Source organism: Ahaetulla prasina, chromosome 1, assembly GCF_028640845.1.
Source record: "Ahaetulla prasina isolate Xishuangbanna chromosome 1, ASM2864084v1, whole genome shotgun sequence".
Taxonomy (NCBI): domain Eukaryota; kingdom Metazoa; phylum Chordata; class Lepidosauria; order Squamata; family Colubridae; genus Ahaetulla; species Ahaetulla prasina.
The window spans coordinates 117,183,906-117,328,084 of NC_080539.1; the positions used below are offsets into that span (position 1 = coordinate 117,183,906).

Here is a 144,179-nt window from a genome sequence, read left to right on the forward strand (position 1 = left end):
ATGAATTATAGATTTAGGAAAGATTTTGAACAAACAACTTAACTTTTCACTTGAAGCCTTAATAAGGGGGAAATGAATGAACTCTTATATATCACATTATAAATAAAGGATAAGCAATTGATTATAGCTCCTTGTTGGCACCTAAAAAGAGCTGCTTTTTATTTTGCTTTTTTTTTTGTTAAACAACCTGAACCCCTGACTTCCAGAATGAGATGGATGCTCAATTTAGATTGTAGCATAAATTCTTCTTTATTAAAAAGAAACGACTCTGGCCCTTAGTTTGTTAAGTGAGAATCATCCTTCATATGAGTCTAATGTTCTAAAGATTCTAAATCGAAATGAATCATGGCTGTTTCAGACTTTGATGAAGACACTTCATCTCAAGTATTCTACTAAATTACTAGCACCATGGGGAATTATTAATGGACCATTTAAGCTTTTTTAAGATTAAAAACCAGCCATTTGAATTTAAAGTCTATTGCAAATGGACAGGATATTGAAATTGTAAGAGTTTCAGCATCAAATCTGAAAAGACTTTGAAAAGAAGATCTCAGTAAAAAATAACGTTTCACCCTGTGTCCTATTCACCAATTAGATCAGGGGTCTCCAACCTTGGTCCCTTTAAGACTCGTGGACTTCAACTCCCAGAGTTCCTCAGCCAGCAAAGCAAAGCTGGCTGAGGGACTCTGGTAGTTGAAGTCCACGAGTCTTAAAGGGACCAAGGTTGGAGACCCCTGAATTAGGTCACAGAAAGAAAAGCCATATAAGGTCCCATGTTTTTGGGAGGTCTGGGAGTAACTGCTTTTCTGGGTCACTATGGAGCAGCCTCTTCCCTCTTGATATTTTGGAGGTTTTTAATGACAAGAGTTGTTGTGGAGAACCTTCTCTTGATATTGTCATGCCACATTTATTTTCTATTTTTATTGTTTGCGGTTTTCTATTTGGATAGTATTGTTTTACTCTTTGTAGCTATTAAACTGTGAATGCTTTGCTTGGTATTTTTTGTATAGTCTATGTAGGCCGAAGAGTCTCTGGATTGTGTGGGTTGGAAATGTAGACATGAATACAGAAGCTGAGGAGCTATCTTGATAACAAATTGGACTCTGCTCAAATAAATCTTACCAAGCAAAGATTTTTTGTTTTTGTTTTCTAGCTGTACATTAATTGGGCGTAGGTATTTCATAGCATGATGGGTAAGTTTGTTTACAGGCATATACACTGTTTGCTTTCTTTCTTTTTGCAACGCCTGCAGCTTTTGTTGCTTTTCCCTAAAGCATGAATACATATTATAATCCAAAAATATTAAGCTAGAGGGGGAGAAGTCACCTGCTGTTCCTAACCTTATAGCTCTATGTGCATTCACATTTTAAAGTTCTTGAAAAATCTTGCTTCTAACGTGATTCCTTTTCATGTTGTTCTTAAGTCAAAAGAAATGAGTTCTTGATATAAATGTGGGACCAGGGGTGAAATCCAGCAGGTTCTGGAGAACCAGTAGCGGAAATTTTGAGTAGCAGCAGCAAATACCACCTCTGGCTGATCCCAGAGTGGGTTGGGAATGGAGATTTTGCAATATCCTTCTCTTGCCACACCCACCAAGCCAAGCCACGCCCACAGAACCAGTAGTAAAAAAAATTGAATTTCACCACTGGGTGGGACTCTGGATTTTATCATTGGCAAAACAAATATATTATGTAAACCAGTTTCCCCAAAACTCTGGATTGACTCTTAGAATTTCCAGCCAGCATGGCTATTGCTCAGAATTCTGGCACTTGAAATCCAGACATATATGGAGAGATAACAACCCAGATTGGTAAACAGTAATGATGATAAATAAAAATACAGACTTAACTCAGAGCAGTCGACCAACAACAAGTTGAAAGGATATAGGCCCAAAACATTCTGGAAATTGTTCTTCATTTCTAGACAAGCCTTTGGCTCTATATAACTTTGAGCAAATCTGCTCCAAACCCCTGAAAAAATAAACAAATGCTGCATTTTATAATCTAAATAATTTATGATAAAGATTGGGAAAAGATTATGGGAAGGTCAAGCACCTATAACGGCCAGACATATCTATATCAAAGATCAGGTAAACTTGATTAGAAAAAAATTATTAAGATCCGCCACTGTTTAAAAACATCTTCAGCAAAAGGAAAAATAGCAAAATTTACACGGTAAGATTTAAGTTTATATGGCATTTCACTGATAGGAGTCAAATTCAAATACTCCTTCCAGGCTAAACTTCTTATTCCAACTTTAGTTTCTTTGGATCTTCTCCATCTTCAGCTTTCTTTTCAGATGGTCTTTTCTTTAAGCCTTTCATTTTTCTTGTCTGCAGTTTATCCAGGTCCTGTTTCTGCATGTGAATCCGCCCATATTTGGTCCCAAAGACATCATGAGAGACATTTTTCTTCTTCTTCGGCTAGAAATACAAGAAAACACCCAATCTAGAATGACATTTCTTCAAAATGTAATCCTTATCCAATAACTTGGAGAATAGAAAATGTCCTTCCATTACAACTTAAATCTAATTAGTTAATTCATTATTTCAACTAATTTAAATTATTTAGGAGAAACAAAGCCATTGTATTGAAGTCTCAGTTGAGGACAAAATTGAATTCAATGCTTCCGAACTCTATTGCTTTCCAATGTGCCAAACCCTCCCAGAATTCTCATCAGGAGCCCTGTAGGATGGTCCACATATGAGGAAAGCACTCAAGTTAGAGAAAACTTGTTTAATTTGCAAAACCTCCAAAAACAATGATTTTAGGATTACAAAATTAGACTAACTGTCATGTCAGGTTAGCTCTTTATGATATTATCTAAACACATCCACAGAGAGCCAGTTTGGTGTAGTTAAGGCACCAGGCTAGAACTGGGAGACCATAAGTTTTAGTCCTGCTTTAGACACAAAGTCATTCTTTTTCAGTCTAAGAAGGCAGCAGTGGCAAACTACTTCCAAAACTTTGCCAAACTACTTCCAAAACTTTGCCAAAACCACAGGGATTAGTTCAGGCAGTTGCCCGGAATCAAGAGGGCATACATACAACGATATCCCTACCTCAATAAAATAAATTGTGACTACAAATAAGACAAACAGCAATCATTCCCAAAGTAGATTCAAAGGACATTTGTAATCTAAAATAACCCTTAAAGTACATTCAGAAAAATGGGGTAACACATATTAGTGGGTTTAATTAAGTAAATATAACTGTACAGAGTTGTAGTTCAGTTGTTCTGATCCACCAATAGGAAAAAAAATATTTTCAGTTATGTATCACTTTCAGTTCTGCACTTGGGTCACATTTTCCTGGCCTTAATGTATAAAGACTTGTCTACATACCTTGAGAGCTTTAGGTTGTTTTAGTGACAGCTTATACAGATCATCTGATGCCAAATGTGTTCTCCTTATCACCAAATCTAATGAGGGTCCCATATCTTCAAGTTCAATCCTTGGTATTTTACAACCAGACTTTTTCAATAACACCCTTGAAAATAGGACAAGGGGGAAAAAACTTGATTAATTCATCTGACATTCTGAATCCTTGTAGCCATCTTCCTTCTTCCAGACACTTCAGCATGACGAACAAATCATTCCTACGCAGTTCATATCAATATCTCACGCCAACATGCAAAACTATATCAGGTCTATATTAATAATATCAATGGAGAAATATTTACTAAAATCAAGTACTGTGTAAAAGATTTTGGGATCAGGACTAAGCAGAAAGGAGCACCCCACAATATGCCATAAATTTTGCCTCCCAAAGGAATATTAGCAGCCCTTTTGCCATAGATTCTTTCCGGAGAAACACTGTGCAGAATAATGGCCATACACTTTTGTTAGATAGAAAATATTGCTTCATTTACCATACAGGTAACATACTTCGGCTTATTTTGCAGAAAAGTATTTTGAGGTAAAACCTTCGTTTATAATGTCTTTTTTGGGCTATACAAGTAACCTTCAAAGGGAGCAATTTAATGAGATCAAATAGTGCCAAAAATATTATTAAAGAGGTTATAGAAAATAAATTAAAAGTATATATTGCAGGAAAAAAAATAACAGAAATACAACAACAATGCAGCTTGGATAAAAAAGAGAGAAAGAAAAAAATAGGGAGGGGCAACAGCAGGAATGGAGGAGAAAAGAACAAGGAAGATCAAAAATTGGTCAGCTTTGGATAAAGATGAATTGCCAGGGTTTGAGTTGAAACATCTAACTGGTTAATTAGATTTTAGTGTCTACATCTGGAAAGCAACATTACAACCAATGATAGACAAGCAAATATTTGCCCTGCAACCCATACAAGATTTCCTTTCTTTCTTCTCCTCCTTTATGCCTCCAAATCTAAAGTCTGGGTAGAAAAAAGAAAAGTTCAACATGATTCTGCTGTGTCTAGAAGATAGCTGGATACTGTCCTCACCTGTCAGTGTATGAGAGGTCATGAATTGGAATAGACATGGCAACAGGTCAGCCAATGGGGACTGTTTGGTGACCCAGGCGGCTCGGAGCCTGGGCATGGCTTAGGTTCACTGATCTGTATATATATGAGTTTCTTATATAAATGAATCCTGCTGAATTCTTTACTTGTGTGCTGGTTGGATTGCTGCAAACTCTAACATCACCACCATATGCCCATTTTACCACTGGCATCATTTAGTTCTGTCCCTTTATTTATACATACTCTCCCCATCTACTATTACAGCAATAGAGAAGTATGAATGACATCCAGTTGTTCATCAGTTTATTTTTGATCCATATTTAATTTCAAAACCAAGGACTCGGTGCAATCCAGTTTCCAAAATAGTAGCCTGATCATCTCATAATAGAAATGGATTGGTTGAAGGATATCTGAGTAATTTCTTCTCCATCCTTGTTGAAATTACACACAGAAATAACCAATTGTAGCCTAATAGAAGCTAGCTGGAATTAATATACTTTGACATAAATTAATTAATATTAATTCCTGATTAATATACTTCTTGGTTCATCAGTCCCAAGTCCCCCTGCACATACCAGTTGTTTAAAAAGATGCATCCAGTGCCACATTCTACCAAAGCTGTATTAATAAATATCAGACATGGCTAAGTTTGAAAAGAGATGTACCTGCCCATAAAAGGTAAACAATGTCTTCTCTGTATTTTGTCTTTCATCATTTGAAAGTAAAGCAAATTCCTTTTATAATCTTATCAGAAATCCTGTTCTTATTGCATCTGAATTATATTCCTGCTCATCAACACTTAGTAGATTGACAACTGCAGTTAATTTTGAGAACATCTGTGATATTAATTAAAACATTTAAAAATTTTCAACAAAAATTACTGGAATTTTCCTGTACTGTGCAGCCTATGAGTGGCAGCAGTTTCCAAAATCTTCAGACTGATACATATGTCTGATTTGTTATTTTCTCATTATTCTCTCCACTGAGATGGTTAGTCAACCAAGCATAATAAAATAGGTCTGATGTTATTAGATTATAAACACTGGTGATCATATACTCTGATCTTATGTTCCAACCTCCTTCTCTTATCTTATGAGACACACACACACACACACACACACACACACACAGAGAGAGAGAGAGAGAGACTATAATAAAACTTCACGCCCCAGACTTTGAACAGTTGCATAGTCACATGAAACTCAGTTTTTATGATTGGATACTATACAGGATTCAAAAGGAATTCTCAAAGTTCGGGATATTCCAGATATGGCCATGTTGTATGAAAAATTCTGAAAGTTTGTCTCAGTATGTAATGTAATGTTTTATATTCACAGAAGACAAGTGGCCCTAATATTCGAAACATATTACAAAACTTAAGACATATGTATGTGGGTCACAATAAACCTGAACTGATATCATAGCAAAGCAGAGGGAATTTGAGATCAACAGTTTGATCCTGTTTGTAACAGTTTGTAAACAGCTCTTGTGTCTATGTTCAGCTTTTGCAGAAATGTAAATGTAAAGGATAGCAAAATAGGGAGATCAGTATTCAACAATCACTGTATTCCAAACCTTGAATTGCTGAAGATAACAATATGAAGCTAACAGTTATTCTATAACAATCCAAAATAGATAATTAAATCTAGATAAACCTTCAAGAGTAGAATACAGTGGGGCTTTACTGCAAAGTAGGTGACATTAAGCTGTGTTAGCACAGTAAAGGTTAATGAATATTAGCACAGTGGGAGGGCAATACTGACAAAACCAATCGCAACTGGATAGTTTGAACCACAAGGAATATTGTAGAAACAATAGGGTACCTCCTGGTTAAAAGGGAGAGCACTTTAGTGGGTGTTTTCTGGGGAAATCATGATTTTTGCGTTTCATGTGTACATGCACTTTGCTAGTGCTGAGAATCCATAGTTTTTATCAACATGTTTAGCTTGAAAATAAAATCTCCAAGTACAATTCATATACCTGTAACATTATGTTTCTTCTAAGTAGATGAGGATTTTAAGTAACATTTTAATTGGGTCTTCAGCCATTTCATACAGACAGCAGGTGTACCACACAATGCAATACTTTATAATCTGTGGGATAATACCTTGGGAAGCCAACCTGAAAGGATGAAATTAGACTTTTTCCCATTAAAACGCCTCTCCTACAGTGCTCTAATCCAATCATGCACAAACACACCGCATCTCTAGTTCTAGTCAGTGTGTGACTGCACGTTGTGGCACATATCCAACCATCACACAGACTTACTTGTAACTTCTCATATAGATCTTTTCATCCACTGCTGTGAAATGTAGAATATGTTCTAAGCCAGCCAGACGAATATTGGGCACAACGGGGCCTCTGAAAAAATCTAAAGGGCAGAAAAGAGCAAGAGTCGGTTTTTAAAAGGTGGTCCAAGGATGCCTGGGATCCCGCAAGACCCTCTTCGGGGTTCGCAAAAACAAAATGATTTGCCAGATATTGAAGATATTTTATTTATTTATTTTATTTTATTTTATTTGCATTTATATCCCGCCCTTCTCCGAAGACTCAGGGCTGCTTACACTATGTCAGGCAATAGTCTTCATCCAATTGTATACTATATACAAAGTCAACTTATTGCCCCCCAACAATCTGGGTCCTCATTTTACCTACCTTATAAAGGATGGAAGGCTGAGTCAACCTTGGGCCTGGTGGGATTTGAACCTGCAATATTGCAGGCAGTTGCTGTTAATAACAGGCTGCATTAGCCTGATGAGCCACCAGATTGACAAACATCTAATAATGTGACTCTTCTGATTATTCTTTTGATTAGTTTTTTTCATGAAAAATATGTTAATATCTACTGGATTTAATATTATTTTTCCAAGATTCAATAGCAAGCTTAATTTTTCATACGGCAAATATAAATAAATATAACTCATACAAAAAAGAAAAAGAAGCAGCTTTTTCGGGGTCGTCCATCATTTTTAAAAATGGAAAGGGATCCTGAAAGCAAAAAAGTTTAAGAAACAGGTCTGTATGACACTAGCAGGTTAACTCAAATGGCTTACCAATTAGAAGGCTTTTTAACCTTCTGTGTTCCTCATCAATGTCAAAAGCATCTCCTGCAAATATCAGCATGGGCTTTGTTCCCTCCGGACACTTGCTGTTCTATTATAAAAATTAAAAAGATTAAAGAAAAAAAATGGTTGGCAGAGGACCAAGAGAAGGAGAAAAAGTATCCCAGAAGACCTATCACCAGGTCACTTACAACAGGAACAGACTTGCTGGGTAGACTTTGCCAATGTTGACTGGCAGCTCAGATGTTTCTTTTTTGGATATGTTGGGACTACACTCCCAGCTGTTCTCTGCACTAACTGAGATTTCTGGAAACTACAACCCAACATATTTAGTGGGCAAAATATTTAAATTTAAAAAGACAATTAAACAAGCAACCCAACAAATTAGGCATTTTAAAACTATTCTTTAATGTGCTCATAAAAACTGAAATGACAGGCACTGTATTAGAAGGATGTTTCTTCTAAGACAGGGTTCTCCAACCTTGGCAACTTTAAGCCTGGAGAACTTCAACTCCTAGAATTCCCCAGCCAGCTTTGCTGGCTGAGGGATCCTGGGAGTTGAAGACCTCCAGGCTTAAAGTTGCCATGGTTGGAGACCTCTGTTCTAAGACACTGCACTGTGATATGTAAATTTACTGCCTAAAAACAAAGCAGGTGCTCCTATAGTTACATATGGTTAAAAATAAGTTTCAATATAGGCCGACTTAAGCTGCTGAAACCAATTTGATCTTCTAAGTTTTTATTTAAATCAGGTGACAGCACCACTGGTAAACACTGCTCTGGGAACGTCAGCCAAAAGTAACAGCTTAAATATCCAGGAATTCTTGGAACCAGTAGAGCAGCTGATGGTGTCAATCAAAAGCAGTAACCCATCACAGCTGGCTGGACTTGACTACTCAATTTCAAGCCACCTGGACTGTAGCAAACTACAGCTTCTTCACTGATAATCACATCACCCAAGTTTAAAAAGCAGAATCCAGTGAGAACAATCCATGGGAAAAGCTTCCTGGATAAAGATATACTCTTTCACAGATTATAGTCACATTGAGTTTCAAATAGTATCCCCGATTTTTCTGTTTATATCAGTTTAAAAGCGTTCGTGTTTACTGCAAAATTAAATTGTCAAGAAAGACTAATCCAGGCAGTTATCAATGCTGACTCAAAGGTACAAATAAATAAATATGATCAAAATACATTACAAGTGGTCCTTGGTGCTGAGCTTGCTTGTTTTCCTACAGATGATTCATTACCAAAATTAGGTAACATCATCAGTGCTAGCAAGGAACATCTGCAAGAAAACAAGCAAGCTCAGAGAACACCAAGGATGTCAATTCTGAGCTACAAACGTTCTCCTTTATTAGTACATTAAAAGATTGATCAAACAGCAATTTAGAAGCAACAATCAGAGAGAAAAGAGATACACCTCCGACAAATATCACCAGTAAGGAACTGGTGATACTTCAGAATATGTTACCTTAATACCTTATGTTACCTTAATATCTTTGAGGGCAACAAACTTCTCAATGCCCAGTTCAATCATATCCAGAATATGATAGTCATACATACGACCTTCCAAAAAAGAGTGAAAGATAATTAAAACGTGTCTTTTTACAATGCAATACATTTCCATTTTAGAAATCAATCCCCTTTTTATGGTACATGGCTTATACATATAGTAAGTTTCTAACAAATACAAATCTTCATGCATCTTTACGATACCTGTGAAAACATAGCGTTCATATGTTTTTTCTTTAAAAATTAGAAAGTATTAGAAGACCTGACAACTAACATAACAAGACTAACACCCTCTTTTTCCTCACTTGACAATCCAGCCCTTGCTTATCAATGGAGACTGAGTGGAGCAAGTGGCCAGTGTTAAATTTCTGGGTGTTATCATAAAAGAGGACCTGACCTTGGGCACTCACATTGCAGCACTGGTCAAAAGGGCCCAGCAAAGATTATACTACCAGAGACTTCTCAGAAACAACAACTGAATGAAAAACTGCTGATGACCTTCTACCACTGCACCATAGAGAGTATTTTAACTTACTGCATCTGTGTATGGTTTGCCAACTGAACAGTATCCAGAGGGTTAACGTCATTGCCCAGAGGATCACTGGTTGCCCTCTCCCTTCCTTGGAAAACTCTATAGCTTCCGCTGCCTTAAGAAAGTTCAAAACATTCTTAAAGATATATCTCATCCTGGACACCCTTTTTTTTGAACTTTTACCATCTGGCAGACGGTACAGGATAATAAAAACAAGGACAAATAGGCTGAAAAACAGCTTCTATCCCAGGGCACCAGTAACTGTATTGAATTCTACTGTATAGTGCAATATTAATGCAATACCAGTTTTCAATTCAATTGTATAGAATGTGAAGGATATGTGTTTGTTTTATTTTTATAATTATAATGTACACTGAAGATGGCATTTAATTTTGTTGTACAATACAATGACAGTAAAGTAAAGTAAAGTAAAGTAAAGTATATAGTGAGTTAGTTACACTATGAGCAAACCATACTTGCCTAGTCCGCATTGAGCTAATCAAACAAATAACATTATGGCTTATTGTTACATGATAGAGAAACTTTGATTCCAGACAAAGTTAGCCAAGCAGAAGTATCAAAGCCTATCTGCACTGGTTGTAACCCTGTAAGAGATGAGCTTGTATCAGGTGGCCTTGACCACAATTCCTCCGCTGACCCTTTTCTTTAAATTCCATCTATTTGGCTCAAGACAAGAACAGGCTTGTTTTCCCACACTGAGAGGCTCTTGATCTACTTTCTCCAATATACAATAATTATATAAATAAAACCCAGACACATTACCTAGGGTCAAATTATTAGGCCTCTTCTTGCTATGAGATCCAAACAGGAACAAAGAACAATCGGACTTCTTGGAAAAAAATTCCTAATAACAGAACACGGAGGTTTAAATATATTGAAATGTTTTGCAGAAAACAACACAAAACCAGCTTTCAAGGCATAATTTGAGAAGAGCGAGCAGCTATTACACCACTGTAAATCTTGCCAAAAGAGAAGACTCCATTACAATTCTCAATTCCGTTTCCACCCTCTCCTTGTTTAGCAATCACATTCTGATCTCACAACTTGGTCATTAAATGACATGGTTGCTAAACAAACATGGGACAGAGACACGGCAGAGAACACCAGCTGCTGCTGTCTCATTCAGATAAAGTTCTCATACAGTATTCTGTGCCTGACCGGTTTCTCCCGTTTTTTTGTCCCATTGTAGGATGAGAAGTTATCTTTTCCTGAGCTGCTTTTCCCTAGCATCACGTTAACAAGTTCAGCACTGTGACTTTAATTAGTTGATAAGAATGATCTGCTGCCTAAATCAGAGGTGTCAAACTCGATCCCATTGCTGGCTGCGTCGGGATTTTGTTTGCCCTTGGGGGGCCAGGGTGGGCACGGTCTGGTCATCGTACCTAACTGGATGGGCGCGGCCAGTCCCAGGGTGGCAGGGGCTGATCCCTCAGTGTCTCCGGGATGGCCTGAGGGCCAACTCCATGGCCTATTGCAGGCCGGATGCAGCCCACAGGCTGTGTGTTTGACACCCCAGCCTAAACTGACCAGACCCTAAATCAGTTTCACACTGAAGACTCCGGTTGTGTAGCATCATAAAGGCATGCATTGGTTGGAAAATGCTTTTTTAAAACTACTGTTTATTATAGTTGTATTTGCAAATGGTTGCTAACCAATTACTAAATGAACAGTGGGTGTAAAATGAACTGATAATGCTACCTAGTATAGTAATGAAATGTCAGCAAGAAAATAACTGAGCTCAGAGAGCACTCTGAGCTATAAATATTCTCTTTTATCAGTAATCTGTCGAGTACTCTGCATCAAAATCAGCAAAAATCAGCCAAGATTTTGCAGTTATCTTTTTTCAGAAATTCAGAAAGATTAATTGAATAGAAAGTGTTATCACAATATACTATTTATAAAACACCCAATACTGCGTTCCCCCCCCAAAATCTGACAGAACTCTATCGCATTCCAGTTCTTTCTGGGTTAACGTAATGACAGCTTCACACTGAGAACAAATTTCTCTCAACGTCTTTACAAGAGAATACACTGACCTCAGGGTAAGTTATAAACCAAAACAATAGGATTATTGTTCCTTTTTATTCATAACTGTTCCACACCCATAATGTAACCCACAGAGGAAAAAAATATGTAAAAATAATATTCTCATTTTTTAGCTTATAATCAAAACATATTCTGCTTTCTCAAGCTATATTATGTTTCTATAAGGCCTGGAAGCTGTTCTTAAGCCTTAGAAAATATTTTTGTGGGGAAAATAGGAGGCAGAAATATTGGGCATGTTTGCTCTCTTCAGTTGACCTAAATAGAAATGTAAATATTTTAAAAAGCTGGATAAAAATATAATAACAATATCATATGCTGGTAAATGCAAAAGATCAGCTATCTTTTCTGCGACAGAGCCATCTAGAGGTACTAGAGAACTTAGAAAATACCGTAACTAACAGCAACTTCATTTTACTTGTTTCTATAGCCCAATTCAAGCTATATCAAGCTAACCATCACAGTTTGACTGAAAAAGAGCATAAGCTTAGGAAATCTAGAAATCATTGCTTTCAGCTTAAGCTAGATATCCTGTGACCCACCGGGTCATCTCATTTCAGAGGCATTTCCTCATCAGATTCCTCCAAATCTTCAATTGATTCCTGCCAGCTTCCCACAGGACTGAATAGAGACAGACACATGAAAGAAAAACAATGGAAGGGCTTCTAATGTATAACCTTCACTGGACTTCAACATTCTGGGAGATATTCAGATAAATCTGCTTTGAAAATAGTCCATTTTGAACAGTGTAGCATGAACATCAGGAGTTGACCACAGGAAATGTTTTACAATGTTTTATTACATTATAAACAGTTGGGTGATAATTTTTATGTCAGGTTTTATAAAAGTTTTCAATTTTATAACTTTTACAAATTCCATGGGAGGCCCAGATTTTAGCTAAATTGTCTAAGTTAGCTCACGTGAGATACCTTCAGAAATTGTTGCCCTATGCCGCACCATTTTGCCCAGTTAAACGTTACAGCAACAAGAATTTTAGTAGTATATAGATAAAGAGTCACTTAATTCATTCAACATTTATGTCATTCAGATTGTGATTAATCCTGGCATGTTTGAAACAACTCATAGTTAGTATTTAGAACTGCTCTGGATTCAGATGACAAGTTAATCATAGCTTTAAAAAAAATCCAAAATGTTCAAACAGTTGTAGCAGAAGATATGCAATAGGCAGTGGCTGTTTTACAACTATTTGTTTCCAGCATTGTAACTAACCTCCTTCAGCAGTTCCTCTCTCAAGATGCTTTGAACTCAATTTCAATCATTTCTCTTAGAAAGGAAGAGTTGTAATCCAAACCCTCTTAGTGACATCAGACAAGAGAGCGCTAATTTAGCACAATGTTGGGGATAGCCAATGCAGACTGGATGTTGTATAACCAAATTAAATTTCACGATTCCAGAAAGTGTTTGGATCTATTTTTCTATCTCACATACATAAGCCTAAACCTAATACTCACCAGAGAGGACTGGTCTTCAAAGGGCCTTGTAATATTCTTTCTGAAACAGATTTTTTAAAAACTCGTAAATACCTGCTTTAACCTACCCGCAAACCTACCCTCCCCAAAAAACCCTACTTGGTTCATATTATATGCTAAGTAAATCATGGATGCTTCCTCCTGTAGCTTTCTAGTTAGCAGATAGTAGCCATTAGAAGAAGCCAATGGTTCTTCTAGCATGGTTTAGTATGATGTGCAAACTGATCTAAAGTAAAATGCTGCTGCTTTTCTTACCTGAGAACTGCGATGCCATTCATTTTTGATGCTGTTCATCAGGACTACCTTATCAATTCATACAGCAAAGAATTATCAGCAAAGAATTTGTCTCCAGTTTCTGATATACCGCTTCCAAATATGGGGGGTTCTCTTTCTATTACTGCTTCCAACACAGAGCTATCACTCAGTACTATACAATTCTTTGGAAAAGTATTTGTGCTGTGACAGAAGGCCCAGGCACATACCCTCCAGGTGGATTAGATCCCAAGCTTTTCAGTCAGCAGAGCCAATAAAAATTCTGTATATAGCTAAAAAGCATTAGATTAGATAAGGCTAGTACACATCAGATGATTTGCCTGGTTACATACACTTTCTATTGTGCAGCGTTTTATAGATATTTTTTGCCTCCCTCAACTACCACATATACTTGCGGTCTGCCGATAAGCTGACACTCAAACGTTAAACCAAAATACCATGAAAAGTATGCCTCTTGTGGATAAGCCAATCCTTAACATTTTCTTATGTATAATTGGTTTATCTGTGGTGGTACATTTTCCTGGTATTTTGATTAGACATTCAAGTGTTGAATTTCTGTAATATATGAATACCATACTGCATTATACTCGCAAATAAACCCAACCCAGTTTTGGGGAGAGGTTTTGGAACCTAAAACCTACTTTTCATAGGTTGTACTGGTTGATAAACTAGGGTGCATGTATGTATAATTATGTGCATGCATATTAGTATGTATTTGTGTGTGTGTGTTTGTGTGCGCATACATATAAGTTAAATTATGCAAAGAATTCAACAAGCATATTTTATACTTCTTTTTAAATTGTTAAAATAGCTGGACCTTCTCCGAAGCTTTAGAAACTGTTCCTGGTTATTTCTGCATACGGATTTCCTTCATTTGGAAGAAAGTAAGAGATATGGCTGTTTTAACAATTTTAAAACACCTCTTTCAACTGTTTTGCACAATCCTATTATGATGTGTGAATGTACATGCATATGTATGTGCCATTCATATATATACAATATACCTGTGTTTCCCCAAAAATAAGACCGGGTCTTATATTAATTTTTGCTGCCAAAAATGCATTAGGGCTTATCTTCCGGTTAGGTCTTATTTTTGGGGAAATACAGTATATATACACACATATACCAAATGCCACGTAGATCTGTATCACATTTAAATACCATAGAAAAATACACCAGCAATATATCACTTACCTTTTATATAAGACAGCGAAGGGCTTTTTCAGGGCATACTATAAGAAAAGAACACTTAAGTTTAGAAGTCACATTTAACAATGTGAATCTTCAAATGTTTCAAATAAAAGGGAATATATTTGTTTACATCAACTTAGAACAAATAAAGCCTAAATCAATGAGTGCCTAAAGAACTTCACCAGGCTTTAAGCTCACTAACAGATTTCCAGTAATTTCCATTCAACAGGGGTGAAGTGCTCCTGGTTTGGACCGGATCACCTGATCCGGTAGCAATGGCAGCGGGTGGTTCGGTGAATCTGTAGCAAAAATCCCTGTGCCCCCCTCCCCCCCCGGCTGCAGCTGAGCTGCACGATTAACAAAGGATTTTTTTTTTACTTTTAAAAACATTTTTTCTTCAGCCAAAAAAAATGCTTTTGAAAGTAAAAAAAAAAGCCTCTGATGATCATGCTGCTCAGCTGGGATCGTCAGAACCCTTTAAAAGCATTTTTTCTACAACCTCTTCGGCTGAAAAAAAAGCTTTTAAAAGGCTCCTCTGGCGATCCCAGCTGAGTTGCCTGGTTGCCAGAACCCTTTTAAAATGCTTTTAAAACCCTTTAAAAGCTTTTTTCCCTCTGGCGATCCCAGCTGAGTTGCTTGATCATCACAGGCTTTTAAAAGCATTTTTTACAACCTCTTCAGCCGAAAAGATTGTAGAAAAAATGTTTTTAAAAGTAAAAAAAAAATGTTGGCCATTCCCACCCAGTCACATTACCCCACCATCAGCAAGCCACGCCCACAGAACCGGTAGTAACATTTCACCCCTGGGTCTACCTCCAATAGCAACATTGAGGAACAAGTACTGTCATCTCACTACAAAGGTTTCATCTGAATCAGATCAATTACATTTTCCCACAATGGTGATGGAACAGCAGCATTATGTTAACATCTGGTATCCTTCGCTGTTGTCCCCTTCTCATATCCTGAGGATTTTATTAAAACAGATGACACTTCACTATTGGAAGTCACTTTCACCCCACCCTTGCCAAATTGGGGAGTCCTTCTGACAGAGCAGTGGTGGTATTCAGCCGATTCTATCCAGATCAGGCAAACCGGTAAGGGCGACTGCAGGATGCCCCACCCACCCATGCAGATGTCATGATGTCACATTTTTTTCACGTTTTCGAGTTTCTGTGCATGCGTGGAAGGCCTTGCGCATGCGTGAAGATGGTGCTTGCTAGCGGAGCACGCGTGCACACACACATATTTGTGAACCTGTAGGGAAGGTAAGTGAATACCACCCCCGTGACAGAGTGATAAAATGACCTCTCAGCTTCATGGAAGGTATCCTCCTCTGGAATGTTTTAAAATTGTTTTCCTTTTCCTTTCCTTGTTTTAAACCTACTTTTCTTCCTCCAGCTCTAACACAAGGATCTGCTTATAATGGAACCCTTAAAGATAAGCGTCCTTGAGCCCTCAAGATGGAAATCGAAATAAGTTAAGTGAATACAGATATGTTTAGGAAGGCAGAGAAGGGGGAATGAAGAGACAACACTGAAAAAGTGTAGGTCTCCTTTATAACCCGTGTAAGGCTCCATGCAGTCTAGATTTGGACTTCTAGTCAACACAATTCCAGTATCAGTAACAAAAGTTACCATTCCCACAAATTCCATAAATAAATAAGACTACTAGAGGACATATCTCTTTTATTGTCTTACAAGGAAAATAAGACAAAAAACCAGAACACAAACAATTAAAAATCAAATGCTGAGATTTAAATGACCGAATTCTTACTTCATTGTGTTCCCGATTCTGGTAATAATGCTGTAACTAATTCTTCTTCAGAAGAATTAGTTACAGAAGTCCGTGAAGGCTTGAAGAAATGTTAACAATTTAAATCTTGAGTCTTAAGTCTTGTGGGTCTGGGGCCACAAAAGATATTTAAAGGGAGTTGGTGGTGAAAAAAAAGGTTAAGAACCAATGTAAGATTTACATTGTATATTTTCTGGATCCAATTCCCAAAGCAGTGCCATTACTTTTGCAGAAATTTCTAAACATACTTACAATATTTTTGAGTACTTCTGCTACTGTCAAACTTGCATTTCCTCCTTTTATGAGCATTGCATTTTTGGTGTTTTCTGTCAGTTTAGGCTCTCTTTTTTCAAGAAATCTTTTGGCTCTCTTTGTTTTAGGCTTTCTGCCATGAAAACAAACAAACAAACGAACAAATAACAAATGAAATTTCACAAAATATTTAATCAAGATCTACAATGTTATTATTTTATTTAGTACTTCTAAATGCTGCCCATCATAAAATCGTAATATGACAATTTATAAAAAATCCAGACATGATATAATCAGCACCAGAACATTATTGATACAAACTGAATCTATGAATGAAAAGAAAAAATGATATCCAATGCATCTGAGAAAGACTACCTGCCTCTCAGCATGATCCACTGAAATGAGGCATCCAGAAGTCTGAAAGATTAGCCTGATCCATACCAGGTTGCCAAGGCTGGGTTTTTGATCCTGTCTGGATGTTTAGGTTTTTATTTACATTTTTATAAGCTTTTTATAAGTATGCATTAAATGGGTAAAACCCAACCTTGGGTTATTGACTATGAGACTATTTCGTTTACCAATTGGACAGAAATTATCTGAAATTACAATCTCCAATTCATTCTCAAGAATTGGGCAAAATAAAGTTGAATATTTTTATTCCTCCTCCACAGCCTAAGCTTTTATTTCTGCATAGGGAAAGAAAGAAAATGGAAGGCTTATTCACATTCTTTCCATGCCTGCCAATAATTTAATTGTTGCTTTCTATTTTAAAGCAACATACATTGCTTATATCTCTGGAATAGACAATCTAAGTGTTTGAAAAATTAAAACCAAGTTGCAATATAATTCATGGAATCTCTCCTTTCTGAGCAATGTTTTTCTTCTCTCCATCTAAGTTACTCCATAATCACACTGCAAAGATGAAAAACAGCATATCTTATCTTGGTTTGTTGTAGTACTTGCCCTAGGTACTACACACCACATCATCTCTTCATTCCTCGCCCCATTTCACTCAGTAAAATAGTACAACTATACATCAACTGCTTCAGGATTCCTCTTTTGAGAGTTGAAAAAATAATTCCCTATCAGAACTACCACCTCTCTCTCCAAGAATATTACTAACTTTATTTAATATACCCAATGAATAAAATAGAAGCCAAATTTGTAATCAGCCAAATAACAGCATGGAGGGTTTGAAACAAAGCAGGAAACAAGCAACTTGTCAGATTGTAACTACTGTATTTTGTATCTGTCTGCTGTACAACTGGCACATACCCCAAAACATGGAGAGGCATACCATATGTGTACCACTGGTAGTAGCATCTACCAAATAAACATTAATTCATTTCACTTCATTTGAAATGTAACTGCAACGTCTCAAGAGAAAACACACAACACCTTAACGCGAAAGTTTTAAAATTAAGAAACGTTCCTTAATTATAAAAAAAACTGCAATTTAGCTGCATCCCAACAAGAAATGCACTGTTTCCTCTTATTATATAGTGCAATGATTTCTTTTTTCTTTTTTTAAAATCCGTTTCAAGATACTTAGTGATTTTTTCCCGCAAAGCCTATTATTAGTGAACATCGACGGAATTGTAGAGCCACACCAGGTCGGGGAAAACTGATCGCTGGCTGGTCATTTTAGACCGATATATTTAGGCTCATCTACAGCCGAAGATAAGCGGCGTGAGTTCGGAATGCCCCGTAAAATCTCATGCCAAGCTTAACCGCAAAGCTAAAACCGGCTTTTTCTTTTTTTCCCCCCGCACCTACTTGATAAAAGGCTGCGCATATCACTTACGAAGTACACAAATGCTTTCCCCCCCTCTCTTATGAGGCCAGAAATGCTTTTCATTTAATAACCTCAAAGGAAAAAAAGGACTCAAAACGGACCAGTGCTGAAAACCCGGTACTTACACCACACGATCTAAAGGATCCATCTTCCCGGTCTAGGATAGCTAGATACACCCACGTGGACCAGACAAACTGAGGCCACCGGAAAGAGTTATAAAAAAAGAAATCACGTTGTGATATCATATCCGCCGCGATTTGAACATAGAGATAGAAAATGAAGAAACCCCCCCCCCCCGAAGCGGTGGCTCTTGAACAGAGCTCTCCAAACATGGCAACTTTAAAACTTACGGACTTCAATTCTCAGAATTCCGCAGCCCAGCATGGCTGGCTGAGGAATTCTGGGAGTTGAAGTCCTCAAGTCTTAAAAGCTGTCCAGTTTGGAGATCCCTGTTCTTGAAGATGTTATATACTTCAGGCAGCCCTCGACTTTTATTTTATTTTATTTTGTCACAACAGTATATACAAACATCAACATAAACAATAATTCATCATGAGAGGAAAAGTATATGTAAGTAAAAGTATAAGTAAAAGTATGCATATAATACTATAATGAAGAGAACAATAGGACAGGAATGGTAGGCACTTTTGTGCTCTTATGCACGCCCCTTATAGTCCTCTTAGGAATGGGGTGAGGTCAATAGTAGACAGTTTTTGGTTGAAGATTTTGGGGTTTTGAGTAGAGACTATAGAGTCAGGTAGTGAGTTCCAAGCGTTAACAACTCTGTTACAAAAGTCATATTTTCTGCAATCAAGTTTGAAGCGGTTGACATTAAGTTTAAATCTATTGTTTGCTCTTGTATTGTTGCGATTGAAGCTGAAGTAGTCTTTTACAGGAAGGATATTACAATAGATGATTCTGTGTGTTAAACACAGATCATGTCGGAGTCGGCGGAGTTCTAAGTTTTCTAAACCCAGGATTTCAAGCCTGGTGGTATAAGGTATTTTGTTGTTTTCGGAGGAGTGAAGAACTCTTCTAGTAAAATATTTCTGGACGCGTTCGATAGTATTAATGTCAGAGATGTGGTATGGGTTCCAGACGGATGAGCTGTATTCAAGAATAGGTCTGGCAAAAGTTTTGTATGCTTTGGTTAGTAGTGTAGTTTTTGGAAAAGAAACTACGTAAAATTAAGTTTACAACTCTTAGAGCTTTTTTTGCTATGTAGTTGCAGTGCGCTTTAGCATTTAGGTCATTTGATATGAAAACTCCAAGGTCTTTGACAGGTAGGGGGTCATCGGTAAGGTAATGTCCATCAAGCTTGTACTTGATATTAGGGTTCTTTTTACCAATATGTAAGACTGAGCATTTGCTGGTTGATATTTGAAGTTGCCAATATTTGAACTTACCAGTTCATTGAGTGAGTTCAAATCGGGCACTGGAAAATGGTCACTGAAAAACATGGGGCATATGACCATTTTTCACACTTACAACCCTGCAGCATGCCTATAGTCACATGATCAAAATTCAGATGCTTGGCAAATGGTTCATATTAATGACACGATTGCAGTGTCCCGGAGTTACGTGATCCCCTTTTGCAGCCTTCTGACGAGCAGAGTCAATGGGGAAACCAGTTTCACTTAACGACCGTGTTACTAAACTGACAACTGCAGTGCCTCACTTAACATTTGGGGCAAGATAGGTCATAAAATGGGGGGAAACTCACTTGATGAATGTTTCACTTAGCAACATAAATTTTGGCCTCAATTGTGGTCATAAGTCGAGGAGTACCTGTATACACAATTTGAATCTTACTTTAGAAGGAAGAAATTAAGAGTCAAGGAATTCATGATTTGTACTGCATTATCTCCTGCTTTTAGATCAAATTTTATTTGGGCAACGCCCTATTCATGGTGTTCCACTTAACTTTCAAAAGGAATTAATGGTTCATTGTGCTCCTGTTTGTACATATGTGCAAGGAGGTTGCTGCTTGAAAATATATAGATTCTTTTAAACCACAGTTTGTAAATTGTGATAAATGATTTCACATTATAAAAAGCATAGGCAGCTATATTGGTCAAAAAGAAAAATCTAAGTCCTTATTAGAGTTGCATCTTTTATTATATAAAAATCACAAAATAGAAAACAAACTTGAGTTCTACAGAACTCTTCACCAGACAAGATAGAAAGCAAAAAAAGTAACTAGGAGAAGGCAAGAGAAGGGACTCTATAATCAAAATAAGAACTTCCAAGTTCAGAGGAAGCCTCTTTCCACTTTCCAATCCCTTTAACAAAGAGGTAGAAAACTTGAGAAATGTATTAGATCAATATCACAAAAGGAATGTGATCCTAACAAAACTTTCACAAAATAATTTGCATACAAATTCAGAGTCTTTCTAATGACCATATATACATATCAGATATCAGTCAGTTTTTCCTATGTAGTGACTGCTACTCAATCAAACAGTTTATATCAATGTGGAGGCTCTTCTGAAGCAATGTTCTGATTATTCTCTATGGAAGGATTCTCTGTGATGGGATCTGGAGTATCCAAAAGAGGATCAGCATCATCCTTCGCAATGTCAGCTGGAATCCCGGGTTCCAAATTCCAATCCATATTTCCTTTGTCACTGGCTTCTTCTTCAGACTCTTCTGCCAGCTTATCCTGGGATTCAGCTGTTTCGTCATCTTTTTCATACAAGAAATTGCAAATCATGTTTGGTCTGCTGTATGAGAAGTCTTTGTCCTTAAGATCTAGCCATTCTATGCCGCCTCCTGCCAAATTAAAATGAGGGGAAAGAGATAGGAAGGAGTTAGTAAGAAGAAAATAAATAAACGTCATTTATTGAAGATTCTGTCTCATCCCATGCTCTCTTCTCTTATCCCCGCTTTTCTGGTTTCCCAGCAATGATACCACTCTATAAATGATGCTCATACTGAGACTGCTGCACAGCAAAATTCAAACATTATCTGGCTGCTACTTCTGATTAAAAAGATTCATGTTAAGATAATACTGCATTGCAAAAATGCATATTGCATGACTGCTATGGTGAGGTATTACAACAAAACATGAGAAAAAACACTACTTCCAAATTTAAGGATTCTAAATCTAAGTGAAACACAACATTAAATGGAAATATTTGAATCACCTTAATCTTCAGTAACAGGTCCTTCTTATGATGGGCAACCATGATTTGAACTCTAATAATGGCAGATTTGAGCTAATTTGCAATAGATCTGATAAGTAATGTTAAAATGGATAAATGAAGGTAGATAGGGATCTGCAAGATTATTATTCTGATGTCAAACAGAACATACACTAACTCTGCTTTTTCTCAAATTGATTTTATCGATTAAGGAGTGGGAACATTTTTAGTAACTAATTTATAAATATTAACAGTTCAGGATATTATGATTGACTGGTTAAGATCTCATTAGGATAACAGAAAGAGTTGCTAAGCTACAATTTTATAAAAGCTCAATTAAAGTTATTTGCTGTTGAAGTGGTGTAGAGAAAGCATGTATTTACAAGCCATGAAAACAGCAATGTAGAGCAGTCTGTGACTGTTTTACAAAACAATAATTTAGCTTTGGCTTACAATATTACACAAGCAATATTGTTATGTTGCTATGGTTTATAACAATGTATTCTGCAATATAATATTTAAACTATCTGTGAACCCAATTAGAGTATATGAAACCTGAACAGAAAAGAGGAAAAAAGCAATACATGATATTAAGGGTTCTTGAGGATATACCTAAAGTGTATTTTTAGACAGAGGAAACAAAAAAGTTTTAGAAAAAGAGGATGAATTTCTAGAATTTGAAAATCACCTATGTTCTCTTCCCCTTCCTTTTTCTCAATCAGAAGTGTCCGCGTCATATTTAGTTTCTTCATTGTGTGGCATTTATATTTTAGTTGCAATTTTTGGTTGCCTTCCATATCTACAATCAAAAAAAAAAGCAGAATGTTTCTCATTTTTAAAAAAACTTTGAGATTCTGAAAATTTAAAATACAAAGTACTGCTTACCATGATCATGGTTTTCCTCAAACACTACACATGTTCCAAGAGTATCTAAGGATGAGAGTAAACAAATTGCTAAGGGAAAATATAAACTTATTTTAAAGAGTAACATTTACTCAATTCTATGAAAGAATTAGAAGTCTGCATGCATAAATTCAAAATTTATTTACAGCCCAAGGTCAAACACAATAAAAGACTTGTATATAGTGCAGTAACTAAGTAGTGTGCTGGTTTAGAGGTGAAGATGTTCATCTCTCACTTAGAAAGTTGACTTTAATCCTGGACATTTTAATAACACGTGAGACAGATTCTACCTCTAACTCTTAACAGAAACAAGTTTGGTTTTTAGATAGGAGGCTTATGCATCTTCCAGTTGTTGTCCTAATAGGTACTGTCCCAGTTTGGGGTCAAATATTCTATGTGGAGCACATATAAAGATAAGGGCTAATTACAAATGTGGCTAGTACTAAGCTTAACCTCACTATCCACAGAATTGCATGCTTTTCCTTGATTTATTTTTAAATTTGGTTGCCCAATCAGGATTTTTTACATAATCAAGGCAATTACTCATTTGAAACTATACATTAATTTTTGATCCATTTATTGACTGGATGAGGAAGATTCCCTCTGTTTCTGTAGAAAAAAATTGCAAAGAAGACAAAAAGAGAGTAAGATGGTTCTTAAGGTTCATTTTACTTTACATCACAGTTTATAAAATAGGCTATTCATTACTTTTCTTACCTTCATATTCACCAGCAAAGATGTATCTGTCTATTTGCAAAATAGGTCTCTCTGTGTCAATTCCCTAAAATCATAAAGGCAGAAGCATATTTGGGAGAAATGAAGTCAGTGAATTCAAAGCATGATCTAAGCTGGGTGATGTCTCTAAAATTGATAAAAATGACACGTCATTTACAAAATGTTTTGTGCATGGACAGACACGTATCACTGCCATTTGTAATGAGCAGGAATATCCAGACATCATGAGTATTCATCAGTGCCCTGAATATGCTTTCTAGAATGAGCAAGCTTGGATAAAATGGGCTGTTGCTTGTGTGTTTAGTATTACTAACCAAAATTTACTACACCTAACTGGTTTTTACTTAGGGGGAATTGTGCCAAATTCAGATGGAAAGAGTACAAGAGATGACAATAAGGTAAATTTGAGTTTAGGAAACAGGAAGTGAGCAGAGCAAAGCATTTTGTTCTGTAAAGCACCAAGAAATCTACAAACAGGAAAAAAAATGCTGTATATTTTAATATAGAAAAACAATGATAAACAGGTTTCAATTATGGGATGCTTTAGCAGGTTGGTTGCTAAATGCAATAACAATGGCATATAAAGGAAGTAAAGCATCCATAAGAATAAAGAGAATACTTAGTAAATCATAAAACAGAGACTAGGGCCAAGATACATGATATTCCCTTGGTTGTGCAATATGGATAAATGTATAAAGAATACTTGTGGTGATATTAGACGTATGTTGGTTGGTGAACATACTGTATATATACTTTGGTATACAAATGATTCTGATTTGTTGGCTTACAGCCAAAATGTTTTGCAGTATATGTTAGATAACTTGTAGTAAGGAACATGGATCTGGAAATCAATGTATCTAAGATCAAGAAAGCTCTGTTTGATAAGGAAAATAGCATGAAAATAACTACAAGTTGTATTGGAAAAATCTAGATTAAGAATGTGAATTTGTGTACTCAGTAGAATGTTGATTAAGCAAAGGAAAATGTATGGAGAGATTTTAAGATGTAGTCTGTTGTAAGGAATGAAAGTATGTGTTCTGTTGCAATGAATGTTTCTTGTAGGTAAAAAAAGGCTGAGTAAAAGATCATGCTTGTGCCCACTCTGTTAAGCAAGAAACAAATTTAGCAGTTTAATTCCTGCCATTTAAAAAGATTTTGAATAGAATCACAATTGTACTTTTTAATAAAAAGATATATTAACTTGTACTATGTTAAAAACACTCACCAAAATCTTGCATTTATTATCACATTTTTCCAGAAAGTCTGAATCGATTATTCCAGACAATTCTACCACAACTAATTGTTCCTAGAGGGAAAATTACAAAACATTGTAAATAGTGTATTTAACAGCTCCATCTTTTAGCTGGCCTTGCTGGGGGAGGGGGGAGGGGAACCAGGCCAAGTGAGTGGTGGACCAGGGTCGCATGAATGGAGCTGTGCCATTATCTGATTCTACACGTGCCTGCTGGCCTGCTACCCGCATGAATGGAGATGCACATCCACACCAGCCCACCTCTTGCACAGCCCAGATTCAAATAGGCCACAACCTGGTAGTGCGCCATGGCCCCGGGGGTTGGAGACCCCTGATCTATATGGTTATTAGGAGCCAAAAACAACTTGACAGTACACCAAAGGTGGGTTTCAGCAAGTTCTGACCAGTTTTGGAGAACCAGTAGCAGAAATTTTGAGTAATTTGGAGAATCGGTAGTAAAAATTCTGACTGGCCTCACCCCCATCTATTCTCTGCCTCCCAAGTCCCAGCTGATTGGGAGGAAATGTGGATTTTGCAGTATCCTTCCCCTGGATTGGGGTGGGAATGGAGATTTTGCAATATCCTTCCCGTGGAGTTGGGAGGGAATGGAGATTTTACAGTATCCTTTCTCTTCCACGCCCACCAAGCCACACCATACCATGCCCACGAAGCCACACCCACAGAACCGGTAGTAAAAAATCTTGAAACCCACCACTGCAGTACACAATAACTTTATATAACCTCTTTCCTCCAGGAGTCCAAGTCAGCATATGTACCATTCTCTCCTTCAGCTTTTCCCCCACTTAATGAAATAAAATACAAATGAAATGATATTTATATTCCAAGTAAAGTGTTTCCTCCCCCCATTTTTTCAAAGGGAAAAGGGCTAGAGATCTCCTCAGATCCAGATTCCTCCCAAGCTGTAGAAAAGAATTCCGCTTCCAGAGAGCATCGCTCATGAATCAAGCCACTGTTCTCTAAACAGATGTGGCGTTTTCAAGGCCCAGCCAGCAGTGTTGGTTAAGGCTTATGGGAACCAACGTCTAAAACATCTAAAGGGCTTCAAATTGGGAAAAGCTGGAGTTTTTCAACTGCCGAGACGGCTCAAAACAAGGACGATAACGCAGCAGTGCTAAGAACTCAGCGCCTCCTTACGGGTGAAGTGGAGTTTACACTGAGGTGGGGATTCACGTTAAGAAGGAATAGGCTGAAGACCCTCCCTTCTCTCCCTAAAAGCAAGCCAGCCTATAAACAGGCTGGCGGGCGCCCTTATTCTGCTGCAGGTGTTGTGTGTCATTCATGCAGCATCACCTATTCAAAAGCGAAGGGTCCTCGGTGCGCTCTGTAATTCTCTGCAGACTTTTCATTACCCGAACTAGATAACATCTTAGCGCTGCTGGTGTTACCTAGTTCGGGTAATGAAACGTCTGCAAGGAAATCCTCGAGCTCAGCGAGCACCAAGGACCCCCCTCATTTCAACCCTGAGCTACACATATTCTCCCGCGTTGGCACAATGGCTGCAGGGCAATCCGCGGGCAGCGAAATCCCCCGCGACGTCGCCAAGACTCAGCAATCCCGAAGGAGAGCAAGTCCCTTCCCCGACGGTTGCCGTTGAGAGGCACCTTGCAATGATCGCATCCCGTCGGGCTCTTCTCTCCCCCGCAAACCAACCTCGACCTCTTCCTCTCGCTGTGTCTCATCCGCCGCCGCTTCCATGCTGCCAGGGCCTCCGCCGGCTTCACGTGACGCTCCCGCCGCCATCTCAGCTGAAACCTCGCGTGTCTTTTGCTGCAGAAGCGCCGCCAGGCGGGCGGAGGTGGGGTGGGAGTTTTGTGTTGCGGGTCCTCGCGCGAACCTTGAGCTCAGCAGCCTGGTTTTAGCCATGGCTTGTTCACGACTTAGTCCGAGTGGGGAAACGGCGGATCAGTGCGTAGGGTAGACCGAAGCACTCGCACTCGAGTTCGCCGTGGCTTTTCCCTTTTGCCATTCGGTAGAAGCGTCTCTCGGCTTAGAATTTTCTTCCGAAATAGTTATGACACATCCTGTTAAGAGTCAGCTCTCTGGAGAAGACGATATTGCTGGGAAAGGTGGAGGGAAGAAGAAAAAGACGACCAAGCAGCAAGGTGGATGGACTTAACTTACAGTAGTAATGAATAACTGTAGGACTTAGGGGCGGCTATGGACAGATGGAGAACATCAATTTCGATGGTCATTAAGAGTCGGCGATAATTTTGTGTGCGCTTAATCCATCAATCAGAAGCAGCCTCCCGGATTTTAATTTTTAAAGAAGGGTGGTTGAGGGCTTGGCAAAAAAATATATTTCTCTCTTTGTCCTGCGATTTATACTTTGTTGTTCCCACATCCTATCATTTTATTTATGCAAAACACCTTTATGAATCTGCTTTATCGGTGATTTGTTGTAAGAAAGTTACTTGTGAACATAGGGTGGGGAATATCTCTGCCCATTAGCATCACTAGGGATGGGAAATACAATTGCAGTTGTGTAGCTGATACTTTTACAACAAAGTGATTGGCTTTATAATTTTTATATTTAATAATAATAATATTTTAATTTGTATACCGCCCTTCTCCCGAAGGACTCAGGGCGGTGAACAGGCAGGATAAAAATAACAATCAAATACACACAGTAAAGTAAAACACTAGTTAAAAAACTTATTTAAATTAGCCCAAATTTAAAAATACATTTAAAATCCCAAAAAGCTAATTAAAAATTTAAAATCCTAAAAACAACTAAAAGTTCTATGCCATGTATTTTTTAAAATAAAATAAAATTGGTAAAAACTATCAAAGCCTGGGCCATACTTGTGATACAATCATTGCTAGAATTATTAGCTGAAAACCAGCTGAGCTGGACAATTGGGACAGAAATAGCTAATGAGTATTAATCATGTGTTACATCTCCACTGTGATATGGATTATACCTGCCCTGCAGAAATGGAGGCAGAGATTTACTTCAGGTCAAATTGTTGAAGGAAAAAAAACATGCATTGGCTGATTATATAAAAATCAAGAACAAGCACCAATGTAAATTAAAAATTGAAACTTATTGAATGTGCAGGAAATAAAACATGACTATCAAAATGATGTAATACAAACAAGAACAGAATGTGGGGAAGGAAAAGCATTACATGATCAATTTCTACAAAAGATCGAGAGGAAAGTGTACGAAGATAAAACCTAGCAATGGCTTATAATTGGAACACTTAAAAGAGAAACTGGAAGCTTGATTTTGGCTGTGCAAAAGCAAACTATTTGAACCAATGCAGCCAAGGCTAGAATTGAAAAAAAATCACTAAATGATTCAAATTGCAGATTGTGCAGAGGCAGAAGAAGTAGTATTGTCATATATACTCAGCTCGTGCAAGATCGCACGAAGTGATTATGAACAATTGCAATAGCACTTAAGATTCACATGCCACTATGGTTTACAGTCAGCATATTGCCCTCAACAACCTGGGTCTTCATTTTATTTGGAAGGATGGAAGGCTGCAGTCACCAAAATGATTCACTGGAACATGGATAAAAATTATCATGTGCCAGTAATGAAAAATTGGTGGAAACAGTTGTAATAGTAAAAATGTTTTTATGATGTTCTGAAATTATACTTAACTCAGGAAAAAAGTGATTTCATTTCCAATTTGTTCCTTAAGATTCTCTGAACTATGCAGTGTGTTTTTTCAATTTTCAATACTTTTGGGTGTTCCTTCTGTCGCATGATAGTTCCAGCATTTATTATTATTGTATAAGAGTTGTCCATTAACAATTATTGACAGAGTTGAATATTATCTGTAAAACATTTTATATCAGTTCTGTCTAAAAGCATAGTTTGTAAATATTGATTTGTTCCACAATTTCTTCCTGTTATTTTATTGGGTCTTTTAAGTTTTGCATCCAGTTTATCATATATGCTTTTACTTGGTCTGTCTTAGCATATCTAAGTTTATAGTAAAAGTAAAGGTTCCCCTCACACATACATGCTAGTCGTTGCTGATTCTAGGGGGTGGTGCTCATCTCCCTTTCAAAGCCAAAGAGCCAGCACTGTCCGAAGACGTCTCTGTGGTCATGTGGCCGGCATGACTCAATGCCAAAGGCGCACGGAACCCTGTTACCTTCCCACCAAAGGTGGTCCCTATTTTTTCTACTTGCATTTTTATGTGCTTTCGAAACTGCTAGGTTGGCAGAAGCTGGGACAAATAACGGGAGCTCACCCCGTTACACGGCAGCACTAGGGATTCAAACCTCTGAGCTGCCAACCTTTCGATCAACAAGCTCAACGTCCTAGCCCCTGAGCCACCGCTTTTATATATATGGCCTAATAAATAAACTTGATTCTGTATAAGCGTTTTAAATTGCCATTAAAAAAAAATCTTGGTTTTGAAGTCAGATTTTGTAGATACATCAGCCATCATGTTCTGACTTGCCACAACATAGTGAACCATATGCAGGTAGTCCTTGATTTATAGCTGTCACTTAATGACCAAAGTGATAACCTATCTGGAAAACAGGGCTTACAATCTGGTTCTGAAGTTTCGATGGTCAGTTCCCCACCACCCCTGTAATCACATGACCATAGTTCAAGAGGCTCTTAGCAACATGGCTACATTTATGGCTACTTATAACATCCTCTCGTCATGTGACTGTTCTCAGCAAAATCACACTATAATAAACAATAGATTCACTTAACTCCGTGTTTGTTTTACAACTGCCACATTTGCCACAAAAACATTAAAAATCACATGACCCTTTTTTACAACCATCATGATATACGACTGTAATGGGCACATTCCATTACAGTCTTAAGCCAAGGACTACTGTAATGAACATTTTTATCTAGTTTGTGCATTTCTGGTCCTGACAATTACTATATTATGAATTAAGTTCATGCAAAATATCGAACTAACGATTACCCAACCACATTTTATCTTAGTCCAACATGTTTTAGCCTCTTCATAGATTGTGCAAGCTCAGTGATTAACCAAAGTTAAAAGGCAGAAATTCAATCCCTGAAATTTCCTCAGATGGGAAAGCAATACTGGAGAAAGAATACCAGATTTTTTTTAATGTTTTAAATCAGTATAGCAGAGCACTACCAGAGCAAAGTTATAGGTAATATTTACATATTTTTCTGTTATCCAAGAAATTTACTTCAGAGGGTAAATAATCAGGTCCCTGTCAATTATATATGGTTCCATTATCAACTGGTGGCAAGATCTAAAAATAAAAACCTACCAATGTATACTATCTTTAATAAAGCAATGCTTTTTGCAATGCTACTGTATTTTTAAAATCATGCTTATAGTCATTCTTTTGTCACCCCTATAAATCTCATAACTGTCTCCCCATCTGTTATGCCTCACAGCTGATGAATGGGTAGGAACATGTGCCTTGAGATGGATGGAGTGGTGGGGTCAATAGTGAATTTTTTTGGGGAATACCCTCACGAACCTCGGTCTGTCTCACTGAGTTTTGTTTCCTACTTGATATGCTGTTTTGCTCTTTTTTTTAAAAAAAGAAACAACACTCTCTTGAAGTCCTGAATTTCTGACTTCAGATGGAGTCCAATTAAATGAAAATTTATGGATTCTGAAGTTATATTGTAGAGGCCAATTGCAAACCTGTGCATACCACACAGTTCTGATTGGAATAGCCTGTAAGATTTGTAAATAGGAATTCATACATGAGGGCACAAAGTCAAGAGCTACACAGTCGAATATAGACTAATGTATGTTAAAATGTTATAGTAAGTAAAAAATAAGCAGTAGAACACATATGACTTTGCTCCTTACACTCTCCAAGATATGGCGTATCTGTAAATTCAGCTTTGAAGATTTCAGAATTTTTTACCTCTGAACAATAAACCAGTCTTTAAAATTAAAGAGGGTAGTAAAAATCTCATAAAGCTTTACAACATTCTAACATTGATTATACAGTATTACAATTTGAGATATTTTTAAAGATCTTTAATATCAGCTTTCATTCTTAATCATCATGCTTTTTCATTGAATAGAAACAGAGTTCTAGTTTGATTAACAAGAGTAGCATTTCCAGTAGATTTAATCTTCTTGAATCACCCTGGCATTCAGTAGCACATAGGGACTATTGAGAAAATACAGGTAACATCTGTTAATTCGTATCAAGGCTTTGATAGCAGAATTATCTAAGTCAGGGTAGTAGCATTTTTACTATTTGCAACAGCTTAGAAAGCAAACTTTTATTGAAGCATTATGATTTCTGGTACAGATATATCTTTGTACATTTTAATGTTCCATGTCTAACACCAGAGATCATTTTAAACACCAAACATATCCCCCTCCCATTTTGTTCAGCCTACTAATTCATGAAGATCCATTGAACTGCTTTATATCTATCCAAGGCTTATGTATAAGTTCTGCATTTCCAACATTACTTCAAGGAATCTGTAGTTGAACAGATCTCAAGTCAAAGAGTGCTATTTACTTGGAGTACTCGTTATAAAAACATTTGAAAAATTGGCCCTTAAAAAGCAAAAGCACCATAAACTGCTAGGTGCTACACAGAAACAACATTTATTGATTTTGGTAGGAAAAAAATATTCCAATTGCTTGATTTCCAAGCAAGTAGGTTTAATAACATAGAAACACTAAAAATGTTTCCTTTATAAATACAAAAGGAACAAAACACTCATAATCAAAAACATAGCCAAGGATTAGAATGACACATCTATAAGATTTGCTGGTCTCAACAGCTGAAATCCCACAGCATTTGAGGTGACTGAACATGCTCTCTCAGGAACTTGCATTTAATATCCATGAAGCAATATCCATGTCTATTTTGTTACTAATGTACTTACATATAAATGTTTTACATGACTGTATTTAGGCTCCTCATATTTGCTTACTGCAGTGAAATCACCCAATGCCTTCTACACCATGTAAAAAAGAACTGCATATTAATTAGGAAGAAACACAGATGAAGTCACAATATTGCTAAATTTAGCTTAAACATCACATGCATTGTTGTCACAGGACATTACAGAGTGGAAGGGCCTGTGTTTGAATTAATATAAAGTTAACATTTGAGCCAGCATATTTCACAGTAAGAAACGGCAGCTATTTTGTGCAGTAGTTTGAAATCACGTTTCACCGTTTTCTACCAAATTTCTCTGTTAAAATTACCATAAAGCGCACCAATCTCCTAACTGATTAGGTTCCTAGATGCCAAAACTGCATCTGAACTCTGTGAAAAGCCTGGAATCAACTGTGTCCTTAATTATCAAAATTTTGTTTATATACTTAAAACAGATGTCCAGCGACTGCCACCAATTGCTATGGGTTGCCTTTAAACAAAGAAGATGGAGCAAGAATGGATTTGCCAAAAATTACACAACTGTGAAAATGTGTTGACAAATGAACAAATACATTTTCACCCATAGGTGAAAAGGTAATGTGCTAACCACAGCAAATTGCCACTTCAATTCATTGTAGAATTGTATGCAAATCCAATGTGATAAAAATTGTTCGATATTTTTAAAGTTAAAATATCCCATTAAGTGTAACCAGTTTTGTTCTACCGGTATCAGTTTCAACATCTTAAACTGTGTTTTAATCTGTTATTCAGTTGTTGCAAAAATGTGCCAATTAGAAACCACACATTCAATAATTGTTTTAAAATTTGTTACAGCATACAAATGAAAAAAATTTAGGCAACTAAGTCTTTTAGTTAAGGAAGTCTAGGGGAAATTCTAATGAGGACGAAATCCTTGTCTGTGGGGAATTTTTGGTGATACTTGGAGAAAAACTATGTTGCATGTAAACCTATTTGAGTTGTTTTTATAAATGCTGTAGAGTCTCATACAGTAAAATGTTTCTACATGCGCTTCAGTTTCACAGCAAAAGTGAAATAGAATACCTAAACACAGAAGAGAGTGTTCATGCAATATATCTAAAACTCTGTTATAATAATGCATACAATTGAAAATTATACTATGATTACATCTAGGGCTTTCTGCAACTACGAGGTGGATATGAAAAATATGGCCCCTTGTATCATTTACTAGAAAGCAACCACCACCACCTCTATTGGGTATATTTTTGCGTTTTTTCTTCTTCATTCCTCCTAATCAACTTTGCTGCTTATTCTTGGCAAAACTGGTAAAAACGAAGTTGTAGTCATTAAACTGGGCAATCTGGCGATCAAGACGCTTAAAACCTTCAATCTTCTGGGCTGAAGAAAACACGGTGCGACATTTTGAGCTCTAGAAGAAAGGAAAGGTAGTAAAATCTTGGAGAAAACTAATTAAACATTTAAAAACAGCTTTGGAATATTACAATGTGTAGAAATAACTACCTTCAACAACAGAACAGTGTGTGCTCTGGCGCTTTAAGCATTATTATGATATGTACTGTCCTGTATAAGAACTCAGTTTGGGAGCTGAGTGACAAGAGCCAGAGCTGCTAGGTATAATTATTTGAAAGAGAACAAGAGAATGAATGTGTGGGAATAGAAATGTTTCACAATAATTTCGAGATTGATAAGATTATGTAAAACAAAAAACAGAATAGCAAAAAATACCTGATTAGAAAGGATATGTTATTTCCACAATGGTGATAGATGAAAAGGATCATTATTTATTTATTTATTTATTTGCATTTATATCCTGCCCTTCTCCGAAGACTCAGGGCGGCTTACACTATGTCAAGCAATAGTCTTCATCCATTTGTATATTACATACAAAGTCAACTTATTGCCCCCAACAATCTGGGTCCTCATTTTACCTACCTTATAAAGGATGGAAGGCTGAGTCAACCTTGGGCCTGGTGGGACTTGAACCTGCAGTAATTGCAAGCAGCTGCTGTTAATAACAGACTGCATTAGTCTGTTGAGCCACCAAAGGCCCTTTTAAAAATTTCATTTAAAAATGAATTAACATATTTCTGATTGCATTGGGGGAAGCGAGGATTGGATGAGAAATGCAGGAGTATAACTGAGTTAGGAGGGAGAATTTTTAGCATATGTTTGTTTTATTTTTAACTATACCTTGTGTTTGTTCCGGGAAGTCCCCGGGGGGGGGGGTTGAAGGGAGGGGGGAGGGAGGATAGAGGGGGGGACGGGGGAATATTTTTTTTTTGTAAAAACTTTTTCAATAAAAAAAAATGAAATTAACATAGATTTAACAATTAAACTCAGGAATTTTAGAAGTCAGGAAAACCAGCACAAAATAATGTATCTGAGGGATTAACCCTATTAAGAACTCAGTAAGAATTGAGCATTTCTCCTGGCTTCCCAAAACCACAGACTATATCTGTTAGAAAATATGTACAAGAAAGACAGAACAACCAGATTAATAAACAAGTAGAATATAAGGATATATGCACTTGACTACTTATTGAATTTATATGCAGCAATCTTCTGGATATGTAAAACTGAGATGATCCCTTTCACAAATCAACTGCATAAAGATCAGCAACTTATAGCTTTACAAGAATTATTCAAAATCAAAAAATTACATTAAGTAACTTTAAAATTAGCAAATTTTACATCAGAATACAGTGACTATGCAGCAATTGCTGATTTCTGAGAAACTGATTATGGTGGAAGCAACTTTAGGTACTATCCCACAGAACAGCTCTATTTCCATAAATCATCTATCTTAAGGATATGTATAATAATTGAGAATGCATATGCCTCAAATTTACATCTCTGAATTTCTACTGGGCGCATAACATTTACCACATATAAATTTGTAAGGATTGCATTAAATGAGGTGGCTATAGCCATAGAAACGTATGCCAAGTAAGTCTGTTATGATGAAATTCAACTACTTTCCCTTAATTGATAAAGACGTTAAGTCAATTGGAGGATGGGTGATTCCCTTTAACTATTACAGATTCAGTTACTGTATTCATTTACTTCTGTATGGATGGGGACTGGTTATGATTTCTACTCCCAAACTAAACACTCAATTCAATTATGTAACTTAGGAGTTTTTTAAAAACGTATCTAAAAGATTGTCCCATGTTCCCAAAGTAAATATATTTACCTGATTAACAAAGAGAGTTGTCACAAATTTTCCTGGCTTAAAAATGTCTATGACCTTCCTAACTAGGTCATCGTAGGATGTCTGACTTATGTTTGTTTCAAAACTAACATATGAGAACTCTGGTTCTGGAGTGATGTGAATAGTCCAGTAAGTTCCCTGGAGAGGAGCAAAATAAATAACCTATGTTAGTATTTTTAATGTAGTTACATTGTTTTTGAAAATACTTAATGGAATTTAGAAAAAAAATATCACTCACATCTGTTTTCATCCCATTCATTGAATACCCACAAGGATTGAACATTGTAGCATCAATGACAGAACCTGGTATCAGGTCACGAATTCCACTCACCTATAAAATAAAGAAGATTCATACTAATGAATATTTCAGAAGATTCATGTTATGTCTACCACAGTTATTTTTCATCCAAATCTTTAAACTTTTCTTCTTTTAGATAATGAGGTCCCATCTGAGACCCACATTACTGTTCTTTCACAGTCCTGAAGATCTGGCTCTTTATTAAGGTGACTGAAGCCCCTTCAGTGTGCCCATTTTATTGTTGTTGTTATTGCTCAGTTTTACCATCTTTTGCTGGTAAAAAATGTTTTAAAAAAACATTTTTTTAAAAATGTTATTTGGTTTTATTGTTACTCTTGTTTTTGTTATGAATTATTAAATATTTAATGAAACATTAAACATTGTTCCAGCTAATATTCTGAATTAAGTATTAAACACTATTTTCCCTTTAGGTATTTTGTTAATTTTGAATTGTGTAAACCATGTTTATATAAAATGTATATGGCAGTGAAGTGAAAGAGAAAGAAGCTTAAGAAAAAGTAAATTTAGTTGTTAAAAATAACTCCCAACCATGGTCTCTTCTATATTTATAGATGTAACTCAGCAAAACAATAGTGACTAAAGCAAAACAATAGTAACTGACGTGTAGGCTTAATTGCCCCACAGCTACAGCTTTAGAATAGTTAGAATTCTTGTATTGATAATTTGATGATGCTTCTGTATTTTACCGGACAATTTTTAAAAAAATCAAAATAAACTAGAAACTAACAAAAATATGATGAAATAAGAGCACTGCTTAAATTAGAAGATTGGATTGCTTTAATTCAACAGATTATTTTTTTTTAGGTTAAACTATGACTTAGAAAATAGTTTGGTGTAATGATTAAAGGATCAGAGTAAAAACTGGTAGTATGGGAATTCTAGTCTCACCTTTGGCACAAAGCTAACTGGGTGACTATGACAGGCAGTCTTTCATAGAAAGAGAAGGAATGGAAAACCCCTTCAAAAATTTTACAAAGAAAAAAATGTCTAGGCAATTGCCAGGAGTCAACATTGACTTGAAGTTACCGTCCTCTCACAAAAAAACTCATATGATTATGTTTTAGTCCATGAATTATAGTCAAGAAAATATTTTAGCATGCTAAAAGAACCAATAATTTGGAATATTCAAATTTGGACTATGTAATTATCTTTATGGAGCTGAGAGGCAGATGGTACAGGTAGTCCTCAACTTACGACCACAAGTTCGTTCAAATTTTTTGCTGATAAATGAGAGTTAAGTGAGTGTTGCCTCATTTTATGATCTTTCTTGCTGCAGTTATTAAACGAATCACTGCAGTTGCTTAAGTTAGTAACAAAGTTGTTAAGTGAAACTGCCTTCCCATTGAATTTGCTTGTCAGAAGGTCCCAAAAGATAATTACATGACTTTGGGACACTGCAGCCATCATAAATATGAACCAGTGGCAAAGCATCCTAATTTTGATCACGTTACCTTGGAGATGCTGCAACGGTCATAAATGTGAAAAATGGTCGTAAGTCACTTTTGTCAGTGCTGTTGAACTTCAAATGGTCACTAAACAAATGACTGTAATTCAAGCACTATCTGTATCTATTTTCCAAAGGATTATGTTTATTTATCAAATTTATATGGCTAACCATCTCACAAGAAATTACATAGATGGTACACCCCAACAAAGATATAAAACAATAAACATGTCAAAAAAGTCATTATTAAAAATATATGGTATACAAAGATTAGATTAGAAAGGGATCCACCTCAAGATCTTCTTGAACCTATACATAGAACTTGTTAGAAACACCTAAAATGAACAGAGAATACAGAAAATAGAGGACAAATAAGAAGAAGCAGAACAAAAATTAGAAGAAATAAACCAAATAAACAAGCAAATAAAAATCTGAAGGATACAATCATAGTTTTAGAAATTGAAAAAGTAGCACACTTTTTAAGAACCAGACATATATGAAGATAAAGAAAAGCTCCTGGCACTAATTATAGAGTTCTTAGTGGGTGCCCTAGAGATAGGGAAACAAGAGAGGGGGTGGAGGAAAGATAGATGAAATATTTAGAATAAATTCAAGCTATGCAAAGAGACATAATGTCACTAGGGAGGTACATGTGAGATTTGTGAAAAAATCAGTAAGAGATGAAATATTGAAAAAGGTAAGAGATGATCCATTATAATATAGAGGAAAAGAGATTGTGGTTCTGAAACAGATCCCTAGGTGGGTAAGAGTTTCACGGAAGCAATATAAATTTTTGACTATTAAATTAATTGAAAAAGAAGTAAATTTTTGATGCTGATTCCAGAGGGAATTTTAATCAATTGGGATGGTAAAAGATAGAGACTGGATTCTATAAGGCAACAGAATTTTATGATATAGCCTCGCCTGAGGGGAAAGAAAAAGTGGAATATAAAAGACAGGAGGAACTAACAGTAGAAGAGAGAAATCTACGCTGAGAAGAAGGAGAAACAGAAAAGGCAGATCAAAAAGGAGCAAGGGTAAAAGAACAGAAGCAGGCAACAACTAGGAAAATAGAATCTATATATACTGGTAAGTAAAGAAGGTGGAGAAGGCAAGTGGAATGCTGTCAATGAATATAAACGGATTGAACTCCCCCTTAAAAAGGATATATTTTTTTTACACAATTGCAAAAATTGGAAAGGGTATAATTTGCCTTGAAGAAACCCGCATAAAAAAATAGCATTATAATATCCAAAAATTGGGAAATTATATTTTTTATCAGCACACCAAAAGAAAAGAACACAGAATATTTTTGAACCTAGGACTTGTTTTGTTAATGGCTGGATAAAAGAGGTAGAAATTAGGAACTTAATAAGTATTACTATGTAAATGAATTGACCCAGAACAGTGGTGGGTTGCTACCAGTTCTCCCCGGTTCTTGTGAACCGGTAGTAAACATTTTGAGTAATTCAGAGAACCGATAAATGCCACCTCTGCCCCCAATCTATTTGCTGCCTCCCGACTCCCAGCAAATTGGCTAAAAGGAAAAAATCAGTGCTCACTTGAAAAAGAAGAGAAAAAGAAAACAAGACACCATCGCTTTAAATTGAGAGCCAAGAAGCGCCCCCCCCCCCAACTGATTGCTAGAATGAAAAAATCAGGACTTGCTTCTCAACCAGGAGATCACTTGGCAAAAGAGGGGGGGGGGAAAGATGAGGTTGCTTTAAATTGACGCAGCTGCTGTAAGGAGGTTCTTACTTGCAGAAGCAAAGTGACATTCAGCCGTTCATTTCTGGGTCAACTGAACAACAAACTGGATAAGAAGAAGGATTCTTATATGGTTCTATGTTTTTGAAGTTTCGGGGTTTGTGCAACATGGGCTTTGTGTTTCTAAAAAGTTTGGGTGATTTCCATTGTGAAATATCTGTCTTGAATGAGTTTTCTGCCAGCTTGTAAATGGAGCCGAACTTCCGGCTTCCACTTTCTATTATCTTTATGCAGCTGGCAGGAATATGGAATGAGTATCAGGCAGGTTCCTTGTTAGCAGCTTGATTTTTCCTTGCTTTTCTGGGAGCCTTTTCTTATGAGTAATATTTTATTTGGGGAAATGAAGAGGGGGGAGTTTGATTCTTTCCCAGAGGTTAGTGGGGTGGGGAGGGAATGGGGATTTTGCAGTATCCTTCCCCTGTCACCCCACGACCACCAAGCCACACCCACAGACCAATAGTAAAAAATTTTGAAACCCACCACTGCATAAGTCCATCTTAATATGCTATTCCTGGTATGTGATGTTTTGTATACACACAGAGAAAGAAGCACTCTTGTAATCTTTGACTTTTAGGCTTGCTGTCAAACATCAGCCATAATACTAATGACTGTTTTGAACAATATGCAGGTTGTATTACACGAATGGCTATTTCATATGTGAAATTATGACTGAAATATTTCTGCACCTATATTGGTTCACACTGTTAGGAAGTTTCTCCTTAGTTTTAGGTTGCTTCTCTCTTTTTTCAGTTTCCATCCATTGCTTCTTGTTTTTTCTGGTGCTTTGGAAAATACATTGCTCCCCCCCTTCTTTCTGGCAGCCCCTTAAAAGCCTGTTGCTATCACACTCTTGGGCAAAGCATGTGAGCCATTTCCTCCTTTCAGTGGTTCATGAAACTGCATCTATAGTATGTAGATAATAATGTTGAAAAAAGGTGAACAACATTTTTACATAACTATATATTGAGGCTGGGTGTGACAAAAAATGGCTGGGAGGGGAGGGGCCAGGCAAGGGACCCCTTGACGTGAGCGACATTGAGTTGGCCACGCCCACCATCACATGACCATCAAGTCACGCCCACTGTCACATGACCATCAAGACACACCCACATAAGCCACGCCCACAGAACCGGCAATAAAAAACCTTAGAATCCACCCCTGACCCAGACAATACGCTTTTCATTAAACACATATTGTATGTAAAGAGAAAACACACACACACACACACACAGTGGTGGGTTGCTACCGTTGGCAAAAATCTGGCCAAGTTCGCAGAACCAGTAACGATGCCCAGCTGGCCACGCCCCTGAACCTGTTCCCTCGGCCGAAGAGGTTGTAAAAAAAACGGTTTTAAAAGGCTCCTCTGGCGATCCCAGCTGAGTTGCCTGATCACCAGAACCTTTAAAAACATGTTTTCTACAAGCTCTTCAGCCAAAGAGGTTGTTAAAACAATCCTTTTAAGAGGTTCTGGGCTGTGATCAGGCAACTTCAGCTGGGATCATCAGAGGAGCCTTTTAAAAGCTTTTTTTTCCTCTGGTGATCCCAGCTGAGTTGCCTGATCATCATAGGCTTTTAAAATCATTTTTTTACAACCTCTTACAACAGCCCACGCCCATGCCCACCCAATCACCCCTCCCCACTTACCTAATTGCTGCTCCTTTCGGGCTTGCTAAGCCTTGCTTTGCTTCGGCTGCTGCAATCAGTTGCATCAGCTAGCAACTGAATCTGCCTGCCTGCACTCCATCTCCTCGGTCAGCAACTCAATCTGCCTGCCTCCAATTGGGTAAGTAAATGGGTGGGAGCTTTAAAAAATAGTTAATTGGGGTTTTTTTACGGAGTTTTTTTTAAAAACAGCAATTTAAAGTTAAGGAAGTTTTAAATTTAGCTGCTTTTATCTAAAACGGGGGTCTCCAACCTTAATAACTTTAATGCTTGTGGACTTCAATTCCCAGAGTTCCTCAGCCACCTTTCCTGGCTGAGGAATTCTGGGAGTTGAAGTCCACAAAGTTACTTAAAGTTACTAAGGTTGGAGACTCCTGATCTAAAAAATATAAATAATATAAATAAAATAAAATATTTGTGGAGCTTTCTGAGATTTGGTGTTTCTGTAGTGTTTCACTCTAACTACACAAACACACAAAATCTCACAAAGCTGTATGTGGCATTTTTTGTGTGTATGTGTGAGTGAGTCGTGTTGTGTGTGTGTAAAGTGTGAAAGTTGGTTTTTGAGCTTTTTGTGGCTGTGTGAGGTTCCTGCTTGTTGCAGGGGCCATTTTGGGTTGAAGTGCAGCTGCTTTTACATTGTGTGTGAGTCAGTTGTGTTGTGGTGTGTGTGTGTAAAGTGTGAAAGTTGGTTTTTGGTACCTCTTATTTGTTTTGTATAGTGTGTTTATTATTTATTGTTATTGGCCACGCCCACTCAGTCACATGACCAAGCCACACCCAGTGTCACATGACCATCAAGCTACGCCCACAGAACCGGTAAGAAAAAAATTAGAACCCACCCCTGACACACACACACACACACACACACACACACACACACACACACACAAAACGCCTGAAAATAAATGGCTGTTCTGGACAAAAAGCTCTAATATTCACTGAATTAATCTAAACTAATTACCATAATTCAAGACTTACACGAGTGACATCATTTGCAGTAACACCATCTTTCATGTAGAACTGGTCCATAACTGCTGGATCAAGCTCGCTCATCAGAATTTCCAATGTTTGATCTGGCTGATTGATTAGTCGACTCTCTGGGACATCCAAAGTGTACAAGTACCTGTTTTAAAAATGCATTTCAGAAAAAATTATTCTAAACTTGTATAAAAAGATTGATACTGCTTTAAACATTACACTGATAGAAGCAAACTTACCAGCAGTCAGAATTCATACGGCCCATGCAGTATGCTGCTCCATCTGTGGCAGATAAAGTAAAAAATAGTCTTATAAAAAGAACTCTTTCCCTTATATTCCTGGATTAAATCTGACTATATGAACATACGGATCTATATAACATTCTGTAACTCATAAAGAAATCATGGAACACTGTACCAATAAATGCTTTTAATAAATTATTTTCTGGCTTTAGATATTTACTATTACATCTTTTTTGTCAAGAATTTTTTCCTAGTTATTTATGGCAGTATATAGTGGTTAAGCCACCAGACTAGAAACAAGGAGATTTGTGAGTTCAAGTCCTGCCTTAGGCACGAAAGCTGGCTGGCTAACTTTGGGCTATTTATTTATTTATTTAATCACATTTTTATACCGCCCTATCTCCCGAGGGACTCAGGGCGGTTTATAGCCTGATAAAAACACAAATATAAATACAAGATAAAACACCAATTAAAAAACTTATTAAATAAGGCCAAATTTAAAATTATGATTAACATAATAAAAACCCCATTAAAAACTAAATTTAAAATTAAAATTCTAGTCCAGTCCTGCGCAGATAAATAGATGTGTCTTAAGCTCGCGGTGAAAGGTTCGAAGGTCAGGAAGTTGACGGAGTCCTGGGGGAAGTTCGTTCCAGAGGGTGGGAGCCCCCACAGAGAAGGCCCTTCCCCTGGGTGTCGCCAGTCGGCACTGCCTGGCGGACGGCACCCTAAGGAGTCCCTCCCTGTGAGAGCGCACGGTCGGTGGGAGGCAATCGGTGGCAGCAGACGGTCCCGTAGGTAACCCGGCCCTATGCCATGGAGCGCTTTGAAGATAGTTACCAAAACCTTGAAGCGCACCCGAAAGGCCACAGGTAGCCAGTGCAGTCTGCGCAGGAGTGGTGTCACATGGGAGCCACGAGGGGCTCCCTCTATCACCCGCGCAGCCGCATTCTGGACTAACTGGAGCCTCCGGGTGCTCTTCAAGGGAAGCTCCATGTAGAGAGCATTGCAGTAATCCAGATGAGATGTCACGAGAGCATGAGTGACCGTGCATAGGGCATCCCGGTCTAGGAAGGGGCGCAACTGGCGCACCAGGCGAACCTGATAAAGCTCTCCTGGAGCCGGCCGTCAAATGGTCTTCAAAAGACAGCCGTCCATCCAGGAGAACGCCCAAGTTGCGCACCCTTTCCATTGGGGCCAATGACTCGCCCCCAACAGTCAGCCGCGGCTGCAGCTGACTGTACTGGGGTGCCGGCATCCACAGCCACTCCGTCTTGGAGGGATTGAGCTTGAGCCTGTTTCTCCCCATCCAGACCCGTACGGCCTCCAGACACTGGGACAGCACTTTGATAGCTTCGTTGGGGTGGCCCGGTGTGGAGAAGTACAGCTGAGTATCATCAGCGTACAGTTGGTACCTCACCCCGAAACCACTGATGATCTCACCCAGCGGCTTCATATAGATGTTGAACAGGAGGGGCGAGAGAATCGACCCCTGCGGCACCCCACAAGTGAGGTGCCTCGGGGTCGACCTCTGCCCTCCCGTCAACACCGTCTGCGACCGATCAGAGAGATAGGAGGAGAACCACCGATAAACGGTGCCTCCCACTCCCAATCCCTCCAACCGGTGCAGCAGGATACCATGGTCGATGGTATCAAAAGCCGCTGAGAGGTCTAATAGGACCAAGGCAGAGAAATAACCACCATCCCTGGCCCTCCAGAGATCATCAACCAACGCGACCAAAGCCGTCTCCGTGCTGTATGCGGGCCGAAAGCTAGACTGGAACGGGTCTAGATAGACAGTTTCATCCAGGTACTGGGGTAATTGACATGCCACCACACTCTCTACAACCTTCGCCACAAAGCAAAGGTTGGAGACTGGACAATAATTACCTAAAACAGCTGGGTCCAGGGAAGGCTTCTTGAGGAGAGGTCTCAACACCATCTCTTTCAAGGCGGCAGGAAAGACCCCCTCCAACAGAGAAGCATTAGTAATCTCCTGGAGCCAGCCTCATGTCACCTCCTGCGTGGCCAGTACAGCCAGGAGGGGCACGGGTCCAGTAAACTTGTGGTGGCATTCAACCTCCCCAATAACCTGTCCATGTCCTCGGGAGCCACAGGGTCAAACTCATCCCAAACAATCTCAACAAGACAGCTGTCCGACCTCTCACCTGGATCCACCCAATTTTGATCCAGGCCATCCCGAAGCTGAACGATTTTATCATATAGATAACCACTAAACTCCTCGGCACGTCCCTGCAGCAGGTCATCCCGCTCCCCCTGTTGAAGGAGAGAGCGAGTCACCCGAAACAGGGCGGCTGGGCGGTTATCTGCCGACGCAATGAGGGAGGAGACGTAGCAACGTCTCGCTTCCCTCAATGCCACTAGGTAGGTCCTATTATATGACCTAACTAGTGTCCGATCAGCCTCCGAACGACTGGACCTCTAAGAACTCTTTAGGTGTCTTCTCCGGCGTTTCATCTCCCTCAGCCCCTCGGAGAACCAAGGAGCTAGTTGAGACCTACGCCGGGTCAGAGGCCGCAAAGGCACGACACTGTCTAGAGCCCCAGCCGCGGCCAGTTCCCAAGCCACGACTAGTTCTTCAGCCATGCCGTGAGCCAGACCCTCAGGAAACGGCCCAAGCTCCGTCCGGAACCTTTCCGGGTCCATCAGGCGCCTGGGACGGAACCAACGTATTGGTCCCGTCTCCCTGCGGTATTGAGTGGCGGTCAGAAAGTCCAGGCGAAGGAGAGAGTGATCTGACCATGACAAAGGTTCAGTGACTAAATTTCTCAAGTCCAGATCCTTCAACCACTGTCCAGAGATAAAAATCAGGTCCAGCGTGCCTCCCCCAATGTGAGTAGGGCCATCGACTACTTGAATCAGGTCCAAGGCCGTCATGGAAGCCATGAACTCCCGAGCTGCTGTCAATGACATGCCGGTCGATGGCAAGTTAAAGTCCCCCATGAGCATAAGTCTGGGGGTCTCAACTGCCACTCCATCAAGCACCTCCAGGAGCTTGGGCAGGGCTGCTGTCACGCAGCAAGGAGCCAGGTATGTGACGAACAAGCCCATCTGACACCTATGACCCCACCTCACAAAGAGGGATTCACAGCCGGCAATCTGAGGTACAGTGGTCTCCCTCGGCTCTAGGCTCTCCTAGTCATTTTCTCTCAGCCATCTTATCAGAATGGGTGACAAACTGGTCAGTTATTTCCTCTTGCAACCAGTGGATCAACATTTGAAGAAAAGAAGAGAAGAGAAGAGAAGAGAAGAGAAGAGAAGAGAAGAAAAGAGGACCCTGCACTTGGGAAAAAACACTAGGAAGAGAAAAAAAAAGTATATTGTGAAGAAAAAAATATATAGCTATACCATACTTATTGGTATCAAAATAATTTACTATAGTTACTATATTATAGAAAGTAGCACATAATTCCTTTTTACAGATGTGCAGTATTTTATTCCAAAGCAGGAAGTGTATTTTGGGTCTGATGTGGGTATACTTACTCAGCCTCTCAGTGGTTCCTTAAAGAAGTTACACCTTTCCTTGAGTAAACAGCTTCTTTAAGGAACCAACAGGTACACAGCATGCTCATATTGGATACAAAGCACCTTTTGCTACTTCAGATCCAAATAATGTACACCTCTATTTTTTACCTGTACAACCATTTTCTATACTACAAAGTAGAAGAATCTACAGTATTTCAACAAAAATTAGCATATATTAACATATAAATCTATTACATATATCATGCCAAAAGCAAGGTCTGACTGTGTATTAAATTAGGCTTCAGTTACAAATGGCATTTTCATTCTTACTATCATAAATTGATAGTAAACAACACTGCATCAATGTTGCACATGTAAAAATCTTCATGGATAATTGTTTTAAAAAAGTTAAATAAAATAAAATGTTGCTGACAGAGCAACTGTCTGCTTTATTATTTTATCTTTCAGTCAGATTAGCCATGAAATCATGACTAATTTGAACAGTCTCCTATGCATAAACATTCTGAGTTGCCAGATTTTATTTACAATATTGTAAATTGAAGAGATTATAATACATTTATACTTATTGAAGAGATAATATTGAAGATATATTAATACATTTACTTACTTGGAAATATTTCATTAAGGAACTCTACTTCTTCCTGGAAATTCCTATGTGGGTACTCTTGGTGAGAAGGCTTCATGAAATTTTTACGTGAATAGAAGAAGCTCTGAGGGGAACCAAGAGTTCAAATAAAATAAGTATGTTTTCCTCAATTGCATGCTTATATAAAAAGAAATTATCTACTGTACAAGGTTTTACCACCGTATACATATATAGACATGCATCTATACTTAAATAAACGAATGCAGTAATCACTTAGAAATTCATAAACAATATAATTTGCTACATAAAAGATACCATCTTTTATGCATCTTTAGAATAACATTTATTTTCAACTGGACCAAATTTTTCAACTACCATACTTTTTGGAGTATAAGACGCACTTTTCCCCCACCCTAAAAGAGGGTGGAAAGGTTGGTGTGTCTTATACACTGAATACAGCCATTTTTGGCATCCTGAACCCCCGCCCCGTGCGTCCCATTTTTGCAAAAAATGGGGCGCACAGAGGCTTTGGAAGGCCTGCAGTGTTCCTGGGGGCTGGAGAGGGCAAAACGCCAGTTTTTGCAAAAACTGGGGCATGCAGAGGCTTTGGGAGGCCTGCAGAGTGCTCCTGGGGGCTGGGGAGGGAAAAATGCCAGTTTTTGCAAAAAATGAATGAAAAAAGGGCCCGTTTTTGCAAAAACAGAGGCTTTGGGAGGCCTGCAGAATGCTCCTGGGAGCTGAGAGGTCAAAAACGCCCGTGTTTTTGTGAAAAACGGGCCCATTTTTACAAAAAACAGGGTGCACAGAGGCTTTGGGAGGCCTGCAGAGTGCTCCTGGGGTCTGGGGAGGGCAAAATCTTTTTTTTTTCTTGCTTACCTCTTTGAAATCTTGATGCGTCTTAATACATCGATACATCTTACCGAAAAATACAGTATATACTATTTTTATCTTTTAACAAACTTATGCTTTAAAATTACCTGAAGTCTCACATAACCCTAACCCTAACCCCATCCCCAATATTCCCATTATTGCAAATGGAGAAGCAAAAGAGACAAAAACACAAGCTTTGCTTGGTACGTCAGTGTGGTTTATTTTTACTTAAACCAGAGAATGGGATGGTTATGCATACTTGTACAGTAAATAACTCTGAAATAGCAATAGCTTTTATATTTTCTTTCTTTACATAAGGGTAATCTATTTTATTATAAAGCTTCAAAATGATTGGTTTGTCACATATTTGTATAATGAAGAACAGAATTGATATTTAAACACAATGAATATATATTATTAGCATTTTGTCAAGTGGATTTTTTTATTCAGGAAGCATGTAAGAGTAGCTGAATATGAACAATGTTATTGAAGCATTTGCTTGCAGTTTCAGCAGGAGTATAGAAAAGGAGAATCAAGAACTTTAATAAAATATATGCCAATTAGCTTAAAGGATTATTCTTATTCTTTCCTTCTCCTGAGCATTTTGCAAGCCTCATACTGAAGCCTCCAATATCATAGGTTGAATATCCCCCACCTTAAGTTGGCATCATTTAAAGCCAGTCTATTTGAGGCAGTATCTTTATTTCATCTTTACTATGAATATGGATTATCTGATTAAGTCTGTGCTGCCACTTAGAAGTTGGTATCTTATCTCTTACAGGTATGGCATTTTTATTCAGCATCTTCAAGAAAATGTTATTTTCTCCTCCTCCTGCCCCCAACTTAACTTAAGTCAAACAAAAAGTCTGAATCTATCCACTCCATCTTTATGAGGATGAGCTATCTCAGACAACCTTTGATAGCCATATTAGTTAAAAGCCATACTGTGGAGGGATGCATTTTATAAATCAGAAATGGGATAAAATAAGTTTTAAAACTTTCAAAAAAATATTGGGCAAATTGGTCATGTCACCAATAAAATTATTAGCAATACTGATCAATGATTTTGTACTGTCATCCTAAAAGCAGAAATCTTTGTGGGCTTTATGTTGAGACACTGGCCAATCCAAGATCCCAGAAGCACTGATAACTTCACTAAAAAGTGTTTAAATGTATTTCTGCATAACCTCTTGACTACAGACAAAGGTTGCATCTTCAGCAACCTTAAAATGATCATTCATGAGTGGCAGAGCACTACAAGAGTAGAGACAAGATAATGTGTAATGCAAGAAAGACCAAGTATGAATGAGATATGAAAATCCCAGAAATATTATTAGGGGAATTAATCTGAAAAACATTTCTTACATATTGTACAATAATAAATTATTAGATGCTTAGCATTTACTACTGATATATTTTGTAAATATATACCAAAAAATAAGTCAATATACTATTTAATATATAATTGATAGTTAACAATTTTGAACATGTCTCAGAATTTTCTTTTCTTTTCTTACCTGAATTGAGTCAAACCCACAGTACTCTCTAGCAAGCTCTAATAGGGGAACCAGTGCCTGCAGTAAGAGGGTGGTACCACATGTCTTCAAAATGAAACGTCTCTTGGAGACAAACATGCTACTCTCACTGAAAAATACAAAGATATAATTAATATATTTCATATCTGAATGGATTTTAAAATTCCAAATCTATTTGATAGATTTGTATAAATCTTTGTATAAAGAGTGCAACATGAGAGAAGTTGTGAATGCTCCAATACTGGAATTTTTTAAGAAAATGTTGGATAGCCATTTGTCTGAAATGGTGTAGGGTTTCCTGCCTGGGCAGGGGGTTGGACTAGAAGACCTCCAAGGTCCCTTCCAACTCTGTTATTATGTTATGAAACATTCATTCTGATACAAACTGCCTGATTTTAGATATGCAAAATGCATGCAACATATAAAAAAGGTCCAACTTGGATTATGCTACAGTGATACAGCTTTCATCATTTGTCCCTTTTGACTCTTCCACACCCAAATGGGCAACTCTGATTAGACTCTTATCTAATCCTGGGGTAAGGAAATGTGTCATAGGGCATTAAAGGAGATTTCAAAATACAGGTATTGAAGTAAATATTAGAATCAGAATGGTGATTAATGGTTAGAGTATTAAACCAAGTTTAAATCTTTATTTATCCATGGAATTCTTTGGATAACTTAGGCTATTAATTAATTCAATTGAACTTATATGTTCAGTTTGAACTTTGAACATAGTTACTGAGATACCATTAAGGAGAACCCCATATAAGTTCCATTTTGAACTCTTTGCAGGAACAGGAGGTTATAACACAATAAATATAAGGACAACCTTTCATAGATATAGCTGATTTTGAAATATACTTCTGTAATAACAGGTATTGTGGACAAAGCCCATCATGTTAACCAAAATAAAATTTTAAAAAGAGACATAAACAAAGAGGAACAATGATTGAGACATATGGGAAAGCTAGTACCCCTAACTTGTTCTTCAATTTCAAATTACTTCACTAAAATGCTACTTATTATACTAACAATTTTGCTTATTCTGTAATAAAGATATGATAATGATTATATACAGCTAATATCTTCTGGAGGTGCTATAACAAACAAATACTGCATTACTCAATTTTCATTTCATTGTATACCAAAGGTGCTTTTTAACAGGCAATTAGACTTTCTGGTTTTTCTTTGAAGATGTTTCACTTCTCATCCAAGAAGCTTCTTCAGCTCTCACTGGATAGTATGGAGCCTTCTTGGAACTGTTGAAAGGATTGTATTGTAGACTGGAGATAGATGATGTTGTATCCCTCCCCCTCTGTTGAGAGGGCTGTTCAATTTTGACATAAATGGTCTCTTTGACCCCTCTTTCAAACAAGCAGTCCTCTCTGTCCAAAATGTGGACTTTGCAATCTTCAAAAGAGTGGCCTCTGTGTTTTAAATGCAGATGGACTGAGCTGAAGAAGCTTCTTGAATGAGAAGCGAAATGTCTTCAAGAAAATGTTATTTTCTCCTCCTCCTGCCCCCAACTTAACTTAAGTCAAACAAAAAGTCTGAATCTATCCACTCCATCTTTATGAGGATGAGCTATCTCAGACAACCTTTGATAGCCATATTAGTTAAAAGCCATACTGTGGAGGGATGCATTTTATAAATCAGAAATGGGATAAAATAAGTTTTAAAACTTTCAAAAAAATATTGGGCAAATTGGTCATGTCACCAATAAAATTATTAGCAATACTGATCAATGATTTTGTACTGTCATCCTAAAAGCAGAAATCTTTGTGGGCTTTATGTTGAGACACTGGCCAATCCAAGATCCCAGAAGCACTGATAACTTCACTAAAAAGTGTTTAAATGTATTTCTGCATAACCTCTTGACTACAGACAAAGGTTGCATCTTCAGCAACCTTAAAATGATCATTCATGAGTGGCAGAGCACTACAAGAGTAGAGACAAGATAATGTAATGCAAGAAAGACCAAGTATGAATGAGATATGAAAATCCAGAAATATTATTAGGGGAATTAATCTGAAAAACATTTCTTACATATTGTACAATAATAAATTATTAGATGCTTAGCATTTACTACTGATATATTTTGTAAATATATACCAAAAAATAAGTCAATATACTATTTAATATATAATTGATAGTTAACAATTTTGAACATGTCTCAGAATTTTCTTTTCTTTTCTTACCTGAATTGAGTCAAACCCACAGTACTCTCTAGCAAGCTCTAATAGGGGAACCAGTGCCTGCAGTAAGAGGGTGGTACCACATGTCTTCAAAATGAAACGTCTCTTGGAGACAAACATGCTACTCTCACTGAAAAATACAAAGATATAATTAATATATTTCATATCTGAATGGATTTTAAAATTCCAAATCTATTTGATAGATTTGTATAAATCTTTGTATAAAGAGTGCAACATGAGAGAAGTTGTGAATGCTCCAATACTGGAATTTTTTAAGAAAATGTTGGATAGCCATTTGTCTGAAATGGTGTAGGGTTTCCTGCCTGGGCAGGGGGTTGGACTAGAAGACCTCCAAGGTCCCTTCCAACTCTGTTATTATGTTATGAAACATTCATTCTGATACAAACTGCCTGATTTTAGATATGCAAAATGCATGCAACATATAAAAAAGGTCCAACTTGGATTATGCTACAGTGATACAGCTTTCATCATTTGTCCCTTTTGACTCTTCCACACCCAAATGGGCAACTCTGATTAGACTCTTATCTAATCCTGGGGTAAGGAAATGTGCCATAGGGCATTAAAGGAGATTTCAAAATACAGGTATTGAAGTAAATATTAGAATCAGAATGGTGATTAATGGTTAGAGTATTAAACCAAGTTTAAATCTTTATTTATCCATGGAATTCTTTGGATAACTTAGGCTATTAATTAATTCAATTGAACTTATATGTTCAGTTTGAACTTTGAACATAGTTACTGAGATACCATTAAGGAGAACCCCATATAATCCACTTTGAACTCTTTGCAGGAACAGGAGGTTATAACACAATAAATATAAGGACAACCTTTCATAGATATAGCTGATTTTGAAATATACTTCTGTAATAACAGGTATTGTGGACAAAGCCCATCATGTTAACCAAAATAAAATTTTAAAAAGAGACATAAACAAAGAGGAACAATGATTGAGACATATGGGAAAGCTAGTACCCCTAACTTGTTCTTCAATTTCAAATTACTTCACTAAAATGCTACTTATTATACTAACAATTTTGCTTATTCTGTAATAAAGATATGATAATGATTATATACAGCTAATATCTTCTGGAGGTGCTATAACAAACAAATACTGCATTACTCAATTTTCATTTCATTGTATACCAAAGGTGCTTTTTAACAGGCAATTAGACTTTCTGGTTTTTCTTTGAAGATGTTTCACTTCTCATCCAAGAAGCTTCTTCAGCTCTCACTGGATAGTATGGAGCCTTCTTGGAACTGTTGAAAGGATTGTATTGTAGACTGGAGATAGATGATGTTGTATCCCTCCCCCTCTGTTGAGAGGGCTGTTCAATTTTGACATAAATGGTCTCTTTGACCCCTCTTTCAAACCAGCAGTCCTCTCTGTCCAAAATGTGGACTTTGCAATCTTCAAAAGAGTGGCCTCTGTGTTTTAAATGCAGATGGACTGAGCTGAAGAAGCTTCTTGAATGAGAAGCGAAATGTCTTCAAAGAAAAACCAGAAAGTCCAGTTGCCTGTTGAAAAAGCATCTTTGGAACAACCATGATCTGGATGACTGAGAATCTCCATAGACATTTCATTGTATCTAGTATTACAACAAATAATAAACTGATTTCAAGCTTAAATTCTGTAATTCTATCACATTCTTAACCAGCTTAACTACCAGCATATGAGCACAGTATCGATTATTGATCAAATTGCTGTGGAGAAATAAATAGCAGCATTTAACAATAAATTCATCTTGCTGCATTTTATCCAGTTCTGATATCTTTCACTCCTTTTTCATGCAATTGTTTATGGAATCATCCAATTTATTTCATTGCTAGAATACATGATTGTTTTCATCACATGCTACAAGAATGGCTGACCAACCTGCATGAATATTTAAAACATCCGAACAATACAACACAAGTTCCAAGAAATCAAATTGAGATGTGGATATGTTGCACTTACAGCGATGTTAGTATTCTTTCAAAATATTTAATATATAATATGATATATCAGCATTTAATCTTAATTTTAAAATGAATATTTAATACTGATTATAATTTAAATACAAATGTTAATTTGATATATTAATATTTTAATAAAGCCTTGACATAGAAAACTCTCTTATAATAATGTTGAAATGAAAGTCTTTGACACTGCAGATGCAGTTTGAAAAAATGATCATTAAGTATTTGTCCACAAGTTATAAATGGAGTGCTTTTAGGAATTTCCCCCCCCCCAATTGTTAAAAGTATTTACCATATTATATACAATATAATCAACAGTTAAGGAAGCACTTTTTTCTGAACTTTGACCTATATTATAATGGAGTCTAATGAAGTGGTTCTATCGACGTGATAGGACTACTTTATATAACACAAAAAATAACATTTTTTATTACAAATGTCTATGGAGATTCTCAATCATCCAAGTCATGGTTATCCCAAGTGTTTTTCAAAAGGCAACTGGACTTTTTTTTGTTTTTTTTCCTTGGAAATGTTTTGCTTTTCATTCAAGAAGCTTCTTCAGTTCCTTGAAGAGAACCGAAAAGCTCCTTAGATGAAAAGCAAAAGGTTTTCAAGGAAAAAAACTCCAAAAACCCAGTTGCCTTTTGAAAAGCACTTTTGGGATAACCATGACTTGGATGACTGAGAATCTCCATAGACATTTGTTTCTATTACAGTTTGATATTGAAAATCCATTCTCAATCCCATTTTCAAAAACAAGAACACTGATGAAGACTGAGAATATTGAAAAATTATGGTTGTACATTGAGGAATTTATTTATACTGTTTGGGAGCCTGTAAAAATTAGGTTTTACTATAGTCTGGGAGCTATGCAGAGAATGACTTTTCTTTCTGCCAAATAGGTAAGCCTCCAATAGAGGAATAGTTTCAAAAGGGTGTATTCTGTAGCTCTAACTTGTCAGACAAGTTTCTAACAACAAAAAAGCAATTTCTGAAATAGTCCAGTCCTAAATCATATAGAATTTGAAAACTCGGTGCAAATCTCTTAAAACATACTGCTAACTAGCATAGATCTTTCACTGTCACCAAACTTCTCCAGAACAGGTTGAACCTCAGTCCTCACGGACTGAAGAATTGAATCCAATGACTCAACACGGTTTATATTTAAGCTCATTGAGTTATTCCTCATCTAGATCACTACTGAATTCATTCAGGATTTAACAGTATTTTTCCTTAGAAATGGATGATAAAGTCAAGAGTCCTACTTTAAATCTCTATGAGTCTCGCCTATCTCAATTATCATGTCGATTTTGTGGGACAAAATGAAAAGCTGTGGGACATTGTACACTGTATATTGGTTAGTAGTTCCCCAGCACTACATTACAATCAAAAAGCTGAGATAAAGTCAGTGTTAAATGTTACTTAGAAGTTGCACAGAAATCTTGGTAAAGTACTTAGGCCATATTTCCCCAGTCCAATAACCTATATCCATTTCCACCATGAGTTATCCTTTAAGGCAACACTCTTAACCTCTTTATATGCTTGCCAAAAGCTGTTTAAAAATGGGTGTGAACAGTATTAACCAGATGTGTCAGAAACTGCAGTGTTATTCCTTTTCAGACATTTTCTTCATAAATGGAAAAATTTAGTTTCCTTAAAACTGCATAGCATACCATGCTATGATCTCTTTAACAATGTTCTTATAACTACCTGCTTGAGGCAGGGGAATACTTCCCATCAATATGGAAGTATTAATTAACACAATAGGATCAATCACATCTTAGCCAATTAGTCAGGAAGGTTAACTGAGCAACTGGTATTCCTCGGTGCCATGGAAACTTCAAGCAGTCACTAAATGAATGGTTGTTAAATTGAGGACTACTTGTACATTGCACATCACTTTATACTTTTGTAGCAAATAAATATTTATGTAAAACTGTAATACATTAAAAACAAGACCATGCATTGTGTACAGGAATTTTATTTACTTACCTGAGTACATAAGCTTCCTGCTTGTCAGTTTTTGTCACACTTATGATCAAACAATGCACATTCTCCAGAAGTTTGTCCCACTCAAACCTGCCAAAAGGAATACAATAAAGGAAGTATTTATGAATTTCATCATTTTTTAAAATAAGAGGGTACTATGTACTATCACAAAAGGCGATAGTCAGAAAGTCAGAAATTACTATTTGAATTTGTAAACTTACTTGAATTTTATGGAATCGTGACAATTTAAATTACCAACTTCTTAGAAACCATTTTATTTTCCTGAAATTGGCATGCTGAAATACTGCATACTTCCTATAAACCAAATTTAATGCCTAGTTTTGACCTTGTCCAATGCCCTCTGATACTAGTATACAAGTGTCAAAGTTTTAGGCACTCGTAGTAAATCTAAACTATGTTATAGAGTTTGATGTCACCACCATAGTTCATGACTTCAAAGGAGAAAAATGTGTAGTTTATTTAAATTTAAAACTTATATAGACGTTACATAGACTATAAAATACAAAGACATTATTCAGTTAATCACCTATTGTACTCTTGAATTTTGAATATTTGATCAAGTATACTGTGACACTGCACTAGTTAGATCATATTGCTCAAACTATCTAGACCAGTCACTCTTTCTCTGCCAACCCACCTAATAGGATTGTTGTTGTGGGGAAAATAGGAAGAGTTAGGGGTATTGGGTACTCTTTGAGTTATATATAAAAATAATGTGCTGCCTTGGGTTATTTATAAAATTAATAAAGGGATATAAATAAAAATATACAATCTGGAATAATTCTTATTTCCTCAGAATTAGGTGAAAAAACCCTTATATAAAATTCTCGTGAATACTTTCAAATCCCCAGCAACAAGTCCATGTACATATGCCAAGCCTGTTACACTTCACAGCAAGCCAAATACTTCTGTCATTATCTTAAGACAGAACTGAGGATAAACTAAGTTGTCAGACAGTATACTAATCCTTTGACTGATTTTATAGGATTAAACCATACAGAACACCACTATACTTCCTAGTGGTTGTACACAGGAAAGCAACAGTTTTCTTATACCAAAGACCACAAACATATTGTTTGCACAGGCCTGTATAATTTCTTCCTGTATTAAATTAGCTCACCCTACTCTTCTAGAGGTGTGCACAAACTAGAAAATGTATTTTGTTTAATATACTAAACAAATATATTGTGGCTTAATGTTCATCTGACTCTTCCAGATGGGTCATAGTTTGGTTGAACTGAATCACAGAATACTTTCATTATTTGGATTTGGTCTGTGCATGAAATGTTTTACACACCCTTATGCTCCTCCTTTAAATAATGACCAACTCATAGGAAATGGCAGCCCTATCAATAGTTTCTTGGCAGGAGCTACAGTACTATTTAAAGGTCTACATAATTTTGGCTGACTCAATAGCTTCAGTCACTACAATCTTACAGGAGAGCTGTGTTTTTTCAAGACTGACTGCTGAAGCATATTCTTACTTTGGCAGTTGAGCTTTGCAAAACAAGAAGATATCACGCTTCTCAAGTTTCCTCAGGAAACAACAGAGATAGGGATAATATCTAATTTCTCAGACTAGGCAATTTACAATCCATACCAGGCTCTTTAAAAAAAGGGGGACAATGCATTATGTGGAAATGACTAGATTATTATCATAGCCATTTCAGTGCTGCCAAGTCCAACAGTATTCATCACTTGCCATCCTGGAGAGCCATAGGTTCTTTAAGTGTAGAATATATGGAAAAATGTATACATTATGTCTTACCAAGATTGAATGTTCTCTTATCATATATCTCTGAAAATTAGGACATCTGTTCATAATATTATGAGAGGGGTGTTTGTTATTCTTATGCTTAGTGGAAACAATTTAATGGTTGCAGCCAGTCTCAAAAAAGGACTGAGTAATTCAGGACTAGAATACATAAACATTTTTGTTTTGACATATTTCTTGTCATGCACACATCAGAAACATTTCAGGATAATTTCAGGATGTCACATCTGCATGTGCCAAGTGCCATGAACCTTGGTCCAGCTACCAACTGATTTCTGAATATGATTTAAAATGTTGATTTTGACTTGCAGATCTTTTTCTGGCTTGGCATTTGGGTATCTATAAAACTGATTACTCCAACCTGAACAGACCCATCTGGCTAGATTATAAAGGGGAAACTGCTCTTACTCCCCACCCACCCCCCTTAAAGAAGAGAACTAAAAGGTGTTGCTGTTTGGTAATATGCAAGTCCTATGGAACAATCTCCCAATAGATATCAAAATGGCTCCCTCCTTCATTGATTCAGGAGAATAGTGAAAGCAAAAATGTTATTCTGAATTTTATATTTACCTTAGTTTTATCTTGATTTATTGGATGTCATGTTTTCCTTTCCTCAGTTTTATAAGCCCACACAAGTTTGGAAGCAAATACTACAATACTGAATGTAGTAAATCAATTTATGAAGATTAGCTATATTTTGTGTGATTTATACAAAATAAAAATTTTTTAGTTCAAGAAAGGAGTGGGTGTCCAGGATAAAAATCAGGCAATGAATGTTTTCAAAGAAAGGGTATTTGATATGGAGTCCTTTGTGATCTCTGAGCTTGCAGACATTTTATTACCCAACTAGTTAACATGATCAGAGCTCAGCTGGGTCAAAGGAAATTTTATTTCAAGCTAGCATTATGTTTGGATCAACATGTTTCAGAAGGCCTTCACACTACCAGAGTTTAATATCTTACTGTCAGCAGCAGTGTTGGAGAGTAAATACTGCAAAATTCCACATGGTGGAAAGCTTTGTCCTTATAAAGACGAGTATTGAATTACAGGGTCATGCTCTGATTTACTGTAATTTTTACTAAGACATTTGTAATGATCTAATAAGGCATCTTCTTCTCCCATTTCCAGATTGGACAAACAAATTCTATGTACAGTATCTTTTGGCATATAATAAATTCCAGGGAAACTCTTGCTGGCAAAAAAGTAGTATACAGAATTCATGTATTGATGACAGTAGTCTAAACACAAGTACAAACTTTTACTATATATGCTAGCGTGTATTTTATATAATTTTTTTAATGTAATTTGGGTCTATGACCCATCATATATTTAAGTAATTCCTGTATTAGCATTTGGGGTATTATTGAAATTATCGGAGATGTTGACATACTTCATGAATGATTGTTTATAGAGAAACACTCAATTGCCATCCATAGAAAAATAAATGGATAAATTCAGAGTAACTTTTAATAATTAAACATTTACCAGAACAATTGAATGGGCACACTGATATTATTTATTTATTATTATTTATTATTTTATTTTATTAAATTTATAAACCGCCCTTCTCCCGAAGGACTCAGGGCGGTGTACAGCCAAAGTAAAAAGAAACAATATACAGTTAAAATACAATTAAAAAGTTTATTATACAGTGTGGCCGAAATTAAAATAATTAAGAATCTAAAAACCCCCAATTAAAACCAGAAAGAAATTTAGAATTTAAAACTAAACAATTTAAGAAAGCCCCGCACGAACAAACAGATATGTTTTCAGTTCGCGGCGAAAAGTCCGAAGGTCAGGTATTTGGCGTAAACCAGGGGGGAGTTCATTCCAAAGAGTGGGGGCCCCCACAGAGAAGGATCTTCCTCTGGGGGCCGCCAGCCGACATTGTCTGGCGGACGGCACCCTGAGAAGGCCCTCTCTGTGCGAGCGTACGGGTCGGTGGGAGGCATGAGGTAACAGAAGGCGGTCCCGTAAGTACCCAGGTCCCAAGCCATGGAGCGCTTTAAAGGTGGTTACCAGAACCTTGAAATGCACCCGAAAGGCAACAGGAAGCCTTTCATGCATTCCATGCTGTATGGTCAAGATCATAGATGATATGCATCAGTAATTTCTCAGCCTAACTTACCAAATAAAAAACAATTTCAAGGACAAGTTTGGACAAGGGAAAAGCCTGTACAATGGTATGAATATTGTGAGGAAAGAGAATAAAAGCATAATTAGACATCCAGTCTAGGTACTGCAGTTTCTTATATTTTGCTATTTATAGATTTGGCATTACAAAATGAACAGTACAAATCACAAACCAGTATGTCGTATCAGGTGAAACAACCAATTTAGTTAAAAATTGATCTGCACAAAATATATTACAAAACCATTAAATCTGTAATAAATTAATTCAAACAATATAGAACTGTCATATAAAAGTAAATTATGCTACTACATATTTGGTATATATAGGCATAATGTATTTTGAAGTCAGAAATATACAAACCCAATTATTACTGTTTATATTTTTGCACAGTAGGCAAATTGATTCATAATGCAACTCTTATCAAATGAGATTTGAGATGGCCTTCCAAATGGACTTTTGTTTTCAGAAAAATTCTGAAGGTGCACTAATTGTGACAGCATTCCACAAAGGTAATTTATTGGCAGAGTAACTCCTGCAGTTCACTATTTTTTTTATTTATTTACATTTATATCCCGCCCTTCTCCGAAGACTCAGGGCGGCTTACATTGTGTAAGGCAATACTACTACTCTTTGCTAACAAAAATTACAAATGCATAAAGTTACATAAAGCTGAGAACAGGTATCAATTTTTACAATTTTTTCTTCTTATTCAAAGAAGAAAAAGTCAATATCATTTCTTTGTTGTTCTTAGCACATTAGCAGAGGAGAATGAAAATAAACATACACAAAAAGGGTACATTATTCCATTTACCTTTAATTATTCTCTGCTAAATGTAGTTCATTCAAACATGCATATAGACTAGACATTGTAATTTTCAAATGTCTAAATTCTACTTAAGCAGATTCAAACTATTATTTTGTACGTGCAGTGCAAGTAAAATACTAGTACTATTAGTGTGCATTTAAGGCTGTAGAGAATGTAACCCTTCCCCCATGGACTATTGAGGAGTTGGCGCCTCCTCCACATTCCTGAAATGCCCACTAGATGACAGTCCCAGACCCAACCCCTTAAAGTAACACTAAAAAGTAATGCTTGTGGAGTTTGAGACTGAAGCCTTTTTTAAAAAAAAAAAAAGGTTGCAAATTGAGTTAAACACTGGAGGGCTTCTGTCTATCCCATTGCATTGCTGAATTCCAGAAGGGCAAATAAATGCATACATAAAACCTCCCACTCCCAGCCACTGCCTACACTCATGCTCTTTCTTCCTAACCAACCCTATAAGGCGCAAAACAAACCAACCAACCAACCATAAATTCTACAAAAACATCCTTGCCAGCTTCCTCAACGGCCTGCATTATTATTATTATTATTTTTTACTGTACTTGGAAGAGACCAGAAAAAGCAGAAGAAACTTCTCTGCCCTCCTCGACACTTCGACAAAAAGGTTTGCGGTTAAGAATCAGATAACTAGGCTGCAGCCGGTTTCAGAGAAAAAGCCTGAATAGTCCCAGCCTCTTTACGAGTCTGCAGGCCAGGCACCCAATCCGCTCTTTAAAGAACACTCTGGTGCAGAGATGTCCGTGGATGCCCTGCCCGCCCACTTGTGATGGCCAACTCGCTGGGGTTCGCCGAGTTCTTATACCAACCCGTATGCCTACCCGTTCAGTTCATATCAAACACTGCGAGAATTGCCGGTGGCCCTCGAACCTTCCTACGAGATCAAACACCCCCTTCTGCATAAGACAAGAACTTATGTACGCACTCCGTCGTTACGGAGCGCACAGCCAAATAAATAAGGCGACCCACTCGGGAAAGCCCGCCGTGCATTGGAAATGAATATATTCGGGGGGGGAGGGGGTTGGGTGAGAAGAGAGGAAGAGAGACGAGGACCGGCAATCTCCGAGGCCTCCTATAATTTAAAAGGACAGCCACGAAAAGGTCACGTCCCGCCCTAGCAAGGTCACAATTCCGCCCTTCCCGACGTGAACTGCTCTTCTGTTTTAAGTTTCCCTCAGAGCGCCGGCCTACGGGGGAACTTAAAAGGCCTGCCGTCAGCAGCCGCCGCACGCGGAGGCCGGGCCTGCCTGCGCCAGTGGAACGTTAGCGGCCGTTACTTGAAGGGGCCGGCTCGCTCCCCCCCCCGCCCGCCCCCAGCAAGGCCGTCCCGGTGAAAGTCCCTCCCCTCCCTTCGGAGCGGGCGGGCCCCGACCCTCCCTCGCCTCGCGCAGCATAACGCCGTCCTGAATGGAGCAGCCGCCATGCCCGCCCCCCTTCCCCGGCCATTAGCTTCGCTCGCTTCCCGCCCAGCGGTGCGGCGTGACGGCCGCTCTTCACCAGGGCATGCGCGCCACCGGCCGGGCATATTCCCCCACTTGCCCGGCTAACCCCTTCCATGTTCTTCCACCCTCCCGTTTCCCACCGGCTCTCCTACCGGCTCCAACTCACCTGGGAATGGTGCGGAGGTCGCCGGAGCCATTACTCTGGTGCGGCTCCTGCGGCGAGGGCTGTTGCCAGGCGAACCACACCTCCAGTAGCTTCTCAGTCCCTTCGAAGAAGTGTGCACCGTTCTCCTCCATCATGGTGAGACAACTCCGCAAAACCAACCACAGAAATTAAAACGACACCCCCCCGACCAAAATCTGCTGCTGTCGCCGCCGCCCTCCTCACCTACACCAGCTACAGCTGATAGGACTGTTGCTTCTAGGCAGGGCCGCGGCGCCTTCTTGGGGTCTCAGCCCGTCCCAAGCAGGTTTTACCTTGGATGGGGCAGTAATCTTATATTAAGTTATAAGATAAAATACATGTGTGAGTGTGTGCGCGCGCTCATATATAAAATATATACCAGCGACCGGTTGCAGAAAGGGTGGCGGGTTGTTAAGGATCCTTTGGGGTAGGGGAAGGAGGGAAATGGAAGGCAAGAAGTGCGGAGTAGGCAAGCGTGCAGGCGATGCGGTGCGGTTCGGTTCCTTGTATTCCGTGTGTTCCCGTTACAGAGAAAAGCATTGAGCGAGCGCTAGCTAATGTCGCCGGCCATACTGTGGAAGCGAAGTGAGGGAAGCCACGCAGAGTTTTTATAACCGCACAGGTACAGGGGGTCTGCTGCTATTGGGTTTCCGCTCGTTACGCCCGCCCATTTCCTTCGCTGATAGGGCATTCGAACTGTCTGACAGACACTAGGAGCTCGTCCCAGCTTGTTGGCTGTTCCAGCTCGTGCGGTCTCCACCGAGGTGCGCTGTAGATGGCCCCGGCTGGCACATGCGAGAGCTTGAAACAAGCGAGAAAATAATCGGCAGGGAGTAGTTATGTTATTCTTTTTTTAAAAAGCCAACACAAAAAGAACAACGAATGCATGAGTAAGGGTAAAATAGTGCTCAAGAGATCCGTTTCTGAAAGAAGCTTGGCGCTGGTTGAAATTTACTTTGAGAATTCCCAAAATCACGATTGTTGCTGGGGGGTTTCTGAAATTCAGCCACAGTGAATGAGTAAAGACGTGTATGTGTTTGATAAATAATTATTTCTAATAAATAAAGAGCGCAGGGGAAATGTGTTAACTGATGGAAGTGTGTATTAGTATATAAAACTTCCTAGAGACTTCTGAGTAAAGAAACATCCAATCAGGCTGCGTATGTCACTGAAAGGACTGCATGGGGAAGCTTAAGGTGTAAGAATTTCTTCTTTTTAAACCAAAATATTTATTTCCTGATAATTTTGCTTTTGAGGGGTTTTATAAAGAAGTTTTTACTGCTGTTTTTAGGATATTAGCTTATATTTATGGTGAGTATAGTTTTATATTTTGTAAGACACTTAGCTGTTCTTTTACAATGAGGAATATGAGGTAATAATAAAAAAATAAACTGCTTAATTGAAAAGACTGTTTAAGAATTATTCGGTAAGAATTATTAGCCAGATTAACTGGACAATCATAACCAATGGTACTATCAAAACAACTACAATTCCACTAGCATTAAATGAATTGGCCTGTAGTTCATAACCCTGCTAAGATTTTAAATAGTCACTAAAATCCCATTATGTATCCTTTGGTTATGCAATACATTTTATGTTTACTTGGAGAACAGTCCTATAGCTGGAAATGGTGCTTATTCCTTATTAAGTATATTTAAGATTCCAGCCTGTATGAATTATTTGTGTCTTTTTAATCATAGTCAATCACTGAGTCTACATAATTTGTAAAGTATCATTATAGGCAGGGGAATTCTTCACAGTATGTGAAGACAGAATCACATTTATGCAGCACAAGATGGAACATGAAGCTGCCAAATATGTATACTCACACTAACAGTAAAAGTCTATAAAATAGAAAAGCATGCAATATCTTGTTAAGAATTTCCATAGTAAAGCTATATAATGAGAATATGTTGAAAATATGTTGAAATAATTGTGTAAGAAAGATCTCTGGTCAAAATTAACTGCAATTAATCCACTATCAGAGACTTTGTATCTCCTCCCACAAAGTAGATGTATGTGTCTGTGCTGGGAAAATACTCTACAGAGGCACAAATCTAAACAATTAACTTTTTGTTTGTATGCTACAAATATTATTAAACATTTTCATGTTATTAAAAAAGTGGGGAGACAAAGAAATAAACTTTAAACTAAAAACGAGAACTGAGGAATCTACCCTAATTAAGTTACTGCAAATTTATTGGGCTAATTCATGAAACTGAGCAGAGGAATATACGTTCATAATGTAATTATTTCAAGAATTTCAAGAATTATAAAATCAATTGCAGCTTAATTAATCCCTTAAAAAACCTAATGGGATATCTTTACTGGAACAAACGAAATGATTTAAAGTGAGAAAACATTCCAGTCAGTTGCAAAACACACCTTTACTTGAAACATCTTACAATGATACCTTTAACACCATCAAACATCAATATCTGCCTATCCCATGTCCTTGGGAAGGATTTGATAGGTAGATAAAAATATCAAATCCAGTCTGAACACCTCGCTAACCATGCAATGAGCCATAGTAATAAATTAATAATCATTATTAATGTTTTTTGGCTGAGTGATCTACACCCACTCTTTGCCAAGCTGTTTAACAATATTGCAAGGAGGTGAAATCAAATATTGGTTAACATCTGGCAAAACTTAACTGATAATAAAAGATCCAGCACTAGGCAACTATAGGCCAATTATTTGCTTACCAATAACTTTCACATTTCAGATTGCTAACTGATGAGGTAGTTGATGCAATTAAACAGCATCTAGTTGAAAACTGTAAGAGAAGGAAGACCAATTTTAACATTGTGAGGATTGAATACACAAAGGCATTCAATTCCCTATCATATAATTGGATAATCAAGTGCCTAGAAATAATGAATTGGTAGAAACATCAGAACATTTGTGCAAAAATCAATGGCGCAATGGAAGACACAGTTGATGGTCGAGAGAGGTTAATATCAAGAGAGGAATCTTTCAAGGAGATGCATTATTGTTGCTACTGTTTGTATTGTTCGTACTATTTATCATTTATTGGTTCCTTTGTCAACAATACTGAACAAGTGAGGCCATGGCTATGAAACATCAGAAACATCTGCCAGGCTATCTTACTTCCTTTACAAGAAACAACTGAAGTTATATGGAAAAAAACACATCTGAAATAGAATCACTGCTCAACATTGACTATATATACAGTGAAGAGACTACAGTGGAGTTTGGACTGCATAAATATGCCATTCTCACCCTCAACAGGACAGGAGGAAAACAGTGAAAACTAAATAGTTTCCATAGGGCATCTCAATTTTTTCAATATCTTTTAACTATTTTCACTAAATAGTGAAAAGATAGTGAAAGAATCAAAAATGGCTCCCTGGAATGGTATCTAAATAACCATTCCAGTGAGCCATTTTTATTCTTTCATTATCTTTTCACTATTTAGTGAAGATAGTGAAAAGATAGTGAAAGAATCGAGATGCCCTATGGAAATAACATCAAGACTTTTGATAGAAATACATGGGCATCTTTTAAGCTGACAACATCAAGCAGACTAAAGTCAAGAAAAAGATTGGAAATGAATATATCATGAGTGAAGAAGACCTTAAAATCCAAATCAGTAGAGAAAATGTCCTCAAGGCAATTAACACCAGGGCAATTGCACTCCACAGCTGGAATATGAATTGGACTTGAGCAGAACTAAAAGCCCTAGTTAGGAAGACCAGAAAAAACAATGATAATGAGTTACATCCTTCATCCATGCAGAAATGTTGCTGGAAGAAAAGTTGAATGCACCAGTTCCAGAAAGAACATTCAGAATCAGAAATAACACAACAGAGGCCAGCAAATCAACATCAATTTATTATACAAAATAAAATATTCACAGATGCAGAATTGGAAGAACTGCAGAGGTCTACAGAGAGCAAAAAAAATTGAAGCCTTACCAGAAATATCTCACACCAGAGACAAACAAATGAGAGTTGGGAATATAAGAAGCCAGCATATTGAATCATTTTCATTTTCAAACCAGGCCCCTCTCTTCTGCCTCAGACAAAGACAAATTAAAACAAAGAATAACTGAGCATCTAGAATAGCAGAAAAACAACAGAATAAAGTTGCCTGAATTGAAGCCTGTTCCAAAGAAACAACTAGCACAAGTATTAAAAGATGCCAATACTGTAATATCAAATATAAGCACCAAAACTAAAAGTCCTGGATAGGAAAGCCAGAAAAATATTGACAATAAGTCATGCCCTTCATCCATGAAGCAACATTGCCAGATGTTTTATCAAGAAAAATAGGTGGGTGTAGACTGTAGAATGTTGCAAGCCCACCAGATAATTGAAAAAGAATAGAAGGCATTAAAAGGCATTGTCTGGAAGACAATGAAGCTGATGCTAAAACTATGAAGGCTTAGAGAATGAGATCAAACTGACCTATAAGAAAGATCAGATGAAAAGAGAGATGCTGAAGCGAAGTATTATATGGCCATTACACAAAAACCTAGCCAGCAAAGCAGATAAAAAGATCTAGCAATGGAAAAGGTAATAGTTAATTCTTAACTTTATTCTGATTATTAACCAGCACAACAGAATTAATATTCAAAATATCCAACACTGAATTGAGAATGCCAGGAAAGTTAAGAAAAATATATACAGACAAAATTTTTAGCTAAAACAAATAAAATATACTAAAAAGTGTAGGAAGTTAGCACCTACCCCTCTCCTAAAAGAATGAAATATTCTAGGAAATATTAAAAAGGCAGAATATTATACCTCCTTGGATGAGAAATGGAGAAACATGTTTTTTAGGCAGGAAGCAGACTGACTCTTAATAGACCCCACCCTCCTCAATAGCCCACAGCAGATGTTGGCACTTAAAGATATAAAGAGAATAGCTAGGTCTATTCATAAGCAAATGCCCTCACCCAAGATCTAACAAAGATAGGATTAGCTCTCTACCCATCTAGCAACAGAACCGCATGGCACCTGGGGAGATTGCATCACCCAGCAAGGCTCAAGGAAGCCTGGGACTCAAAAGACAACCTACAGTTACCCCTGCATGGCCCCATGGGAGTCCAATCGGAATACAACTCAAGTTCAAAGCCCAACAAAAGGTATAAAATCTCTCTCTCTCACCATGTGCCTTTTTTGTCCAGGACCTCAAAACCATGTGGTCCTGTCTACCATTAAACCATCTTTTCAAGCAGTCTCCATGTTTCCAGTGTCTTTCTCCCCACTTGGAACTGAACCCAGATGGACATTTCTTCCAACAATTGAAAATGTTATTATAATATAACTACTATTGAGAAAGAATTGATAGCTGGACAAAAATGCCAAATCCAGTGTAAATATCCAGCTGACTATGTGACCAACTATAATAATATAATTTTATGGGACCCAAGAAATGTAACCTCTCCTGCTGTGCCTTGTTTGACCTCCAGTGTAGCACCCCCCCGCCCCAAAATCTGTATGGCCTTAACCCTTCTGTGCTCACTAGGAAGATACATATACCTAGTAGAATCACTGCCTTCTGCCAGTCAAGCTTTAATAATATATTACAGGTTGCCTTATTTATCCATGAACAAATCAACTATGAGTATGGTCATATTACAAATAGAACTGGCATTTACTAGCAAAAGCCTGAGACCAGAGTCATGAACAATCTGGACTTTGGAGTCCAGACTGAAACCACTACTCCAGACTGAAGCAATCAGGACTCTAGACTGGACTCCAGTTCAGCAATCAAGCTGAACTGAAGGCCAGTATCAAATTACAAGTTGTCCTGGAATGGCTCACCCAGCATTTCCTGTCATACCTTCTTATACTTGTCATTATCCTAATGTTTCTGTTGTCCCTCACAGTTCCTCTGGATCCTCGCTAAGACCCCCTTTTCTTCTTTCATGCCCTCTAGGTCCAAATCACTTTATTTCCACTGTCCTCTATTTACATAATATTATTTTGGTAGAGTTTCTCAACATAGAAACTCACTCCAAATTGCCATCTCCTCATGCAATTCTTACAGCCTCAGCCTTTCACTTCCTACTAGTAATAATTCTTCCTTCAGTCCTTACTGATGATACCTACTCTAACCAGTTCCCCCACTTTTGAGTTTTGTGCCACTTTTAACAATTTTTTCATTGTTTCTGCATATTTCCATTCGTTTTATTGGGAGAGTATCTTTTAATACTTTTTCATACAGAACTTGTACATCTTCTTCCTGCAGTTCTCCCTTCTTTATTTCTTTCGTTATGTTCAGGTCGATTTGTTCTCAAACAGTGATCTGCTTAATAAATCTCTCCCAAAGGTGCTTTTTCAAGAGGCAACTGGGCTTTCTTTGAAGAGATTTCGCTTTTCATTCAAAAAGCTTTTTCAGCTTCTCCAGAGCTGAAGAAGCTTCTTGGATGAGAAGCGAAACGTCTTCAAAGAAAAACTAGAAAGTCCAGTTGCCGCTTGAAAAAACATCTTTGGGACAGCCATGACCTGGATGACTGAGAATCTCCATAGACATCATAACCTCTCATAATTTTTGTATCTTTCACTAATCTTCTCAAACTTTCATGAAATTTTCAAGGATTTAGATTTACATTCATTTTTTATATGCATATACCAGTATATTAATAAATTTATGTTTAAATCTTACGTTCCAAACAGAACTTCTTAAAAATGGATATTCCCAAATAAATTATCATTCATTTTTGAATTTCTGAAAGACTCGATCACTTTTTGAAAACACTCTCATCTTGTTTTCATCCTTCAATTAACACAGATAATTTTTCTCTGGTTTGCATTTATTCAGAAGGTTGTAGAATTTTCCCTCAATTTCAACATTCAACACAGTATAACATGCAAGTGTCATTTACTGATGGATTCCTACTTTCATATGTACTTATAATCATCTAGATAACACTTCATACTGTTTTACAGTTTAGTTATTTCATTTGCAATTATACATTTAGTATCCTGAGAGATTCACTAATTCTACTTGCCAATATTAGGCCACCTTTATTAAGCCATAGTACATTCTTTGCCTTCTCTTGAGTTTCCAAACACAGAACATGCCAGACATGGCAAGAAGATGACAAGCAACAGGGAGAAAGCAGATCTACTTAACTCATTTTTTGCATCTGTCTTTACACAAAAGGAAAAAACAATCCAACCTATCAAAAACAGCGCCACAAAAAACAGATCAGAAACACAAGTTAAAATAGGGAAGAAAATGGTAAGTGAACACTTGTCTACACTAGACGAGTTCAAATCACCAGGACCGGATAGATTACACCCCAGGGTTCTGAAGGAACTGGCAAACGAAATCTCAGAACCACTGAACTATATCTTTCAAAGATCCTGGAGCACAGGGGAACTGCTAGAGGACTGGAAAAGAGCTGATGTAGTTCCCATCTTCAAAAAAGGGAAAAAAACAGATCCAGGAAACTACAGACCTATCAGCCTGACCTCAATACCGGGGAAGATTCTGGAAAAGATAATCAAGCAACGAATCACCAAACACCTAGAAGCAAACAAAGTAATGACCAAAAGCCAACATGGGTTTGTCAAAAACCGATCATGCCAGACTAATCTTATTGCATTCTTTGACAAAGTGACAAAATTAGTAGACCAGAGGAATGCTGTCGATATAATTTACTTGGACTTCAGTAAAGCATTTGATAAAGTAGATCATAACCTACTACTAGATAAAGTAGAAAAATGTGGGTTAGACAGCACCACCACCAGATGGATCCGTAACTGGCTGACCAACCGCACTCAACGTGTAGTCCTCAACGGAACTACATCCACATGGAGGGAAGTATGCAGTGGAGTACCCCAAGGCTCTGTTTTAGGCCCAGTACTCTTCAACATCTTCATCAATGACTTGGACGAGGGGATAGATGGGGAACTCATCAAATTTGCAGATGACACCAAGCTGGCAGGAATAGCCAACACTCCAGAAGATAGGCTCAAATTACAGAAAGATCTTGACAGACTTGAATATTGGGCGCTAGCTAACAAAATAAAATTCAACAGTGAAAAAAGTAAGGTTCTATATTTAGGCAAAAAAAACCAAAATGCACAGGTACCGTATATGTGGTACCTTGCTCAATAGTAGTACCTGTGAGAGGGATCTTGGAGTCCTAGTGGATAACCATTTAGATATGAGCCAGCAGTGTGCAGCTGCTGCTAAAAAAGCCAACACAGTTCTGGGCTGCATAAACAGAGGGATAGAATCAAGATCACGTGAAGTGTTAGTGCCACTTTATAATGCCTTGGTAAGGCCACACTTGGAATACTGCATTCAGTTTTGCTCGCCACGATGTAAAAAAGATGTTGAGACTCTAGAAAGAGTGTAGAGAAGAGCAACAAAGATGATTAGGGGACTGGAGGCTAAAATATATGAAGAACGATTGCAGGAACTGGGTATGTCTAGTTTAATGAAAAGAAGGACTAGGGGAGACATGATAGCACTGTTCCAATATCTCAGGGGCTGCCACAGAGAAGTGGGAGTTGGGCTGTTCTCCAAAGCACCTGAGGGTAGAACAAGAAGCAATGGGTGGAAACTGATCAAGGAAAGAAGCAACTTAGAACTAAGGAGAAATTTCCTGACAGAACAATTAATAAGTGGAACGACTTGCCTGCAGAAGTTGTGAATGCTCCAACACTGGAAATTTTAAAGAAAATGTTGGATAACCATCTGTCTGAGATGGTGTAGGGTTTCCTGCCTGGGCAGGGGGTTGGACTAGAAGGCCTCCAAGGTCCCTTCCAACTCTGTTATTATTATTATTATTTGGTTCATTTTACTCATTCATACTGCTTATAATATATTTCTACATCATAATTTTGCATATATATGCTTATCACCAGATGTGTTCATAAATATTGCCCACTGTTATCAGTCATGGTTTTGATTGGTTAAGGCTTTCATGGAATGTTTTTTTTTTTTAGTAAGGGTGAAAGTATAGACTAAGTTAAGAGTTTTAATCCTATTATGCCACTTGCAGCATGTTCTGTAATTGTAAGGACAGTAAGGGTTACTAAACCACATCTTATTACTGTGGAATTACATGCATGTAATTAGAAATATTACTTCTCATGCCAGATATTTGCCCTTATTATCTGGAAAATTTAGCTTGCATAATTGGGTAGTATTTGAAATTGATAACTTTCATTTATAATTATTTTCCATTAAATATAAGAAAAGGAAGTGCTCAGAAGTATTCCAGGTTTAAACCTGGAATTGTACTTATTGAAACTACAAGACTTAGACCCATTTGTAAATTATACTTGAAAATAAGGTAAAATAAGACAAAATTCTGTCCAGTAAAGTTTAATCTTCCAATCATTTAGTTATAGTCATGTAACCAATCTGAATTTTATTAAACTGAGAGCTAGGTATGAGACTTAGGGGTAAGTGAACATTTGAATATATTGAAAATCTGAATTGGATCCAATATGAAATGCTGTATCTTTGTTGATTAAATTAGTATTGATAGATGCTAAGTAGATAATTCCTTTATAGCAGATAATTCAGATCATATGAGGTATTCGTACTGCTTTAGCCTTAGTAAGACCACACTTAGAATACTGCATCCAAATTTGGTCACCATATTATAAGTTGAGCCTCTGTAAAGAGTGCAGAAAAAAGCAACAAAGATTATTATGGGGCTGGACGCTAAAACATATGAAGAACAGTTGCAGGAATTGGGTGTGTCTAGTTTAGTGAAAAGGACTAGGGTTGACAGGATAGCAATTCCAATATTTGAAGGGCTGCATTAGGAAGAAGGGGTTAATCTATTCTCGAAAACACCAGAAGGCAACACAAAAAACAATGGAGAGAAATTGATCAAGGAGAGAAGCAACCTAAAATTAAGGAGAAATTTCCTAACAGTTACTTGTGAGAACAATTAACTCGTGGAACAGCTTGCCTTCAGATGTTGTGGGTGCTCCATCACTGGAGGCTTTTTAGAAGAGAATGGACAGCCAATTCTCTGTTATGGTATAGGGTCTCCTGTTTGAGCAGAGGGTTGGACTAGAAGACCTCCAAGATTCCTTCCAACTTTGTTATTTTGTTTTTGTGTCATCCTAACTGTGAAATTATCCCTGTAGATTTACTTATAGGTCTTTTTATTGTTTTGCATTGGACTTGGTTTTGTTTTTATTATTTATTAAATTTATATGCTGCCAATCTCACTCTGAAAAGTGACTTTGAGTGGCTTTTATTATTTGTCATGCTGAGCAGTTATATCTATACTAAAATAGGGAAACTGTTCTATAGAAATAGATTAATTTAGAAATTAAAGAATCAGAAATAGTGTTTCTCAACTAAAATTTAATATAAAACTAATATTCATGGTGCAACCAGTACATATAAAACAGTTGACTTTTTTCTGTATTATATGAAAAATCTTCTACTGAGTGAGTTACCATTATATGGATATTTGTGTACATAATGTATATGTAAAAGGCTATATACAGTCTTCCAGATGATGAACTCCAACTCCTATCAGCCATAAATGAGTCAGTTACATCGAAATAACTCTCATTAAAATTTCTGCATGTTATTTCTATATAGTACTTCTATCTATATCAGGGCTGTCAAACCTGTGGGCCGGATGTGTCATGCACTGGCTATGCCCATGTCTAGTGGGGGGGAAAGGTCCCAATATGTCACGTGACACTGCTGTGACGACATGAGTTTGACACCCCTGATCTATATAGTATTAACAGGAAAAATGATTCTTAACCAGTTAATGATTCTTAACCAAAAATGATTCTAACCAATTAATTATAACAACAGGAATGTTGAAAAATCTAACTTGGAAAAGAAATGTTTTAAATTCACATAATTCTTAGTGCACTGTCTTATATATGATTTCACTTTCAATAAGATATATACTTATCTTTCCTTTTGATGTTACCCTATTCCATATAAGTTGTAGCTTGGAAGCAGACTGAAATGTTTAATGCTGTCATTATCATAAAATGTTCTTTTATCAATATATATTACAACTTTGTAGTAAATTTTAATGTAGGGGTGGGTAACTTAGGATATCCAGAGACAATATTGTTTTCATTATCATTGGCTATGATGGATGCAGCTTTTTTTTCCTTAACTGGTTTAGCTGTTTTTTAAAAGTGAACATTACTAAAGTTCTGCCAAGTTTCCTCTTTTAACACAAGTGACAGGAAGAATGATAAAGCAGTAGGGGTTTTTTTTCTTTTCTTTTCCACTGGCCCTCGAAAAACATGACCACAAAACATGAAACAAGAAACAAAAGCAATTGACATTTGTTTTTTTAGAATCAGTGGAAAACAAGCAAGGGCTGTGTTAACTGCAATCCAGATAAAACACCTGGCTATTCCCATGATTAAAGCAGAGGAATGGGTTGAATCCTGGAAAGGGATTTCTTAAGCAGGCTTCATTTCTATTTAGTTTACTCATGGGAGACAAGCACCTTAAAGTTGAAGTGCAAAAAAGTCCTTTAGCACTTTCAATCACAACATCACAGAAAAAAATCTAAAAATCTGTTTTATTTGTGTAATATTTTATTACACAAATGATAAGATAATGGTAGCTGGACATGATGCCGCATTCAGTACATTTTACTCCATTTGCATAGATTAACACTGTGCTCTCTTCCAGTGTATAGAGTAAGACACAAACTTAGCTTCTTTCAGGCAGCATTGTAAAATACTGAAGGTGGATGGGTGATGGTCTTTTTAATTCAGGCATTAAGATATTGCCTGTTAGGATTTGGAAGAAAGTGATAGCAGCATAGCAACATGCCCAGTTGCAAAAACAAATGGCACCACCCTCAACAAAGGCTAAATTCATAAATTGTGTATTTGAGTTGATGAGCTGTATCTTCTAGGTTACTGTTTTTTTCTCAACCAGTTTAATAGTGTCTCACTAGCATATTAATTCCTTTTTTCCTGTAGCTTTTTTTTATTTAAAGATTCTTTTTTGCTTTTGCAAACTATAGGATTGCTCTTATTTGCTTGTATATTCTTATGCGCACACTTTCATTTTACATAAATCACACTATGCCTAAATATTGGAAAAAGAACAAACATGTAAGAGGTGGACATGTGATAGGTTCTTTTTCAGGTTCTAACTAGTCAATAAATGAGCCAATCACTTTTTTCCAGGCTCTGCCATCACCTATGCACCCAGACTTTTTAGTAACTTTCAACTTTCATTTCACACTCCTTGGCAACTATGAGTATGCTTTTTTAGGTTAGCTTGTAAATCTCGTTCTTCCTTTCTCAGGATTTTTTAACTTCTAAAAACAAAGGTATGGATGATGCAATTTTACTTAAATAAAAACAGCACAAAGAAATTGATTTTAGAGGAACAGCAATACATAATGGCTCTTATGTTCATGATGTGATTACCTGTGGTTAACAACCATGATTTATACAATCCATTTTATTTTATAAGAATAAATTGATCACACAGCTTGGTTCACATTAAAATAGATTAAAATGTAGTTGTTAAATTGAAGGACAGGAGATTATGCAAAGATTATGCAAAGATACATTAATCCTCTTTATGACATAAAAAACCCCAAATAATGAAACTGGCCTTTCAATGTAAGTCTATATTTAAAGCAGTAGCAAATTTAGTAACTCGGGACCGATGGCAAGTCTTTACCAGACCAGAGTGGAATGGATTTAAAGCAGGCATCCAATCGTCTATCAATGGCTCAAATAAAGTAAACAAAAAGCCAGAAACATGGTGTTTGCCAACGCAGGGAGATCATCCATCGAAGAGAAAAGAGGGCTGGTAGAACTGTGCAAGAAAGGAGGACTTGGGGGAGGGGGGTGGATTCCAAAGAGTAGCTAAAAGTATTGGGAATGGGAGGTGGGGGGGGAGAGACAGGGTGACCAGCAGAAGTAATTGGGAAAAAGAAGTTTGGTGATTTCTTCTAAATAAAGAGATACTCATTCTAGGTGGATGTTTGATGGTCAAAGGATCAAGGTTTTTGGTAAACAACTGATAAGAAAATAAGATATTCTGTTCAGCACTGAGTCCAATAGAAAGCAGTAGAAAGGACACCTATAGCATAATGGAAGTTGGTATTTTTCAGATATACAGCAGCCAAAATTAGGCTGGTTTGTTCCTTCTGATTTTACTTTCCATGTGACGTGGAATTTCAATTCCCAAATAAGATATATATATCAGCTTCCCATGCTTCCATTTTTGACTGCATGTTTATTTATTCAATATTTTATCCTGCCTTTTTACTTTATAAGTAAGCCAAGGAGGTGAACATACCTAATATTTCTTCCTATTTTCTTCACAATGACCCTGTGATTATATACCTCTTACAGTATTTTTTCATAATGCAAAGAAAACGGTTTAAAATTTTTAAAAAAGCATATTCCCATGTCAAAAGGTTGCCACAGCCCCTTAATATTTTACCACAAAGGATAAAATATAAAGCTATTCTGTGGGTGAGCATTTTGAAGTTTGAGCCTTTTTAAATCTGTAAACTAACTAGGTTTGATGCTCCCCTCCCTTTCCAGGTATTTTTTTATTGAAGAATCAGGAAGCCGGTCAGAATAGTTGGAAACACGTATTAAGCGAATTTTTGACTTTTATTTGTATTTTGAATATTTCAAGAAAATTCTTCTGGGTACATTAAGAACTGGTGATAGTGAATGAGATAGTTGTAAGATAAATTCTCCAAGTCCGTTTCGAAGCTTCTAGGCTTTTAATTTAATTAGGTATATAAAACCTAAAGATGTTTGACTTTATCTCCAATTCTTTTCCGAGTAGGATTAGGTGTCCTAAATTTTCATCAGAAATATGCATTACCTATAGAACAATGCCACCCATCTAATGGCATGTTTCAATTGCTGCTGCCTTATTCATTGCTACCATTATTTTTTCGGCCAGCGTTATGCCAAGGCTGTGCAGCCATCGGTGGGAATCGTGCGGCCAGATCATTAATAATGTATCCAGGACGGGGGAAGGGCGGGAAACACGAAGCATTGGAGCGAGGAGGGGACGAATCGCTCCAGCCAAGTCCTTTGCCCGCAACGTTCAGCGCAAAGCTCCATCCTCCCAACTAAAGGACTGAGGACAGTATTTTAATTTCGACGAACGCACCGCCTCATTGGTCGGGGTAGAAAAGGCGGGACGAATTCTATCCAATAGAAGCGAGCGAAGGAATGAAGGGTAGGGCTTCAACCTGAATGACAGCTCGGGAGATAAACAAGTCCCTGCGCGAGACTTCTCCATTAACCGAGCTCCGTAGCCCAGTTTTTCACTCCAGAAGAAGGCAGCTGGTGGCGGGCCAAGGGAATAAGCTCGTTTCCCGGTTTCTCTACTGAGCCATCCGCGACTCGTTCACAACGTGAAGAGTCAGCAACTTCCCAGCACCCACTCAGCAATAATCAAGAGCGCGCCGCAACGCGCAGGCGCTTGCTAGCTAAGGTACTGCAAGACACCCTGGGCCTTGTAGTTCCGGCATTCCCAGTCTTCCCCAAGCGCCTGCGAATTCGCGCCTCCATCACTACTACCTGACCCAGAAACCCTTGCGACTCTAACTCTTGGAAGCCGTGGTTGAAGCGGGTGGCGGCTGAGGGGACTCCCCCCAACCCCCCCCAACCCAAAACAAGGAAATGGTGCCCAGTATGGTGGCCTCGTGCCCTTGCGCTTGAACGCTGCCGGTCCCGCCGCCGCCGCCGCCTCACCCCGTTGTCCACCTCCCTCTCTTCCTTCTCTAGTCGCTCCTTCCATGGGTGAAAGACATGGACTACGAGTTCAAATCCAAGCTGGCGGCCGAGCGCGAGCGGGTGGAGGATCTGTTCGAGTACGAGGGGTGCAAAGTCGGGCGAGGCACCTACGGGCACGTCTACAAAGCGCGGCGCAAGGACGGGTAAGAAGAAACCGCGAGGCGGGGAGCGGGAAGAGCGCGGCGGCGGCGGCCCAGGGGAGCCGAGGTTAGGAGACGTCGGTTCCGCAGCGACTGAACTTTCAAGCCCTGCTCCCTTCCGCGGCGCCGTCCTAGCAGCGGGGCTTAATATTCCCGCACCCGTCGGGTTGGGGCGGCTGGGGGGTTGGAGGGCAGGGCAGCTAACTGCAGGGAGAGCCTTTGGTGGGCGGATCTAAGGGTCACCGTAGGCGGGGCCAGCGGTGGGCGGAGCCAGCGTCGATAAACTCCGACAGCGTTTGTACCTACGAGACGGGATTGATTGAATTTGAATCCTGGGGATAGCAAAAGCGTCTTTTGTATATTGACACTTTTCTGTGCCACCCGAATCCCATGCAGGAAAAAAAGTCAAAGGCTGTCCCATTGAAATTGAAATTAAATCCTTGTTTGAGGAAAAAAAAAACTTGCTTAGCACAGCGATTTCTGCCGTTTAAGGAAAAGGAGCCGCCGGTTGGATGAAATGATGCAAGCGAGTCATTTCTTCTGCTTTCCTTCTTTCAACAAGAACCAAAAGATCAAGAGTCATAAGTGAGTTTCCCTAGCTAGAAAGCGGACAAGTCGGCTTCTAGGGAAGGAACTGTTTTGCGTTTCCATTTTTAGTATAAGTCATGGGTACTTTTCTCCCTGCATTATCACAGCACCGAAGATTGGTTCCACCCACAATACTACCTAAATTTTTTGATTGAACAGTTTGATCCAAATGCTTGCTATGTGTGAACAACACAACATAGAGAGAATTGCCGTAGTCCTAGGACATTTTACCTTCTCATTTGCTCTCTTTTGGCAACTCTGAGTGCATTCAACTTAGTTCACCAACTTGTTTCTTGCTATACGTTCTGGGGGGAAAATAAAGTGAGGAGAGATCATTTGTTTAGTGCAAGATCAGCTACTGCCTTTATACAGTTGTTTGGCTTCTGTTGAGTTCAAGGATGGAAGGGATTGCATGGTTGCAATTTCCTCACTCTTTACAATGAACATGCATCCTTGTCACTGGTAGTGTAGCAGGAAGGATTAGGCATAGTGGGACCATCAGAAGGAAAGACTTGGGTATAAGGAAACATTGCCTGTATGGTTCTTTTGTTTCATTCTGTGGTTTGAAGAAGTATGCTAATTGGATCCAGTCCCCACTCTCGGAAAAGGGGTGGAATAAGATGAAGTATCTACTCCCTGAAATATTTTACTCTATACAGTAGTGGGCTCTTAGAAGTGGGAGCAATTTATTGGAGCAGCTTGAAACCTTCCCTGCTGGTCATTGATTTTGCTTGTGGGAAGCGAGCAAATGCCTATTACATGATATTACAACCCAAATGCCTGGATTGTGATCATTTGGCCGTGGGGATGCTGTGACACCCATAACTTACAGAACTGGTTGTAGATTATTTTTTTCAGTGTCATTGTAACTTTGAATAGTCAGTGAATGGATGGAAGTAAGCCAAGGACTATTGGTACTGCATCACCCCTCTAGAAAGGATAGGAGTGTTGCTTGTATTTTTGTTTATTAATATCTCTGTGGGCAGAGGATGCAAGAGCAAAATGGCCAAACTCAGATGCATTAAAGAAGGAGATTCCAGAGATCTTGGGGCAGGATATCTCTCTTTCTACTACTATTTATTATTTTGATGGCATGCCTCACAAATGAGCTGCTTTTGGTTCGCTATAACAGGAAGCATTAATCACCCTTTCCAAAATCAGGTCTCTAAAATAGAAGAGGAAAGGAGGATGTATGTAGTAATCTTTCTGCTTCTTTAGCAGTTAATTGCACAGAAAAACATGTCACTCTGAAAGACATAAGTGAAAAATGTATTGGGGAAAAAAAAGAAAAAGTGAGAAAAATAATCAGGATTGAGGATTCCTTAATAATCGCATAGCCACCTTAAAATTGCTTCTGTACCGTAGAGCAGAGTTTCCTAAACTTTTTGCTATCACACCTCCCTTTAGTGTCAATTTACAGAGCTGCCCTAAAATTCCAAACACCAAAATGAATGCAAATGTGAAAAAAAAAATACCATGGAAGTATGTAATGTAACAAACTCTTAAAATGTTTGCCTGTACCTTCCTAAGGTACAGACAATTAAAAAAAAATAAAAGCATAGGTTGAAGAAAAGTGCAAAAAAAAACCCCAAAAAATGCAAGAGGAGCGGCATACCATGGAAATACACCCCCCCTTCACAAGATTAGTGGTATACCCAGACTTTACATTAAAAAAAAAAAAATTATTTTAGGAAATACCCAGAAGTTTTAGGGAGCCAGTCAGTCAGATAATGTGATTTGTTCTGAATGGGGGATGATGGAGAAAGAGAAAGGATTTGAAAAATTCACTCCACTGGATACTGAAGAGATTGGCTCCTGCCTTTAAAAATCATCAGATCTGATATTTATTTTATTTTATTTATTTATTGTAATTTGTCAAACAGAAATGAAAACAGGAATAGTATAAAAATATAATGACAGGGATGATAGGCATGTTAGTGCACTTATGAACTCTATGGACCTCTTAAGTATGAAGTGAGATCCACGGAAGTCAATTTGTGACTAAAACTGAAAATTTGTAGCTGAGATAACTGAATCAGGTAGAGCATTCCAGACTTTGACAACTCTGTTACAAAAATAGTATTTTTACAGTCAAGTTTAGAACTATTTACACTGCCTTTAAAGCGGTTGTTCACACGTGCATTATTGCGCTTAAAACAGAAAAAACATTTACAGGTAAAACATTACTACGTACAATTTTGTATGCAGTGCCTAAGTCTGACTGCAATTGATGCAGTTCCAAGTTATCCAAACCAAGAATTACGAACCTAGTAGCATCAAGAATTCTGTTATTAGAGAAGAGTGCAAAACTTTTCTCATAAAATTTTCTTCTGAATCCGCTCAATTGTACTAATGTCAGATATATGGTAGGGATTCCAAACTGTTGAACAGTACTCTAAGATTGGTCTAGCGTACGTTTTATAACCTCTAGTTAGCAATACAATGTTTCCAGAAAAGAAGCTTCTTAGAATTAAATTTACAACTCTTAGTGCTTTTTTAGCAATGTTGTTACAATGAACTTTGGAGCATAGATCGCCAGAGATAAGTATACCTAGGTCCTTAACAAAGGCTAGATCAATACCACCTAGCTTATACTTGATATTCTGGTTACGTTTACCAATATGTAAGACAGAGCATTTATTAATCAAAATTTGAAGTTGCCAAATGGATGACCATTTAGATACATAGTCTAGATCACTTTGCAAAACAACAAAATTATCTGCAATATTAAATAATTTTACATCGTTGGCAAAAAGGACGCAATTGCTTTTAAGTTGATCACATAAGTTGTTAATATAGAGCAAGAAAAGTGTGGGACCTAAGACGCTGCCTTGCAGAACACCACTGTTAACTGATGCAGGATTAGACAGCGAGTTCCCTATTTTGACTTTCTGTAGTCTATTAGACAAAAAAGCAGCAATCCACTTGTGCAAAGGTCCAGAAATGCCATAAGTATTTAATTTCAACAGCAGTTTATCATATAGGTAGTTTATTATATAAGTAAAAAGGTAAAGGTTCCCCTCGCACATACGTGCTAGTCGTTGCCAACTCTAGGGGGCGGTGCTCATCTCCGTTTCAAAGCTGAAGAGCCAGCGCTGTCCGAAGACGTCTCCGTGGTCATGTGGCCGGCATGACTCAATGCCAAAGGCGCACGGAACGCTGTTATATAATATATTATTATATGTTATTATATATATTATTATATAATATATATAATATATTATATATTATATATATTATATAAGTAGTCCTCTGTTAATGATGATATTTGGAACCAAGAACTCTGTTACTATGCAACCTGGTAGTAAAGTTCAACATCACATGACCATGCTGACTTATATTGGCAATTCTAGTTGCATTCATTAGATATTCCCACACAATCATTAGGCATGACATCACATGATTGCCATTTGTGACCTCCTGCTGGTTTTCCCATTGACTTGCTTATCGGAAACTAGCAGTGAAAATGACAAATGGTAATCACATGATTGCAGGATGCTGTGACCATCCTATCTGCGATCGTTGCAATTGCAAAATGTTTCTGAACTATCTGAGTATCTTTCTGAGTATCTGAATTGCGATCATGAATTGCAGAGATGTTGCCATGGCTACAACTTTGAGGACCAGCTGTAAGTCTCCTTGTTCAGTGCCAGTGTAACTTTGAACCAGTTGCCAAACAAATGGTTTTTAATCAAGTACTATCTGTACTGTGCTTGGATATGTGCATGCCAAATAAAACTATTAATAAAACTATTTGGCAGTTCGAGGCTCAAGGTTGACTCAGCCTTCCATCCTTCCAAGGTCGGTAAAATGAGCCAGATTGTTGGGGACAATATGCTGACTCTGTAAACCACTTAGAGAGGGCTGAAAAGCAATGATAAGCGGCATATAAGTGTTCTGTCCCCCCACCTCAGTCCGGGAGGCACGAGAAATGACTTAATTAGCCGGCAATTGAGTCCACGGCAGCTATCAGCTCTGGCAGCAATCCAGCAAGCGTCTGCCAAGGTTTTTCTGTTATCTTTCTTGATGCTGGCGTGTCAACCAGGAAGTCAGGAATAAACAGCACTTCAGCTCAAGTTCTCTCTAGGCAGTTTGATTTGTTCACCAAGAAGCAGTATAGCAGCCCCTCCTGCTTTTATACCCTGTGGGGTGTGGCTCCATGACTCAGCACTTTCTAGGCCTGCCCCACCCCTGCTTCTATTGTTCCCACCTCTCTTGTTTACCAAACCTAGGATCTAACCAGGACTGATTGTCCTCAGCTGGGTCTGGAAGTGTTTCCTGGGTGGGGGGAGATACAGGAGACAGAGGCCTCGTCACCTCTTCCACCTGGCCTGCCTCTGGCTCCTGGAGCTGAGCCAGGGAAGCCGGCCCTGCAGAAGGGAGCCCTGATGGCCCTTCCCCCTCTGAGTCACTCTCTGGCAGGGGGCCAGGCCCGGGGGAAGGGGGGGGCTGGAGCCATAACAATAAATCTAAGTGCTATTGCTATTAATACCGAAAAAAGGGATCCCTAGATAACACTCCACTTGTTGTTGTTAGTTGTGAAGTCGTGTCCAACCCATCACGACCCCATGGACCCCATCCCCTTCATGGATTACTGCCTTGTCATGGTGAAGGGGCTTGCGTAGCTCAATGAAGCTATGAGCTATGCCATGTAGGGGCACCCAAGATGGACAGGTCATATCAGAGAGTTCTGACAAAATGTGATCCACTGGAGAAGGAAATGGCAACCACTCCAGTATCTTTGCCATGAACACCCTATGAACACTCCACTAGAGGCACCTAAAAGTAGGAAACATTTTACCTATTAATGATTCCTTGTCTTCTGAAACTAGAGCAAAGGTGAAGTAATGAGAGTATTTGACTAATTAGAATTAGTCCTTTATTGTCACTAGTTTTTGTCATTATGCATAAGGTCCCAGCTGTTAAATAATTAAATTTGCTTTGGGGGCTCATTTTGAAATTAAACATTGAAAATGGCCGCACAGCCTGAGAGCCATTGGAATTTTTTACTACTCAGGATGTGAGTAATTTAAAAATGCACAAGTCATTTTATATTTTAATTGTAAGCTTTCTAAAGTCATATATATGAGATGGACAGCTATATAAATTTGAATAATAAATAGATATTCCAAGCTAATAGTAAAATCACAGTCATATATGGATGGATCAAAATTTCAATTTGAAACAAAATTATAGCTTCCTAGTGCACTAGTTTATTTTTTACCCATTTGATGATGATGTTTGTCCATTGTGTTCAAAGAGGACCTTGACATCTAAGAGGTTGTGGGCTGTCCACAATATGTCCGCAGGTGGCTGGTAAGGCCTATATAGGCCATACTCATTTAACTAGTACTTTAAAAGAAATTCTAGAAGTGAATTATATTTGTATTTCAGAAGGTTTTGACAGTCATTGAAGTACTGCAACATGGTAGTTGAAATAATTATTGTATACTGCTATTGATTAAAAGGAGAAAGGAAAGACTATAATTAGTCAGACCTTTTAATATATTTCTTTATGACATGGAGCATTGGGCAGGTTTGGGAGTAACCATCCTATTATACTTATGAGGTCTAATTTGTTACACTTATATTCTGTATGTTCTTCTTAATTCTTCAAATGCTTTGACTTCCAAGTAGATGATGATCATGCCCACAACTGAAAAAGTATTAGTCAAAGATCTGAAGGGGAACAGGGTAAATTCACATGTCTGACATTTGAAGTGGGGTAATATGTAAGCTTCTACACTAGAAGTCTTCAAGTCAAGATGATGAATGTATGGTTTAAATAGAAGGTATAATGGGCTAAATAGAAACCTGGGAGCATTTGTTTTTCAAGGAATTCTACATCATAGAATAGAATAGAATAGCATAGCATAGAATAGCATAGAATAGCATAGAATAGAATAGCATAGCATAGCATAGAATAGAATAGAATAGAATAGAATAGAATAGAATAGAATAGAATAGAATAGAATAGAATAGAATAGAATAGAATAGAATAGCATAGAATAGAATTCTTAATTGGCTGTGTGATTGGACACACCAGGAATTTGTCTTTGGTGCATATGCTCTCAGTGTACATAAAAGGAAGAAAAAGAAAAAATACATTCATCAAGAATCATAAGATACAACACTTAGTGATAGTCACAAGTTACTAATAAGCAATCAAATAATACTAGGAAAAAAACAGAACAATATAAATTGTAAAAATACAAGCAACGTGGTTATTATCATAGAGTGTAGAATGCCATAATAAAAGCAGAAAAAGACACAGACTTAAGACATAATCTCCAAAGTAATTTAATAATAGGAAATATCCTTTCCTATCAAAAACTGTCTAAATAGGTGGTTAAATTGTAGGATGACAACTGAGTTAAAGGAATACTAGAGCTCAAAAGATTACAAAAAGCTTTATGTGTATTTTGGTCTGACCCCGACCAGCTCCACTTTATGTTCTTAAAATTAGGGAACTTCTTCCTATGTTTCTTGTAAACAGGGCATAAATGGCTAGAAATTGTCTCTCAGCGTCACCATTGTGATAGTTGCCAACTGTGAATTAAAAATGTCTAAGCAAAGCCTTTCCTGTTTTGATACCTTAGATGGTAGGAAATAGCAATGGAATTTACTTGTTGCAAGGTTAAGTGGGGCTGTTTTTAGTTAGCTAGTCAGGCACTTTATCTCTCCTTTTGTCATAGCTGTTGCTGTAGTATTTTCCTTGGGTGAAGATTTGAGTAAAGACATATTCAGGCCAATATAGATCCCAAAAAAAAGAAAAAAAAGTTGGTAGTCTTTATAAATATGAAGATATGTTGAAAATATTGGAAATGCCTGTTGAAATCTTATTTAGCTATGTATCTGGCTTTTAAATGAACTTCTAGTTGAAAATGTAGGCTCAGAGAATGGAATACATTTCTAATATGCCTGTTTGCTCTAAATTTTGCTCAGTTTGCATAATGGGTCCAAGGTGGACAATTGGTTGCTATAAATTGCTTCCATTTCTTATTTGTAGGCTCAAGAATCTCCCAAGGTCAAACTGCTGAAATTTGACATCAGACCACCAAATAATAATATGAGAGTTATCTTTTTTCTGGAACAGGAAACTTTGTAATACCTCTAACAGGTTTAATTCAGTTTTTTAAAACATAGTAATAATACACTCAATCACTCCTCACTCAGGAAGTGATGGAAAATTTCTGCTTTTATATATTTTGATATAATCATTGTGTCATTCATTGCCTTTTATGTCTCTCAATGGCTAAACATTTTTTAAGAATAGCCCTCAACTGGGTTTCTTACCCTAATTTTGACAATTTTGTCAGTTGACAAAATGTAGATTTTTCTTAGTATGGTATTCTTTCTAAGAATATCTGAGTATACATATTGTTCTGATTGTATATCTACAACAATATCTTTAAAATTCTGCAAAACATAGATATAACTTAATGATATAAATAAATTGGTTACTTATTCTCTGTTCCTTACTGAATTTTGTTTCAAACTCAAAGACAGCTTGATTGGTAATGTGAATATATGGCCAAAGGTTATTTAATTTTGGATATAAAATTAAATATAGAGCTATCCTTGGACAGGAATGAACAATACATAATATTAAGTTTAATACATCTGAGATGTTGCATCCTACGGTTAGATTTGGGCCATATGATATCATACACCAACAGATCATCCTGGATATATTGGAAAGACATCGTGTCCAACCGAAAGCTTTCTCTATGAGCATGCCATTACTAACCCTGGCTTTGTTTTTCTATCTGTATACATTTTCATTCCAATGTGGAACTAAAAAACTTGGAAGAAATACCCAGTTTCAGCCTCATCATACAGTATTGTGAACTCTGGACCAATCTTCCAACTTTGGAAAAGTACATTGCAGCATCATTATACTGGATACTGCATTTATTTTAGTCTTAAAGGGTCAGATAAGCATTGGAAGATTAGGTGAAGAGAAATGATGATAGTTTCCGTGCTAGTAGGGATCCAAAGTGTGAGAGAAATGAAAACATGGCTGGAAAATCAGTGAGGCTTTCATGATTTATTGATATAGTGATAATGTTCTCTCTTTAATCTATTACTGTTAAAATGTACTGTACAGTACAAATGCAGTTCCAAGTATGTGGGTATACTTGGTTTGATGCAATTTTGATGTAATAATAATTATGGGGCCACTTTGTCACTTCCTGATGATTTAGATTGTGTACTGAATTTTAAATTCAGAATTTATATATACTAAAACTTGAGGAAGGCAAAGACTGTAAAGAGTTGTATTCCCATTTTATTATGCATTATTGATAGCAAAGTAAACTCTATGCAGTTCTGTAGAGAAGTACTGAATGGAGATCTAATTGAAGAAAGAATGGCTAAATAAACATCAGTTTAAGCAGGGTATAAGGCAATTCAGGATAATAGTGTTCAATTCTCTTTGTCAGAATTTCAAGGTTCTAATATAATGCCCTTTAACTATAGAGTTGCCATATTGCTTGTAGTATCTGTTTCCTGAACTGGCCTACCTCATTGACAAATACTAAAGAAGCACATTTAAATAAAATTAAATATTTTTTAGAAGAGAAGCCAAAAGAAAATAAAAGGGGCAGTGACCAGAGGGGTGATAGAGGACTTTTATTTATTTATTTACATTTATATCCCGCTCTTCTCCGAAGACTCAGGGCGGCTTACACTATGTTAGCAATAGTCTTCATTCTATTTGTATATTTATATACAAAGTCACCTTATTGCCCCCAACAATCTGGGTCCTCATTTTACCTACCTTATAAAGGATGGAAGGCTGAGTCAACCTTGGGCCTGGTGGGACTAGAACCTGCAGTAATTGCAGTCTGCTGCTGTTAATAACAGACTGCATTAGCAGCCTGAGGACTTAGTGTCTTCATTAAAGAAATCTGTGCAAACTTTTAGTGTGGGATTTTTTTTAAAAAAAAATGGAAGCCTGTAGCAGTGTTAACAGTTAAAATTCCATAGAAACCCAGCAGTAATGCATATTTATAGTTTTCTAATCACCATGGTACCAAGGGATTGCTACAGTATAGCTAAAATCCATGTTAGCAGTTTACACAAATGTATGATGATTTCATCTGCCTTTCTTCTCAGAGGGATGAAAACATTTAGTACCTGATACATCATTATAATTATGTATTTGTTGATTAATCTATTTGTATTCTAGAAGCTAGTCAGTCAATAAGGTTACATAGATATTTTTATATTACACATCGTCAGTTGTGAATCTTTCTAAAACAATTAATTTTCGCCCAAATTATTAATATATAGTAGTTAGCACTTTTGATTTCAGTGAGTAGTAGCATAATCAGTTTCTTTTTTATCTGGTCAGCTATCTGTACATTTGATTTATGTATGAAATTAGCCACAATGAAATGTTAGCTTTCCATGCTTCTTGAGACACATTTAAATGTACTTGCAGGGTTTGCTGGGACATGCAAATGGAATATTTGCAAAGGAGCTTACTAAGCAGCTTGATTAGGATGCTGTTAGGATGCTAACACTGCATATGAGTAGGAAACAATATGCTTCATAAATTTAACTGTGGGTAAACAAATTTAATTCTGTTATGTATATGGTAAACTTACCAAAGTAAAGCCTTTCATATGGCCTATATCTTGTAGGAATGAGGTTTAGAAGTGGGGAAAAATACTGCAACTTTGGCATATTTTAAATCTATGTAACCTAATATTGGAATTGATGAATGCCTGCAATGCCTGGTTAGAGAGTTACTTGTCTGTAGCAACTGTAACTCTGAAGTACTCTCAGTTGCATTGATTATGTATAGTGTATTATTATTGTGTCAACCTTGCATTTTTGAACTTGATTTTCTAAAATGCTGATAGCCAGCTAATCTGATCTTTCAAAATCAATATGCCTAATAAATCCAGAGTCTTGGAGTCTAATTAAGATTATAAGCTATTTAATGTGAAACTCCATAACTGGCTATTAACACAAGGAACATTAAAAATATCCAGTAGCTTTGAGAATAAGTTTACTGAAAATGCAGTTATATATTAATAAGGATTCATTTTTTGGAATCTGGAGCTTTAACATCATGCTTAACTATTGTCAGATACTGAGTACTGGAAACCAACAATGTGTTAATTTTCTGATTTAGATAAAATGTAGATATAGCATGTATGATTGGATGAGCAATACGAATATCAAAATATACTAATACTCTAGTATCTCTGGAAATCAAAGGCACCTTCTGGTGAAAAAGCTTCTTGGATGAGAAGCAAAATGTCTTCAAGAAAAATCAAGAAATTCCAGTTGCCATTTGAAAAAAGCACTTTTGGGGACAACAATGATCTGGATGACTGAAAAGTTTGATAAAGATATATCTCTGGCAACATTTATATCTATTAGAAAGCTATGGAAAATAGTGTCTATCAAATTTTTTTTAAAGATTCAACCCTTTTCCCATGCTAAATTAACTTTATTGGGAAACTCAACTTTGAAAATTGGGAAAAAGATAATAATATAAAAAAAAATTGGATGGAAGTGAGAATATGACTTTGGATTGATTTTTTTTTCACTTGTGTCAGAAGCACCAAGACGCTTCCAGGTTGAAAGGATTAGCCAGTGACATCTCCAGCAGATGATTGCCCAGGGGATGCCCAGTTGCTGGGCTCCTTTCAGGTTCTGGCAGGAGCTAGAGCGAAGGGTGAGAACTCACTCCTCCCCATATGTATTTTGGACTATTATACAAAGACCTACCTCTGGAGAAGGTTTTAATGTTGGAAAGTGGAAGGAAAGGGAAGAAGAGAACAACTAATATTTTTACTTATACTGATGATGTCACACTGTGGAAAGACTAGAAGGACCATGTTGGGGACGGTTTGTCATGAAGAAAACCTGTGTGGTTACTAAGAGTCAACGCTAATATGTTGGTATCTTGATTTGATTGATAAGTAATCAATCAAACCAAAGGTGTTTTTGATGTTGGTAATCATGGCCTGATTTATTTAATATTGTTGATAAAGGATGCTAAGCTTCTTCTCTCTTTATTTTCTATTATTAAGGACATTTATATGGCTATCCAGCTCACAGATGGTGACTCCAGGAGGCTTATAGAAGTAAAACCTCAAATACAAAACCCATTTATTGCACTGTATATGGCATGTCTTTCATTTTCATTCCTGGGATATTTCACTGATATGGTAGTAGTGGCATATTCCCAGATATACTGTGCCCCATTATATTGTGAATAGAAGATCTGAAATTGGTTGCCATTCTTCCCCAGATGTCCAGCTGTCAGATCTAAGCCAAAGATGATGCAGTGAAATCCAATCAAACTCAGTTCTTTATTTGCTTATGCCTAATAGACAGAATCTTACCAGACTAAAGCTATAACCTTCTAATCTAACCTAATTGACATATCCTGGGAGATTCCATAGTGCAGCTATCCTGAACCTTTTCCTCCCTATTCCATCCAGTTCAGCACTGCACAGTCTCTTATCTTGAGTCTTTCTCTGGAATGTGCTGCCTCCTACTGCAGTGCTACTGCTGACATTATCCCCCCCCCACTTCCTTCAGCTGCACTTTCCATCACACTAGCAAATGCATTGGGACTATAACTCTCAGAGGTCAAGGTGAGCAGTGCCTTACTGGTTAAGCATTCTGGGATTTGTAATCCCAGTGCACTTGAAGGATAGCCATTGAGAAAAGTTGTCCTGCAGCAACGAGGACTAATACAATTATCACTTGTTGTCATCACTTTTAACTTATCATAGAGACCTGTCAGTGTGATTCTTCTCTTTTTATATAGTTAAACAGGTCTTCCATCTAATACTTCAAAACATTTCAAAATGCGCCTCTGTCTTTTATGCTTTTAAAAATAAAGTTGATGTAATATCTTGGACATACTGTTCAGAATTTTTAGAAGAGAATTCTCCCTGGGCTATCAAGAAATTAGCAGCATTAAAGCTGTAACTAGTTAAGGGTGGAATAAATATTTCAGGGTTCAAATGGCAACTCCCTCCCAAGTAACGACCAGTGTTAAATAACTATCATCTGTGGAGTAATTGGAACTGAAGAAGCTTCTTAGATGAGAAGCGAAACGTTTTCAAAGAAAAACCGGAAAGTCCAATTGCCTCTTGAAAGAAGCACCTTTGGGTAATTGGAACTGTGTCTCATTAGATTTAAAAAAAAAAAATTGTATGGTACCTGCATCACTGATGACCAGTTAACTTTATCACTCTTTATTCCTTCTGAACAGATAAAATTTTAATTTTTATTTAAAATGTATGAATGCCTCTGGTATATGCATTTTTCTTAAACATTTTCATCATAATATTTTAGCATCATGCAATCCCCACTTTCTCTTGAAGCAACAGCTATGAAATTGTCTTCTGTTTCAAAGTGATTGATGAATCCTATGCTGAGTGTTGTAACCTTTTCTTGTGCTAAATGGCAAAGATTTTGAAATACCTCCTTCAATAAAGATTATTTCCCTCATACTATAAAGTTAGGATATGCCCAGATATTAATGAAAGGCATTTTTTAATTAAAAATGGTATTTGTGTTTACTTTCAAAACCACAAACCAGATTGTTCATGATGATTTTACCAGCAATGCTAGGCTGGATACAGATAATAGTCGTAATTTTCCATTGAGTTGAAGGTGGTTCAAAATAAAGGTTCTCATCTGATTTCTGCTTCTGTGAGCATTTACTTTTAAATGTTATAGTTGTAAAATGTGCTTAACCAGAATTAACCATGGGACGAAAGAGCAGACTTAGTGTATGCCATAGGATGCAAAGTGTTTTTCAAATGGCTTTCACTTTTTTAAGGTTGACTATTTCCAACTTAGGGTATATCAGAAGAAGAGAACCATATTTGCTTATTTGTTCCCTTGACAACATTTCAACTACTAAGAGGATTCAGTTTGGCAATGATCTTGATTCCAAATAGTGTGTCTGCTTATTAAAGACTGGCTCCAGGGGTATCTAGATACTAGGCACTGCTGAGTTCTGAGGTGTGAATCCTGTATATCTGCATAAATTTCTGCCTTTTACTTCTGCTGTGTTCATAGATTCCAATGGGTTCGTATATGGACTTCAAGCCTTGGAGGTAGCAAGATACTCAGCAGAAGGTAAAGAGGAGTGCTGCCTTCTGGCATCGTAAATGTGTGCCTGTGTGCGAGTGTGCACTGACATAGTACTGTGCAGTCCTTGAAGGTGAAAAATAAATACGTGTATAACATCGGGGTCCTGGTTAATGGTCAGTCATGTCATTAGACTGCCTGCTTTAGCTATTCATATAATCCATGAAATTAAGATGGCCCTTTTGTTGGTGTCTACTCTATCTCTGCATTCCATTCTACAAGGGTCCACTGGCAACAGTAGGAATAAAGGGGCGGGCAGAAATGAAGGGAGTAGGGGAAGACAGAAATTTCTGATGTATTTTTCACATGCATGTAGCCTGTCTCATATATCTGGGTGGATATTTATCTGAGGCGTTCTGGGACCATATAACAAGTTAAACTAAAATCAAACATATGGTTTAGCACGAAGCGTGAAGCCAGCCTAAATAAAAGCTGAAGTTCTGCACAATAAATATATGTTAGATTGGTTCTTATCTTAGTCCATGTGACTTAAGGTTGCATAATTTATTATACTCTTTAATTCCTTACACTTCCTTAGCACTTAAATCTTTTTCTTAATTTGGAAGTGAGAAAATTAGTGTAATATTTAATTTCAAACTCTCTATTGCAGTGTGAGAGTTGATAGAGAACTTTGGTGATAATCTCTTTTAAATTATCCTTGAACTGAGATATTTGAGACTTTTACTTTACATAAACTCATTAGGAACAAATGGAAATAAATATTCTTTTTCCTCTGTGATGATGTTTTAGTTTCAACAGTTGCTATGGGTCTGCTTCTATTGCAGTAATTGCAGTTAAAGACTGATATGACTCAGGTTATGTAAAGAAATTTAGAAATAGCAATAGCACTTAGACATATACTGCTTTACAGTGCTTTACAGCCCTCTCTAAGTGGTTTACAGAGTCAGCATATTGCCCTTAACAATTTGGGTCCTCATTTTACCCACCTTGGAAGGATGGAAAGCTGAGTCAACCTTGAACTTTGAACTTCCAAATTGCAGGTAGCCGGCAGTAAGCAGAAGTAGCCGGCAATCCTGCATTCTAACCAATGCATAACCGTGGCTCTTTATGGACAATAATGAAGAGTGGCTGCTTATGATAGTGCTTGGACTGGGCATTTAAAGGCTGCTTGAAACTTGGTGTCATTATTGGAGGAGTACCATTCACATGTAAGAAAAGTTTTAAATAATTATGCAGGGCAGAACATAGGATAGTTGCATGTAGAATATCACTGCATACACACAGATGGTTTGTGATTGAATTTTATTTCCTGAGGTAAAGGAGAACTATATACATAAATGTGCTTTATTTCCTTTGGAACAAGTACAGGGAACTTATATTTTATGGTGATCCTAGGTGCTCAGGTATGCATCATCTCTCTTGTCTTGCTGCTGAAATGTACCCTCTGTGCCTAAGTATGTAAAGCGTATGGAAAAAAGTATTCTGCAGAATTTCAAAATAAAGATGGTTCTTATGTGGTTTCAGTTCTGTTAAGAATTTTTACTGCTCCATACTGCGTAACAATTTTCAGTGCCTGTTATATCTGCAAGAAGGCTGAAGTCATTGGTTTTAGGAATTCCTTTTCCTGACAAGAATAGAATTGGCTTCAGAGGTGGCACTCTCAGCAGGAAATTATTTTAGGATTGCAATAATACCATGTGACTGAACAGCCTTATTAGAAGTTTAGAAGAACTGAATATAAACCAGAGGTTCTTTTAGATGAATTCTTTGCCCTTAAGGCAGGCTCCCTCTCTCCTTTTTTCCTTTAACTTCCCTAATCCATATTGTAATGTTCTACAGGACAGCACTTTTGAATATCATATCATGTTACATGCACTCAGATAACCCAATTTAATTCAGAAAAGGCAAATATATTGTTATTACTTGAGCTGAACTGGGAACTGTGTTATTTCAAATAAATGTTATCAAAATCTATTGTTTTCTAGTGAAATGGATTGTGGGGTTGAGTGCTATAATGTGAGAGGGCACACCTGGATTGCAATAACCCACAGAGCTGGTTTCTTATCTTATTCTTATACCTTGCCTGGCATAGAACTACAAAGGAGTTTTGAAGCACCTTTGGGATATTGCTTGCCGCCCAATTGACACAACTTGGATAAAATGAAGATCCTAATATGTGATCCTTGGAACTTTGTTTTCACTTAAGATTTATTACAGATTTACTTTAAACTAGCTTCCTTCTAGATGCTCATGCTAGGATAACTTTCTGTTAATGAAGCTCTGTTCCAACTTCTAAAAAAATATCCTTTAATTCTTAGGTTAAAGTATGTTGGAAACTAGAGCTCTGTCAAAAGAAGCTTTCTTTGGTGGCAGTTTCTACGATTCTACAGATGAAGAGGAAGGGTGGAGTAACTCTTTTTCACTGTTTTTAATATGAGAAAATAAAATGAAACCCGAGGGATAGAAAAAAGTAGTAAAAATAGTTGCAAAGAATAATTTCCTATTAATCATTCATCTTAACAACTAGGTTGATGTAAGAATGATTAGTGTTCCTACCTATTTGCTGTGTCTTCTCCCCAGTCTGCAACTGTGCAGAACATCCAGGGCAAGGAGTTTGAGGGCTCAAGAAGGCATCAAACGAATAGTACAGTCATTTAAAGAAATATGCATATTTTACAAAAAATCTCCCAGTTATAAAAGATAATATTTTGATAATATTTGTCAGCAGAAACAGGTCATTTTCCTGTCGTCCGGAAAACGGTCTGAAAAAAGCCCCAAAAATGGTCTGAAAAATGGCCTGTTTCTGCTAGAGCGCCAGAAAACAGCCCGAAAAACAGCCCAGAAAGGGCCTGGAAAACAGCCTGCACATGCTGGCCAGCTGGTCTTCAGGTTTTTGACGCTTCTGTGTGCGCACATGCATGCACATGGACATCAGTGGTGGGTTGCTCCCAGTTCTGTCCGGTTCTTTAGAACTGATAGTAAAAGCAGCGGGAGGCTCTGCCCACCAGTCCAGACATCATAATTGACAATCTGCGCATGCACAGAAGCATGCACGTCAGCGAAGCACGTACAATCCCGTTGCGAACGGGTAGTAAAGATAAGTAGAACCTACCCCTGATGCACATGTGTTCTGATTTGGGCACTTGGTGCTGAAAACATTCATTATCACTGGTTTTAGAGAAGAGCCACTTCCACTGCAGCCCCTGCCCTCTGGAACATCTTGTTGCCAAAGATGAGGTCTGCCACTATTTTTTTTGCCTTCCAGAAGGACCTTAAAACCTGGATCTGCTGGTTGGCTTAGGGTATGTTATACTGTAAATAATTGATGGATTGAGCCTAGCTTTGTACCATTCATGCTCTTGATTTTTAGTCTTTATTTAATTGTTGTTAATTTTAATTTTTATATTTTTTATATTTATGATTTTATGGCACTGTAAATCACTCATAGTCACTTTGGAAAGTGTGATGGATAGTGTATAAATCAATCAATCAAACAAACAAAAACAAACTAACAAAATCAATTTGCTAATCCTTTTCTATTATTATCCCTAAATGATGCATTTTTAGAAAAATGAATATTATAAATGGAATTCTGTAAATAGATTGAAAATACAAGAAATACTACTAATATTAGATTTTGTATCCCTAAACTGATTTCTAACAGGACCAGAAAATTAGACTTCATGGAGCATTAAAGCTGATTGCAAAGAAAAAATTTGCCAGATACTTTAACAACTATTGAACAGCTAGACAGGATGATTTAAAAAAAAAATAACATAAACTTTTCCTTTCTGTTTAGAAAAATATTGTTCTATTAGGGAGGGAAGACAGATTCTTTTTATTGTATTTTATAAACATCATTTCATATTTCTCCAAAATCTTTGGAAATAATTGGCTTTAAACATTGCTTCTGGAATGTTATTTTAAAAATATGCTAGTGCATAGATATAAAGAGGTAATTTTTGTTTAGAGACCACAATTAGGACCAGTAACTCAGTTATTAAGCGAAGCGGTTTCTAGTGAAACCAGAAATGTGCTTATGATCGTACGTCAGCTTTAATTTGCTTTACAGATCTGTGAGGGTCCTAAATACAAGGCTTGATTGTAAAATTACTTTTTCATCATCTTCATTACTGCAGTCACTGAACGAAGCAGTCGCTAAACAAGAACTACTTGTACTGACATTTTACCTTAATATCTAATAATTAGTATATTTTTGTATGTGTGCCAATGCAATTTGGTTGTCTTCTTTAAAGAGTGCATGCAAACATGGGTGGTAGATTTATTTTTAGTTAGACATTTGTTTGCCTCCAGCTTGTCAGCTACGTAAAAACCATAGTCTAACCTCCGACCAAATTCATTTCAAAAATAAAAGGGAAAAAAATGTCTGAAGTCAGCATTTGTTCTGACAAACCTTCAACTTTTCTTAGATTCGGTGCATCATAGTCATGTTTGCAGAGGCCATACCAAAGCAGAAGTCAACGAACTCTTTATGGATCTTGAAAGATGAATACAATCCTGCATTGGTCGCAAGATCAAATTTCTGGAAAACCTGAAGATGTGGTTGGAAAGATTTTTTTTTGAGATAGAAGCTGAACATTTTCACAAAGTTGCTTTCTTATCAAATCTAAACTTTCTTCATATATTAATGTCACAGCATATATGAAAGTGCATAACGTATTTTTAGAAATGTATTAGATATCTGCTATACTCTGTTATACCAATAAATTGTTATATAGACCAACAAAATAAATTAATATGAGGCATGGGTTTTGATTGGTATTAAATCAATAAAAATATTCTATGACCAAAATCATTGTTCCTAATAAAGATAATACAAAATGTATATACATGCTCACCATTTGGAGTTATAGATCTTATAGTTAAGCCAAATGAAATAACTATTTAAGTTGCTTTATATACGGATATATAGAACATTTTTTAACAGAATAGCTCAAATTTTAATAGCAGTTAATAGAGAATAAAAATAATATGCTGGTACCAAAGATGTCTATAACATTTACAATTGTGTGTTGGAAAACCTTTGGCATAGTCAAGTTCCCGAAGTCTGATACATGTGTTGATAATGCAGAAGAGGAATAAAGTTTTAAAAAGTTGATGTTGAGGTTAAATAAGGTAATATTTAAACTGCAGATACAAACTATTCCTCTATGTCTACTTAATTATATTAAAAATGTAACTCTGAGAATGTTACATGTGCCAATACAGTTCTGTTCATGGCAACTATCTTATGTATTAATTAAATTTAGAAATCTAATACTAGCTTACTAGGAGCCAGCCAGAAAATGAATTAAAAAAAATTAAATGACTGTTTTTAAACTAACAGGTTGAATGGTAAAATCAGTGACTGAGTAAAATAATATTTTGGAGTACTGTACGGAATTTGGCCATTGTGTCATCATTGTATTCTTGCATAATACATGAGCCTTTTGGGGGCAATTTAATTTCATCTATGATATCTATATATCTTTTTTTTACAAGAAACACTTGCATTATTCTTGCTATTTGATTTTCAAATAGTATATTATTTTTAAAATAGTATTTATAAGTTTTATTTGGGGAAAAAAAGAAAAGTAAAATTTAGCGAACAAGATTTTATAGTATAGATTTAAAACAGGGGTCCCCAAACTTGGCAGCTTTAAGACTTAAAGCTGCAAAGTTTGAAGACCTCTGATTTAAAAAAAAATAACATAAACTTTTCCTTTCTGTTTAGAAAAATATTGTTCTATTAGGGAGGGAAGACAGATTCTTTTTATTGTATTTTATAAACATCATTTCATATTTCTCCAAAATCTTTGGAAATAATTGGCTTTAAACATTGCTTCTGGAATGTTATTTTAAAAATATGCTAGTGCATAGATATAAAGAGGTAATTTTTGTTTAGAGACCACAATTAGGACCAGTAACTCAGTTATTAAGCGAAGCGGTTTCTAGTGAAACCAGAAAAGTGCTTATGATCGTCAGCTTTAATTTGCTTTACAGATCTGTGAGGGTCCTAAATACAAGGCTTGATTGTAAAATTACTTTTTCATCATCTTCATTACTGCAGTCACTGAACGAAGCAGTCGCTAAACAAGAACTACTTGTACTGACATTTTACCTTAATATCTAATAATTAGTATATTTTTGTATGTGTGCCAATGCAATTTGGTTGTCTTCTTTAAAGAGTGCATGCAAACAGGGGTGGTAGATTTATTTTTAGTTAGACATTTGTTTGCCTCCAGCTTGTCAGCTACGTAAAAACCATAGTCTAACCTCCGACCAAATTCATTTCAAAAATAAAAGGGAAAAAAATGTCTGAAGTCAGCATTTGTTCTGACAAACCTTCAACTTTTCTTAGATTCGGTGCATCATAGTCATGTTTGCAGAGGCCATACCAAAGCAGAAGTCAACGAACTCTTTATGGATCTTGAAAGATGAATACAATCCTGCATTGGTCGCAAGATCAAATTTCTGGAAAACCTGAAGATGTGGTTGGAAAGATTTTTTTTTGAGATAGAAGCTGAACATTTTCACAAAGTTGCTTTCTTATCAAATCTAAACTTTCTTCATATATTAATGTCACAGCATATATGAAAGTGCATAACGTATTTTTAGAAATGTATTAGATATCTGCTATACTCTGTTATACCAATAAATTGTTATATAGACCAACAAAATAAATTAATATGAGGCATGGGTTTTGATTGGTATTAAATCAATAAAAATATTCTATGACCAAAATCATTGTTCCTAATAAAGATAATACAAAATGTATATACATGCTCACCATTTGGAGTTATAGATCTTATAGTTAAGCCAAATGAAATAACTATTTAAGTTGCTTTATATATGGATATATAGAACATTTTTTAACAGAATAGCTCAAATTTTAATAGCAGTTAATAGAGAATAAAAATAATATGCTGGTACCAAAGATGTCTATAACATTTACAATTGTGTGTTGGAAAACCTTTGGCATAGTCAAGTTCCCGAAGTCTGATACATGTGTTGATAATGCAGAAGAGGAATAAAGTTTTAAAAAGTTGATGTTGAGGTTAAATAAGGTAATATTTAAACTGCAGATACAAACTATTCCTCTATGTCTACTTAATTATATTAAAAATGTAACTCTGAGAATGTTACATGTGCCAATACAGTTCTGTTCATGGCAACTATCTTATGTATTAATTAAATTTAGAAATCTAATACTAGCTTACTAGGAGCCAGCCAGAAAATGAATTAAAAAAAGTTAAATGACTGTTTTTAAACTAACAGGTTGAATGATAAAATCAGTGACTGAGTAGAATAATATTTTGGAGTACTGTATGGAATTTGGCCATTGTGTCATCATTGTATTCTTGCATAATACATGAGCCTTTTGGGGGCAATTTAATTTCATCTATGATATCTATATATCTTTTTTTTACAAGAAACACTTGCATTATTCTTGCTATTTGATTTTCAAATAGTATATTATTTTTAAAATAGTATTTATAAGTTTTATTTGGGGAAAAAAAGAAAAGTAAAATTTAGCGAACAAGATTTTATAGTATAGATTTAAAACAGGGGTCCCCAAACTTGGCAGCTTTAAGACTTAAAGCTGCAAAGTTTGAAGACCTCTGATTTAAAATATGTATATATATGTGTGTGTGAGAGAGAAATCCTGCATAAAATATTTTTAAAAATTAATACATATGTAAGTTTGTAGAGATTTTGAATATCAGTTATGCTTAAAATTATGTCATTATGCATATTGAATTTTTATGCACCTTTAATTGAAAATAAATTCACCATTAAATTTTACCAGACTTTCTGCATTCTTGCCACTGCGCCACCACGGCTCCTAAAAAGCATTCATTAAAATAATTAACAATTACACAGGAAAAAGGGGTACATTTTACTATTTCCCTAAGTACTGGGGGAGTGGAAACTTCTAATAAATGTAAACAGAAAGGTGTGCAATATTGTATCAAACTTTTCATCTGATTCAAGATTTTGTACTTTGATTCTGTTCATGCACTATATCTTAAGTACAGACCTGTCTTATCATCTGTTTAGTACCTGATTTTTTAAAATTAATGATGCCAGTAATATAGAATTTCTAGATGTAGAAGTTCTGCATTAGAGTAATTAGATATACAGTACCTGTAACAGCATTACCTTTTAAAAATATTTTTAAAAAATTGATTTTCACTCTGTACCACTTTGTACCAAAGCTGATATAAAGATGAACATCCAACAACTGAAAGAACCCGTGTTTGACTGGTTAGCATAAAGAGCACTTGCCTATAAAGTTGCCAAGAGTCGGACACAGCTAAATGGTTAAAACAAGCTGTTATAAGCAAGCTGTTTTGCTATGGGTGCTGATTGCCATTCTCTTGGCAATGTTGTCTTATTCAGGGCAACTATTCCTTCCTACACTTAGTTTTGCTCCATCCTTGCCAACACTGCCATCATCACTGTGTTTTCCCACATCTTTAATTAGGAGGGTATTTTGAAAATTATCACTTGAAAAATCAGATATTCTCATTAGATCACAATGTCCACCTTATTGTTGTTGTTTTTTTTGCCTATTGAATAGCTGCCTGTCAAAGTGATAATTGAAAAAATAGGACGAATCATTAACCACACTGTACCATCAATTAGTCTGTTATAAGGGAATAGAGATTAAGTGTACAAGCCCTGTTATATATTTCAAGTGTTAATAAGTCCTGTACAATCCACTTTTTTCTTGCAGAAAAGACGAAAAGGAATATGCACTGAAACAGATTGAAGGCACAGGAATATCCATGTCGGCATGTAGAGAAATAGCAGTAAGTGAACACAACAAATACAACAAAATTACTCAACTCTTTCTATAATTAACAGCATGGGGAGAATCCAACTAGTTTCCATCAGGAAAAAGCTGTAGTGCAGTGCATTCTGCTTTCTGTGCAGAAAGTCCCATCTGCAATACTTGGCATTTAATCGAGAAATTGCTAGGCTAGTTGGAGCAACAATCCAAATTAATATGTAAGGCAGCTTCCTCTGTTCCTATTTCAGCAGAGAAGGGGGAACTTAGTTTCTCCATTATAAACTGATATACACTTCAGTGCCACTCTGGACTAGTTAGGAATGTGCAGAGTGGATGAAGTTAGATTGAAAGGGAAAGGAGTATTGTTGAAATCAAGCCCATCCTTTATCAGCCAGTAGAACTTCTAGAGGGAAACTAGCTGAATTTTGCCATGTTAATTTTTAATTGGTCTGCTAAATGTCAACTTTAAAAGTCTCCATAAATTTGAACATACTTGGTTCAAATGTCACATTTGACATCTATACCTAAATAACATGGTATATTTTAAATTCAAATTTAAAAGATATATGTACAGTAATCCACATTTAAAAGATACTTAGATACTTAAAAATAGAATAATTCTAATTTTAAAATTTTAATAGAAAATATTACTAATATCTTCATTGCTGTACTATTAATTTACTAGTTTTCTAATTTTTAGGAGATTTTACTTCTTGTTATATTACAGAAAAGTGCAGGATACAATATTTAACTAAAGAAATGAAAATAAAATAATACGGATTTGATTTACCGTATATACTCGAGTATAAGCCGAGTTTTTCAGCACATTTTTTGTGCTGAAAAACGTCCCCTCGGCTTATACTCGAGTATATACGGCTTATACTCGAGTTTTTTTTTTTCTTCTTTTTTTCACATTATACCGGATGGTGCAAACTTGGCGGGCTTTTGCATTAGCGGGAAGCCCTGCGGTGCAGTGAGAGGCGGGCGGGAGCCGCCAGCCTTCTCGGCTGAGGAGGAGGCTTTCCTGACCGGTAGCTGCCTCATTTCCCTCCCTCGGCTTATACTCGAGTCCCCAGTTTACCCCAGTTTTTTGGGGTAAAATTGGGGACCTCGGCTTATACTCGGATCGGCTTATATTCGAGTATATACGGTATTCTATTTTCCAGAAAACTGGTAGGATACTTTACACTTACTTAGTAATTGTACAATATAATTAACTTCCATAACCCCTAATTAATGGAACATGTAAGGGTCTGTTAAATCAATAAATGATGTAATTTATTTAATTTGCATACATTTTTATTGTTTGTGTAATGCTGTCATTACACAAATGTTGTAAATTGATAAATGATATAACATTCATAAAATGTTTGGATTATTCTGAACACAAACAGTCATTGTTATTTTGGGATGATGTCTGGAGGTAAATTTTAACTATTAAATCAGAAGTCTTCTAAATCAAGGATTTACTGTTTAGGTGCACTGTTTTATTTGCACCACTTGATTATTTGCAGTTGAATGTATTAACATACAGTGTATTTAATGGGGCGCAAAATGCTCTGTAATATTAAGTCTGTGACAAATACCGTATTTTTCACACTATAAGACGCATTTCCTTCCCCAAAAAAAGTGGGTGGAAATGTCTGTGTATCTTATAGAACTAATGCTATAAACTATAGCCCCACCTACCCACTGATCTTCACCCTTCACCCTCTGCCTCCCAGCAATTTGCCTTCTTGCAGCAAACAGCAAACAGCAAACAGTCTGGTCAGCTTCAGCATATCTGGATTTAGCATGAGCATCTGATTGGTGGTTGGATCGGCCTCCCAGAATACCACCAATCAGCTGTCGCCACTGTCATTGCCCATTCCCACCACCTATCACTGCCTACACACAATCCATTTTTGGCCTCTGCGAGCCCCATTTTGGGCCTCCATGTGTCCCATTTTCGGCCTATTCCCGGCAGCGGGGATTGGTGGCGGCGGCGGAGAACAGGCTGAAAATGGAATGCGCAGAGGCCGAAAATGGGGCACACAAATGGGGCACACAAAGGTGGTAATAGGCGGCAGCAGCGATGGGCGGTGGTGATAACTTTTTCTAGTGTTTATAGAATTGTGGTCAATGGTTGGATTAGCTCTCCTTCATCCTAAAGTTCTCCATATGTGTTGGGAGTTACAATCTGGAAAGTACCAGTTTGAAAAAGCCATTACTGTGCACAGCAAAACTATGGAACAGTTTCATGACTGTTTGATTAGGAAATATGGACTTTATGAGATATCTTTTTAAGAAATAGGGGAGGTTATATAATTATGTTACATAATATCAGCATGGTTGTCTATCTTATCCAATCAATCAATTATATATGGCTGCCTAATCACCAAGTGATGCTGGCAGCTGACAATTTAAAACATCAAAAAAAAATATATATCCAAAATAAAAAAGTGGCAAAGAAATGAATATAGCATTGGAAACAATCATTCACATAACCCAACTAACATGTATTGATGACTCATTTTACAGCCTCAGTGCTTGAGGAAAGAGCCAAATCTTCAGAGCCTTTATAAAGGCCAGCAGAGTTGGGACCATCTAAATTTCAAGGGGAATGTTATTTTATAGAGTGATATGTGGCAATATTGAGGTAGAATATATACAAAACTACACATGCTGCTGTCTTCTGAACCATCTGTAGTTTCTGACCTTCAGTCACAGTCCTATGTAGAGTACATTACAAATGCAGGGTCTTCTGATTCAGGATCAGGCACAACTGTACAGAAGATTTATGCAACGGCTCTCCTCGCCCCAGGTAAGAGCCATAAATACAAGAGGACCCACAAATTGCAAATCATTTCCTGCCGGGAAGTCCAATCCTACTCAGAACTAAAGATGAAGGACCTCCAGCTTCAGGTTATCTCAGCATCCACAGCCACTCTGTCTTGCTAAGATTGTGCTTCAGCTTGCTTCCATTCAGAGTCCCACAACTGAGTATGTATAACTAGGTGTCTTTGGCATGTTGCCATTGAATGACCTGTGACTTTATGTAAATAACAGAGAGGAGAGCATTGAGTCCTACAGCACCTTTCCAAGTAAAACCTTAAAACTAGATCTTCCCACCCCATAACCAATGCTGACTGTAACCAGTCCTGAAGGACATGTGAGAATACTATGCCTGCCACTCCCAGCCTTCTGAATCAGTTCAGAAGAATACCAGGATTGATTCTTTAGAAAGCTATCAAGAGATAAGAAAGGTCCAGGATGGAAAGACCATACCACTCTCATCCCATTTCAGTCATAATCATAAAGAATAAAGTCATCAACAATTAATGTGTACTGTATTCTACTGAAGCCTGAAACCTGAGGAGAACTCACACAATCCATTTCCTTCAAAGCCTTCTGAAGCTACAGCTTGAGTACAAAAAAACAAAAGGAGAAGATTGGACACTGGACAAAATTTGGGAAGCTCCATCATCAGCTCTACTATGGCATCTAGTAGCTGGTATAGCAGCATTCTTCCATCAGTTCCCTAGAGGCCAGCTTCACAAACTGGGTTCACATTCTTTAAAGCAGCCCCTCTGAAAGTCACAATAGCCACTCTACCATCACTACTTTAGGATTATAGCTGGTGCCACACTTGATACATAGGTGGGCACATCTCCAAAAGGCAACATATCCCTCAGTGTTTATCTGTGTTCTGATTATACTTACCAGTTCAGTCCTCTCATCTTTGATCTTGGATGAGAAGAGACTTATTACAGGTTAACTTGCAGAATACCCTTTTAGCATAGTGGTGTAAGAGATTGGCTTACAAACCAAAAGATTGTAAATTCTAGGCCTCCCTTGATATGAAAGCTGGCAGGGTGACTTTGGACCAGCCACTCTCAGTTCAACACATCTCACAGGATTGTTGATATGATGAAAATAGGAGGCACAAGAATTAGGTATGTTACTGCCTTGAGTTGACCAAATACATATTTTAAAAGGTTGGGATAAAAATAAAACAATAAGAACAAGGTAGTGTTAAGCAAAAATCTTCCAGGCTCTGGGACTCATTTGAGGAAGCTGAAGGATGGATTTAATAGTAAACACCAAACATATCCTCCCCATTAGTGGCCTGCTGCTATCTCCTGTCATATTTCCTTTTGCCTACCAACATCAAAATATTCCTCTCTGTCTGTCCATCCCCCCCATTAGACCAACTTCCCTTCTTGGTTTTCCCTCTTCCAAGACCCTAGGTCCCATCCAGCATCATGATACTATACCTTAACCAACCAGCAATTACTGCATATTGTCAAGTTTTAAGTTCCCAATCTGGTACCTTTGATAACATATTTTCTTTCCAATATTGTGCTAAAGCTATCCTTGCTGCCTTAAACATGTATCTTAGTGGGCCGTGATACTTTTGATGGAATGTTTTGGAATTACACTTGGTAAAAAGAATTGTGGTTCAATTTTAAATTTTATTTTTAAATTTCTCTGAATACTGCTATGTATTTTTTCTAGTAATTTTGGAGTTTTTTTTTTTTTTTGTTTACATTTATACCCCGCCCTTCTCCGAAGACTCAGGGCGGCTTACAGTGTATAAGGCAATAGTCTCATTCTATTTGTATATTTTTACAAAGTCAACTTATTGCCCCCCCAACAATCTGGGTCCTCATTTTACCTACCTTATAAAGGATGGAAGGCTGAGTCAACCTTGGGCCGGGCTCGAACCTGCAGTAATTGCAGGCTACTGTGTTCTTAATAAGCCTTAATAACAGGCTTTACCAGTGTGAGCTAAACCGGCCCTAAACCGGTTCTTGCCATTGTTGTGTGGCAACTATTTCTTTAAAGTTGTGCATCCATTTTGTCATGCAGCTTTTATTATTTCTGTCTCCATGTCATATCTGAGAGAGTTTATATATGTGCCTTATTAGGTGGTCTTGTTTGTTTATGACCATTTCAAATCCTATCATTTTTCTTAAAAGCCCTCTCTCATTTTTAAGGTCATTTTTTATTCTTCCAGCAATTTGTAAGTACATGAACCATGGCATGTACTATCCTTTCCCAAATAGTTCTTGGTATGCCTTTAGTTTGTTCATGGGGTTTAAATAGACCATATCTGCATATGTATTTGAATTTTTACTTGTACCTATTTCTGACATGAAAAGCATTTTAAAAGAGAATAACAGTGAGATTATTGGATGTAATATGTTTCTTGTAATGTTCCATACATTTATCAAACTTTGCATTATAATATGTTTTATTGTACAAGAGGTAGCAACTAAAACCATCCCAAAGAAAAAGAAAGGCAAGAAAGCAAAATGGCTGTCTGAGGAAGCTTTTGCAAATAGCTGAGGAAAGAAAGGAAGCAAGAGGCAAGGGAGAAAGAGAAAGATACACCCATTTGAATGCAGAATTCCAAAGTATCACCAGAAGAGATAAGAATACATTCTTAAATGAACAGTGCAAAGAAATAGAAAAAAACAATAGAATAGGGAGGACCAGAATCTCTTTAAGAAAATTGGAGATATGAAGAGAATGTTTCACGCAAAGATGGGCATGATAAAGGACCAAAGTGGCAGGGACCTAACAGAGGCAGAAGAGATTAAGAAGAGGTGGCAAAAAGAACTATTACAAGAACAAGCTTAACATCCCTGATAACCACGATGGGGTGGTCACTGACCTTGAGCCAGACATTCTAGAATGTGAAGTCAAATGGGCCTTACGAAATCTGAGCAACAGCAAAGCTAGTGGAGGTGACAGTATTCCAGCTGAGCTATTCAAAAACTTAAAAGACGATGCAGTAAAAGTGCTACACTCAATTTATCAGCAAATTTGGAAAACTCCGCAGTGGCCAAAGGATTGGAAAAGGTCAGTTTACATTCCAATTCCAAAGAAAGGCAATGCCAAAGAATGTTCAAACTATCGCACCATTGCACTCATTTCACATGCTAGTAAGGTTATGCTTAAAATCCTACAAGCTAGGCTCCAGCAGTATGTGGATCGAGAACTACTAGAAGTACAGGCAGGATTTCATAGAGGCAGAGCAACTAGAGATCAAATTGCCAACATATGCTGGATCATGGAGAAAACTAGGGAGTTCCAGAAAAACATCTACTTCTGCTTCATTGACTATGCTAAAGCCTTTGATTGTGTGGATCACAACAAATTGTGGCAAGTTCTTAAAGAGATGGGAGTACCAGACATCTTATTTGTCTCTTGAGAAACCTATATGCGGGTCAAGAAGCAACAGTGAGAACTGAACACGGAACCACTGATTGGTTCAAAATTGGGAAAGGAGTCCGGCAAGGCTGTATACCATCGCCCTGCCTATTTAACTTATATGAAGAGCACATCATGAGAAAGGCAGGGCTGGATGAATCAAAAGTTGGAGTTAAGATTTCCGGGAGAAATATCAACAACCTCAGATATGCAGAAGATACCACTCTAATGGCAGAAAGTGAAGAGGAACTAAAAAGCCTCTTGATGCGAGTGAAGGAGGAGAGTGCAAAAGTTGGCTTGAAACTCAACATTAAGAAAACTAAGATCATGGCATCCGGCCCTCTCAATTCCTGGCAGATAGATGGGGAAGAAATGGAGGTAGTGACAGATTTTATTTTCCTGGGCTTCAAGATCACTGCAGATGCGGACTGCAGCCAAGAAATTAAAAGACGCTTGCTCCTGGGGAGGAAAGCTATGGCAAATCTAGATAGTGTACTAAAAAGCAGAGACATCACCCTGCCAACAAAAGTGCATATAGTAGTCAAGACTATGGTTTTCCCAGTTGCAATGTATGGCTGTGAAAGTTGGACCATAAGAAAGGCTGAGTGCCAAAGAATTGAGGCCTTTGAACTCTGGTGCTGGAGAAGATTCCTGCAAGTCCCTTGGACTGCAGGGCGAACAAACAAGTCAGTCCTAGAAGAGATCAACCCTGACTGCTCTTTAGAAGGCCAGATCCTGAAGATGAAACTGAAATACTTTGGCCACCTAATGAGAAAGAAGGACTCACTGGAGTAGAGCCTAATGCTGGGAAACATTGAGGGCAAAAGAAGAAGGGGATGACAGAGAATGAGGTGGCTGGCTGGAGTCACTGAAGCAGTAGGCGTGAGCTTAAATGGACTCCAGAGGATGGTAGAGGACAGGAAGGCCTGGAGGAACATTGTCCATGGGGTCGCAATGGGTCGGACACAACTTCGCAACCAACAACAACATGCATGCTTTGAATAGGTAATTTTAAAAGTTCCTTGATTTTGGCAGAAATAGTTTTCAAAAATGGAAAATGTCGAAATAGTAGATTATAGAACAGGGATTTATCAGATGTTCAGTCAGTGGCATAGATTTTGTGGAAACACATGACTATCATGATGTTAATTTCTGATCTGGATAACTTTAGTTTCCATATTAAAACTTTATTGTCAATTGTCTATAACATGCAAATAAGCTATTGCTATATAGTGAACATTGTAAAAAAGTGAACTTTATACCAAATAATATTTCCAATGCACATATGGATTACAAAGATGTTAAAATAAGGTTGATGAAGTGAAGATAATATTGTGGCAATTTATACCCACACTCTGTTCTCATGTGCTAAAGAGTACGTGTTGAATTTCCTGAGTATACAAGGTTTGGGAGGAGGCCCTGTCTACTCCTCAGGTGGCACATGCTTTTCTAGCACAGAGTTCTTGTTGACCCTGAGTTCCTTTTTAATTACCATGGTAGCATATTGGAAAGTTTTCTCCAGGGTGTTATTCTCTGTTGTCATTCGAGCCTTCCTGACTTTGTTGCCACCTTTTTTTTTATTCTGCTATACACGAGGTTTTCTGTTTTTTCTTCCATGTTCTTAGAAACACTTGGCCAAGTCCAAAATGGCCACAGCTACAGGAGCAAACTTTTTCTATCAAATGTTTATTGGCTCTGATTAGCTAACCTGGGAGAGGGGCAACTGGTTGCCTTTTTGAACAGGTTTCTTTACAGCAGTTAATTGACATTCTGGTCTCTTAGAGGTTACCTGTTAATTTTGAAAATCTTATTTAGAATAAAGCTTGGCAGGGCCTGGCTGGATATGACATCTAGCATGTTTCATCTGGCAGTAATCAGTACTTGGGCCTCAAAATCTGTCCTTGACCAACCCTGTCATTGCATTAGCCACAAACATTACATTGCTTAGCATACTTTGATGTATATTCTAGAGGCACAGTACCTTTACTCAGCATCAAATGATACAGACTAGCCTGCATTCCTACGTCTACAAGAAATTCTGGGTATTGAACTTGTTAGATGACATGCTGACAGGAATTACATTTTTCTCTTACGCTTTCATGACAGTGGGAACCTAATACAATGCTTGAAAATTGATTGAGCTTCACTATGCTTAATATCATTCATGGAGTTTCCAAATCCATGGAATTTTCCATGGAAAATGTCGAAATAGTAGATTATAGAACAGGGATTTATCAGATGTTCAGTCAGTGGCATAGATTTTGTGGAAACACATGACTATCATGATGTTAATTTCTGATCTGGATAACTTTAGTTTCCATATTAAAACTTTATTGTCAATTGTCTATAACATGCAAATAAGCTATTGCTATATAGTGAACATTGTAAAAAAGTGAACTTTATACCAAATAATATTTCCAATGCACATATGGATTACAAAGATGTTAAAATAAGGTTGATGATGTGAAGATAATATTGGCAATTTATACCCACACTCTGTTCTCATGTGCTAAAGAGTACGTGTTGAATTTCCTGAGTATACAAGGTTTGGGAGGAGGCCCTGTCTACTCCTCAGGTGGCACATGCTTTTCTAGCACAGAGTTCTTGTTGACCCTGAGTTCCTTTTTAATTACCATGGTAGCATATTGGAAAGTTTTCTCCAGGGTGTTATTCTCTGTTGTCATTCGAGCCTTCCTGACTTTGTTGCCACCTTTTTTTTTATTCTGCTATACACGAGGTTTTCTGTTTTTTTTTCCATGTTCTTAGAAACACTTGGCCAAGTCCAAAATGGCCACAGCTACAGGAGCAAACTTTTTCTATCAAATGTTTATTGGCTCTGATTAGCTAACCTGGGAGAGGGGCAACTGGTTGCCTTTTTGAACAGGTTTCTTTACAGCAGTTAATTGACATTCTGGTCTCTTAGAGGTTACCTGTTAATTTTGAAAATCTTATTTAGAATAAAGCTTGGCAGGGCCTGGCTGGATATGACATCTAGCATGTTTCATCTGGCAGTAATCAGTACTTGGGCCTCAAAATCTGTCCTTGACCAACCCTGTCATTGCATTAGCCACAAACATTACATTGCTTAGCATACTTTGATGTATATTCTAGAGGCACAGTACCTTTACTCAGCATCAAATGATACAGACTAGCCTGCATTCCTACGTCTACAAGAAATTCTGGGTATTGAACTTGTTAGATGACATGCTGACAGGAATTACATTTTTCTCTTACGCTTTCATGACAGTGGGAACCTAATACAATGCTTGAAAATTGATTGAGCTTCACTATGCTTAATATCATTCATGGAGTTTCCAAATCCATGGAATTTTCCATGGAAATGTCCCATTAAGAAGCTTGAATTATTATCAGTAGTCAGGGCTGTTTGAGTGTTTGAAAATGGACCAGTTTATTTTGATGAGCTATACAGAATTGTATAAAAATTCACCCATTTTGGTGAATCTTAGCTACTTGTGGAAGGAATAGGGAGCCTTGAAGGACAAAAGGAAATGCTGCTAGCATGAGATAAGAGCTTGAGCCAGATCAAGAAGCTAACTTGAGTAAGCTTCTCAGACAAGATCTTTCCTAATTCATGTAGCAATAAAGTGGGGGAGGGGTAATACTGTCAGATATGCAAGATTCTTTTACTTTAACTGCTACAATAAAAGTAGTCATGGATTTAATACAGTATCTCCATCTGGTCTTCCTTGTAGGGCTGCCAATACTCTAATGAGTTATTAGCTATGTGCCTATTATTATGATTGTTAAACTGCTTTTTGAATTCAACTTTCTGTTCTCAGTTTGGTGTCATGTAGTGATTGGTTTGTACACTGTTGTGATTATTCTGGGAACTAAAGGGTGACTGGGTACTCTCTCTTAGGACCCGTGTAGAATGGATTGAGGTCCCATCAAGCTTCCCAGGCTCAGGAAGGTTCCAGGTAATTTCTGCATAAGCAAGATATCATTTATGTGAATTCATTGTCACTTGAGAAATCATAGTTACTGGCTCTAAGAAAAGTGTATGTGTATTGTTAAGTTCGGGAAGTAACGAGGCTGGAGACCAGGGTAGTGACAACAGCTCTTTAATATATGGTGAACCCAGCAACCTGGCTGGGGAAAAACCTCTCCTTATATACTGTTTCACCGGCGGCTTCAACCAATCAGCAACGTGCTTGTTTCTCGCCAAAATATTTAAAGATACATAACACTCCTCCCCTCCCAGAAAACACTTTACCTCTATTTACATATTATTTACATGTTATTTTTCGACGTAGTCACGCAAATAACCTGGGCGTCTCCTGATTCTTTCGGACCTGCGCGGTTCAGTCCTTGGGAGTGGGTTGAGCTGGTCGGAGGGGCCGTTTGCTCCTCCCAGCTCTTTCTCTAGGCCATCCGGCCCTGGATTACTTGCAGACTCTTTTGCTAGGCCATCCGGCCTTGGATTACTTGCAGAGTCGTCCCTGCTGTTTCCAACGGGAACCTGATGGCGTTGCTGGACCTCCGGGAACTCAGCTAAGTCTTGCGCCTCCCCCGGGTTAGGGTCAGCTGTGGGTTCAAATAATGATTGGTCATTATCTGTCTCATTTAACTCGGGTTGTTCGGCTATTCGTTTTCTTATCTGATCTATGTGGCGCCTCCATACTCGGTTGTCTTTTAACTCAACTAAGTATGATTTTGGACCGGTTGCTTTTATGATTTGCCCTGCTAGCCAACTTGGGCCGTCCCCATAGTTGCGGGCCCACACTCGGTCGCCTATGCCCATTTCTCTAGTTTTTTCCAGTTCCCCCTTGTAACCCTCTGGTGTGTAATGGGGATTTAAACGGTCCAGTGGGCACCGGAGCTTCCGTCCCATCAATAATTCGGCTGGGCTTCTGCCTGTAGCAGTGCTGGGGGTTCTGTGCTGAATAGCCAGAAAGAAGTCTATCTTTGTTTGCCAGTCGCCTGGCTTGAGTCTGGACAATGCCTCCTTAGCGCTCCGGACGGAACGCTCTGCAAGGCCATTCGACGCAGGGTGGAAAGGTGCAGAGAGGGCATGTCGGATGCCCTCCTCTGCCAAGTATTCCTCGAACTGGGTTGCCGTGAATTGCGGGCCGTTGTCGGATACTAGCGTGTCAGGCAACCCGTGGGTTGCGAATAGGTGCCGCAGGGCTGCGATTACTGCCTCGGCTGTCATGGATCTCATGAGAATGATTTCCAACCATTTAGAGAAAGCGTCGACTACCACTAGGAAGGTTTGGCCGTGGAAAGGGCCAGCAAAATCAATGTGGATTCTCGACCAGGGCCCTTGGGGTTTTTCCCATTCCCTGACTGGGGCCGTTGGGGGTAGAGGTCTGGATTCTTGGCAAGCCTGGCATTTTCCTACCCTCTCAGCAATTTCTGAGTCCATGAGTGGCCACCATACATAACTTCTTGCTAGCCCCTTCATCCTTACGATCCCTGGGTGACCCTCGTGGAGGAGGTCCAATACCCTTTCCCTCAATTTCTCCGGGATCACCACTCGATCGCCCCATAGCAGGCACCCCCCTTGAGCCGAGAGTTCCTCACGTTTTTTTACAAATTCCTTAAACCGCTCGCCCGGCGCAGCGGGCCACCCTCTTTGTACCCAACCGAGTACAGTCCTCAAAGTAATGTCCCGGTATGATGCCCGAGCCACCTCCTTAGATGTGACTGGGCCAGAGTCCAAAGAGTCAATTAGCAGGATGGGCGTCCCCGGAGTGGGGTCTTCGATCGCCCCTGGTAGTGGGCATCTGCTTAAAGCGTCCGCATGCCCCACTTCTTTTCCCGGTCGATGCTGCAGCTTGTAGGAATAAGCGGCTAAAAAGATAGTCCATCGGGTCAATCGTGGCGAAAGTGCCACAGGCGTTGGGCGGTCGCCAGCCAGTATCCCTAACAACGGTCTATGGTCAGTAACAATTTCAAAGTCTCTACCAAAAACGTATTCGTGAAACTTTTTTACCCCTGACACAATTGCTAGCGCTTCCTTATCCAACTGGCTGTAATTCCTCTCTGTGGAGGACATCGTTCTGGAGTAGAAGGCTATAGGGGCTTCTGTGCCGTTTGGAAGTCTGTGGCTGAGCACAGCCCCCACCCCGTAAGGGGAGGCATCGCAAACCAGTACTAATGGCAATAGCTATGATACTGAATCAGTAGGCTATCGCTGGAGAGTAGGTTTTTTACTGCTTCGAAAGCCCTAGCTTCCGACTTTCCCCAAGACCAAACAGTATTCTTTCCCAGAAGCTTATGCAGCGGCTCAGCAACGGTCGCTTTGTTTTTTAAAAAGACCGCGTAAAAATTCACTAGCCCCAGGAATGCCTGTAGCTCTGTTTTGTTTTTGGGCGCTGGAGCCTTTCTGATTGCCTTGACCTTGCTCTCAGTGGGGTGAATTCCTTTCTTGTCTATTCGGTAGCCCAAGAACTCGACGGATTCTACCCCTATCTGGCATTTGTTCACTTTAACCTTTAGTCCGGCTGACCGGAAAATGCCCAGAACTTTTCTTAAACGCTCCCCCAATTCCTCTAAATTTTCGGCTGATATCAATACATCATCGAAGTAGGGGACTACCCCTGGGAGCCCTTGCAGAAGTCGTTCCATTAGATTTTGGAACAGTCCCGGTGCCACACTCACCCCAAATTGTAATCGGGTACACTTGAAAGCACCTCTATGAGTCACAATCGTTTGGGCTTCGGCTGTGTTGGCGTCTACGGGCAGTTGTTGATAGGCTTGAGCCAAGTCTAACTTTGCAAAGACTTGCCCTTGCCCCAACGAGTGCAGCAAGTGTTGCACCACGGGAACCGGGTAAGCGCTTTTCTGTAAGGCTTTGTTTAATGTCGCCTTGTAGTCAGCGCAGATTCTAACTGACCCATCTGATTTGACTGGGGTGACGATTGGTGTCTCCCACTTTGCGTGATCGACTGGCACCAGAATCCCCTGATTTATGAGCTTATCTAGCTCCTTGTCAATCTTAGGCTTCAGGGCAAAAGGGACTCTCCTTGCCTTTAACCTAATGGGGGCTACCTGGGGGTCTAAGTTGAAGGAAATAGGGGTCCCCTTGTACTTGCCCAGGCAGTCTTTGAAGACATCTTCGAACTCGTTCATGAGTATGTCTTTTAGGTTACAGTCACTTCTGTAGATGCCAGTCACTCCCATGCCCAATGCATGGAACCAGTCTAGTCCCAACAAACTAGGCAGGGTCCCTTCGACGATCGTGATGGGCAGGGTCTTCTTGTGTGGTCCGTACTCGACTCGGACAGAGGTGGTCCCTCGAACAGGGATGCGATTCCCTTGGTAGTCGTGGACTCGTAGCCGTTGTGTTTGCAGGTGGCGCTTTGCGACTGACGGCAATGCTTTCGCCAAAGTGTCCCAGGACATGATGGTGATCGCTGACCCGGTGTCCACTTCTAGTCGGCACGGCACTCCTTCTATTTTTGGCTTGGTGAAGATCTTCTTCTCCACCCGGGTTGTGGCGCGGCCTATGATCACCGTCGTTTGATTCGAGTTCGCGCCCTTTTTGTTTGAGCCAATCACGGGTCGCCTTGCCGATCCCGCGCTCTGATTGGCCGATTTGAATTTTCGGCGGGAAGGTTGGGGAGCTCGACAGACTTGAGCTAGGTGCCCCTTCTTCTCGCACCGCCGACATGTAGCGTCCTTGAACTTGCAGTGTTGGCGCTGGTGTTGACCTCCGCAACTTCCGCATTCGTCCCGGTCTTCTTTGCCGCGTTTCTCGGTTCGACAAACCCCTTCCTCATCCTCACCGTCGGATTCGGTTTGGATCTCTTCTTGGTGCACCGGGGTTGACTTTGTGCTCGCCTTCGGTGCGAGTGGCTTTTGCAGGGTCTCTGCCACTTGGGTGGACATTTCATGCGCTCTGGCTTCGTCCAGAGCGTTTGCCAGCGTTAGATTGCTTTTCGATAGCAGCCGCCTCCATAACGCATGTCTCTGACCCCACGGATGAGTTGCTCCAGCAGCGCCTCGTCTAGGTCTCGGTACCCACAGTCTTTGGAGGCTTTCCGCAGGGCGGCCATGTAGTCGCCGATGGATTCGCCCTCTAGCTGTCGGCGCTCTCCAAATTCAAAACGCCGCACGTATTTGGATGGCGTTGGCGCGAAATGGTTTTTTAGCAGGGTTTGCAGAGTTTGCCACGATACCGATTGTACCGGCGTTGGCTCTGCCAGGGCTTCCGCGATGTCGATGACCTCGGGACCGCAGTGGCTCAAGAAGTATGCCCTTTTGCGGTTGTCTGGAACTCCTTGCAGTTCGTTTGCTTCTAGAAAGCTTTCGAAACGGGTCATGTACGTTCCCCATTTCTCTCTAGCTGGGTCAAACGGCGCGGGAGGAGTGTAACTGGCCATCTCCGCGTTTCTGCCCTGAGTTTGCTGGGTTCGGTTCTTCCGGGCTTCAGCTCGGTTCTGGTGCTCCTTAGCCTCGAAATCCCACCTTCGTCGCCAGTGTTAAGTTCGGGAAGTAACGAGGCTGGAGACCAGGGTAGTGACAACAGCTCTTTAATATATGGTGAACCCAGCAACCTGGCTGGGGAAAAACCTCTCCTTATATACTGTTTCACCGGCGGCTTCAACCAATCAGCAACGTGCTTGTTTCCCGCCAAAATATTTAAAGATACATAACATGTATATACACAGAGAGACACTACTTTTACACCTTATTAATGTTTGCATTTTAAGTGTAACAAACAAGTGGTTTGGAGACTTAAGTAAAAAGATCCTTTCATTTGGGTCAAATAACTTCTTAAGCTTCAGATGAAAATATAATGAAGATGGAATCCTAAAATAGTTTTTCTATATGTGCGTGTGTATTCAGGCTACTGTTGATTCCTGATGACTGCGTGGACTAGTCAGTGCAGTTTTCTTAGCAAGATTTCAGAAGTGGCTTGCCATTGCTTTCTTCCTAAGTTGGAGCCAGTGACTGACCTAATATTACCCAGCTGGCTTCATGCCTAAGACAGGACCAGAATTCTTAGTTTCCTGGTTTTCAAGGTATTATCTTAACTACTACACCAAGATGGCTGACTCTTCTGCTTTAATTTTCTTCAAATATTTAAAAAGTTAGTTATTTTAACTTTTAGTGATAATTGTAACATATGCTGAGACTGGTAGAAGGTCTTTATTAGGGTCCCTGACCTGAATTCTGAAAGATAAGAAAGTAAGTAAACAATTTCTGTTTCAGGTAAAATAAAATGAAAACATATCAAGATGTCATCAAGATGATCAAGGAGTCTTGAGTTTTGCAAATAATATAACAATTTTTTACATGTTCAAGGAAATGCATTATATTGGTCTGAAACAAACTGTCAAATATCCCGAATCAAATTTGCCTGAGTACTTCACCAATTTGGGAGTTTTGAAATGGACCTTATATCCTAATAGATATAACACAGCATGATTTCTGGATTCAGTGAGACTTTCTCTGCTAGTGGATAATCTTTGGTCATAAAGAATTTATGGGTAAAGAATTAAACCTAAAGTTAGCACTCCTTGGTGTTTGGGAATGGTTATTTATTTTATTTTGTCAAAAGGGGGCAAGTCCCCCCTGAAATGCCTTTCTAGATAGGTCATATTCTGTGGTAGTTCCATATCAGGTAAAATCACTCATCTCTTTTTGAGAAAGCATAACTTCTGGCCATTAACTTTTGTAGAGTAGAGTAGAGCAGAGTTTCAACTAGAGTAGAAAAATGTATTAATGTGAAATGTTGCTTATAATTCTTACTCACTTAAACTTTCACACAAGTTCACTATTATTTTACCTGGTATGTGCATCCAAATACATGGATCGATTTAGTAATAAGCAAATACTGATTTTATTTATTTATTAAATGTTTATGCTACCCATCTCCCTTACAAGTATTAATCTAGGAATATATGATGTATTTAATTTTTGGACTAGAAAGAAATGTGTCAGTTGGAGATATGATGTATAACTGCACCATCCATCTATCAGTAGAAGTTGTTAGAAATTTGGGTCTTACTTCTTACTGAGACTCCATAGAATAACAGAAACAATGCTAATTGTTTCATTTCCTTTATGTTAGGCATGGTATAATCCTTTTAAAAAAATCACTTGCAATGCTTTTGTTTAAGAAGAATGCTGTTTAGCAGTGCCAGAACATTTTCAGAAGTGAAATTATTTATAGAACAATTGCTTTTCAAAATGCTTATTACCAAATGAGGTTACGTGACATGAACAATTGTGGCCAAAAGAGGCCTCTCTCAAAAACAATACACAAAAAAATAAAAACAAATTGTTTATTATATAGTCCGTGAGTTTCAGATCCTAAATATTTTTTGCTCCTCTTGGCAATGGATAGCTATTCTTAATTGGTAGGACAATTTGTCTTATTAATTCTGATACTCATTGAGATTCTGGTTTGACAGCTAGATATGCAACTGCATAACTTAGCCTCCTTAGCACCCAAGTTTTTTAAAGAAAAGGATGGCAGTAATTAGTGGTTTTACAAAATAGTCTTGTACCTCCAATAATATCAAAAACAAAGCTGTAAAAAAAGCATATGATTTTGGCAGGAATCGTTTCTCTCTTTAGACACCTACAAATTAGGTTTTTAGAATCTGCATCCATTACTAGGTGCATTTTAACTACATTTTTACAAATCTTATAAACTGTATATTGTATTTTCATCTTCCAAGGGAGTAAGTTAGCAAAGTTGCTTCCCAGATTATCCCTCTCCAAGTTTTGCTGCTGTTAAAATTGTGCAAAATCATTTTCCTTCTCTGTGTCATTAAGTTGACTTGGCAGGTGGCCTTTCCTCCCCAGATTCTGTAATATCACCTGGATTTTGCTTCTAAGAGTTACCTAGGTGAAATGGATGGAGACTGGTTTGCAGCAGTTCATTTTCTTTTGCACTATGTTATGTGACTCGATGAGTAGCATAGTAAGATCGAAGCCAACAGGAGATTCCCACAAGCAGATGTTGTAGAAGAAGGGTTACTGGGTTTAAACAAGGCCATAAAGTAAAAGCAATAGGTGATCAGTATAATAATCTACTTAATATGCAGACATTTCTTTATTTTAATTTTGTAGGTAACGAAAGAAATAAAATAATTGTTATAATTGATATATTCAAAGAGGATCTATCTTTAATCTTTGTTTTTCACTCCTTTTTAATACCCCAGCAAAATCAATAAGCTAAAAACCAAAATGTATTTAGTTTCTCTGATTTAAAAATAGCTTCTGCCTAATTAATCAACTACAAATTTATGTCAAATAGATAAAACTCTGAGCTTTTTAATACTTCTATGACAAAGATTTATTCTCTCCCTTTCTATTGTTTTCCCTTATATGAGAATCATCTGCTTTACTGCTGTATTTTTTGTTATTGCAAATTATTCATGAACTTTCAGAGCAATATATTTAAATTTCTATTGTAAATTATGTGTAGATTCTGTTACAAAGAAACTCTCAAAGGTTTACATCCAAAGGTTATGGAAATACTCATAATGGCATTCCCAATATAGAAGATATTAATTTTGCAGTTTGTTTAGCATTTGATAATTTTAAAAGATTCATGTATTGAAGTGATTCAAAATCCTTTTAGTGCATTAATCAAAAGGATAGTTTTTCATCAAGGGTTGCACTTCAAAATGTTTACCAATTACTTGCTTTAAATGGTAACTTAATAAAAGAAACAGCAAATTACTGTAAAATGACCAGTTAAAAAGGTAGTCTTTTTGAAGTTCACACTTGACTTCTTTTTAACTACAGAGGATAATTGGGGTAAGACTAATTTACATTATTTTAATGACATATATACTTTACCAAATGTTTATAAATACTGTGTTCTTAATAATCAGTGGAGCAAAAAATAGGCTGCTTATTTAATTTGTTCATTTGGCATTCCAAATATTTAAAGCTTGGTTATAATGATATAGTCTAAAATCTGAAACCAACATTCTGGAAACAGTTTTACGTTTCATGTTGAAATAATATTTCAATTTTCATGCTCATTTTTACTGAAGGGAAGAAAATACAAAATATAAACCAACACATGATATTTCTTGAACAATAAAATATTTGAATGATTTATGAAAGTTTTACATATAAAAAAATCTTTCACATTTCAGTTAAGAAACCTAGATGGACTCACTGTAATAAAATTATAAACAGATAATTCTCGACCTGCATTTGTATAGCAACTGTTTCAAATTACAATGGCACTAAAAAAGTGACTTATGACTGGTTTCCATGCTTATAAGCATTGTAACATCCCCATAGTCATATGATCAAAATTTGCACACTTGACAACTGGCATATATTTATGACAGTTGCATTATCATGGAGTAATGTGATCACCATTTGTAACTTTCACAGCTGGCTTCTGACAAACAAAGTCAATGGGAGAAGCCAGATTTACTTAAAACTGCAATGATTCACTTAACAACTGTAATTTTGGTTTATAATCCCTCGCTATATACATTTTATCCCTCTCCCCAATCAAATCTCAAGGATTGGGGAAAGCAACACAGCAGGAAAGATATGCCTCCCATCTCACCATTTGGACTATAACCACTTTCTCATGTTTCTATTCTATTCATACTCAAAAAGGCCAACTCATATAACTCATAATTTTGATGGATCTCGGTATGTTGTTCTGTTTAATTATATATTAAACAGTTCTTGCATGGAAGGCTTTTGATAAACCAAGGACCCTAGTTTTCCTTATCTCAATAGGAGCATTTCCTGAATAAAATTGGTCTGGATGTTTCTTGCACAGGGAGCAAAACGTGCATCCAAGTAAGCAGTTGACTTTTTTAAAATATTGTTTTCTACTATATGGAAAAACAAGCTTTTTATTTTCCCCCTTTTGTGCACAGATTATTCCAGAGTTGTTGGAATGAAACAAAATAATTTTATGGACATCTCTTTCACTAATTAAAGCATTTTGTTTATTGGTACTATATAGAAAGATTTATATTATTTATCTCTTTACTTGCAGCTTTTGAGAGAACTGAAGCACCCTAATGTGATTGCATTACAGAAGGTTTTCCTTTCTCATAGTGATAGAAAAGTGTGGCTGCTGTTTGATTATGCCGAACATGATTTGTGGGTAAGTTCTGAAGTTCCTTTTTTCTTTTTACTATAATTATGTTATGTTTTAAAAGAAGTAACTGCAGTCAGAATGTATCTGAAACCTTTCCCCAATCTCACGTGGTATCTTAACCTATATAGCTCTACACAAAGCATGTTAGGAAAGAAGACTCACGATGAAATCCATGTATCTGTATGAAAAAGTTTCATTATGAGATAGTCTTAGAAGATGCAGAAATATTTTCAGGATTTTTTAAAAAAATAACATAAACTGAAAAACTCCCTGTTAGCCTTTCCTGAGAAGTTGAGATTGCTCTGCATTTATTTAAGTAATTAAAATCTTTAGAGGCTTAATTTTGCGTTCTGTGTATGATGTGATTTGGAGTTTGTATACTGAAAGCCTTACACTCAGGGGTGGGCTTCAAAAATTTCAGCAATGGGTTCTCTGCCCGGATGCTGGGTGGGTGTGGCCATGGTAGGCATGGTCTAGTCAGCCTCCTGCGCCATGGCGGGAGGGCATTTCTGCCTTTCCCGGGTTCCGGAGGCTCTCCGGAGCTTCCAGAAGGCTTGTTTTTCCCCCCTCTCTGAGCCTCCACGCAGGTCCTGCACTTACCTCGCATCCAAAATGGGCCGCATGGAGACTCCTGGGAGGGGCAGGGTGGGTGGGGCCAGCCAGGGATGGGCTTTGGAGGTTCTCTGAACCGGCCATAACATTAGCTACGGGTTCTCCCGAACCTGGTGAACCTGTAGCAGCCTACCCCTGCTTACACTATCTTAAAACCATGGTTGGCTACAAAAAACAAGGAGGTAGAGGCATTTTGGAGGAGGCCCTAATGCCATTTTGAGATACATAACTATCCAGAAGTTATAGCAGTGTGGCACCAGAACTGTTCTCAATTTCATTTTCCCACAGGATTTAAGAGTGAAAAAAGCTTAAGTATTTTCTGTTCTCCTTGCCAAAGATCAATGTCATTTTTTCTAAAAAAATATTTTGGAAATTAAATATGTCATGTCTTTCCATAACTCAGTTGTTGAGAGTTGTAGGCCAATTATATCATTGAGCTTGTAGATTTCCAAAGTTATAAAAGAGAGCTAATTAATGAAAGGTAATATTATATATATATAATATATATATGTAGGTCTTTGGTTATTCGGGTTTTCTCCCGCGTAAAATTGGAAGTGTCTTGGCGACGTTTCGACAAAGTGTCATTCGTCATCTTCAGGCTTCAGCTTCCTGCTTCTGGGAGCAATTGAGCTCTTCAGGCTTCTGGGAGCTGAAGCCTGAAGATGACGAATGAAACTTCGTCGAAACGTTGCCAAGAAACTTCCAATTTTATGCGGGAGAAAACCCGAACAACCAAAGACCTATATATATATATATAAAATATATATAAAATATATATATATATATATATATATATATATATATATATATATATATATATATATATATATATGTATATGTATATGTATATGTATATGTATATGTATATGTATATGTATATATATATAAAATATATATAAAATTGGAAGTTAGACCCTTAGACCCATAGTCAGCTCCATAGGCTCACCTCTACAAAACCTAGCCAAATTTCTCGCCAAACAACTACAGCCCTATGCAGAATCCATCACCTCACACGTAAAAAACTCATTCCAGTTCATAGAGATCATAAAGAAACAAAACTTACAGCCCAGCGACCTACTCGTGAGCTTTGATGTCATATCCCTCTTCACCCAACTGCCAATCAAAGAAGCCTTGACAGCTATCCAAAACAAATATAACCCCCCAAGCATATCCTAGATCTGACCAACCACTGCCTATCCAACACATACTTCATCTATAATGGACAAAAATACAAACAAGTAGAAGGAGCACCCATGGGATCACCCCTCTCACCTGTCATTGCCAATCTCTACATGGAACACTTTGAAACCCAAGCTCTAGAAAAATCTGATCACAAACCCAAACTCTGGCTCAGATATGTAGACGACACCTTCATAATCTGGCCACACGGGAAAGAAAAACTTGACAACTTCCTCACACACCTCAATAGCCTACACCCCAAAATACAGTTCACCATGGAAACAGAAGTTAATAACCAACTTCCCTTCCTGGATGTCTTAGTCTACAGAAAACCCAATGGCTCCCTAGGACACACCATCTACCAGAAGAAAACACACACAAACCACTATCTGCACGCACTCTCACACCACCACCCAGCACAGATCAACTCCGTAGCCAAGACACTCATCTCCAGAACAAAATGCTTAGCTGATGAACAACACCTAAAACCCGAACTAGACACTCTCACTAACGTACTAACATCCAATGGATTCCAAAGAAATAAGATTACCAAACTAATCCAAAAAGAACCCCCCACTAAAATCCAAGACAGAGAACAAGAAAACGGCACAGCCCTCCTCCCATATATAAAAGGCACCACAGACAGAATCAGCAAGATCCTCCACAAACACAACATCAAGACAGCATTCTGCACAAACAGAAAAATATCCACCATCCTAAGAAACCCCAAAGACAAAATTGAGTTAGAAAATCAAGGGTATATGAAATCCCATGCACCGCCTGCCTCACCATATACATTGGATAAACGAACAGAAGAATAAGTGCACGCATTGAAGAACACAAGAACTCACTCACAAAAGAGGAACCAACTTCTTCCCTGGCCCAACACTTTAAAGTCACAGGACATGATATTGACTTTAAAAAGACCAGAACTATCGCCAAAACTGAACACTTTAACAACAGAATAATCAGAGAAGCCATTGAGATAAACGCCCACACAGCATGAACAAGCGAGATGACACCTCCGCCTACCAGCCATTTGGAAACCGCCCTTATTGACAAACGAGTCCCTAACACGAGGAATGACACCAGACCCACACTCACGAGGTCCACACAGGATGTCACCACCACATCCACCCAGAAAGCAGACCCAAACCCACACTGATCATGAAGCACGACCAAGGACCAGAAGCCAGACCGCAGCTGCAACATTAGCCATTTCAAACCCCTCCAATCCATACATGCAGCAGACTGACACCCACTATGGAGATGTAGCACGACCACAAAGCCAAACAACAGCTATGCAGCTCACCAGCTCAAATCCCCCTGCAGCACAGACTAATCTAAGCACAACCAAGCCCCCACCAACCCAAGACCCACCCCCAGCCAATCAGAGCACAAAAAAAACCCCATCCAATCAGAGCACAGCCAAGCTCCCACCCAATCAGTTCAAACCCCCACTAGCAGTTAAAAGGAACAAACAGCTGCGATCACACATTGCTCCCAGAAGCACGAAGCTGAAGCCTGAAGATGACGAATGAGACTTCGTCGAAACGTCGCCAAGACACTTCCAATTTTACTCGTGAGAAAACCCGAACAACCAAAGACCTATATATATATATATATACACACACATACATATATATATATATATATATATACACACACATACATACATACATACATACATACATACATACATACATACATACATACATACATACATACATATATATATATATATATATATATATATATATATATATATATATATTTGTTTTCTGAGGTTTTCACGTGTGTGTGTATGTAGGTCTGTGGTTGGTCGGTTTTCCCGTGTAAAATTGAAGTGTCTTCGCTTCGAAGTCTCACATCTTCAGGCTTCAATGCTGTGAGCAATGTGTGATCGCAGCTGTTCTTCCAACTGCTAGTGGGGTTTGAACTGATTGGGTGAGCTTGCTCTGATTGGATGGGGTTTTTGTGCCTGATTGGCTGGGGTGTCCTGTGTTGGTGAGCTTGTGCTCAGTCTAATCTGTGCTGCAGGGATTTGAGCTGGTGAGCTGCATAGCTGTTGTTTGGCTGGTCTCAGTGGGTCAGTCTGCATGAATGGATTGAGGGGTTTGAAATGGCTAATGTGCAGCTGTCTGGCTTGGTCCTGGTGCTTGATCAGTGTGGGTCTGCTTTCTGCTGGATGCGTGGTGACATCCTGTGTGACCTGTGTGGGTCTGGTCATTCGTTAGGGACCGTTGTCAATAAGGGCGGTTTCAAATGCTGTAGGCGAGGTATCATCTCGTTTGTTCATGCTGTGGGTTTATCTCAATGGCTTCTGATTACTGTTGTTAAAAGTTCATTTCAGCGATAGTTCTGGTCTTTAAAGTCACAGGACATGATATTGACTTTAAAAGACCAGAACTATCGCCAAAACTGAACACTTTAACAACAGAATAATCAGAGAAGCCATTGAGATAAACGCCCACACAGCATGAACAAGCGAGATGACACCTCCGCCTACCAGCCATTTGGAAACCCGCCCTTATTGACAAGCGAGTCCCTAACACGAGGAATGACACCAGACCCACACTCACGAGGTCCACACAGGATGTCACCACCACATCCACCCAGAAAGCAGACCCAAACCCACACTGATCATGAAGCACGACCAAGGACCAGAAGCCAGACCGCAGCTGCAACATTAGCCATTTCAAACCCCTCAATCCATTCATGCAGCAGACTGACACCCACTATGAAGATGTAGCACGACCACAAAGCCAAACAACAGCTATGCAGCTCACCAGCTCAAATCCCCTGCAGCTCAGACTAATCTGAGCACAACCAAGCCCCCACCAACACAGGACACACCCCAGCCAATCAGAGCACAGAAAAACCCCATCCAATCAGAGCACAAAAACCCCATCCAATCAGAGCACAGCCAAGCTCCCACCCAATCAGTTCAAACCCCACTAGCAGTTAAAAGGAAGAAACAGCTGCGATCACACATTGCTCCCAGAAGCACGAAGCTGAAGCCTGAAGATGACAAATGAGACTTAGCTGATGAACAACACCTAAAACCCGAACTAGACACTCTCACTAACGTACTAACATCCAATGGATTCCAAAGAAATAAGATTACCAAGCAAAGAACAACCAAAGACCTATATATATATATATATATACACACACACACACACACATACATACATACATACATACACATATATATAAATATATTGCTCAGAGATAGAACACCATAAGGATCTGTGTGTGTCTAGAACAGAACTAGACAAGTTTTCTTTTGTCTGATGGAGAAGAAATACACACATACATTCAGATATTAAATACAGTGATATCAGGAATTTATTTTACCTATCAGAACTAAATGAAGCTCACAGTTCTTTCATAAAGAAATTTACATTTAGTAACTTTCCTCTAATTTTTTTCATTTGAACTGGTGTACACATTCAAGACTCCAACATGTATATCCTTTAGGTCTCTTGTAAAATTTAAACTTTTGGTGCTAGCCTCTCCCAGGCACTGACATTTCTTTTCCAGTGGCTTGTTTGTAGTGCACTTGTAAACTATGTCAGGACTTTTTGCCACAGGAAGTGATATTGAGATCTTTTAGATATCCAGTATAAACAATTAATTTTCCTTCTATTTAAAAGATTCCCATGTGATTGGGTTTTCCTGTATTTTTCCTCAGAGGAGCAAATCTCCAGCTGAAGGAGAAACTTTGTCTGAAGGAGAGACATTGTCTCTCACTCCAATACATCTGATGTGCCATCCAGTTTGAGAAGCCCAGGGGCTCCTTTTATGAAGAAACCAAAACATTAGGCAGATTTCCCATTTATTTTCCAGTTTGGCCTCAGCGAGTGCTTTAGAATTAAAGATTTTGAAAGCTCTGCACTACATGCTGGCAGTTACATTATAACTTAAAGATGGGCTTGAAGATCAATATAAGAAAGAATTCATTCAGATCTCGACTGTAAGCTAAGATTTTATATGTGCAATTAGTGTAATATTTTTGAAGTATTACATTTAATATGAAATGAAATATTTGCCTTTTGCAGCATGTTGTGGTAGGTTTCATGAGGAAATATTCCTCTTCTCTTTTTGCCGGATCAGTTCAAGCTATACTTAATGAATATTAAATTAACATGAAAGTTAGATTTGCTAGAGACAAATTACTGTATTGCTTAAACGGTGTGATGAAAACTCATTATGAAACCTATGAGTAATAGTTTACCATCAAGAAAATTACATGTATAAACTGTTCCAACCAAAGAGAAACTTGGATCACAATAATATAAAGTCATGAGATTTCATGCTGTTGCATGTGCCATATAATTTAATTGGAGAGTCTTGTTCTTGTAGTTTTAGTAACTTGCACCCACTCTGGAAGCTTTCTCCATCGAAGTTAATTACACCAAGAGTAAATGTACACTTCATAGCTCAAAAGTGTCATAGTCTCATTGTGAACAGCTTCATTTCATATGCACAAAACTTTATCTCTGTGTTTCAGTTGTTTGCTTTTAAAAGCAACTGCAGAAGGATGCATTGGTGCTATAATAGGAAGCATGTTTAATAATTCATTGCAATTCTTGCCTCCTGAATACTGCATGCTTTGTTTGAAAAAGAACCATCTAACAATAGTTTTGAAGGGGCACTCGTTCTTGTTGATTGTCTGTTGTAAAGTCATAATACAAAGTGTACGTTCTTCCTAATGTGCCCTAGCTTCCAGGGTCTCAATGCATGCAATACATCATTATTACAAATTCCTAGGCTATATAATTTCATATAAATGCTACCAATATTTGCATGTATTTGTACTGTGGATGTTTTTTCCCCGTTCACTTTCTAGTTTATTTTCTTAAAATAAAGCATGCAACTCATTAAAAAGTTATATTCCCATCCAATTGTTAGATTAATGACTCCTTCACATTTACCTGCATTGTTCAGGGAGCCACTTCCTGCATGGTATGTTCCCATGCAATTTTAGTTGTTATACTGTACAATACAAACCAGAACAGGACATATGCTGTTCCCACTCAAATGTTTTTCTCCCACTTGGCTGAGAAGTATCCACATGATTGACCTTGCCTATTTGATTCTTGGAATGTTCTGTCTTAAGTGCTCTTATTCAATGGAGTAAATATAAATTGGTCATTTCCACAGCCCTTCACTTTCTCTAGTCTAGTGCAACTTTTCTTGTTCTTTTGTTTTTGCACAGGAACAATTAATCATCTCTTGAAACCTAGAAGTCAGCAACATTATTACCCTCCAAACAGATTTCTCTCTCTCTCTCTCTCTCTCCTCTTCCCCCACTTTTCAATAAAGTGTAGAAAGCAGTCGTACTGGTTTAACATTAAGTAATCATCCACCTCTGTGAACAAGATATTTTTTTTAAAAGAATGATAACTTGAGGCTAGTGAAGAACTTTAAGCGAAATGAAATATGAAGAAAATGTTGTCCTGGAGATAACTGCTGGATTTTGAACCCATGGAATTGTTTTTTCTTGCTGTACAGAGTTGAAAACTGTTTAATGTTATTTTCTGGCATTTGGTGATGATGGCCCAAATTAATATCCCTCAAGGTCTGAATAACTCCTCCTCTCAGTTATCCTAAGCATCGCTCCATATTTCCCCATTGTCTTTTTTTCTCACTCCCAACTTTGTCTCTTTCCATGCTGCCTCTTACACTTGGAACAGCTTCCCAGTCAACGTATGTAAACTCCTTCAAAAAAAAAATACCAATGTTGAAATCCACATGCTTAGGAACATATTTCTTTTATTAACACCATAACTTCTTGAAGATGATAGTCTAGGGTGATTATTTTTTTTATACTTGATACTGAGAGCCAGCATGGTATAGCCAGTAAAGAGGTGGGGGGGGAACAGTAGACCCCAATTTAAATCTTGAACAAATCATCAGAAGTCATTGATTTGCCTTGGAACAGGCATAATTTCTCATTTCATATTTTTCCTCTTATAATATACAGATTAAAATGTTAACTAATTTATTGTCAGGATGAACCTACTCCAGAATTTGCAGGACCAAATTCTGTGTCCAAAGATAATTTTCCTATGTGGCCATTAATATTGATGGATTGATATTTATCATTCTCCAGAAAACCCTTTCTTCTATGAGAGTTGGGAATTTAATTAGTTATGTACTGAGAAATCAGTTGGAGCATCTTCGTATCTTTCACATATTAACTCTGCCATCCCCAGTTTCCCTTCCCAATTTGGAACTGAGAAGAGAGTTATAATGTTGCATAAACTTTGGGCTGATTGCCTACCACCACTGTGTCTCCTACTTTGGGAGCAAGACTAATGACAAAACAGCAAAGGCATATTTGGTGGGGGAAGATATTGAATAAAAACATAGCATTCTTTAACATTTGATAATTGATGTTATACCATTTGTAACATCCATCAATTTTATTATACTGAATTTGTTTTAGGGACAAACATTCTCTTCATTTCTTGATACCTATATCACTCATATTTTAAGGATTCTTTTTGCTAGGTAAATATTCATTTGTTGAAAGGATGTTGCTATGCATTGACTTTTCCTACTTTTATTATGGTTACGTACCAATTTAATTGGAGAAAAAAGTAAGCAAGAGCAATGAGCATTTACAGTACTGCCATTCGTTTTTCTGTTGATCTGTCAACAAGACAAACAATACTTGTTTTGGCTTTAATTCATTATTAATCCACAGGGCTCTTTTGTATGTATTGAATTAGCAACTTATGTGGTAAGCAATAATTGAAATAATTTTACTTTTCAACATTACTTTTATGGAAGTTATAGGTTGGAGTCCTTTGGATTCCTTTTCTATAAAGATTCTATCTTGTGGATAACTTGTGCTTCTTCATTTCAGTCCTTAAGAATGAAATTTAGTACTTGAAATCTCAATGGTATATGAAAGTCACACTTTTGCCCTGGATTTATTTAGATCTGGTGCAAATATAATTCTGACTTTTTGCTAATTTGCAAATTAGCCCCAAATTGACATTTTTCCTCTCATTACCCATTCATACTTTCATAAACATTTTCCCATACCTTTCCTTGACAGTTTTAATTTGTCATGAATAGTAACCATCTGTGGTGTCCTTGATGTTTTTTCAGTTTGGTTGTTTGCCTGCAAATGTTTTACTACCTAACTAGGTAACACCATCAATGCAAGTGGGTGCAGGGTTTGATTCTTGTTTATATACACTGCTTGCCCTGCCAGTTTTGATAGGGATGTGGTTTTCTCCTTGATAATTCCTTGGTATTGTGTCCTGCTTTGTTTTATTATTTCCCTGGTGTTAATCCCTGCTTATCTGGGTGATGGCTCTTGGAGAAGATGTATTCTTTCTTTCTTCTTTTCCTCCTCTCTTTTCTCCTCCTCTTCCTCCTCCTCCTCCTCTTCTTCTTTTTGTCTCTTTTGAGTGGTGAATAAATATGATTTACTACTTTTCTATGTGTCTGTTGATTGCTGAGTTGTTTGAATACCAAGCTTCCAAGAATTCCCTTGTGTTTTGGGATTTAGTTTGGTCTAGGATGCTCATAGTTGCCCAGTTGAAATTATGGTTGACTCTATTTCATGTGAGATTTTTGGATTGCGTCTTTTGATTGCTAGTTGGTACTCCTGGATTTGTTGTTGTTGTTGTTGTTAGTTGCGAAGTCGTGTCCGACCCATCGCAACCTACATAATGACTGTTACAGTCTTTACACTCTATGTTGTAAATGACTTTTTTTCCTTGTGTTACTGTTTCTTTTTGTTTACTTAAATTTTTTTGCAAAGCTTTGGTTGTTTTGTGTGCTATAATAATGTTGTGTACTTGTAACAGTGTGTTGGTTATTTCTGAAAGTTTTGATCTATATGGTATTATCTTTTTCATAGTTTGTGTTGGTTGTGCAGTAGTGGATTGAGTGGTCAAGCACATTTTTATAAAGTTCTGTGGATATAAAGTTGTGTGGAATATGTTATATAGGTGTTCTGTTTTATTTCTTTGGTGTTCTGGATTGCTACAGTGCATTTGTACTTATCTGAGTAATATTTTTATATAGGTCCTCTTGTGGGAGGTTGAGCTGTTACTTTAATAATGCAATACTTGGTTAGTGGGGTTGGGTTTTGGCAGTAGCATTTCCAATGTGCTACAATTTTCTCTGTTGATGTGGATATGCATGATGGGTAGTGTATTGTTGTTTTCTTCTTCCCTTGTGAACTTTATTCCTTTGAACATGTTGATGAATTCATGTGTTTTCTAATTGTTTCTTTTTTATTATGAGGAAGATTCTATACTTTTGCAATATCTGGAAGTGCTATAGTGTCTAGACACTGATTTGTGGTTTCTGCTATAAGTGTTGATAGTGGTGAGGTGATCCCATGGGTGTTCCTAAGATTTGTTGGCATATTTGTTCATCAAACTGAAAGTAGATAGTAAGCAGAGGTTGATGAGGTCCATGATTCTGGTATTTCAATGTTAGTATATTTGGCTAGGTTGGGTATGTTGTGTTATGTGTGTGTTGCGTTACTTCTGCCATGGATTCTTTCACTGCTTTTGGATTTATGCATGTAAAGAATGCTGGGACATTGAATGAAACCATAATTTCATCTTCTATTTTAGGTCTTTCATTTTCTGAAAGCACTGTAGTAGGAGAGTCAATAAAATATTTGCTCCTCTCTGTGAGGCGTCCAAGCTCTTTTGTAAGTTTTTTGGCTGTGTTTCTTGTTAGGATTCCTGGTAATTACACAGTTGGACAAAGTGATATGTTGGGCTTGTATAATTTGGGGCATTCTGCCATACTGCAAACAAACAACCAAGCTCAGAGAACATCAGCACTATATCATTTAACCTTGAGCTACATATATTTTATTCTAATGGAACCATCTAAATCCAACCATCTATTGGAATTTGAAATAAATTTATAGAATTTTATCTGATCCTCATACATAGAAGATTAAGTGATATCAGTTAGTACATCTGTTCAGATATAAAGCTAAATTTAATTAAAAATGACCTATTCAAGGGGGATTTTATGCTGGAGATGGAATGAAGAATGGGCATTGCTGGGCTTGTTTCCAGTTTGAAAACTTCATTTTGCAAAAAGTTCCAGATATTTCTACATTGGAGTTCACAAGTAAAGGAGAGATATTCTGCAGAAGAGTGAAGAGACTGCATCTTCTTATCCAATGTTTCCTAGTTCAATTTTTCCACTGGAAAAATTGTTCTAGTTTACTATATTATAATGTATGGATCATCTTAAATTCAAATTTTCTGTTAGTGTTGATGTGTTTTCTAAATATCTAGAAAAAATATGCATTACTGTTTTCATACCCTGGAGAGGCCATTTTTTACCTGAAAAGGGTGTCCTGTGTTTGAAATGGATTTTGAATGCAAGATCAGTCAAAAGTCTAGAAGTCTTCCCAAACTTTCAGACCACACTGAATGGGAATCCTGGAAATTGTCATCTGACATGCCTAGCGGGCACCAGCTTGAGAAGAATGAACCAAAGGAAAATTTAGGGATTTAGGGCCCAACGGACTTCATTGCTCCTGTTTTCATTTTGCTTTAGTGACAATTTCCTTTCTTATTCCAATTACTGATAAATGTTCAAAAAATGTGCCTAATCTGTATTGCTTTACCATCAACCTGTAAGGTAAGCAAAGTCAATAGGCAAATTTGTTGTATTTCTGAAATTTGTTCCAGATGCAGTCTATAAAATATTTCAGAGCTTTTTAAGTCTTTAGGGTTTTTTTTTAAAGTGGTGGGGGGAATTATCCTAAAATGATTTTAGAACTATAAGATGTCATGAAAATGTCAATGAAGAGCAACTCTGTAGAAAAAAAACCCTGTTTCAATCCATGTACCTTTAAAGCTGAGGAAACAATGTGATGTTTCACTATTATGTTTTCTTTAATATTAGATATAAAAAGTTCATACTTAATTCCAATTTTAGATTTCAAAATTAAAAGACTTTCATCTTTTGCAATTATTTTGTGGGATTTTTTTTACATGGTGCTTTCATGTTTGTGTTCTTTTTTGTTTCCAGCATATTATCAAGTTTCACCGTGCCTCAAAAGCAAACAAAAAACCCATGCAACTGCCAAGATCTATGGTCAAATCACTACTTTATCAGATTCTTGATGGAATCCATTATCTCCATGCAAACTGGGTGCTTCACAGAGACTTAGTAAGTGCTGTGATTTTAACTGCCTACAAATAGACAGTTATATTTGTATTTCTTGAAAAGTAGATAAAAATGCAAAATATTAATCTCACGGATTACTACACTTCTTCCTGAAAACTTTACCATATTTACCCAATAGCAAGATGAGCCAGAATGTAAAAATGCTCATTTCAAAGATAATGCAGAATATATAGAGAAATCCCATGGAGTTCCAAGTGTGTCACCCTAGGTTTGCCAGCTTCAGTTGAAACCAGTCCTAGAGCTTTTCTCCTTCCAATATCTCTAAGCAGCTGATAGGCAGGCAAGCAGTTATTGATCAGAAGCCACACTCCAAAATGGCAGAGCAGAACAGTAACAATAACAAAAGATACAACAAAACAACTTTTTAAAATCTATGTAAAATTAAATATTTCATATTTATCAAATTAACTGATCCCCTCTCCCCACACATCAACTATTGTGTCCCAAACATAGCAGATATAGGAAAAAAGAAAACAGAATGGAATGAGGTGAGGGAGAAAATAGATATAAATGGGAAAGGACAGGAAGGACAAAGCTAGAGATGAGGTGAGAAGAAATAATTAGCAGAGAAAAAAAGAAAAGAAAAGTCCTCTTTAGTAATTTCAGAAAAGGGCTAATCTTCAAAGGCACCCATACTTTTCAGTAGTGATGCCTTGAAACATTTCAATCCCCTCCCATGTTTGTTTATAGCAGCCTGTATATCTGGAGTAAAAGATTGTCTCTTTGTCAGTAAAAAATGGTAAACAACTTTTAGAAATTTCAAAGAGAAAATTAATTTTAGCAATAGCATTTAGACTTATAGACAGCTTCACAGTGCTTTTCAGATATTTATAATCACTCTTTAAGTGATTTATACAGTCAGTATATTGCCCCCAACAATTTGGGTCCTCATTTTACCAACCTTGAAAGGATGGAAGGCTGAGTCAATCTTGAGTCAATGCGAATCAAACTGCTGAACAGCTGGCATTCTACAGTCAGCAGAATTAGCCTGCAATGCTGCATTATAACCACTGCACCACCATGGCTTATTTTAATAACATCTTAGGATATTTTTACTTATAGCATATTTTACAGGTCAATTTTAAAACTGTTAAAAACAACTATAGAGTCTGCTACATTTTACATTGGAAGATATTAAAATATAATAGGGCAATTGTATTTTTCTACTATTGTAAAAACTGCAGCTACCATTTTGTTGAAATTCTCTCAACTTTTCACATAGTTTATAGGAAATAAACTAATGGTGACATAATTCTGCATCAGTTTAAATGATTCCTTAACAATATTGAAAATATTGTCTAAAAAGAAACTTAAAATAGCCCTGAGTTGATTCTGCATGAGAGCATTCTGGCAGCTTTCAAGATTCTGTTATTGTATCCTATAATGATAAAGTAGAATATCATTAGTACTTGTAGAGACTGTTACTTGACCTGAGCTACCTTGAAGGATTCATCGGGTTGTAGTGTTTTGGGTATAGAAACAAATACAATTCCATTCAAAACAGAAAAGTCAGTTAAAAAAAATTAGTTAAATGTAATTATTAAATTTTTAAAATTTTTAAATTGGTAAATTTAAATTATTTAATTTTAATGCTTAAAAAAGATGAGACTTTTCTTGAGTTTTCTGTTCTTTAAAGAACGACTTGAATAATTAACATTATTACAAGGCCTTGTGTCTTTGAGCTGCCTTCTCAATCCAGTGTGAAATGATATCCAATTGTATACCCTGAAACAGTTGCACTGCTGTCTAGGAATATTATAGTATTGATAGAGCAAGTGAATAGGGAGTGGGCAAATGGAGTTGCCTTTGAGTTCAATAGGAAGAACCTTAACAATTTTCCTTCTAATTCAGCCTGTTTTTAGCTAACTTAAAGTCTGCAAAAGGAGCAAGAGAAAATATAAGCAATGACTATTACTGCTTTAAGGAGCAGAGAGTTTTTAGTTGTGACCTGTAGTGTTTGTTGCAAATTTGTTCTCCTATTCCAGAACAACTTGTGATGACTGTAGCAATCCTTGAAAAAAAACACAAACTTATTGGAAAACAAATGTCCTGTAGAATATCAAGAGATGACCTTGAGGCTGAAACATTCCTTAAGTTCTGATGGACAAGATTGTATTTTGAAGAGATTTAGGAAAATGCCTCTCATGATGCATTGAGGTGTAAAAGGGAAGAGAGGTAAAGCACAATCAGACTTGTAAGATTTTGGTACTATGTTCTTTCTCAATAAAGTATAGTTCTAATCTTCCTATGGAGTTGGTTTCCTGATCTAGTCTATCTTGTAGGGCTGACATGACCATGTTTCTCTTCAGAAGAGAGGTACTATGTTTTTTAAGAAAATCAAGAAAGGTGCTATAACAGGGATTGATGGGGGTGGGTGGGAAACCTTTCAATTCTTTATAAGGAAGACAAAGAAATAAACCAACTCAAATAATTGAAACGAGTCACAGAAAATACTTCAGACCATTGGAGCTCAGAAATAGTTTTTAGGCCTTTGGAGGATAAACTGGTTCAGAGCCTTTGAGAAAAGAAAAAAGGCTAGGATTAGGAGACATGATAGTAGAATCCTAAAGAACAGAGGGGATGCAAATAAACCTTTCAAGAAGAACCTTCTTGTTTGGGTAAATCATAACTCACTATTAGGAAGAACAGAAGTGTATTCACTGGAACTAATAAATCTTTTCGTCTAATTCTTAATACTACAATTGCACCAGTTATCTGGTATCTATATGCTTTACAGTAAGAAGTACTCAGACATTTCTCAAAAATGTTTCTTCAAGTCCACACTCATTGCTCATTATGGGAAATAGTAACCTAAGTTTTAATATGATATATGTGCTCCTGATTGTAGCAGCAGTGTGATCATTCCCATGACAGAATTATAAACTGCTTCTGTATGTCTAGTCAGTATAAATTAATATGATATGATATTTTTTCCTTTTAAATAGCTTTTATCTATTTAATGTACATGTTATTTTGGCCTTGTAGAAAGGCTATGGTGGAAATAAGAATCATAGCATAGAAGAAACATGTTAGACAGCACCTTACAAAGACTACATTTTATAGGGGATTCATCCATCTTATCTCAGCATAGTTTATCGATATAAAGGTGGATGAAGATGGAATGTATGCGGTAGGCAGGAACCTATATGAATTGTGATAAGCATTTTTTTAATTGTGGTTAGCTTATCTCATATCATAGTAATGAGTTAATAGCAAGGAGGAAGGACTTCTGGTTGTGGCCTATACTGACACCAACAGTATTTGAAAATATAGTCCTGAAGTTGTAGACAATGGCTTTTTGAAAAGCATTAGCTTACATTACTAAATGTCTAGAAACACTGTGAGCCAAAGTGGCGCAATGGTTAGAGTGCAATACTGCAAGCTACTTCTGCTGACTGCAATTTGGTAGTTCAATTCTCACCAGGCTCAAGGTTGACTCAGCCTTCCATCCTTCCGAGGTGGGTAAAATGAGGACCCAATTTGTTGAGGGCAATATGCTGACTCTGTAAACCACTTAGAGAGGGCTGTAAAGCAGGGGTGAAATGCTCTCAGTTCGGACCAGATCACCCGATTTGGTAGCGATGGTGGTGGGTGGTTCGGAGAATCGGTAGCAAAAATCCCTGACCCCACCCCCTGCCTCTGCTGAGCCGCGCCTTCGTCAGAGTTTTTTTTTACTTTTTTTTTTTTTTACTTTTAAAAGCATTTTTCTTCAGCCCCCCAAAAAAAGCCTTTGATGTTCGCGCGGCTCAGCTGGGATCATCAGAACCCTTTAAACTCTTTTTTTAAACAACCTCTTCGGCTGAAGAGGTTGTAAAAAAAAAAGCTTTTAAAAGGCTCCTCTGGTGATACCAGTTGAGTTGCCTGAACACCAGAACCTTTAAAAAACATGTTTTCTACAAGCTCTTTGGCTGAAGAGGTTGTTAAAACAATCCTTTTAAGAGGTTCTGACAATCAGGCAACTTCAGCTGGGATCGTCAGAAGAGCCTTTTAAAATCTTTTTTTCCTTTGGCGATCCCAGCTGAGTTGCCTGATCATCACAGGCTTTTAAAATCATTTTTTTACAACCTCTTACAACAGCCCACGCCCATGCCCAACCAACCCCCCTCCCTAGTTACCTAATTGCTGCTCCTTTCGGGCTTGCTAAGCCTTGCTTTGCTTCGGCTGCTGCAATCAGTTGCATCAGCTAGCAGCTGAATCTGCCTGCCTGCAATCCATCTCCTCGGTCAGCAACTCAATCTGCCATTGCTGGCTGAGAAACTCTGGGAGCTGAAGTCCACAAACCTTAAAGTTACTAAGGTTGGAGACCCCGATCTAAAAAATATAAATAAAATAAAATAATAAAATATTTGAGCGGCTTTCTGAAATTTGTTGTGTTTCTGTAGTGTTTCACTCTAACTACAAAAACACACAAAATCTCACAAAGCTGTATGTGGCATTTTGTGTGTGTGTGTGTGTGTGTGTGTGTGTGTGTCTGAGTCAGTTGTGTATGTGTAAAGTGTGAAAGTCGGGTTTTGAGCTTTTTGTGGCTGTGTGAGGTTCCTGCTTGTTGCAGGGGCCATTTTGGGTGAAGTGCAGCTGCTTTTACATTGTGTGTGAGTCAGTTGTGTTGTATTGTGTGTGTGTAAAGTGTGAAAATTGGTTTTTGGTACCTCTTATTGTTTTGTATACTTCGTTTATTATTTTTATTATTTATTGTTATTGGCCATGCCCACCCAGTCATCGGACCAAGCCGCACCCACCAATTAAGCCACGGCCACAGAACCGGTAGGGAAAATTTTTAGATTTCACCCCTGCTGTAAAGCACTGTGAAGCGGTATATAAGTCTAAGTGCTATTGCTAAACAGCATTCCGGGATGACGAGAACTGAAGTCAAGGTTTTTTTAAAAAAAATCAAAGTCCTAGGCTGACTGCAGACCCAGATTAGACATTGGATCCTCCCAGGGAAAAATGTTGTTCTTGTTCAGCCCTGCCTGAGCCTTTCTGTATCTTTTGCTGGTGTTCTTTTCGTATTCTCTTTAGTACTGTCTCCTGGTTTGTCCTTTTGTCCTGAGTTGTTCTTTGGTCCTAGCCTTCTGCTTCATCTCTTCCCACCTTTCCACACATTTCTGAGCTGAAATTGAAAAATCTGAAACAAGTGCTAAGTGGAAGGGCTGCCCAATTGTTCCCTCCATAAGCACATGGCTATGTATTATTTCTGAAGTGAAATCTCATGACAGCTTTTGGTCTTATCAGAACCTTTTATTTAAAGTAGGTGTTCTGTGGGTGCAGCTAATTTTTAGCTTGCTGCCTCATGACCATTCCAACTAAACTGATAGCGCAGAGCTGTTTCCTTGCCTTCTTAATCCAATGGCAAAACATCATTTCACACTTGAACAATAGGACAGCAAAAACTATGCTAATTTCTTGGTTTAATCCTTCCTACTGTGCTGAGATTCCATTTGCAATCGTTTTATGAACATTGTTTATATCTTCTGGATAAAATATGTCCTTCAAGGGACATTTATAAGAGCATTTTTAGAATTCTGCTCTGTCACAATGTTGCTGACTGTATTTTAACAATTTTCAAAATAGCAGGCACAGATTGTGAACAAACCCCACTGTTTTTACTAGAATATAGTGGTATTATTGTTACAATATTAAAAAAAAAATTGCAATTGAAATATGCAATTGCCATGAGAATACCTTAATTTCTTAACATTTCTTTTTTTTCCCATCAAACAATGGCCACATATTGTTTGGTGGAAAAAAAATGATTTCTCTCTTGCTTACCATTTTAAGTTACAAAGAAGTTTCCTTTGAGATTCCCCCCCTCCAATTCCAGGCAGAAATAAAAAGAGACAAATTCTACAGCCTACCCCCTATAAATAATGAGGTCACATTCTTGCCCTTCTCCTTTCTCTTATCCCCCAACCCTCAAATCCTATTTTAGTTAGTTTAAAGCCATCAAGTTTAATCAAATGGTCAAATCGTGGCTCCCGAGTGACACCTATCCTGCGCAGGCTGCACTGGCTACCTGTGGCCTTCCGGGTGCGCTTCAAGGTGTTGGTGAACGTCTTTAAAGCGCTCCATGGCATAGGGCCGGGTTACTTACGGGACCGCCTGCTGCTACCAAATACCTCTCACCGACCCGTGCGCTCTCACAGAGAGGGACTCCTCAGGGTGCCGTCGGCGCGACAATGTCGTCTGGCGACACCCAGGGGACGGGCCTTCTCTGTGGGGGCCCCCGCCCTCTGGAACGAGCTCCCCCCAGGACTTCGTCAACTTCCGGACCTCCGAACCTTTCGCCGCGAGCTCAAAACTTACTTATTTATCTGCGCTGGACTGGGTTAGTTTTTTAAGTTATGGGTTTTTAAATGGGTTTTACTTCCAAATTTTAATTATGGCCAATTTAAATAAGTTTTTTATTAGTATTTTAATTGTATGTATTGTGCATTTTACTTGGCTGTGAACCGCCCTGAGTCCTTCGGGAGAAGGGCGGTATACAAATTTAAATAATAAATAATAAATAAATAAATAAATCATATATGTCACATATATTTCAAGCTATTATATGTTAGAAAATACTTTCATTCTTGCTCAGAATTTGGACCTAGTTGAAAGAAAATAATTTTTCTAAGCACTTCTCTTATTTAGATAAACCTGACAAAACACCACATGGGCAGAATCACCACACATTATAAAATTGGGTTTTCACATTTCAAGTCTCTAAGTGCTAGACCCTAACCTTCAAATTGCACATTTAGATTTTCTATTATACTTTTCTTTTACAAGGATCATTCCCAAATAATTACATCAAGCACTGTAATTTTGCTGGCTGAGTCTAACTTTTATTTTTTCCCCATCCTGCTATTTGTCATGCTCAAATAAACGAGCTAATGGTTTTCAAAAAGAGCCAAGATGCAGATAAGTCTCCCCCTTTTAAAGAAATAATACACAAATTTATTTTCTGATTAACTCTTTCTTGATTTAATCACACAGGTTATCATAGCCAACCATTTAAAGACAAATTCAGCCTAATTAAGGGATCTGAACTATAGCAGTTCCTATTGTTGCTGAAAAAGAATGTTACTCTGGAAATATTCTTATTTTCTTTAACATTGAGACTACAGAGACTTTTTATGCCATTAATAAAGATATACAAAGCCCATCATATGATCAAGATTCTTTTACTTTTATATTGTCTCCCTTATAAATTTATATTTCAGGTATGTGCAGTGATTCATTCTAACTAAGTAGTTCAGAAGACATGATACCCAGGTAGCAAGCCTTTCAGTATTTTACTAATCTTCCTGTGTCCCAAGGTTTTTCATTAAAGTTAACTACAGGATCAAAATAACAATGGATGCAAATGTACAAAACATATGAATGTCCTAATAAAAATTCTCATTCATTGTACAAAATGATGCAAAGTGATACTGTACACCGCCCTGAGTCCTTCGGGAGAAGGGCGGTATAAAAATCTAATAAAAAATAATAATAAAAATAAAAAAAAGAGATGCTATGGCTCTAGAAAGAGTGCAGAAAAGAGCAACAAAGATGATAAGGTGTCTGGAGGCTAAACCGTACAATGAACGATTGACGGAACTAGATATGTGTAATACACAGTCCCAGTGTATTCTGTCTGTATGCACATTTGCACAATAATGATCATACAAGGCCTTATGTACAAGGGATCTTGAAATCCAGTGCTTTAAATCCATGATACATTGATCACGTTAAAGCCAGTGGCTTAATTTATCAAATAATATCTGTGCCATGTTAAATAATCATACAATCATTATTGTTTATTCATTTTCATTGCCATTATGTTATCAGGATCTCTATTTTTGGGGATTTCTCTGTTACTCTGGTGTGAATTACTGAGTGTTTAAAACCTTTGTTTTTATTACATTTTCTCTTTAGGAGAGTGTGTTTTTCTAATTTCTGTTCTAGTTTTTTGCAAGAATCTCAGCAGCATTTATACTTTTCAGCATTAATTTACCATACAAATATTTTCATGTATGATAGTAAATCCTTGCAATATAGTTTCATAAGGCAATACAATGCATTTTTAAAGTAAAAATGTGCATGGACAACAGCACTATGCTAAAGAGAATGTTTTTCTCATGGGAATGTCAAGTTTCAAAAGAATTATATTCTAGATAAGCCTGGGAACAGTAAGAGTTACTAAATGCTAGCATTCTGTTGTCCATTGTTTCTCTTATCACTTAATCGGGTGTGTTCCTCTCATTCAAAACTGCAGACAGTTTTACTTCTGTTTGTTTTTGCTGGCTCCCTTTTGACCTTCTCCATATTAAAAGAATTGATCACACTGAGTTGATGCAGTAGCAGTGTTCATCTGGATTGATTTCTTTTTTATGTTAAACAAGTTTTATTCAAGATCATGTCATAATTGCCTTTGCCCTCTCTTTGGAATGATAACATAATCAGTTCAGTATTTACAACTCTAAGGATTTTGCTTTAAATTGCAGCATGCATATTTTTTTTCCACAGCAAATATTCTATGTTATTTTTGATCCTGTTCATTCTGCATTATATCTTTACTGGATAGTCAAACCCTATGTTTCAGTCTCAGTTGGGAATCTCTTTGTTCAATTTTTATTCCTGATAATTTAAACATGAAATTCCAAAACTTTGTTTCTATAGCAACTAACATGGCTTACTCCAGGGCCAGCATTTTCTTTTAAGTAAGGGTGAAAACCAGCAAGACCCATCAGTAAGCAGAATGTTTACTGCTAGCAGAATAAATTCCTTTGCTCTCTATTATACTCAAATGCCAGCAAATCTGCTTTCTGTACATTTAGGAGGACAGAAAAAGAGGTCTCTTTTACAAAACTGAATATGCCCTAATTTTGGTCATGACTTTCATAAAAAAAATAACTATTTTGAATGAATTTGAATCTTCAGAATCAGATGAATTGCACAAACATATACCAGATTTGAATATTTTTTTTTCTTTTTTCCCAGTGAAGTTTTCACTGAGAGCAGACAATATTAAAAGTCACACTGGATCTGATTCCTTCTAGGTCATCTTAGTATCTGCATCTGGAATTTCTTTCAATCTATATAATTATTTGTATATCTATATATATATATAAAAGCAAAAAACACTCATGCAGCATCATGAAATTTCCAGAACCGTAAAGCCTACAAACTTGAAATTTGGCACGTATGTTCCTCTTGGCTTCTAGGTGCTCGCTTAGAAAGAATTTTTTGAAATGACCTTCGGAGCATTAGTATTTCTTATATTATATTATTAACACGCTCTGATGCTAAGGAGTTAGACGTTCTACTCCCTCTCCCCACCTGAAAATAACTCTGTTCCAACTGCCACTTGGGTGTGGCCAGCGCATGACTCATCCTGCCTGCAGACTGTGAGTTTGGAGAGGATCAATGGGGCCAGCTTGAGGGAGAGAAGGGGATAAGATAGGAGAGGCCTCTGTGGGGCAAACCTGAGGGAGATAAGGGGGAGAGGAGAGGCTTCCGTGGGGCAAGGCTGAGGAGAGAAGGGGAGAGGCCAATCGTAACTACTCATTAATTTTCAAGCTATAAGTATCGATTTATCAAGCCCGATCACATAGTTTTGTAGCGGAGCACAGGTATTCAGCTAGTGTTTCTAGATATCTTTTGAGAACATTCATGTACAGGTAATCCTTGACTTATAACCATTCATTTAATTAATTAATTTATTTATTTATTTTATTTTATTTTTATACCGCCCTTCTCCCGAAGGACTCAGGGCACAAACAGTACAGGCAGAAGTAAAAAAGACAATACAATGTACAATTTAAAATGTAAATTAAAAAACTTAATTATAATTAGCCCGAAACTTTAAAATATATAAAAAACTAAAATCCCATTTAAAATTGATATTAAAAATTTAAAAAATTTAAAAGACCGATAAAATTTAAGCCAGCCCCGCACGAATGAAAAGATGTGCCTTCAGTTCGCGGCGGAAGGTCCGAAGGTCAGGTATTTGGCGTAAACCCGGGGGAAGCTCGTTCCAGAGTGTGGGAGCCCCCACAGAGATCATTCTAGGTCATGATCATTCAAAGTTACAACAGCACCAGAAAAAGTGACTTATGACTGATTTTCACACTTATGACCGTTTGCAGCACTCCATGGTCATGTTATCTAAATTCAGATTGTGTATTTAGGACAATTACTTTTTGTCTCAAGGTCATGTGATCACCATTTGTAGCCTTCCCAGCTGGCTTCTGACAAGCAAGTCATAAAATGGAGTAAAACATCTACTTCTGCTTCATTGACTATGCTAAAGCCTTTGATTGTGTGGATCACAACAAATTGTGGCAGGTTCTTAAAGAGATGGGAGTACCAGACCGCCTTATTTGTCTCAGGTTATTTCAGTTCTCACTGTTGCTTCCTGACCTGCATACAGGTTTAGAAACCTATATGCAGGTCAGGAAGCAATAGTGAGAACTGGACACAGAACCACTAATTGGTTCAAAATTGGGAAAGGAGTCCGGCAAGGCTGTATACTGTCACCCTGCCTATTTAACTTATATGCAGAACACATCATGAGAAAGGCAGGGCTAGATGAATCAAAAGTTGGAATTAAGATTGCCAGGAGAAACATCAACAACCTCAGATATGCAGATGATACCACTCTAATGGCAGAAAGTGAAGAGGAACTAAAAAGCCTCTTGATGCGAGTGAAGGAGGAGAGTGCAAAAGTTGGCTTGAAACTCAACATTAAGAAAACTAAGATCATGGCATCCGGCCCTCTCAATTCCTGGCAGATAGATGGGGAAGAAATGGAGGTAGTGACAGATTTTATTTACCTGGGCTTCAAGATCACCGCAGATGGGGATTACAACCAAGAAATTAAAAGACGCTTGCTCCTGGGAGGAAAGCTATGGCAAATCTAGACAACGTACTAAAAAGCAGAGACATCACCCTGCCAACAAAAGTGAATATAGTCAAGGCTATGGTTTTCCCAGTTGCAGTGTATGGCTGTGAAAGTTGAACCATAAGAAAGGCTGAGTGCCAAAGAATTGAGGCCTTTGAACTCTGGTGCTGGAAAAGACTCCTGCGAGTCCCTTGGACTGCAAGGTAAACAAACAAGTCAGTCCTAGAGGAGATCAACCCTAACTCCTCCTTAGAAGGTCAGATCCTGAAGATAAAACTCAAATACTTTGGCCACCTAATGAGAAGGAAGGACTCACTGGAGAAGAGCCTAATGCTGGGAAAGATTGAGGGCAAACGAAGAAAGGGACGACAGAGAACGAGGTGGCTGGATGGAGTCAGTGAAGCTGTAGGCGTGAGCTTAAATGGACTCCAGAGGATGGTAGAGGACAGGAAGGCCTGGAGGAATGATGTCCATGAGGTCGCAATGGGTCGGACACGACTTCACAACTAACAACATGATCTTTCTTGCCACAATTGTTAAGTGAATTACTGCAGTTGTTAAATGGTTGTTAGTCTGGTTTCCCTATTGACTTTTCTTGTCAGAAGGTTGCAAAAGCTGATCCCATGATCCCAGGACACTGCAGCCATCGTAAATATGAGTCAGTTGCCAAGTTTCAGAATTTTGATCATGTGACCATGGGGATGCTGCAACCATCATAAGTGTGAGAAACGGTCATAAGTCACTTTTTTCTGTGCCGTTGTAACAATCACTAAATGAACTGTTGTAAATCAAAGACTGCCTGTATTCAAAAAAAATGAGAGTCTTGGACAATTTGGGAGGGTATCTTCCACAGAAAGAAAAATGTGTGGATTATAGTCAAAACAATTAAAGCTAGTTTCCAAAATTAGCTATAGGCCATGAAAATAAACAAATTGAATTCTTCCAGTTGAAGGGAAAATATTGCTGACTGTACTTTCCTCAACAGAGGAACAATGTTCATAGATCACCTATTTCAGCTGTCAGTCAGAGAGTGACAATGGGTTGTCCTGAATTTAAGAGACTAGAAAGATATTTAAGCATTTCCAGGATACTATTTTTTTTCCCAATACAACTTTTGTCAGATAAGTTGGAGACTGAAAGGCCAACATGGGTAGGCATGAAGAGATAAAATAGAGGTAACAATTTTAATAGATGGTGATATTGGAGTCAGATTTATTAGCTGCATGGATTTACTGTAGATAGCATGAAGCATTTGTAAAAATATATTTTCCTCTTAAAATATTTATTTTCATTTAAGCTTATATTGAAGCAATGTTTTAATAATATGGTTTTTAAAATTTCAAATGGTTTCATATAAAATAAAACAGAATAATTCTGTGAAATAATACAAAAAGAAACCAGACCATTCAAACAACCAATTGACACGAGAACCAATCAGCTGCTCAGAATTTAAATATAACTCCAAATGAAGAACCAATCAAATGACCAACTGACCACACTGGCACACAAGACATTTGTAATCTAAGGATAAGAAAATCCTGCTGATGATGTTACCTAGTCTGGTAACGAAATGTTTAGAAACTAAATTGAAACTAGCTTGGAGAGCTAACCACTGCAAAAAAAAGAAAAGAAAAGAAAGAATAATTCTATTTCTATATTGAAAAAATATACGTTATATCCAATTTTAAATAATATTTCAAGGGAGGAAAGTGCATGATCTGTGCATTCTAAATTTTTATATATAAACCTGTACCATTACATTAAAGTGAGATATATGGATATTTTACTTTACTTTCCCAGAAACCAGCAAATATTCTAGTAATGGGAGAAGGTCCTGAAAGAGGAAGAGTTAAAATAGGTAAGTTTTATAATTATCTGTATTTATAAATGTAAGTGTAATAGAAATTAATAGAAACCCAAAGCAAAGCATCTCAACCACACTGACTTACAGATGGTAAAGATAGTTGGGTCCAAAGGAAAGCTTATATGGGAAAGGAAAATAAGTTTCCTGTATTCATTCAGGAGCCTCCAGAATTCAGCTGGATGTGGTTAGAGGTGGGTAAGTAAGATGCGAAATAACTTGGGAGAAAGTCCAGTGTTCTCCGGAGATCAGTAGTAACTTGTACTTCATTTAATTAGAGACAATACCATAAAAAGAATGTGCTGCAGTGGTATACAAGGCAAGTGCAGAAACATTTAGAATTATTCAATGATTATAAAATATATAATAAGTTGCTAGGGTAGGTTGTTATTACCTTTAAAATTTCTAGGCTACTTCCAAACCCCTAGAAATAGGTAATGGAAACTGCCATGGGTGAAATGCAGATGAGAAATTTCTGTGTATATTAATAGCAGGAAACTGTTTAGAGTGATTGATGTGATGTATGAACCAGTTTTAAGGATATGAATAGGAGTAGATCTCTACTGAAGCACTAATAACAATGCATGTTAAAGACTGGTGTTACCAGTTTCTCTGGTTCTTGGAGCCACTGAAAGGGAGCAGTTAAAACTTAGTATACTTCTTCAGCTATGACTGAATGTTTAAAAGCTTGAGCTCTTAACTCTATGGGTAAACTTTACTTTTTCTGTGGATCAGTACCAAAACCTGCCAAATCTCAAAATTTGTTAGTTAGCTGATCTCCACAGAGCAATTTATAACAGAATTGTACAAGCTGTTTATTTGAGGTAAATTATTAGTTATCATGAGGCTTCATTTCAGACACCACAATAGATCATTACTCTCTAGATCAGTGGTTCCCAACCAGTGTGCCGCGGCACTAAGGGGTGCCGTGAGATCTTTTGAGGGTGCCGGGAACTTTTGAGCTACGGAGATTTTAAATATCTATTTCCTTATAAGGGTGCCGGGAACTTTTGAAAGGCTTTCCAAGGGTGCCTCAAACAAGAAAAAGTTGTGCCTCAAACAAGAAAAGGTTGGGAACCACTGCTCTAGATATTGAACTGCATATTCATGAATTTGATTATTGTGAAAATTCATAGACATTACATGACTGCATTAGTTATTTTATTAGTTTTAATGAAGTCGTATTTGCAAGGAAGAAATTTTTGCTGCAATACACAGAAATTGAAGTCCGTTTCTGTGTCTTTGTTTGGGATTTAAATTCAAGGCCTTTCCCCCATGTTTTTTGGAGTCAATGGAAATTTGGCCATTTGCTTCATGCTTTTGAGATCAGTAATGATAAAATGGTTCACTCTGACCCAAGACTCAAATGTATACTTTTATATTTATCATCCTATAATTGATTATGTCAATAGCAAAAGAAAAAGAAAAAGACTTTCTTATTTCAAAAATTCCCAGTAAAATGTTTTGTGGCACAGACATTACTTTTTTTCCTGCAAAAATATTGTCATTCATCAATCAGAATTGTGAATGTAATTTAAAAAAAAATTATATATATTTTTATAAAAGAAATGTGAATGTGAGAAAATCTCAATGTAATAATGTACCGTGTTTCCCTGAAAATAAGAACCTGTCTTATATTTTTTTTAACCCCAAAATAAGCGCTTGGCCCTATTTTTGGGGAGGTCATAATTTGGGGGTGCGTAGAGCAAGATGGGGCTCCTCTTGCTGTCTTACCTGATTTCCAGCTCTGCGTTGAAATATTTTCCGGGAGGGCTTATTTTTGGGGGGAGGCTTATTTTAGCGCATGTGCTCAAAAGCCCAATTGGGCTTATTATCAGGGGATGTCTTATTTTTGGGGAAACGGTACTATATTCCATAATAAGATGTATGTAGCACCTATGCTGAGACACAATTCACTTGTGTTTACTATAGAACACGGATATCAAACTTGCGGCGTCATGTTGCCATCACATGATGTTTCACGAGATTTTTTCCCTTCATGGAGCTGGGGTGGACATGGCCTGTGTATGACGCATCTGGCCTGAGGAGTCGCCAGTTTGACATCCCTGCTATAGAACATAAATGCATGTGTCTTTTAATGTCCCTTCTAACCAAATGTTGCCATTTTGAGGCCTAAAAAACCATGCAAACCAAGGTATACACTGCGATTTATGCTTAACATTTGCTTACAGAAATTTTTACCTTAGTATTTCTCATTTACTTCGCTTTATTCAAAACTGCTATTGTAAGTTGTTCAGAAAATTCATTTGTGTAAAATAGGGAAGCTGGATTTTTTTTTCTGGCAGATGCTTTTTAAATTGTACAAAACTACTCATATTGTGTTTAAATTGGTTTCCAGTGTGTTGCTCAGATCATTTCATGGTACTGGTTATTATCTATAAAGCTCCAGAGCTTTGTAGATAAAAAATATCTGGTAACCAACAATTTCGTTACTTATAGAATTTATCTGTCTCATCTAGCATTTGATAAATCACATTTTACTGGTCTAAGTATATGATAAATAGGCAGAGGTTAGGAAAGCTTTGTAGCCTAGCTCAAATTAACAGGGATCTAAATTTATTTATTTTTTAAAATGGTGCAAAGGAATAAAAAGCAAATTTCTATCACAAGTTTTATAGTAGACATTTATTTCATATTTTTAATTGTTCAAAAAAATGACTAAAAGTCTGATGGAGGCAGTAGGAGATAGGCACAGCTTCCTTTGAATCAGTTGATTGTTTAGGATGCCCTCCCCCCCCCAAAGTGTCCTTTCATTTTGACAAAGAAATCTCATGAGGAAAAATGTAGTACTTTGCATTCTTTTTCCTATTATAATGATTCCTATAAACATCTTTATAGTATTGAGTGTTA

General features: G+C 37.6%; 4 protein-coding genes across 9 annotated transcripts in view; 1 reads left to right on the forward strand and 3 right to left on the reverse strand.

The window, feature by feature from the left end:
* Positions 1-1,994: 1,994 nt before the first annotated feature.
* On the reverse strand, positions 1,995-18,653 carry RPF2 (ribosome production factor 2 homolog). The gene is made up of 10 exons (XM_058173929.1): positions 18,533-18,653; positions 16,613-16,745; positions 14,573-14,610; positions 13,088-13,127; positions 10,335-10,416; positions 8,997-9,073; positions 7,496-7,595; positions 6,711-6,813; positions 3,344-3,488; positions 1,995-2,422 (listed from the first exon to the last, which is right to left on the reverse strand). Exons 1-10 carry the CDS (start codon positions 18,553-18,555, stop codon positions 2,246-2,248), a joined length of 918 nt encoding a protein of 305 aa, XP_058029912.1. The 5' UTR covers positions 18,556-18,653; the 3' UTR covers positions 1,995-2,245.
* A 1,850-nt stretch (positions 18,654-20,503) lies between these two features.
* Positions 20,504-26,867, reverse strand: GTF3C6 (general transcription factor IIIC subunit 6). 2 transcript variants are annotated; one of them, XM_058173975.1, is made up of 6 exons: positions 26,063-26,867; positions 24,414-24,494; positions 23,171-23,234; positions 22,436-22,480; positions 22,239-22,349; positions 20,504-21,179 (listed from the first exon to the last, which is right to left on the reverse strand). In XM_058173975.1, exons 1-6 carry the CDS (start codon positions 26,138-26,140, stop codon positions 20,878-20,880), a joined length of 681 nt encoding a protein of 226 aa, XP_058029958.1. In that variant the 5' UTR covers positions 26,141-26,867; the 3' UTR covers positions 20,504-20,877. The 2 variants fall into 2 exon arrangements, with proteins under 2 accessions (XP_058029958.1, XP_058029948.1); XM_058173965.1 differs by having other exon boundaries at positions 26,112-26,852.
* A 3,539-nt stretch (positions 26,868-30,406) lies between these two features.
* On the reverse strand, positions 30,407-60,750 carry AMD1 (adenosylmethionine decarboxylase 1). 2 transcript variants are annotated; one of them, XM_058173953.1, is made up of 9 exons: positions 59,947-60,750; positions 53,575-53,661; positions 49,609-49,735; positions 45,027-45,129; positions 40,910-40,952; positions 40,671-40,815; positions 34,736-34,828; positions 34,480-34,635; positions 30,407-32,694 (listed from the first exon to the last, which is right to left on the reverse strand). In XM_058173953.1, the coding sequence occupies exons 1-9, from the start codon at positions 60,078-60,080 to the stop codon at positions 32,560-32,562; spliced, it is 1,023 nt and encodes a 340-aa protein (XP_058029936.1). In that variant the 5' UTR covers positions 60,081-60,750; the 3' UTR covers positions 30,407-32,559. The 2 variants fall into 2 exon arrangements, with proteins under 2 accessions (XP_058029936.1, XP_058029926.1); XM_058173943.1 differs by lacking the exons at positions 49,609-49,735; positions 53,575-53,661; positions 59,947-60,750 and adding an exon at positions 47,393-47,549.
* Positions 60,751-74,094: 13,344 nt separating this feature from the next.
* Positions 74,095-144,179, forward strand: part of CDK19 (cyclin dependent kinase 19) — a 98,184-nt gene continuing 28,099 nt past the window's right edge. The window contains exons 1-7 of one of the 4 annotated variants that reach the window (XM_058173986.1): positions 74,158-74,397; positions 74,691-74,842; positions 88,493-88,552; positions 97,266-97,341; positions 116,482-116,592; positions 128,419-128,559; positions 141,248-141,305. In XM_058173986.1, the coding sequence (XP_058029969.1) occupies positions 74,715-74,842; positions 88,493-88,552; positions 97,266-97,341; positions 116,482-116,592; positions 128,419-128,559; positions 141,248-141,305 (574 nt within the window). In that variant the 5' untranslated portion in view covers positions 74,158-74,397; positions 74,691-74,714. The other 3 variants (XM_058174010.1, XM_058174002.1, XM_058173995.1) reach the window with 3 other exon arrangements.

What these genes read in the sequence shown, in the direction of transcription:
- AMD1 (XM_058173953.1), bottom strand. Translation starts at nt 60,080, where the DNA reads ATGATGGAGGAGAACGGTGCACACTTCTTCGAAGGGACTGAGAAGCTA. An exon ending in GTGGGTTTGACTCAATTCAG is followed by an intron (nt 45,130 to 49,608) that starts GTAAGAAAAGAA and finishes GGTTCCCCTCAG; the next exon opens with AGCTTCTTCTATTCACGTAA. An exon ending in CAACTCTCTTTGTTAATCAG is followed by an intron (nt 32,695 to 34,479) that starts GTAAATATATTT and finishes CCTTTCTTCTAG; the next exon opens with AGCTCAAAATGTCGCACCGT.
- RPF2 (XM_058173929.1), bottom strand. Translation starts at nt 18,555, where the DNA reads ATGGATCCTTTAGATCGTGTGGT. An exon ending in TTCGCTGTCTTATATAAAAG is followed by an intron (nt 13,128 to 14,572) that starts GTAAGTGATATA and finishes AATCTGTTTCAG; the next exon opens with AAAGAATATTACAAGGCCCT. An exon ending in GTTAAAAAGCCTTCTAATTG is followed by an intron (nt 6,814 to 7,495) that starts GTAAGCCATTTG and finishes TCTGCCCTTTAG; the next exon opens with ATTTTTTCAGAGGCCCCGTT.
- GTF3C6 (XM_058173965.1), bottom strand. Translation starts at nt 26,324, where the DNA reads ATGGCTAAAACCAGGCTGCTGAGCTCAAGGTTCGCGCGAGGACCCGCA. An exon ending in AGCGAGAGGAAGAGGTCGAG is followed by an intron (nt 24,495 to 26,111) that starts GTTGGTTTGCGG and finishes TTTTCCCTCTAG; the next exon opens with GAACAATTAGTTGTGGTAGA. An exon ending in ATAATAAATGCAAGATTTTG is followed by an intron (nt 23,235 to 24,413) that starts GTGAGTGTTTTT and finishes TTATGATTTTAG; the next exon opens with GGAATTGACACAGAGAGACC.